General features: G+C 39.1%; 1 protein-coding gene across 1 annotated transcript; it reads left to right on the forward strand.

Annotated features, from left to right (window-relative positions):
* The first annotated feature begins 4,671 nt into the window (after positions 1-4,671).
* LOC122565558 (mucin-16-like) lies at positions 4,672-117,636 on the forward strand. Its single transcript, XM_087975849.1, has 109 exons — positions 4,672-4,696; positions 4,989-5,150; positions 5,444-5,605; positions 6,148-6,306; positions 6,605-6,766; positions 7,310-7,474; positions 7,768-7,929; positions 8,852-8,944; positions 9,176-9,336; positions 9,425-9,489; positions 10,444-10,613; positions 11,322-11,348; positions 12,113-12,277; positions 12,578-12,739; positions 13,030-13,179; positions 16,197-16,361; positions 16,761-16,928; positions 17,296-17,460; positions 20,133-20,297; positions 20,844-20,990; positions 21,298-21,465; positions 22,456-22,611; positions 22,915-23,076; positions 23,365-23,526; positions 30,329-30,469; positions 32,558-32,692; positions 35,051-35,211; positions 35,300-35,367; positions 37,708-37,877; positions 38,516-38,542; positions 40,969-41,130; positions 42,775-42,939; positions 43,872-44,006; positions 47,056-47,216; positions 47,305-47,372; positions 48,621-48,790; positions 49,378-49,404; positions 55,056-55,216; positions 55,364-55,431; positions 55,799-55,968; positions 56,123-56,149; positions 56,871-57,031; positions 57,163-57,230; positions 57,922-58,091; positions 58,250-58,276; positions 58,886-59,046; positions 59,194-59,261; positions 60,041-60,210; positions 60,369-60,395; positions 61,006-61,166; positions 61,313-61,380; positions 62,158-62,327; positions 62,486-62,512; positions 63,134-63,294; positions 63,442-63,509; positions 64,289-64,458; positions 64,617-64,643; positions 65,254-65,414; positions 65,561-65,628; positions 66,406-66,575; positions 66,734-66,760; positions 67,384-67,544; positions 67,692-67,759; positions 68,540-68,709; positions 68,868-68,894; positions 69,518-69,678; positions 69,826-69,893; positions 70,671-70,840; positions 70,999-71,025; positions 71,649-71,803; positions 71,951-72,018; positions 72,776-72,945; positions 73,083-73,109; positions 76,531-76,685; positions 76,800-76,867; positions 77,553-77,722; positions 77,898-77,924; positions 80,947-81,101; positions 81,193-81,260; positions 82,821-82,990; positions 83,137-83,163; positions 84,030-84,184; positions 84,272-84,339; positions 85,521-85,690; positions 85,859-85,885; positions 87,068-87,216; positions 87,306-87,373; positions 89,913-90,082; positions 90,252-90,278; positions 91,230-91,384; positions 91,477-91,544; positions 93,845-94,014; positions 94,191-94,217; positions 94,849-95,003; positions 95,094-95,161; positions 96,711-96,880; positions 97,059-97,085; positions 97,700-97,854; positions 97,944-98,011; positions 98,422-98,591; positions 98,768-98,794; positions 102,708-102,868; positions 102,974-103,041; positions 104,484-104,653; positions 105,000-105,172; positions 106,603-106,670; positions 107,380-107,540; positions 116,231-116,343; positions 116,938-117,636. Exons 1-109 carry the CDS (start codon positions 4,672-4,674, stop codon positions 117,028-117,030), a joined length of 12,807 nt encoding a protein of 4,268 aa, XP_087831975.1. The 3' UTR covers positions 117,031-117,636.
* Positions 117,637-144,179: the final 26,543 nt, after the last annotated feature.

Here is a 144,179-nt window from a genome sequence, read left to right on the forward strand (position 1 = left end):
TTCAATTTCATTCATGGTTTTTTTGCACCACATTCAGTTCATCAACTTTTCTATGCACCACAACAACTATGAATGTAATTACAATGTCAACCACAGAAACACAAGTGTGTATATCATCTTCTGCCATCACAATCACAACTCCCCCAATATCTGCAAGACGCTTTATTAAAGTTACAACAATTCACACAACAGTTCCTGCACCATTCACAACAAGTTTCACAATCGCCAACAGCATTTTGTTCAAAGTCTTTCATATCTTGATCAAGTCTCTTCAGTTACCTTAATACTAATGTGACCTTATTCAGCAACAGAAACTTCCACTGCAAGTACATTGAGCTCAACAACTTCACCGACCTCCACATCAGCTCCCGTCTCAACAAGCACAATATTAACATCAACACTGTCCGCGACTGAAGTTTCAACAACTGAAGAATCCACAGTCACTCCAGCGGTTTCTTCAACAACTGGTGAGTATACAAAAGCACAACTGTGAAGACTGCGTTTACAAACACTGTTGAATTACTCAAAGATGAAAGCATTGATCGCAAAAGAAACTCTGCAGTTGGGTGCATGTTGCAGCTTGAACTTGCCCAGAGGTCATTATATGCAACATCCTGGGCTGTCTGCTGGTCTTAACAACAGTTCATGTTATCTCTCGTAGTATTTGTCAGTATACGTAGGAACAATACTTGGAATCAATTACACATTGATTTCTACAAGTCCGTTCTCTAATGTCCATGTAAATTTCTTTTTCTCACAGCGACAGAAACATCGACTGTCAGTTCACAGACATCCACAGAAGCTCTGACCTCTACATCGGCTTCTGCTTCAACAACCACAGCAGCAGAGACATCTACCGCAAGCTCCACACAATCATCAACATCTGAAGGAACAACAGGGACATCACTCCCCACGACAAGTGGTGAGTTCGATTGGTCTCTTCTCTATTGCACCTTTTGGATATTGCTCGATCTCCTGCAAATCTTACAATGCAAGAAGGAGGTGTAGTTGAAGAATATTGATTGTTGACAAGGAGGAGATTTCTGCAGAGTAGAAGCATGTGCAAATGCAATTGAATGATACCTGCTTTGCAGTATGATCGTGTCAGGCTATTCAGCATGTTGCACGACACCAGAATCGATGAATCTGTCATGTTTAGGTGCTGTTTCTTTCATGGTTTAGTGCACTTCATTCAGTTTGTCATCTTTTTCATGGACAACAGCAACTTTCATTGTAATTGTACAATCAACCACTGAAGTGGAAGCCTGGACATCATGTCTGGCCACCACAGCCACAGGTCCCCCAACATCTGCAGGGTGCTCTTGTAAATCACCAACAATTCACACAACAATAATCCCTGCACCATTCGCAACAGGCTTTGCAGCTATTTGAATAAATTCCTCCATATCTTGGATCGGTTCATTGCAGTTACCTTCATAATAATGTGATCTTTTTCAACAACAGAAACTTCCACTGCAAGTACATTGAGCCCAACAACTTCACCGACCTCCACATCAGCTGGTGTCTCAACAAACGCAATATCATCAACACCAACACTGTCCTCGACTGAAGTTTCAACAACTGAAGAATCCACGGTCACTCCAGCGGTTTCTTCAATACCTGGTGGGTATACAAAAGCACACCTTTGAAGATTGCTTTTACAAACACTTTTGAACTACTTGAAGATGAAAAAATCGATACTAAAAGCCTGTCTGCATTTAGGTTGCGTATTGCTCGTTGTTTTTGACCAGAGACCATATTAGGCCACATTCTGGGTTGTCTGTGAGACTTAACAACAGGCCATGTTATCTCTCATGGTATCTGGCAATATATCTGTGAGAAGTACGTGGAGTACAATCTCTGCTCAAATGTTTACACATTGCTTCCTCCAAGTCGGTTTCCTAATAACCGTGTAAATACATTTTCATCACAGTGGCAGAATCATCGACTGCAACTTCACAGACATCCACAGAAGCTCTAACCTCGACATCAGCTTCTGCTTCAACAACCACAGCAGCAGAGACATCTACCGCAAGCTCCACACAATCATCAACATCTGAAGGAACAACGGTGACATCGCTCCCCACGACAATTGGTGAGTATGATTGCTCTCTTCTCTACTGCACCTTTTGGACATCACACGATCTCCTGCAAGTCTTACAATGCAGAATGAAGGTGTAGTTGAAGAATATTGCTTGTTGACAAGGAGGAGATTTCTGCAGAGTAGAAGCATGTGCAAATGCAATTTACTGATACCTGCTTTACAGTATGATCGTGTCAGGCTAATCAGCATGTTGCACCACACCAGAATCTATGAATCTGTAATGCCGGGATTCATTTTCATTCATGGTTTTTTTGCACCACATTCAGTACATCAACTTTTCTATGCACCACAACAACTATGAATGTAATTACACAGTCAACCACAGAAACACAAGTGTGTATATCATCTCCTGCCATCACAATCACAACTCCCCCAGTATCTGCAAGACGCTTTATTAAAGTTACAACAATTCACACAGCAATAATCCCTGCACAATTCGCGACAGGCTTTGCAGCCTTTTGAATAAATTCCTTCATATCTTGGATCGATTCATTGCAGTTACCTTCATAATAATGTGATCTTTTTCAACAACAGAAACTTCCACTGCAAGTACATTGAGCCCAACAACTTCACCGACCGCCACATCAGCTGGTGTCTCAACAAACGCAATATCATCAACACCAACATTGTCCTCGACTGAAGTTTCAACAACTGAAGAATCCACGGACTCTTCACCGGTTTCTTCAACACCTGGTGGGTATACAAAAGCACACCTTTGAAGATTGCTTTTACAAACACTTTTGAACCACTTGAAGATGAAAAAATCGATACTTAAAGCCTGTCTGCATTTAGGTTGCGTGTTGCTGGTTGTATTTGACCAGAGACCATATTAGGCAGCATCCTGTGTTGTCTCTGAGACTTAACAACAGGCCATGTTATCTCTCATGGTATCTGGCAATATATCTGTGAAAAATACTTGTAGTACAATCTCTGTTCAAACGTTTACACAATACTTCCTCCAAGTCTGTTTCCTAATAACCGTGTAAATACATTTTTATCACAGTAGCAGAATCATCGCCTGCAACTTCACAGCCAACCACAGAAGCTCTGACATCTACATCGGCTTCTGCTTCAACAACCACAGCAGCAGAGACATCTACCGCAAGCTCCACACAATCATCATCATCTGAAGGAACAACAGTGACATCACTCCCCACGACAACTGGTGAGTATGATTGCTCTCTTCTCTATTGCACCTTTTGGACATCTCTCGATCTCCTGCAAGTCTTACAATGCAAGAAGGAGGTGTAGTTGAAGAATATTGCTTGTTGACAAGGAGGAGATTTCTGCAGAGTAGAAGCATGTGCAAATGCAATTTACTGATACCTGCTTTGCAGTATGATCGTGTCAGGCTAATCAGCATGTTGCACGACACCAGAATCGATGAATCTCTCATGTTTAGGTGCTGTTTCTTCCATGGTTTAGTGCACTTCATTCAGTTTGTCATCTTTTTCATGGACAACAGCACGTTTCATTGTAATTGTACAATCAACCACTGAAGTACAAGCCTGGACATCATGTCTTGCCACCACAGCCACAGGTCCCCCAACGTCTGCAGGGTGCTCTTGTAAATCACCGACAATTCACACAACAATAATCCCTGCACCATTCGCAACAGGTTTTCCAGCCATTCGAATAAATTCCTTAATATCTTGGATCGATTCATTGCAGTTACCTTCATAATAATGTGATCTTTTTCAACAACAGAAACTTCCACTGCAAGTACATTGAGCCCAACAACTTCACCGACCTCCACATCAGCTGGTGTCTCAACAAACGCAATATCATCAACACCAACACTGCTCTCGACTGAAGTTTCAACAACTGAAGAATCCACGGTCACTCCAGCGATTTCTTCAACACCTGGTGGGTATACAAAAGCACACCTTTGAAGATTGCTTTTACAAACACTTTTGAACTACTTGAAGATGAAAAAATCGATACTAAAAGCAACTCTGCATTTAGGTTGCGTATTGCTGGTTGTATTTGACCAGAGACCATATTAGGCAACATTCTGGGTTGTCTGTAAGACTTAACAACAGGCCATGTTATCTCTCATGGTACCTGGCAATATATCTGTGAGAAGTACGTGGAGTACAATCTCTGCTCAAATGTTTACACATTGCTTCCTCCAAGTCGGTTTCCTAATAACCGTGTAAATACATTTTCATCACAGTGGCAGAAACATCGACTGCAACTTCACAGACATCCACAGAAGCTCTGACATCTACATCGGCTTCTGCTTCAACAACCACAGCAGCAGAGACATCTACCGCAAGCTCCACACAATCATCATCATCTGAAGGAACAACAGTGACATCGCTCCCCACGACAACTGGTGAATATGATTGCTCTCTTCTCTATTGCACCTTTTGGACATCACTCGATCTCCTGCAAGTCTTACAATGCAGAATGAAGGTGTAGTTGAGGAATATTGCTTGTTGACAAGGAGGAGATTTCTGCAGAGTAGAAGCATGTGCAAATGCAATTTACTGATACCTGCTTTGCAGTATGATAGTGTCAGGCTAATCAGCATGTTGCACCACACCAGAATCCATGAATCTGTAATGCCGGGATTCAATTTCATTCATGGTTTTTTTGCACCACATTCAGTTCATCAACTTTTCTATGCACCACAGCAACTATGAATGTAATTACAATGTCAACCACAGAAACACAAGTGTGTATATCATCTCCTGCCATCACAATCACAACTCCCCCAATATCTGCAAGACGCTTTATTAATGTTACAACAATTCACACAACAACAGTTCCTGCACCAATCACAACAAGTTTCACAATCGCCAACAGCATTTTGTTCAAAGTCTATCATATCTTGATCAAGTCTCTTCAGTTACCTTAATACTAATGTGACCTTATTCAGCAACAGAAACTTCCACTGCAAGTACATTGAGCTCAACAACTTCACCGACCTCCACATCAGCTCCCGTCTCAACAAGCACAATATTAACATCAACACTGTCCGCGACTGAAGTTTCAACAACTGAAGAATCCACGGTCACTCCAGCGGTCTCTTCAACAACTGGTGAGTATACAAAAGCACAGCTGTGAAGACTGCGTTTACAAACACTGTTGAATTACTCAAAGATGAAAGCATTGATCGCAAAACCAACTCTGCAGTTGGGTGCATGTTGCAGCTTGAACTTGCCCAGAGGTCATTATATGCAACATCCTGGGCTGTCTGCTGGTCTTAACAACAGTTCATGTTATCTCTCGTAGTATTTGGCAGTATACGAAGGAACAATACTTGGAATCAATTACACATTGATTTCTACAAGTCTGTTCTCTAATGTCCATGTAAATTTCTTTTTCTCACAGCGACAGAAACATCGACTGTCAGTTCACAGACATCCACAGAAGCTCTGACCTCTACATCGGCTTCTGCTTCAACAACCACAGCAGCAGAGACATCTACCGCAAGCTCCACACAATCATCATCATCTGAAGGAACAACAGTGACATCACTCCCCACGACAAGTGGTGAGCTCGATTGGTCTCTTCTCTATTGCACCTTTTGGATATTGCTCGATCTCCTGCAAGTCTTACAATGCAAGAAGGAGGTGTAGTTGAAGAATATTGATTGTTGACAAGGAGGAGATTTCTGCAGAGTAGAAGCATGTGCAAATGCAAATTACAGATACCTGCTTTGCAGTATGATCGTGTCAGGCTATTCAGCATGTTGCACGTCACCAGATTCGATGAATATGTCATGTTTAGGTGCTGTTTCTTTCATGGTTTAGTGCACTTCATTCAGTTTGTCATCTTTTTCATGGACAACAGCAACTTTCATTGTAATTGTACAATCAACCACTGAAGTACAAGTCTAGACATCATGTCTGGCCACCACAGCCACAGGTCCCCCAACGTCTGCAGGGTGCTCTTGTAAATCACCAACAATTAACACAACAATAATCCCTGCACAATTCGCAACAGGCTTTGCAGCTATTTGAATAAATTCCTTCATATCTTGGATCGATTCATTGCAGTTACCTTCATAATAATGTGATCTTTTTCAACAACAGAAACTTCCACTGCAAGTACATTGAGCCCAACAACTTCACCGACCTCCACATCAGCTGGTGTCTCAACAAACGCAATATCATCAACACCAACACTGTCCTTGACTGAAGTTTCAACAACTGAAGAATCCACGGTCACTCCAGCAGTTTCTTCAACACCTGGTGGGTATACAAAAGCACACCTTTGAAGATTGCTTTTGAACTACATGAAGTTGAGAAACTCAATACTAAAAGCAACTCTGCATTTAGGTTGCGTATTGCTGGTTGTATTTGACCAGAGACCATATTAGGCAACATCCTGGGTTGTCTGTGAGACTTAACAACAGGCCATGTTATCTCTCATGGTATCTGGCAATATATCTGTGAAAAGTACTTGGAGTACAATCTCTGTTCAAACGTTTACACATTGCTTTCTCCAAGTCGGTTTCCTAATAACCGTGTAAATACATTTTTATCACAGTGGCAGAATCATCGACTGCAACTTCACAGCCATCCACAGACGCTCTGACATCTACATCGGCTTCTGCTTCAACAACCACAGCAGCAGAGACATCTACCGCAAGCTCCACACAATCATCATCATCTGAAGGAACAACATTGACATCAATCCCCACGACAACTGGTGAGTATGATTGCTCTCTTCTCGATTGCACCTTTTGGACATCACTCGATCTCCTGCAAGTCTTACAATACAGAATGAAGGAGCAGTTGAGGAATATTGCTTGTTGACAAGGAGGAGATTTCTGCAGAGTAGGAGCATGCGCAAATGCAATTTACTGATACTTGCTTTGCAGTATGATAATGTCAGGCTATTCAGCATGTTGCACCACACCAGAATCTATGAATCTGTAATGCCGTGATTCAATTTCATTCATGGTTTTTTTGCACCACATTCTCTTCTTCAACATTTCTATGCACCACAACAACTATGAATGTAATTACACAGTCAACCACAGAAACACAAGTGTGTATATCATCTCCTGCCATCACAATCACAACACCCCAATATCTGCAAAACGTGTATTCAATAACAATAATTCACACAACAACAGTTCCTGCACCATTCACAACAAGTTTCACAATGAACAACAGCATTTTGTTCCTAGTCTTTCATATCTTGATCAAGCCTCTACAGTTACCTTAATACTAATGTGAACTTATTCAGCAACAGAAACTTCCACTGCAAGTACATTGAGCTCAACAACTTCACCGACCTCCACATCACCTCCCATCTTAACAAGCACAATACCATCAAGATCAACACTGTCCGCGACTGAAGGTTCAACAACTGAAGAATCCACGGTCTCTCCCGCGGTTTCTTCAACAACTGGTGAGTATACAAAAGCACAGCTGTGAAGACTGCGTTTACAAACACTGTTGAATTACTCAAAGGTGAAAGCATTGATAGCAAAAGCAACTCTGCAGTTGGGTGCATGTTGCAGCTTGTACTTGCCCAGAGGTCATAATATGCAACATCCTGGGTTGTCTGCTGGTCTTAACAACAGCCCATGTTATCTCTCGTAGTATTTGGCAGTATACGTAGGAACAATACTTCGAATCAATTACACATTGATTTCTACAAGTCCGTTCCCTAACGTCCATGTAAATTTCTTTTTCTCACAGCGACAGAAACATCGACTGTGAGTTCACAGACATCCACAGAAGCTCTGACATCTACATCAGCTTCTGCTTCAACAACCACAGCAGCAGAGACATCTACCGCAAGCTCCACACAATCATCAACATCTGAAGGAACAACAGTGACATCACTCCCCACGACAACTGGTGAGTTCGATTGGTCTCTTCTCTATTGCACCTTTTGGATATTGCTCGATCTCCTGCAAGTCTTACAATGCAGGAAGGAGGTGTAGTTGAAGAATATTGCTTGTTGACAAGGAGGAGATTTCTGCAGAGTAGAAGCATATGTAAATGCAATTTAATGATACCTGCTTTGGAGTATGATCGTGTCAGTCTAATCAGCATGTTGCATGACACCAGAATCTATGATTCTGGCAGAAACATTGATTGCAATTTCACAGACATTCACCGAAGCTCTGGCCTCTTCTTCAGCATGTCTCAATAACCAGAGCAGCAGAGACATCTACCGCAATGATGAGGTTTTAAAATATTCTTTGCATATGTTCCATTCACAGGTCTGCCGAACTATTGGAAGTGATGAAATCATCATTTCTGAATTGAGGAAGGGTCCCTTGACCCAAAACATTTACTATGATTTATTTCCACAGATACTGTCAGACGTGCTCAACTGTTCGAGCTATGTCTGCGTTTATTTCTGATTTACAGCCTCCACAGTAATTTCGGTTTTCATTGAGTATGGGAGTATCCGAGTTGGGTCATCATGTTATATCTGCACAGGACACTAGTGTGGCCAGTTTTGGTGTTCCACATGCAATTCTGATCATCTTGTGAAAATAAGGATGTTATTAAACTGGGAAGTGTGCAAAAAAGATTTATCAGTAAGTTAGCAAGTCTGAAGAATTTGACTTTTTAAGAGGAAAGTGGATAGGCTGAGGGCACTTCTGGATAGGTACATGGATAGAAAAGGATTTAAGGGATGTCGTGACTAGTTCAGTTTACAAAACCCAGATGAGTTGGAACTAAGTGTCCATTCCTATGCAGTATGACTCAACGAGTCTTTACATGAATATTTGTATAGCAGTCTTTAACATTTTGTCTTCTGTGACAGAATCAGCAGCTATTCCAACAACAGTAACAAGCTCAGCAACACCAGTGACCACCAATGAAGCATCCACAACACAAATAACCACCTTACTGACAGGTACAGAAAGATGCATATTTTGTCAAGATTACATCAATTATTTTAATGCTGTCTCTGTATTGTACTTTTCACCCGTGGTTTGAAATTATTTTCATCTTTTAACTTTGAAATATTCCCTAATATTTTGTTATATAGAGAGATGGAGTTGGATTTTTCTCCTCAGCTGTCTTAGGGTAGTGAACTGATGGAATTTGTAAATTGACTTTGCTTTGTATCTTTTCTTTTTTAAAGTGGAGCCTCCCATTGTACCTGTGACAGTTAAACCAAATGAAGGAATTCAGGAAAAACAATTTAATATCACCTTCACCTTGCTCAAGCTACCTTTCACACCATCTCTACAAAATCTCAATTCCTCATTGTACACAACTGAATCAACCAACATTCGTGATGCAGTAAGTATGTTATCTAAGTATTCTGGTTAGAAAAATTTATATTTAATTGCAATCATCACACTGAATGCGACACTTTAATTCTCTACAGCTCAGTAATCTGTATTCCAATCAACAAATGTCAACATTCCTGCATTGTCGGTCTGTGTCCTTCAGGTAAGAAATTAACTATTACTCAGAGTAATCTTTCTCTGAATCCACAACATGCATTGATGTTTAAATGACCCAGATTCAGATATTCGCCAAAAACGGATACCCGCGCAACTTCATCAACAGGTGCCTAAGAGAAAGACCACGGAACGAGGACATACCACAACCAAAAGGACTAGCCACACTACCATACATCAGGAGCATCTCGGAACTGACAGCCAGACTACTGCGACCCCTAGGACTCATAATGGCACACCAACCAACAGCCACGCTCAGACAACAACTCACCAGAACGAAGGACCCGATACCCAACATGAGCAAAACTAATGTAGTGTACAAAATACCATGCAAAGACTGCACAAAACACTATATAGGACAAACAGGAAGACAGCTAACAATCCGCATACATAAACATCAACTAGCCATGAAACGACACGACCAGCTATCCTTAGTAGCCACACACGCAGACAACAAGCAACATGAATTTGACTGGGACAACACTACTATCATAGGGCAAGCCAGACAAAGAACAGCCAGGGAATTCCTAGAGGCATGGCATTCATCCACAAACTCCATCAACAAACACATTGACCTGGACCCAATATACCAACCACTACAGCGGACAGCTGAAACTGACAACCGGAAGCGGCAGGGACAGACCACTATAAACACCGGAGGAAACATCAAAGAAGCGCTTCGCAGGAGGCTCCCAAGCACTGATGATGTCGCCTAGCCAGGGGATGAAACGTTTGCAACAAAAACTTCCAGCTCAGCGAACAGAACCACAACAGTTAAATACTTCACCATAGTGCTCATGATAGTTGTCAACAAAACTCGCTATGAAGTCAACGGCTGGTGCTCTTATTTCGCCATTCACCATCAAATCTCAACCATTCAACTTTGCAATGTAATGGTTAACATTTGAAAATAAATTAATCACTTGGTATTTGTATGTGGCAGGCCTGCAAGTGATGGCAACAGTACGGTTGAGGCAATCTGCACCTTCAAAAAGAGTGCCAATAACCAGCAAGTTGATAAAATTCAAATCTACCGTGAATTCCAAAACAACACAAGGGGTATCACCACTTTAGGAACACATACGCTGGACAGCAATAGTCTCTATGTAGATGGTAAATATTCATTTTAATTCAATATTCATTCAATTTTACTTCTACCGTCGATAGTTGAAACATAATTTCAAATGCATTCTCTTTCCTGCTGCTGTCATTTTGCCACCAACTATCACAAGCAATGTTCCACCTTTATTCATTTTTTTGCTCAACCTCAAACATTGGATTATTGATTACAAATCAGTTTTCATCTCTTTGCTCACCCTTGGTCTGTTGCTTGTCACTCACTCCTGATCAGTTGACTCCATTTTGCTATTGCTTGGTTGTTTGCTTATTCATTGGTAAAGCAAAACAAAAAAGGAAACATAGGTTTATTTTTTATATTAAATCAGAAAATGTTGGAGAAACACAGTAGCTCTGGCAGCATCTATGGACAGAGAAACAGAATTAACGTTTTGAGTCCAATTTGACTCTTTGTCAGTCATATTTTAACTGTTACTCCCTCCACAGATACTGCCAGACCTGTTTTATTTCTCCAATATGTTCTGTTTTAATTCAAATTTACAGAATCTGCAGTATTTTGCTTTTACTTTTATTTCTATTTGAGAACTTTGCAAAATCAAATTTCTTACAAAATGTGAAACATCTAAGCCATCATATCAATCTGACATTGGTCTAACTTAAATCTAACATGTAATGAATTGCAATTTTAAAGGCAAGTGTCTTAACTAGGTTAAGTAATTCATTCCAAATATATTTGTTTTTCAGGTTACCATGAGTCAGCGGTTGTTATCAGTAAGTATGATGACTTTCTTTGTTAAGTTAATGTTGTTAGCATCTCTACAAAGATAGCGTCCAATCGGTTTTACATGCAATCTCACAACAGCCAGACTTGAGGCAAGAAGCATGCTTCTCTCTGTGTCAAGCATTGAAAAATTGTATGCTCATTCTTTAACAATCTAAGATTCTGTTAGAACTAGTATGTTGATCAAATTTCCATTATTGTTTGAGCTATGACTCCACTGGACATACTGTTGCCTCAGAGTCAGAAGCTGTGGTTTCAAGTCTCACCATGGGACTCGAGCTCAATAAGAGAGAATTTTGAGCATTCTAAGCGATATGTAAAACTGAAGCCCAATCTGCTTTCTCAAATAAATATGAAAGATCTCAAACCCTAATTTGAGAAAAAGCAGCAAGTTAACTCTTAACTGATATCACAAAAGCAGATGTTCTGGTCATGATCACATTACTCTCAGTGGGGTTTCTACATTATAACAGTGACTATATTTTAAAAAGTACTTTGTTGTTAATACATTACTTTGGGCCATCCAGTAGTCATGAAACGTGGTATGCAAAAATCCTTCCTTTTTACTATAGTATAGGATTTAAACTAAATGCTACAATTGCCTATAGCACAATAATGTACAGCTGAGATGTGCAATTGAGTGACTCAGTTTCATCGTACTTGATTCTAAGGAGTTTAAGTTTGGACTAGACTGTTATTATGCTATTCCCTGCATTGGCGCACACAAATTTAAGTCTACCTATTTTAATAATAGCTCCAACAGAAATTTCAACTGCTAATACACAAAGATCTACAACAGCACAAACCTCCACATCAATTCATGTATCAATGAACACAGTAACGCAAAGAACTTCAGGGAGCTCAAGTAAAGCATCAATATCGGAATCAACCACAGTTACTGCACCGCTCTCAACAAGCAGTGAGTATACAGAAGCATGCTTTGGAGCCAGTTCATTTTCAGCCCTCTCAAACTATTAGAAATTAGAAGGACAAACTGGAAATCTAACAAAACAAAAGCAGTACACTGACCACAACTATGCATATGTGAGTCATGTGCTGAAGAGTCTTGGTGCTTTCGCTCTGTTACAATAAGGCTATGTTACTTTGTAACTTGCAATATATACGAGTGTAAAACACAACCTATGTGCACAAATATTTAACCATTTGTTCCATGCATTTTGATTAACTCAATAAATAATGTAGCCTGTTTCAACAACAGGCACAGAAATGCAGACTACAAATACACAAACATCCAGAGCAGCTGTGACCTCTACATCAGCTCTTGCCCCATCAAGTGCAGTAGCAGAAACACCGACAGCAAGCTCAACTGAAGCATCACCTGAAGCAACAACATTGATAACATCACTCCCATCAGCAAGTGGTGAGTACCAGGGTTCTTTTTTTCTCAGTTGTACCATTTCGATTTCTTTCACTCTCCTGCATGTTTAAAAAACTGTCAATGGAAAGTTAGCAAAAAGAATATGTTAAGATATTGGCTACAATTACACAGAATAGAATAATGAATAAATAAAATTTGCCAAACACTATTTTGTAACATAACCAAGCCATTATATACGAAACTACAGAAGCAATATTTTGGGCACAATTTTATGATGTTGCTCAATGATTTTATTACACACCTCATTAAGTTGTTTGGCTATTTAACAACAGCAGCAACAGAAACTTCAAGTGTAAATGCACAGACATCCACTGCAGCACAAATCTCCGCCTCAGCTCTTCCCTCAACAAGTACAATGAGCTCAACAGCAGTATTGACAACAACAAAAACATTAGTCACAACATCACAACCTTCAACAAGCGGTGAGTATGCAAGTTCTCCCTCAATAGTTTTACCACTTGGATCCCTTACCTTGGATTTAGACACAATTAATAGGATCAGGAGTAGACCATATGATCATATCCAGAGTTTAGATCAGAGTGGTGCTAGAAAAGCACAGCAGGTCAGGCAGCATCCGAGGAGTAGGAAAATCGACGTTTCGGGCAAAAGCCCTTCAGCAGGAATAGAGCTCGGATGCTGCCTGCCCTCCTGTGCTTTTCCAGCACCACTCTGAACTAAACTCTGGTTTCCAGAATCTGCAGTCCTCACTTTTGCCATATGATCATATCCAGCATCCTCTGCCATTCAAAATGCTCATGGCCAACAGTAGGCATCAATTCCATTTTCCTGCCCTCCTCCGATATCTCTTGAATGCTTCAGACCTAAAATCTGTCTAACACAATCTTAAAACATATTCTACAATGAAGAACTCCACAACTCTCTAATGCACAGAATTACAAATATAGTCAATCCCTTGAGTGATGAAATTTCTGCTCATCACAGTTCTACATGCTCAACCATATATTGGGGGACTACGGCTCCATGTTTCAAATACTTTGACCAACGAAAAAAATCTTTGTGCATCCACCTTACCAAGCAATTGAATTCTGTTAATTCCCAAGGACACAGGCTTTCTCTTTGTAAATGCATACCCATTTTATGCAAACTTGACATTTTTTTTAAGCAACAAAGCCTATCTGCAAAAAAATTACAAGACTAGTATCCAGATTGATACTTAGAAAGAGCAGTTTCTCCTTTGAGGAGAGGTTGGACAAGACAGGAAATCTATTGTTTCCACCACAGTTTCGAAGACTGAGGACTAACATGGTTGAACTATATGAAAACAAAATGGGCATAACAAGGTAAACTTAATTTAGAGATGCCAGTGTTGGGCTGGGGTGTACAAAGTTAAAAATCACACAACACCTCGTTATAGTTCAACAGATTTATTTGGAAGCACTAGATTTCAGTGTGCTGTCTCTTCATCAGGTGGTCGTGGAGTACAAGATCATAAGACACAGAATTTATAGCAAAAGTTTACAGTGTGGTGTAACTGAAATTATATATTGAAAAAGACCTGGATTCTAAAAGATGAGAGACTTAACAGACAATGCAGATCTTTTTCAATATATAATTCAGTTACATCACCGTGTAAACTTTTGCTATAAATTCCGTGTCTTACAATCTTATACTCCACAACCACCTGATGAAGGAGTGGCGCTCCAAAAGCTAGTGCTTCCAAATAAACTTGTTGGGCTATAACCTGGTGTTGTGTGATTTTTAACAAAACGTGGGAATATTGTTCCTCTTTTGGGTGCATCAAGTACTAGTGGGCACTATTTAAACCGTTTGAGTTACGCATTTTGGACAGAGATGAGGAGAGTATTTTTCTCTGAGAGATTGTGCAACTATGGAACTCTCTTGTCTCAGAAGATATTGCCTCAGAAGGTAGTGGATACTGGTTCATTGAATTTTTATTTGTTTTAACAGAAGGCAAAAATTATATTACTATGTTGCTGCCCAGAATTATTCATGGAAGAATCATGTTTAGATCACACTTGATTGATTTTCATTCTGTTACCATAAGGCGTTATCACATTATGTGTTAACTTGTGTTATATTTTGCATGACAAAATATCAAGTACAATCTTCTAGTAAAATCATTAATGCATTGTACTATACTGTCTGGTTATCCCAATAATAATATGATGTTAATAACCAGTAGACTCCAATAATAATACATGTTTCAACAACAGTGGCAGAATCATTAACTGCAAATACACAGAACCCAACAACATTATCAACACCTTCATCAGCTCCTATCTCAACAAGAATAACAGCATCAACATTGTTCTCTTCTAAAGTTTCAAAACTGAAGCAATGACATTCACTCCATCAGTCTCACCAACAATGGTGGATAAACAAAAGTACACTTTGCAACCTTTCTTTTATGAATAGTTTCTAACTGCTGGAAGACAAAAGTATGTATTGGAAGAGCATTAAAATATTATATTACTATGTTGTTGGTAATGTTCATGGAGTGCTAAAGAAATGTAGAATTCACTTAGTGATCTAAGCTAAACAAGCAGATCTTGTTGCATCATAGTATCTATCATTATATAAGAGCCAGATCAAGACTTAAGGCACACATATTGTACAAAAAGCAATGCATTCTTCCAAATTTTATATTTCCCTAAAAATATTAGTTGAATGTATCATGACTACAATTTTTAGCATAGGAAAATGCAATTTTCCCTTTACTAATGTGCAACATGAACACGTCTCTTAGTCAACAAGTTGCATTATGTGTGAAACTAAGAAGCTGGCATCTTGTCTATAATGTTGGCTGGTGTTCAAAGCATTTTATACAGCTTGTTCAGTCTGACAACTAATTTAATAACACTAGCAATAGAAATATCGAATGTAAATACACGGACATTCACTGCAGCACAAAACTCTACATCATTCCATTCTCAATCCTGTCAAACTTGGAAGACAGAAACAGAGAATGGAAATGTGACAAAGGTTTATGTGTCATGCTGTTGACCATAATGATGACTGGGAAAATCATATACTAATGACTCGTGTTTGGCATTTGTTCAGTTTCAACAAGATTATGCTGTTATGCAGCAAGTGGTGTTACATGAATGTAATAATATGTCAAGCACAACCTGTGCAGGTGCAAAGTGGGTCATACATTGTCCCATACTCTCGTAACGTCAATAATAACACTACTATTTCGATTACAATGGTTGAAACATTGACTTTGCAATGCACTTTAACAAAAGCACATGGCAAAAATTAAATGCCTAATAAAACAACTCAAAGGTCGACACACATATTGGAAGATTGCAAAAGATTGCAACAGTAAATTGTTGAAAAAATGATTTTCAACATTTGTGCTTGGTGCTTTGCAATGGGTCACAGCATTTTGTGCTTAAACTTTCATATCTTGATCAATTCTCTACAGTTACCTTAATATCGATATAACCTATTTCAGCAACAGAAATGTCGACTGCAAGTACACAGGGCCTGACAACATCACCGGCCTCTTCATCAGCTCCTGTCACAACAAGCACAATAGCATCAACAGCAACACTGGCCTCTACTGAAGGGTCAACCACTGAAACATTGACAATCACTCCATTAGTCACATCAACAACTGGTGAGTAGACAAAAGCACACTTTGCACCCGTTTCATTATGACTTCTTAAAAAGATAAGGAATATAAAAGCACACAATGTAAAAACACCAAAAGATTATACTTGACAATGTGCATGGAGTGCAAACGAAATACAGAATATGATTGGACTCTTAACAGACTTAACCGACTCTTAACAGAATTGTAACTATAGAATATCATGTGATGTTGACTACAAATACACAATGTAGAATGTACAAATATAATTTGCTGATTGCTGCTTTGCAACATGACCACATCACATTGGGTAATAAGTTGCATTATATATAAAACTGAGGCGGTGATGTATTGACAATAATGTTTGATGTTGTCCAGTGCTTTTCATACACCTCATTAAGTGTTCATCACTTATTTTACCAAAAGCAGAAAGACAAACTTCAACTGCAAATACACAGGCGTCGACAACAGTACAAACCTCTACTTCTGCACTTTTATCAACACTGACTAGTACTTCAAATACTACAGTGAGCTCAAGTGAAGCACCAACAACTGAAGCAATAACAATTACTACGTTACTCCCCTTAACAAATGGTGAGTATGTGACAGCACTCTTTGAGCTATTTCACTTTCAATCCTATCAAAATTGGAAGCTTTTAGCTGCTGCAACATAAAAATACAGACTGGAAAGGTGTAAAGATATAAACAAATGTAAAGATATTGTAATATATTGTTGGCTTAATACATTGAGTGTTAAAGATATGCAAAACACTCCTGGTGATGTTCTGCTGTTACAACAAGGTCAGGATACCTCTTAGAACTTCCTTTTTAGTTAGAATTTTGAACAAAACCTGGAACCATTCTATGATCTATGAACCACAGACTGTATGCATTAAACTAACATAGTATCCCATAACCAGCATTTCTTTCTCAATAACAAGTATGCCTATTTCAAAAACAGCCACAGAAACATTGAGAACAAATACACAGACATCAACAGAAGCTCTGATCTCTACATCAGCTCATGCCTCATCAAGTACAACAGTAGAAACATTTACAGCAAGCTCGACAGAAACATCAAAATTTGAAGTAACAACGATGACAACAGCACATCTTCCAACAAGTGGTGAGTACAATTTCTCCATTCAGTATTAACTCAATTCTGATTATTTTCACTCTATTGTGATTATAACAAGGCATAACAGAATTGTAATAGTAGAGTTTGATATTGACTCCAAAAACACAGTGCAGAATAACGTCCAAATACAGTTTGCTGATTGCTGCTTCACAACATGACCATGTCACATTGGGTAACAAGTTGCATTTATAGTTCAAACTGAGAAGATGATTTTTTTTGTAGCTCTAATGTTTTTATATTATTCAATGATTTTTGTACACCTCATTAAGTTCATCACCTATTTTAGCAACAGCAGAAAGACAAACTTCAACTGTAAATACACAGACATCCACAGCAGTTCAAACCTCCAGTTCTGTACCTTTATCAACAAAGACTAGTACATCAAAAACTACAGTGAGCTCAAGTGAAGCACCACCACCCAGACGAGATAGATCAAATGAATCCTTAGAAAAATATAAAGGCAGTAGGAGTATACTTAGAGGGAAATCAGGAGGGCAAAAAGGGGACATGAGATAGCTTTGGCAAATTGAGTTAAAGAGAATCCAAAGGGTTTTTACACATACATTAAGGACAAAAAGGTAACTAGAGAGAGAATAGGGCCCCTCATAAACCAGCAAGGCAGCCTTTGTGTGGAACCACAGGGAATGGGGGAGATACTAAACGAGTATTTTGCATCAGTGTTTACTGTGGAAAAGGTGTTGGAAGGTATAGAATGTAGGGAAGTAGATGGTGATATCTTGCAAAATGTCCAGATTACAGAGGAGGAAGTGCTGGATGTCATAAAATGCATAAAAGTGGATAAATCCCCAGGACCTGATCAGGTGTACCCTAGAACCCTGTGGGAAGCTAGGGAAGTGATTGCTGGGCCTCTTGCTGAGATATTTTATGTCATCAATAGTCACAGGTGAAGTGCCGGAAGACTGGAGGTTTGCTAACGTGGTTTCACTGTTTAATAAGGGCGGTAAGGACAAGCCAGGGAACTATAGACCAGTGAGCCTGATGTCAGTGGTGGGCAAGTTGTTGGAGGGAATCCTGAGGGACAAGATGTACATGTATTTGGAAAGGCAAAGACTGACTTGAGATAGTCAACATGGCTTTGTGTGTGGGAAATCATGTCTCACAAACTTGATTGAGTTTTTTGAAGATATAACAAAGAGGATTGATGAGGGCAGAACGATGGACGTGATCTATATGGACTTCACTAAGGCATTCGACAAGTTTCTCCATGGGACACTGGTTAGCAAGAGTATATCTCATGGAACACAGGGAGAACTAGCCATTTGGATACAGAACTGGCTCAAAGATAGAAGACAATGGGTGGTGGTGGAGGGTTGTTTTTCAGACTGGAGGTCTGTGACCAGTGGAGTGCTACAAGGATCAGTGCTGGGTGCACTACTTTTTGTCATTTATATAAATGATTTGGATGTGAGCATAAGAGGTATAGTTAGCAAGTTTGCAGATTACAGCAAAATTGGAGGTGTGGTCGACAGCAAAGGAGGTTACCTCAGCTTACACAGGATCTTGATCAGATGGACCAATGGGCTGAGAAGTGGCAGATGGAGTTTAATTTAGATAAATGTGAGGTGCGGCATTTTGGGAAAGCAAATCTTAGCAGGACTTACACACTTAATGCTAAGGTCCTGGGGAATGTTGCTGAACAAAGAGACTTTGGAGTGTAGGTTCATAGCTCCTTGAAAATAGAGTCGCAGGTAGACAGGATAATGAAGAAGACATTTGGTATGCTTTCCTTTATTGGTCAGAGTATTGAGTATAGGAATTGGCAGGTCATGTTGCAGCTGTACAAGACATTGGTTAGACAACTTTCGGAATATTGCATGCAATTCTGATCTCCTTCCTGTCGGAAGGATCTTGTGAAACTTGAAAGGGTTCAGAAAAGATTTACAAAGATGTTGCCAGGGTTGGAGGATTTGAGCCATAGGGAGAGGTTGAATAAGCTGGGGCTGTTTTCCCTGGAGCGTCGGAGGCTGAGGGGTGACCTTATAGAGGTTTATAAAATCATGAGGGGCATGGATAGGATAAATAAAGAAAGTCTCTTCCCTGGGGTGGAGGAGTCCAGAACTAGAGGGCATAAGTTTAGGGTTAACGGGGAAAAATATAAAAGAGACCTGAGGGGCAACCTTTTCACGCAGAAGGGGGTACGTATATGGAAAGAGCTGGCACGGGAAGTGGTGGAGGCTGGTACAATTGCAACATTTAAAAGGCACCTGGATGAAAATATAAATAGAAGGGTTTGGTGGGATACGGGCCAGGTGCTGGCATGTGGGACTAGATTGGGTTGGGATATCTAGTCAGCATGGACAAGTTGGACCAAAGGGTCTGTTTTCATGCTATACATCTCTATGACTCTATCACTGAAGCAATAACAGTCACTACATCACTCCCCTCAACAAATGGTATGTAACAGCACTCTTGTGAACTATTCCATTCTCAAACCTGTCTAACTTAAGGTATGGAATGCCAATGATATGCAAGACACTCTTGATGATGTTCTGCTGTTACAAAAAGGTCAGGATGCGTCTTAGTTTTTTTTTATGTGAGTTTCAAATAAAACCCAGAACCACAACTCTTATGAATTAAATTAATAGTCTTCCATAATCAGCATTTTTCTCAATTACAAGTCATGTCTATTTTACTAAAAGTAGCTGAAACATCGACTGCAAGTACAAAGGTCTCCACAGCAGCAACAACACCTTCCTTGATTCGTGCCTCAACAAGATCAACAGCATCAACATCAACTCTGGCCTCTACTGAAGGGTCAACAACTGAAGCAATAACGTTCAGTCTGTCAGTCTCAACAACAACTGGTGGGTATACAAAAGCACATCATGCAAGTATTCTTTTATGAATTCTTTTAACCTGCTGGAGGATAGAAAGCTGTACTGAAAAACGGTGAAATCCTTTTTTGTGAGATATTGTTGGCTATATGCATGGGGTGCTAATGATTGGTAAGACATCCATAAAACATAAAGCAGAACAAGACAGCGCAGAAACAGGCCCTTGGGCCCACTATATCTGTGACGATCATTATGCTATTCTAAACTAACCTGATCTGTCTGCACATGGTCTGTATTCCCTGCCTGTTCATGTGCCTGTCAAAATGCCTCCTAAGCTTTGCTATCATATCTGCTTCTAAGTGAGTTTCTGCCATTCCAATCAGGTCAGGATGCTTCTTAGTTTTAACTTTTAGTATGAGTTTGAACATAAGCTACAGCCAACTATTATACAAAAAAAACACATTCTCCCATACACTATTATTATGTGAGATTCAAACTTTTGTGCAAAACCAGACACATTCTTCCATCCTCCACATTTCCATCAATGATAGATCTTGCCTATTTTAATAACTGCAGCAGAAACATTGACTACAAGTTCACAGACATCTACAGCAGCTCCGACCTCTCCATCAGCTCCTGGATCAACAAGTACTGTAGCAGAAACATCTGCAGCAAGCTTGACTGAAGCAAAGACAACGATAACATCACTTCCTTCAACAAGTGGTAAGAACCTGATTAGTCTTTTCTCTATTCTACCATTCTGACTTCTTACATTTGACAGCAAGTTCAACAATACACAATACAAATGTAACAGTTGAGTACAGTAAGCTGTCAATGACAGTGTGCAGTGTAGAAAAATGTACAAATACAATTTGCTGACTGCTGCTTTGCAACATGATCATGATACACTTGTTAATAAGTCACATTATATACAAAGCTAAGAATGTGACTTTTTGGCTATATTGCTAGGATGTTACAATGTACACCTTTTTGTACACCTCATTAAATCTAACAACTATTTTAATAACAGTAGCAACAGAACATTTCACTGTAAGTGCACAGACATCCACTGCAGCACAAACTACCACCTCAGCTCCTGCTGCAACAAGTAGCAAAGTATCAATGCCAGCTGTGAGCTCTACAACAGGATCAACAACTGAAGTAACATCAATTACAATTTCACTATCTTCCACCAGTGGTGAGTTTGCAAGTTCTGTTATTAATTCTACCATTGTCCTTCCACAAGGACTCAGAAAATAGGAGCAGGTGTTAACTGTATGATCTATTAAGCTAGCTTCACCATTCAAAATGATTATGGCTTATCTTTGGCTTCAAATGCATCTTCCTGTGTGCTCTCTATATCCCCTGACCTCCTAAGTGCCCTGAAACCTCTCTTTCCAAATTTTAAACATGTTCAACAATACACATTCTTGAACCTTCTGGGGCAGAGAATTGCATAGATTCACAAAATGTTTGTGCAAAACATTTCTCACCTAAATAGCCTTAAATTTGTGGCCCCACAATGTGAGACTGTGCCCTCACAATTTAGGTGCCCTGTTCAGTGGAAGAAATCCCGCAACATCTATCCTTCCAAGCTGCTTTCGAACCTCATATGGTTCAATGAGCTCTTCTCTCATTCTTCAAAACTTCAGAAATATAAAACCAATTTTCTCAGCCACTCATCACAGGACACCCTATGTAACCCAGAAAATAGTTAACTGAAACTTTTCTTTCTACTTCCTTCACTGCAGGCATTTTGTTTGTTAAATGTTGAAATTACACTCAATATTTCAGATGTGATTTCATCAAAGCCCCATGCAAACTTTAACAAAACGTCTTCATCCCTGTGTTCCGATCCCGTTGGCATTTGGCTTCATAATTATTTGCTGTTCTTTTCCAGCTTACTCCAAGTTTTTAAATCCTTAATTCTGTCATACTACGAGAAACTAGAATTAGAAATTAGGAATGCGCTAAAAATGTGTGCTGTTGGCCATAATTATGTGCTAATTACTTTTGTTGCTTTATGTCTGTTAGAATTCTATTAGACTATGTGACTTTATTCACTAAGTTGCATTATATGTGACCATAACAAATCACTTAGTGCAACCTCTATTCAAGAATTTTGATATATTGTTCGATATTCACTTTTGAACTTCAATAATAATGCAACATTTTTCAACAATAACAGCAAAAACATTGATAAATACACAAGTGTCCACAGAAGCTCTGACCTCTACATCAGCTTCTACCTCAACAGCTACAGCAGCAGAGACATCTACAACAAGTTTGACACAAACATCAACATCTGAAGTAACGACAGTGACATCACTCCCCATGACAACTGGTGAGCATGGATTCTCTTCTCTTTTCTGCTGTATCATTATTGATTTATTTCATTCTACCACAACTGTAAAAATTCACAACAAATAGATAACATCAGGACCTAGCATGAGGTTGGCTGTGATTCCACAAAGTAGAATAATGAACATATGCAGTTGGATCAGTCCTGATTTGTCATGGAGTTGCATCACCGATAAGTTGTATTAAAAATGAGCCTGAGAAAAAAAAAAATTTTGGCCAAAAGTTTAACATAATGTTCCATGTTTTTTGTACATCTCATTAATTTCATGACCTATTTTAATAATAGCAGCAACACAACCATCAACTGCAAATACACAGTCATCCACGACAGCACAAATCTCTACATCAGCTTCTGTCTCTACACGTCCCCCAACAACTATAGGGAATTCAACTAAAGTATCAACAACTGAAGCAATGACAGTCACTGCGTCAGTACCCTCAACAAATGGTGAGTATGTGAAAGCTCTTTCTGGAACTATTCCATTCTTAATCCTGTCAAACTCAAAATCTAGAACAACATGCCAGAGAAGTGACTATGTTGTTGATCATAATGATGCATGGGGAAATCACAGACTAATGGTTCTCAGTACATGTGTGCTCTGTTTCAACAAGGCTATGTTACATTATGCACTAACTTGTATTATATATTTATGTAACAAAATATCAAGCACAACATTGTACAACATGTTTAATACATTGTCCTGTGCACTCTGGTAACCTGTTTCAATAACAATAGCAGAAACTTCAGTTGCAAGTACAGGGACCCTGACAACATCAATGACCTCTTCATCAGCTGCTGCCTCAACAAGCACAATAGCATCAACATCAACACTGGCCTCTACTGAAGTTTCAACAATTGAAGCAACGACATTCACTCCATCAGCCTCATCGACAACTGGTTAGTAGACAAAAACACACTTTGCAACCATTCTTTATTGACATTTCTTAAACCACTGGAACATAAAAGCACACAATAGAAAACTGTCAAAAGATTATAGTAATATATTTTTGGCAATGTGCATAACATACTAACAAAATACAGAAATGTTTGAATACTTACGTTTGTTATAATCAGGGCATTTTCCATCCTATTATCTATCATTATGTATGACTTTGATCAATATTTTGAGCACAACTATTCAACATCAACACTGGCCTCTACTAAAGGCTCAACAATGACATTCACTCCATCAGTCTCATCAGCAACTGGGTGGGTAAAGAAAGGCACACTTTTCTATCATGCTTTTATGTTTTTTCAAATTGGTGAAAGAAAGAAGCACATACTGCAAAAGCATGGAAGGTTAATCACAACATGTTGGTATGTCTGTGCAATTACAATTAAGTTTTTATTACTCTCATTAAAATAGGTGACAAACTCAGTAAGGTATTAAGGGTTTTTAAACTCACAGTATGCTGATAAATTTAAAAATCATACAACACCAGGTTATAGTTCAACAGGTTTATTTGGAAACATTAGCTTTTGAAGCGTTGCTCCTTCATCAGGTGGTTGTGGAGCTTAAAATCGTAGGACACAGAATTTATAGGAAAAGTTTACAGTGTGATGTAACGGAAATTATATATTGAAAAAGACCTGCATTGTTTGTTACATCTCTCATCTTTTAGAATGGGCATGTTGCTTTCAGATCTTTCATATGTAAATTCCAGAACTTCCTTAAAGTTACATTCTCGTGTGAACTTTAACAATTGGTGGCATGTTGGCTCAGATAATACACTGAAGGTGTAAGGTGCCCCGTGTGAGGCTGTCTGTGCCCCAATGTTCAGACTGATTCTAATCTAAAAAAGAATCTTACATGGATTACAGCAGTTTCTGAGCAAAATAAAATGTAATTCTGCAAGTACAAATTTCACCCCACAAACTTGTCTGTGCATGTGTGTGTGTGTGTTGGGGGGGGGGGGGGTTATGAGTGTCTGTGAGAGAGTCTGTATGTGTGTATGTGTGTGAGTGTGAGTGTAAAGAGGTATAGGTCTGTGAGAGGTTGCTTGTGAGAGTATGGGAGTGCATGTGTGAGCGTATGAGAGAGTGCTTGTGTATGAGAGGATCTATGTGAGTGTATGAGACTGTAGGAGTGTGTTTGTGTCTGTAGGAGAGTGTGCATTTGTGTGTGTCTGTGTAGTGCAATGGTTACCTGTAGTGTGACATAAACCCAAAGTCCCAGTTGAGGCCATTCCCAATGGTTATCAGCCTCTGCTAGACTACTGTACATTGTTGTTGCCTAACCTGAAGTCCACCTTGGAGGATGGTCACCTGAAGGTCTGAGGTCGAACGTCCCAGATCGCTGAAGTGTTCTCCGAATGAGAGGGAACACTCCTGTCTGTTGATTATTGTGTGGAGTTCATTCATCCGTTGCCATAGCCCAAGCCTCCACTCGGTCTCACCAATGTACCTTGCCTGCAATATATGAGTTAGACAATGTTGGTCGAGTCACATGAGTACCTGCCCCGTATATGGTGCAGGTATCCCCACGCGTAATGGTGGTATCTGTGTCGACACTCTGACACATCTTGCAGCGTCTACCTTGGCAAGGTTATATGGTGTTGTCCTGAAAGCCAGGCAGTTTGTTCGAACAAATAACTCCTCACCATGGGTCTAGAGGAAGAAAATGTCGTCAATGTACCTGGTGTATAGTGTTGGTTGGAGGTCCTGCATAGAGAAAACATCTTGTTCGAATCTGTGCATGAAATGTTGGCATATTGGGGGTGCAAATGTGGTCCCCATAGCTGTTCCATGTGTTTGGATGAAGAACTGGTTGTCAGAGGTGAAAATGTTGTGGTCGAGGATAAAGCAGATGAGTTGTAGAATGGTGCTCGGAGATGGGCAGTTGTTGGTGTGGAGTACTGAGGTGTTGCCGTGATGCCGTCATTGTGGGGGATGCTGGTGCAGAGTGCTGAAATGTCCATTGTGATGAGGAATGTTCCCAGTTCAACTGGTCCGTGGGTGCTGAGTTTCTGTAAGAAATCTGTAGTGTTGCAACAGAAGCTGAGGGGTGCTCCCAATACATGGAATTCAAGATGCCTTCAACATAGCCAAAGAGGTTCTCACACAGGGTCCCAATGCCTGATACGACGGGACGCCCCGGTATGTTGGCTTTGTGTATCTTTGGAAGGCAGTAGAAGTCATCTACATGAGAAGTACATGGATCAAGGGAGCGTAAGGAACTCTGAAGGACTGGATCCAAAGTCCTGATCAATGTGTTTAGTTCACGGGTGTGCTCTTTGGTCGGATCAACTGGTAGTTGCCTGTAGTGTTCCTGGTTGTTCAGTCATCAACTTCCTTGCAGTAAACTGTTCTATTCTGAATGATAATGGCTCCTCCTTTATCTGCTAGTTTGATGACAATGTTGTGATTGGTTTTGAGAGCATGGATGGCATTGCATTGTGGTCGGGTGATGTTTTGCTCTACCTTGGGCTGCAGTTGATGAATCTGACATTTATATATTTCCTGACGGTTTGAACACACATGTCAAGCCCAGGACAGTGGCCCTCTGGAGGGGTCCAAGTTGACTCCTTCTCTGGTTGCCCTTCTACGGACCCCTGTGATGACTAGTCTGGTCCCTCGGTGGGCACATTGTGATCACTGCTAGCATCTTGAAAGAATTCCTAGAGTCTCATTCATCTGATGAATTCCTCCGTGTCTGCTGCAAGACCCATTGAGTCCATTTTGGTGGTGGGGCAGAAATTGAGACCCCTGCTAAGAACTTCAATCTCTTCTGGTTGAAGAGTGTGGTCCAATAAGTTGATGATCAACTTCCCTGCGGTGATAACATTTTCCACTGTAGTTCCAGGGCGGGCTTGGCTACTGCTGGTGGTGATGTGATGTTTCTCCAGTTTCTTGATCTTGGTGTACATGTATGTAGTGTACTTTTGTAGTCTTGCCTGTTTGGCAATGCCCTGCTGTATCATGAGTGCAGGCTGAGAGTGTGGACTCCATCTTAATTTCAAGGTTGTGGCGTCTGCTGTACAGTTGGTGCGCGAGATGATTGAGGAGTTTGCGAGAGGTGCGGTGGCAAAGTCTCTCTGCATAGTCTGTGTGGTAAGTTGGACTCGAATGGGTTCATGATCTCTAATCCCTTTGGGATCTTTCAGCTTTCCTGCATTTCTGTAGAAACTTGATGTCTGTATTGATATGTACAATCTTCTTAGAGATCCTATCCACTTTGCGCCAGCAGTTAGTGGTATTGATGGTAGTCATGATTTGGAGGTGCCAGTGCTGGACTGCGGAGCACAAAGTTAAAAGTCACACAGCACCAGGTTATAGTCCACCAGGCTTATTTAGAAGCACTAAGCACTACGCTGGTAAAGGTACTGGAAGCTGCTACAACCAGTCCAAACTATATATTAGACTTTTTCATCATATATGAGTTTGAATAAAACCTAAATCACATCTATGTGCAAGAACCAATGTATTCTTCCATATTTTGCATTTCCCTAAATGACAATACATGCTGATTTTCTCAATAGCCACACCATTAACAGGAAATGCAAAGACATTGACATCAGCTCTTATCCGATCAAGTACAAGAGCAGAAAGAACTTCAGCAAACTCAACTGAAGCATTGACATTTGAAGGATCAACAATGACAACTTTACTTCCTTCATCAAGTGGTGAGTACAAATACTGTCTTCTCTGGACATTGGACAATCAGGCAGAACACTAGCCACCCGGATATATGAACATCAATTAGCCACAAAACGACACTCCACTAGTAACCTTACATACGGATGAGGAAGGACACCACTTCAACTGGGACAACAAATCCATCTTAGGACAAGCTAAACAGAGACATGCATGAGAATTCCTAGAAGCATGGCATACCAACTGGAAGTCGACCAATAAGCATATTGACTTGGATCCCATTTACCACCACCTGAGAAAAAGAACAGGAAATTATATCCTCATAGGAAATGATGCCACCACTGGAAATGACATCACCAATCCAAGAAAACTCAAACGTGTAAATAGAAAGTGAGCTACACCACCAGTGCTTCATTCGGAGGCTCACTGAAGATAATATCTAGTATAGTGACAAAACATCTGAAAACGAACTTTCCAGCTCAGCCAGCAAACCTACATCCAGAACCTCAACTTGAGCTACAAATCTTCTCAAAATTTGCTAACTCTGTTGTACTTTTCTGATATCTTTCACTCTACTGCAAGTTTAAAACACATTAGAAGCGCAGTCTACTTGATAGCATGATGTTGACTACAGCTGCACAGTGTAGAAATACATTTTACCAATTACAGGGGAACCTCGATTATCTGAACGAGATGGACGGGCACTATTTTGTTCAGATAATTGATTATTCGGTTAATTGATTAAATGCCTTTACTCTGGTGCTCAGAGTTTTTAAAGTCTTCTCCTGTTCAGGAGACTGCAGCAGTTTACAGCGTGCGAGACCCCGCCCCCAACACCACCCCCCGCCTCCAAACCCCTTCAACACTGCCCCCGCCCCCAAACCACATCCAACAATGTCCCCCACTCCCATTCAATTCCACACCTCGCCCACCTCCATCAAACATCATCCCCGTCCCGCCAACCCCATCCAACACCGCTCCCCTGCCACCAAACCCCGCCAACTCCCACCCCCTCTCTGGGGCAGCCAGACTGTACACCAAGAACAAGACTGCTGCTGCAACTGCCTTTGTGGGGTAAGACTCCAAATAGCGCACACACACAACTTTTTACTGCAACCTTTTAAGAGGTTCCACGTTTGCCCTGTACAAGACAATTATAGAGAGATTATCTGGGGAAGTGGGGTTTAGGATACACCCCTCTGTAGAACTCCAGGTGAAGTGTGGATAGAGAGAGAGTGGGAGGTCAGTCATTTGGAGACGATACTTATTTAATCACTGTAAACAAAAAACTCAATCACTGTTGGAAACATGTCTTTGATGTAATGTTTCCATCGGGACCTCGAGATCTCCTTCAGATAATCTGATTTTCGGATAATTGGTATTCGGATAATCGAGGTTCCTCTGTACTGCTTTGCATATGACTGTGTCACATTGCTCAATATTTGCATTAAATGTGAGATTATGAAGTTAATGTTTTAGCTATAATGTTAGCATGATTAGATTAGATTAGATTACTTACAGTGTGGAAACAAGTCCACACCGCCCCGCCGAAGCGCAACCCACCCATACCCCTACATTTACCCCTTACCTATCACTACGGGCAAATTAGCATGGCCAATTCACCTGACCTGCACATCTTTGGACTGTGGGAGGAAACCGGAGCACCCGGAGGAAACCCACGCAGACACGGGGAGAATGTGCAAACTCCACACAGTCAGTCGCCTGAGGCAGGCATTGAACCCGGGTCTCAGGCGCTGTGAGGCAGCAGTGCTAACCACTGTGTCACCGTGCCACCCATGATGTTAAGGCTTTAGGTATATCTCATTAAGTCTGTCACCTATTTAACTGACAGCTTCAACAGAATGTTTGACTATAAATACAGAGATGTCCATTACAGCACAAACATCCACATCAACTCCTACCTCAACAAGGAGCATAGCACTGACAACTGCAGTGAGCTCTACAGAAAAACTGTCAACTGAAGTAATACCAGTCACTACATTACTAACTTCAGCAAGTGGTGAGTTCCCTATTATTGGATCTGCCATTTGGATTTCTTCCATTAGAACACATGAAATAGGAGCAGGAGTAGGCCATTTGTCCCATTGAACCAGAAAATCGTGACAGCAAATTCCAAAGATTGTCAGCACTTTGAGTGAAGAAGTTTATGCTTGGCTCCATATTGTGAGATATGTTTTAGATTCCCTGACCAATGGAATCAATCTGTCTGCATTAAAAGAGAGCTGCCCCTTCAGAGCTTCGAATGGTTCAATTAGATCCTCTCTTATTCTTCTCAGTTCTAGAGAATATGGATCCAATTTTCTCTGCCACTCATCACATGACAAACACTTACACCAGGGAATAACTTAATGACCTTCTCTGTGCTGTCTCCAAAACAGACATGCTGCTTTTTAAGGTGGAGATTAAAACTGCACATTATGTCAGATTTGGTCACATAAAAACCATATACATCAATATTGAGATTTATTTATCCTTCTACTCCCAACCCTTTGAAAAAAATAAGCAACATCTCATTTGCTTTGTTAATTGCTTCCCGTACCTTTACCAGCAACTGTGAGTTTAAAAACCCTTAATACGTTATTCAGTATGTCACCTGTTTTAATGAAAGGAGTAATAAAAACTTCAATTGTAATTGTATAGACATCCACCTTTGCACAAATGTCTACATCAACCCCTGCCTTCATAAGTTCAAGTCCCCCAACAACTACAGAGAAATCTAATGAAACATCAACAAGTGAAATAACAAGAATCCCTAAACCACTCACAAGTTTCTAGTATATGAAAGCACTTATTTCAACAACTCCATTTTCAATCCTGTGTAACTATTAGAAGTTAGAAGCACAATTTGAGAAATGCACAAATTTTCAGCAGTATGATATTGACATAATTGTGCATGTGAAAATCACATGCTTAGAACTCTTAGTACTTTATTCCTTTTTACAGACTATGCCAATGTATTCAAAATCTGCACTATATATGTGTGCATTAAACATAAAGCCAACAAGTGCCCAAAATTTATTTTTAATATACTGCATCATAACCTCTTTTCTCCTCAAATTAATGTAATCTGTTTCATCAACAATAGTAAAAACGTTGAATGGAAGTGCTCAGAGGTCCACAACAGCAGCAACCTCTGTATCAGCTTCACCAGTAACTAAAAAGAGCTTGACGGAAGTATCATCAACTGAATCAACAACTGTGTTTACAGCACTCCCATCACCAAGTGGTGAGTATACAAGAACACTCTTTGCAACCATTTCATTCTCAATTCCGTCACACTACTGAGTAAATATCTTTCATTGAATAAGAACTTTTAACAGAACTTATAGCCCAAGTAGCATGAAAAAATTTAATATAATATTTAATTATTTTCCTGAGCTTTTTTCTTCTTTAGTTTTGTTACATGCTGCAGGCTGTTAACAAGCTTGGTTATTGGTGCAGACGAACAAGTTATTCATGGAGAGGGGCATTGAAAATCCACAACTAGAGTACATTTTGTCCTTGCTACCCCTTTGCTTCTTCACAGTGGTGTTTAACTCAGACATGGTCTGATATCAGTTCAGGCTGTTGCTTGGTTGTAATCAGCAGGATTTCATTGACCATTGCAATCTTGATGCCATGAAAATGTGTGAGATATGTAGTAAACATTAGCTACAAAATGGCTCACTTCCTTTTGTAGATAACCTCCTATGAGAGATTGGGTTCTCTCAGAGTGCAGGGCAATATGCTTGAATAATGTTCTGGATTAGTGGTGCTGGAAGAGCACAGCAGTTCAGGCAGCATCCAACTAGCAGCGAAATCATCTCGTCCACATCCTGCACCTCCGCCCTCAGACCCCACCCCTCCAACCGTAACAAGGACAGAACGCCCCTGGCGCTCACCTTGCACCCTACCAACCTTCGCATAAACCAAATCATCCGCCGACATTTCCGCCACCTCCAAACAGACCCCACCACCAGGGATATATTTCCCTCCCCACCCCTTTCCGCCTTCCACAAAGACCGTTCCCTCCGTGACTACCTGGTCAGGTCCACACACCCCTACAACCCACCCTCCCATCCTGGCACCTTCCCCTGCCACCGCAGGAACTGTAAAACTTGCGCCCACACCTCCTCCCTCACCTTTATCCAAGGCCCCAAAGGAGCCTTCCACATCCATCAAAGTTTTATTTGCACATCCACTAATATCATTTATTGTATCCGTTACTCCCAATGTGGTCTCCTCTACATTGGTGAGACTGGGGGCCTCCTAGCAGAGTGCTTTAGGGAACATCTCCAGGACACCCGCACCAATTAACCACATCGCCCCGTGGCCCAACATTTCAACTCCCCCTCTCACTCTGCCGAGGACATGGAGGTCCTGGGCCTCCTTCACCGCAGCTCCCTCACCACCAGATGCCTGGAGGAAGAACGCCTCATCTTCCGCCTTGGAACACTTCAACCCCAGGGCATCAATGTGGACTTCAACAGTTTCCGCACTTCCCCTTCCCCCACCTCACCCTAGTTCCAAACTTCCAGCTCAGCACTATCCCCATGACTTGTCCGGACTTGTCCTACCTGCCTATCTCCTTTTCCACCTATCCACTCCACCCTCTCCTCCCTGACCTATCACCTTCATCCCCTCCCCAACTCTATGCTACTTTCTCCCCACCCCCATCCTCTTCTAGCTTATCTCTCCTCGCTTCAGGCTCACTGCCTTTATTCCTGATGAAGGGCTTTTGCCCGAAACGTCGATTTTGCTGCTCCTTGGATGCTGCCTGAACTGCTGTGCTCTTCCAGCACCACTAATCCAGAATCTGGTTTCCAGCATCTGCAGTCATTGTTTTTACCTGCTTGAATAATGTGCCTGACATAGATGAATAGCTGGTGGTGTATGTGACCAGAAATTGAACGAAATAGATATGTTCAATCAGTTCTAGTTAAGACCCACTTAAAGCCAAATAAATGTTCTAGGCATTTCCTACTTTGGGGTTGAATGGCAACATATCCAGTGTAAGTGGAGAGCTCAGAACCCCCATCACATTCCTTATGCCTCTCCTCTACCACTGTACAAATACAGCTTTAAGGTGCAGCACTTGGAGAACTCAGCAGAGAAACAGCCAGCTTGTATCTGTTTACGATTGTGTGTGAACTGAACAAGTAGAAATGTAGCAAAACTGATGCATGCTTTGATTTTAAATTCATTTCCTATACTGTGTTAACGTCAGAATTCTAATATTATACAACAGCTTCATAATCTAAAAGCAAAAGGAAAGGCTGACTATTCAATCTGGGAACACTCCTGTGAGTCTTTAACATTCTATCTTGTGCAATAGAATCATCTTCTATTTCAATATCTTCAGGATCAGAAACATCTACTCAAATCTCCACAACTTTACCTTCAACAAGCGCAGCAACACCAGTCACTACCAGTGAAGCATCCTCAACACAAACAACCAAAATAATGACAGGTATCAAGACTGATGTGTATTTATATCACAATTCGATCAATTACTTTTGTTGTCTTTGTCTATGTAGTGTATTTTTCTGATTTTTTAATATTTGAAATATTTCCAATGTTTAAATATCTAGGGAGTGGGAGTAGAGTTCTCTACCAGGCAGATGCTGCACACATAACAATAAATAAGTCAACAGATTGCGTTGTGAGCTTTTGGAATATTTGATCTAAATGATCTAACATGAGGTTGGGTATTGTTTGAGGGGGAGACTTCATTATCATTGGGTGAGTGGGCTGCAAGTGGAATGGAATGAAATTTTGAATAGAATTGATGGACATATTTTCATTAGCCTTCATCAGTTGCAATGCATTATCTCGATATAATGGGAAAATAAAACAAATCTGAACTCGTAGCTGCAAAGGAAGCAAATGGTTAGTTCAACCATGGGTATTTTCACCAACCTGGTCAATTTCTGATTCTTAATGCATCTGGCTGCACATACAGTGAAACCTCCCTTAATTAAGGTATTAGTGTTTGCTACCGTTGCTACAGGGTAAGCCACTGTAATATTCCCAATTGATGGCAATACTGGAAAAGTCAGATCCCAGAGTTAGATCATATTATGGCCTGTTAGATCATACGTTCAATTTTTGTGGTTGATTGCTGCCGTGGTTAGTCATTCAACAAAAACCCACAAGGTTGCAAATGTTCTTTAATGAAAAAATACAAGTTTATTCCATAAATGAAAAAACACAAACATATTTTACAAATACAAAAGAGCAAAACAAAAGTTTCAACCTTTTCCCCATTACAGAAAATACCAGAAAAATATCACTCCTCTTTCATCACTACTTTCTCAGTTAATTGACACATTTCAGGACTTCTTGGACCGGTCAGAAAGTTCTACAACTTCTTTGTCAGTTTCCATGACATTTTTCAATTCTGATGGCCAATTTATCTTTTCAGTTCTGATAGTTTGCTATTTTCACAACCTGGAGATTGTGGTGGTTCCACTGAATTGAAGACATATCTTTTTCTGCTCTGAAGTCGTGACTAACCTAAAGTCCCTGTCTGATTTTTCTCTCTGTGGATGCAGCAATGTAAACATTTTATTCATTAACACCATGGTGTTGTGTTGGTGGTTGACTGAATCACATCTTCCTGAATTTTATTATCTTGTTCACTATTCTAAATCATTGACGTTTTCCCCCCAAAACTATCTCCTTCACAGAACTGATGACAGGCAATTGCCACTATTTTAGCAACCCAAATCTCAAAACTAAAACAAATTTTATAAAGCTTTTATCATACCACCACTTGCAAGTTCCTGTTTAAGACACACACCATCCTGACTTGGAACTATATTGCTTATTCCTTCATCGTTACTGTCTCAAACATTCCTAGAACTCCCTTCCTATCGGTGGATGTTCCTGCAACATAAAGGCGGCTGAAGTTCGAGAACCTTCTCCAGGGCAGTTAGGACTTGGGAATTAATGCTGGCCCAGCCACTGATCTCCAAATCACATGTTGAATTTTTTAAACATGCTGCCAGCAACTTCTGGAGTCTTCATTCATGGAACTGAGTACAAAACTGAGGACATTATTTGTCAGTTAAATTCAACGCCCGTCTGCACGCGGCAGAACCTTCCGGAACTGACATCAATGCCATGCTCCAGTATGCCGATACTATTGAACATGCGTACAACCTTTATAAAATGCACAGTCACTCAACAGAGATTAATGTAATAGACTCTGTTACACAATGCAATCCATCCATAAACTACTGTTACACCACATACTTAAGCTAGTTACAACTACAAGCATGCTGAAGAACTGTTGAAAAATCTGAGGCTTTTTGAACTTGGACAAGTTATTATTTTAGTGAGGAATGTGCTGGAATTATTCCTGAACAACCTCTAAAGCCCTGAAAAATTATATTATAAGTATGGTACCTGAATCCTTCAGACAAAAGAAATAGATATCGGGTTATATACAATCCAAACAAACAGTATATAGCCTTTGTGTTCTGCAATGGCATGTCTTTTCCTTAACCTATGCATATGAGAAAAGCTTTATTTAATTTTCTGCACACTGATTTAAATTTGATATATATTTTCTATTTATTATTTCCTGCTTTGTTTCTATGAAGATGCTTTGATCTATTTGGTGAATAGCTTTCCTCCCCACAGATGCTGTAGAGGGTGCAAAATTGAGACAGTAGAAAAGGAGAATCCTCCACAAAAAAGACTATCAATCATCTGTGGGCAACCGTACATGAGGTGAACAGCAAAAGCTGTTCTTTCATTGTTATTTTCTAAATCTGGGCTAAAAACATTGTAATCCTCTGCTTTGTATTTTTCTGTATTAAAGTGGAGCCTCCCATTGTACCTGCAACAGTCAACCCAAATGAAGGAATTCAGGGAAAAGAGTTCAACATAACCTTCACTGTTCTCAAACTGCCTTTCACACCAACTCTGCAAGATCTCAATTCCTCTTTGTACATAAATGAATCAAACAACATTCTTGATGCAGTAAGTATGTTATCTATGTCATTTGTAAAGAAAATGTTATGTTCCTTTGCATTCTTGACACTAAATGGAACATTTTAATTTTCTGCAGCTCAGTAAGCTATATGCCAAAAGCAAGGTAAAATCATCATTGTTACATTGCCAGTCCATATCTTTCAGGTAAGATATTAACTTTACTGTAAACATTTAAGCTGGATATACAAAATAGGTTGATGTTTAAGTGATCTGGATTTATTACATAAGTCAAAAGTAAATTTATTAACATATTAGAAAAGGATTTCCTCAATATATTTCCCTGGTGAGGTAATATCCCGACTGCATAAATGCTGCAATCCTCCTTTTGTCGACTTATCAGAACTGTTTCTGCTATTGAAGCGGAGAAAGTGAGGACTGCAGATCCTGGAGCTATCACCAACATCAAAGTGAAAGCCACCTCATATCGTCATAACATGTGAAACTGTGATATGTTTTCTACTTCTTGGCATCCAGAAGATGACTGTGTCTTAATAATTGAATGGTGTAGGGATAGGCACTGGATGCAGTTGAAACATTGCCTTCATTAGATTAAACAGCCTGAAATATGAGAGCAAGGAAACCCTCTGAGTTATGCCCATGTACTTGTTAATTATTATCTTGTCCAAGTTAACAAAAGAATCTTGGAGATTATGGTCAGAATGTTAAGTGTCCACTCTCTGAGCTGGGAATCAAGATAAGCTGGCAGGTGGCAGCGAGGGTTACAAAACCATATGCCATTGTGTTGCACAATACTGTTATTACTGATAGTTTGCCATTGCTGAGGAAGCATTTAGGCAGCCTGTTTACAAGATAATTAAGATTCTTAAATGTTGAATTAGTAGATAATTAAGATAATTAATTTCCACTGCCAATGGTATTTTACCAGTGGTATAGGGTGGCCTGACCAGGTTGCATCCTGGTAAAACATGGCAGCAAGGTTGCCAATAAAGGAGGGTGGCCTGTGCCCAATGGATATTCACAAAGGTCCGTTTCCCTCACTACATGAGCCTCCATCTTTCTTGTCAAGCTCCATGGCTCCTCTTGGTGTATCTGTCCCAGAGGTATTTGATTGCAGGCAGTTCTTGAAGATAGGACGTATTCCATGATGGAACAGAAGTCGTATCATAAGCCAAAAAACAGGCCAACAGCCATTAATCTGGCTAGAGGCAACTTCAGCAACCAGAACCTGATGTTTAACCCAGGATACAGAGCTGCTACCTCCATGTAAAATTTCCCACATACCATGTTAGTAGGTTCTTTGAGTCAAAGATAATAAAGTGACAGGTGTGCAGGATTTTGAACAAACTGATGCTATTCACACGTGTATTGAAAAATGATGGGACCGTTCAAACAACATGCCTCGTCAATTTTAATTGAGAGGTGAAAACTGATTCCACTGAAAGGCTTCAGCAGTTTTTTTTAAATTGATTGATTTTGTTCGAGGCCCAGTGCAACTTATCAGTATTGATTTCTGGAGTAAACATCCTTCCATTGAATAACCTCAGCCTTCTCAATGTGCAGAGCCACCAAATCAGTTGACTTTTCAAATACCATGTAGTGTGCCATCATTCAAAAAACACTAATTATTCCATTGTCTTTAAAAATCTGTTCTGCAAACAAATTATGAATATAGCTTTATAATATTGATAACGATTGACCTGGAACTTGCACAGGGCCATCATCAGTAACTTTGAATTGGACTCAGGATTAACTTGAGGATTTAATGTCAGCACAGGTTAATACAGAAATCATTATCCTTCAAGTGATGTGGGTATCATTGGCAAGACCAACATTTGTTGTCCAACCCAAACTATCCTTTGAACTGAGTTATTTGCTGGACTAATTCAGACAGTAGCTAAAGAAGTCAATCACGTTTCCGTAGGTTTCACATGTAGGTTTAGACCAAGTAAAGATAACAAATTTCTTTCCCTTGGGTATAGTTTATGATTCATTATTCGATGAAGTTAGTATCATAGACAGATAAACTTGCACAAACACCACCCTTGTACTTTTCGTTGTGCCCCACCAGCACCTAGTGCCAGCATTCAATGAACTTAACTGATTTGGCTAGAAATTCTCAATTTTAACTCTCATATTACGGTACATCCCTCCACAAAATGTTAAGTCTTATGCAATGAGGTATAAGTATTTTTAATGTCAATACAAGTCGTGAGTACTTCAACGTATTCTTCCCAATCATTATTCATTTCCTGGTTGCCTGTTTATGGAACTATTCAATGCAATGGACAGCTTAATGACTTTACAAGAATGTGACACTAGGAATTTCCATTAAGTTATGACTCTATCAGCTGTAAACTGAAAGAGTTTGACTTTTTGTTAGACATCACAGAAGCTCAAAATGAGGTCAATAACTCATGCTCTTACTTTACAATCATCACAACATCCTAGTGATTTAATTATTCAATCATTTGTAATCTTTAACACATTTAAACAAATTAACCATCTGATATTTGTCTGTGGCAGACCTGCAAGTGATGGAAACAGTACGGTTGAAGTAATCTGTACTTTCAAAATAAGTGCCAATACCCCACAAGTTGATAAAGTTGGTCTCTACCATGAATTCCAAAACAATACAAAGGACATCACCACCTTAGGACCGTATACGCTGGACAGCAATAGCCTCTATGTAAATGGTAAATGCTCAATTTAGTTCTGTATCAATTCAATTTTTTCTTATGCTTTTAATCAGTGGAATATTCATTTCAAAGCCATTCTCTTTCTTGTTGCTCTGTTGTGCTGCCACAACCTCTCTCAAAACAAATGCTCTGTCTTTACTAATCACTTGAGTCAATTTCAACCTCATTCCTGATGAATGGCTTTTGCCCAAAAGGTTCCTCGGATGCTGCCTGACCTGCTGTGCTTTTCCAGCACCACACTCTTGACTCTAATCTCTAGCATCTGCAGTCCTCACTTTTGCTCAATTTCAACCCTGGTCCATCTGTTCTAAACTATTCTTCATCTATTGGCTTCTTCACTCTTGAAATGTTGCCCATCGCTCAGTCCTGATCATTTGACCCCAACTTGCTATTGCCCTGTGGGTCTTGCTTAAATATAGATAAAACAAGAAGATTAAAAAACTAAATCAAAAGTTACTTCTATTTTAGAAATTCTAATAGTTCAGTTTCTTACAAAATGTGAAACATCTTATTCAAACCATCACATCTAACTGACACTGGTTTAATTTAAATCTAACTTGTAATTAAATGCAATGTTGAAGAAAAATATTTTAACTAGCTTAAATGATCTTTTCCAAATGTATTTGATTTTTCAGGTTACCATGAATCAACTGTTGTAACCAGTAAGTATGACGACTATTGTTGCTCCGTTGATACCTTGAGATATCTTTATAAAGGTGGTTGGCAGCCAACAGCATGGCTTCAATTCTTGCACAAGCTGAGATTCTCTTCTTCTCAACCTCTCTCCTCCTTTGATGCGTGATGATCCTCAGATTAAACCATCACCAGTCAATTCTCTCCCTCTCTATAGAGAGAAGCCCTCTAGGTCAGACTATGGCATGTTTTACTTTTGGTGGTCAATTAGCTCAGTCAGCTGAACAGTTGGTTTTCAATGCAGAATGATGCCAACAGTGAGGGCTAAATTCCTGCACTGGCTGAGATTATCATAAAGGACTTTCCTTCTCTACCTCTTCCCTTGACTGAGGCATGGTGACCCTCAGGTTAAACCATCACCAATCATCCCTCTCTTCAGTGAAAGAACAGCCCTCTCATCCTCAAGACTATGGTGGCTTTTTATATAAAGATACCATTGAGTAGTTTCAGTTATTTTCGTAACATCATGGCCTACAAGAATTATATTGGTAATGATTTCTCTGTGATATCCATCATGAAATTGTAAATATGTTTAGAGACCCTGTTTCACTAATGTCAATTGGTACCGCTCTTACTTCTGGGTCAGAAACCTACAGTTTCAAGTCCCACTCCAGTACTTAAGCACAACAGTCTACCCTGATGTTTCAGTGGAATGCAACTCTGTCAGAGTCAATATCTTTCAATTTATTTGTCAAAATGAGATCTTATTGATCCTCAAGTGGTAAAATAAGATGCCCCAGCTCTATTTTGAGAAAGAGCAGCAAAGTTATCTGTCAACCAATATTACAAAATAGAGATTATCTGTTATGATCGCATTGTCATCTGTGGATTACTACATTACAATAGTGAGTACAATTCAAAACATTGACTCTTGCTCTGGGATGTAGTCATGAAATGTGCTGTATAAATGCAACGTTTCCATTTGATCTTATTAAATGGTATAACTGCTAAAACTTGATATCTTGAAACAAATTAATTAATATTTAGAAATTCCAGTTGCTGAAGGATCCTTGAGTAGGTAAGATAGAAATTAAGAGTAAAATTCTCAGAGCCCTAAATGCATGGCCTATATCATGAGACTATGCCCTTATGATTTAAAGGACATGACTATTGAAAATAATCTCTCTGCATCTCCCTTCTCAAGCAGCAATAGAACCATATATAGTTCAATGAGATCACCTCTCATTTTTCAGAATTATAGAGAAGATAAACTCAATTCTTTTCAGCCATTTATCACAGTTCATCCAAAAACTCCAGGGAGAAAATTTACCAAATCCTCTTGTACTGTCTCCAATATAAGCATATTGTTTCTCAAATGTGGAGACAAAAAGTATACACAGTACTTCAGATATGGTCTCATCAACCTCCCAAGCAATTGTAATGATGCTTCTTTATTCCTGCACTCCTAACCCTTTGCAATAAATGCCTTTGTGCCATAATTGTTTGCTGTCACATTTTCAGCCGACTCCAAGTTTAGATATCCTTAATTCTGTCAAACTCCTAGAAGTTAGAAGGTAAACTGGAAATGTTCTATAATATTACTGCAGTATGTTGTTGGCCATAATTGTATGCTGATTAATATTGGTACTTTGCTTATGTTATAATTCTGTTAGGCCACGTTACTTTTGTTACTCACTAAGCCAGACCACTCAAAAAAAAATTCTTAAGCAGGCAGTTCAGACCATAACTTTGCAATTTGTTTCGGTAAGTGTACAATGAAAATTACCCAAATTAAGTTAGCTAGGTTGACTACTAGATTTTAAAACAGACTAAAAATATATTCACAAAATTACACAATGAAACACAAAGAACAGAATAAAGAACTCCTACAGAACTCTACCTATCCAACTCAACTTAATTGTGCTGTTCCGAATGCGCACAACAGTCCCAATAAGCAAATTCACTTTAAAAACCAGTATAAATGGAACACATGCTTACAAGTTGAAGTTGAAGGGCAGAAAGAGTGAGCGAGTCTCCACACAGCTCTCTGTTGAACTTCCAACCAGTTCAAGACTGAACTAAGACTGCTCAGCTCAGCTAGAGAGCTGATCACTCCCCTGTCTTTAAACAGGTCACTTCTAAAACATGCCCACTTTGGACGGAAGTCTCATCTGTTTACATATAAACAAAAAGCCTCTCAAAATCCTTTTCATCTCTGTACCAAACCAGACTGATTGGAGCCCTGCCCAGTTTATTGCCCCTCTGAAAAAAATCAAGGACAGAGTATCCTTGAGACAAGAACAGCTTTTAGAAAAAAAGGGACTAGCTTTGTAACACTTTGTCAAGAAATTTGCCTTATATGTAGGTTAAACAAAACATAATCTGTGTGCAAAGACTTTAATATTTTGTTCAATGCTTTCTTTTTCTTCACTACTAACATATGTTTCCAAAACAGCAACAGAAATATTGATAGCAAATACACAGACATCTACAGCAACTCCAAGCTCTACATCAGCCTCTGCCTCAACAAGTACAGCAGCAGAAACATCTGCAGCAAGCTCAACGCAAACATCAACATCTGAAGCAACAACAGTGACATCACATCCCACGACAAGAGGTGAGTACAAATGCTCTCTTCTCTGTTATACCATTCTGATTTCTTTCACTACTGCAATGTCAGAAACATATAAAGTAGGTAAAGATAATAGCAGAATGTTGGCTACAAATATACAGAATAGCATGATAAAATCGACTCACTAAGTTGTATCAAATACAAGTTTCAAGAAGGCATAAGTAGTTAATTTTCTGGTTGGCAAAATGTAGTGAGTTGAGAGTGTGTTGCTGGAAAAGCATAGTAGGTCAGACAGCATACAAGGAGCAGGAAAATTGATGATTTGGGTCGGAGCCCTTGGACATAAAGAGGTTACAACGTTCAGTTAAGTAAATGGCCAAAATCTGTCAAATGAAGTGTAATGTGTAAAAATGTGAAATTTGTCAATTTTAACAGCTTAGAGTGTTAAAAAAAATTATGTAAGTGATGAGAGATCACAGAGCTCTGAGATGCAGAGGAATCAGGGTGTTGTCATGCATGAATCTTAAACGGTTAAATAAAAGTAACTCAAAAATTAGGAAAGCTGGAAGAATGTTACCTGGAGTGCTATGTACAGTTTTTAAATTCACTCGCGGGATGTGGACATTGCTGGTTGTTGAGAATTTATTGCCAATTCCTAGTTGTCCTTGAGAAGGTAGTGGGGAGCTCCCTTCTTGAGCAGATGCTGTCCACGTATTGTAGGTTGACCCACAATGACCTTAGGGAGGGAATTCCAAAATTTTGACCTAACTACACTAAAGGAATGGCATTATATTTCCAAACTATGATTGTGAGTAGCTTGGAGGAGAACTTGCAGGTGTTGGTGTTCCCATGTATTTCCCTTCCAGATGTCAGTGCTTGTGGGTTTGGAAGGTGCTTTAAAGATCTTTGAGAAATTTATAGAAGGCGTCTTTTAGAGAATACACTGCTGCTAATGAACATTGGTAGTGGAGGAAATGGATGCTTTGGGTGCAGTGCCAAACAACTGCGTTGCTTTGCTTTGGATGGCGTCAAGCTTTTTGAGTCTTGTTGAAGCTGAGTCATCCAGCCAAGTGGGGAGTATTCCATTACAATCCTGACTTGTGCAAAGTAGATAGTGGACAATATAGGTCTTTTTAATGTAAGGAATGGTGTAAATGCATAGAAAACAGTTCAGGGAAAGTTTACGAGGTAATACCTGGAATTGGTAAGGTGTCCTGTGAGAAAAAGTTGAAAAGTCTAGGCTTGTTTCCAGTGAAGTTTAGAAGGGTAGAAGATGATTTAATTGAAACATATAAGGTTTTGAGGGGTCTTGAGGGTGCACAATGGAGGGATTTCTCCTCTTGTGGGAGAATCGAGAATGAGGGGTCACCCATTTAAGATAAAGTTGAAGAGAAACGTTTTTGAAACTATCTTCAAAAGGCAGTGGATGCAGAGTTCTTAAATACTTTTAAGGCAGAGGTATATATATTTTTCATAAGATAGAAGTGAAAGGCTTTTGACAGAATGTGAGCAATTGATTCAATCATCATCTTAGTGAATGGAAGAGCAGGTTTGAAAAGCTGAGTGGCCAACACCTGCTCTTCATGTGTATGCTTGTATGTGACTTTTGTGCTAAATGACTTCAATGTATATTTATTTGTTCCATGCTTTTTATATACTTTATTGCATTGATTTTTATTTTACTAATAGCAGCAACAAAAACTTTGACTGCAAATAAACAGCCAACCACTGCATCATCAACCTCTTCATCAGTTCCTGCCTTGACAAGTACAGCAGCAGCAACATCTACAGCAAGCTCAATACAAACATCAATATCTGAAGCAATGACAGTGACATCAATCCCATCAACAAGTGGTGAGTGCAAGAATTGCTTTTGTTATAGTTGTCCAAATTTGATTCCTTCAATTGTTCTGCAGACTTAGGAGTGTATGATGGCAAAGTAACAAAAGGTAAGAAGGTGATGCTAGCTGTAACTATAGAGTGTAAAATAACATGCAAATGGCACATGGTTATCAATGTTTCATCATGACTATATTAGGTTGCTGAGTATTTTGTATTACCTATAAGTTTAGATGGTGACATTCGTCCTATAGACCTAATGGTTTGATCAATGCTTTTGCATACCTCACAAATCTATCACCTATTTTAACACCAGCTGCAGAAATGTCAACTACAAATACATAGTTATCTATAGCAGCACAATCCTTTACATCAGCTTCAGTCTCTGCAAGTACAATAATGCAAACAACTCAAGTTTACACTGCTGAAACATCGACATCTGAAGCAACACCAGTCACTACACTATGCCTATCAACAAATGGGCTGAATAAAATTTTCATCCATTCAATTCTGATTCTGTTAGAGCTACTGGAAGTTAAAAATGCACGCAGGAAAAGTGACAAAAGATTAGAGGAGTATATATTTGGTTATGGTATGAATGGATGAATCAAATGCAAATGACTATTGGGTTTATATATCCACTTCCTGCCATCTGAAGAGTCAGTGGGAGTCTCTGTGCCCAGTTTCCATCTTAGCTGTTTGTTATGCATATCCTTGTCTTCAATTACTCTCTTACTATCTATTCCTACTGCAACAATAATGCACGTTATCTTTTACAGGCCTCATCCTGATTTTAGGGACTGTCAACCTTAGTAACCTTGGTAGACTAATGTTATTTCAACATGCCATTGTTGCGTTACTGAATATATGACTATTAACCAAATGTAGAACACTACATTCATGTTTTCTGTTTACCTGAATATCTACATCATCTCTTTTCATAATAGAAACATTGATTGAAAGTACACAGGTCTCCACTGCAACAGTGCACTCTACGTCAAGTAAAATAACATCAGCAACTACCGTGAGATTTACTGAAGTGTCGACAACTGAAGCGACAACAATCACAAAATTAGCAAGTGGTGAGCAGAATAATGCTTCCCAATCAGATGTTCCATTCTAATTTCTTTCAATTCACTGCAAATAGATTAGAAAAGTTACAACGATTGTCATAGTTTGTCATCAGCAGAGAAAATCAAGCGCAAATTACATTTGGTGCTTCTTTGCTGATGTGGTCTGTTATGAGCTGTGTTTTTTTTCATTCCTAGGATTAGGGCATCACTGGCTGGACCAGCATTTATTATCCATCCTAAATTTCCCAGAGGCGAGTTAAGAATAAACTACATTACTGTGGATCTTTTGTCATGTGTAAGCCAGACCAGGAAAGGACAGCAATTTCCCTCCCTACAGGACATTACTGAACCAGATGGGTCTTTCCAACAATCGAGGCATCATTATACTCTTAATTCCAGATTTTCTTTAATTTAAATTCCACCATCTGCCAAGGTGGGGTTCACTAGGCCATTGCCACCCCGTAACATTGTGGAGGAGAGATAGTAACAAATTACAGATTTAATTGCAGATATACCAGTTTTGATAACATATTGCAGTTGACTTCAATGTATATTTATTTGTAAAATGTTAGGAGCAAAAAGATGGCCTTAAGTGAACATTGGCCTATCTGATCAAGATCCAGTTGTAATCTGATGTAACCCTATTCGCTATCCACAACACCTCCAATCTGCAAATTTACTAACTATACCTCTTACGCTCATATCCAAATCATTTATATAAACAACGAAAAGTAGTGGACCCAGCACTGATCCTTGTGGCACTCCACTAGTCGCAGGCCTCCAGTCTGGAAAACAACCCTCCACCACTACCCTCTGTCTTCTACCTTTGAGTCAATTCTGCATCCAAATAGCTAATTCTCCTGTATTCCATGAGATCTAATCTTGTTAACCAGTCTCCCATGGGGAACATTGTCGAATGCCTTACTGAAATCCATATAGATCGCGTCCATTGCTCTGCCCTCATCAATCCTCTTTGTTACTTCTTCAAAAAACTCAATCAAGTTTGTGAGACATGATTTCCCACGTACAAAGCCATGTTGACTGTCCCTAATCAGTCCTTATCTTTCCAAATACATGTCCATCCTGTCCATCAGAATTCCCTCCAACAACTTGCCCACTACCGAAGTTGGGTTAAATGGATTTAATCTCTTCTGATTGAAGCTTGCTTGCAGGCTATAGATGTATCTATAGCTAGTATTTGAAATTGGATCTAATAGCTGATTATCAAAGATATTCAGAATTCAAGAACACCCTCCCTGCTCCTCCCCCCAGAGAGCCCAATCCTGTTTCTCCACATTCTGTGTTATTGCAGTTTTTACCAGTGGAGTCCACAGTGAAACATACAGTGTTATAGTGTAATAGACTAGTTACTATTATGAAGGACTTATGGAAAGTTTAAACCAATTTCAATCAGGAGTGATTAATTCCTGATTTTTTTTGGACGCTGTAAGTCCTGACCCACCAAAGCAGGGAGACCATCAATGATCCCAAGAACCAAGCCATAGCAATTGAAGGCTGAGCAGAGCACTGATTTATTTTAAGGTCAGGCTCCCCATAACCTTTGTCAGGAAGAAGTCATGCCTTACAGACTAGAACAGCCCAGTTGGATATGTGGCCTCTCTGTATTCCCAGCATCGCCTCCAGGAGTAGTATGCACTTCTGGTGATAGAGGGAGTCCTGCCTCAGCAGCAACTCTTGGTAAATTCAGTCTTTGGGATCTCACTAAGGCCTGCTATCCTCAAGACGTGATTAAGGATCAAGAAGATACCTACACAGTAGTTGAAGTGGGAGAAAGCCTCCAATAGGTCTGTGGTGCTGTCAAAGGGGACTGCCACTTAGCTTGACAACAGCCCATGCTGATAAAAAAAGTCGGTCTTCCCATGTGGTAGGAAGTGATCCTGACAATTTACAAGTGACATTTATAAAATGTCAGGAGCAACAAGATGAGGGCCTTAAGTGAACATTAATTGGGTCTGTATTACTATCAAGTTTCACACAGGATGTATTTGATTCCAATGTGTCTTCAAACCCACCAGTGAGATAATATAATATCCAATCATAGAGTTACACAACATGGAAACAGACCCTTTGGTCCAATGCTGAACATAATCCCAAACGAATCTAGTCCCGCCTGCCTCCTCCTGGTCCATATCTCTCCAAACTTTTTCTATTCGTGTACTTATCCAAAAGTCTTCTCAATGTTGTAATTGTGCCCACTACCTCAGGAAGTTCATTTCACACGCGAACCACCTTCTGTGTAAAGAATTTGGCTCTCGTGTCTTTTTTAAGTCTCTCTCCTCTCACCTTAAAAATGTGTCCCCTCGTCTTGAAATCCTCCACCCGAGTGAAAAGTCACCTACCATTAATCCTATCTATAACCCTCATGATGTTATGAACTTCAATAAGGCTACCTCTCAACCTCATACGTTAAAATAAAATAAATCCCAGCCTGTCCAGCCTTTCTTTGTTACTCAAACTTTCCATACCCTACAGTGTCCTAGTAAATCTCCTTTGAACCATCTCCAGCTTAATAATATCCTTCCTATGTCTGGGTGACCACAACTAGACACAGTACTCTAGAAGAAGCCTCGCCAATGTCCTCAACCTGAACATGACTTCCCAACTCATAAGCTCAAAGGACTGATCAAGAAGAGCAAGTGTGCTGAACGCTTTCTTAACCACCCTGTCTATATGTGTTGCACACTTCAAAGAATTATGTACTTGAGCCCCTACGTCCCTCTGCATTACAGCACCTGAGGCTCTAATGGAATAATATTTCAAAGTTATTTCTGAACAATCTCCCTGATCTCGTAAATTATCCAGTGTGGAATCCCATTCCCTCAATCTAATGTTGCAGAGAAAAAAAAAACTATAACAGGAAAACTTTTGTGTTTTGCTGTTTTATACTTTCCCTTAATTCCACATGACTAAATGTTTTTCTCATTTTTTGTACAATGGTTGAAATTTAATTTGTGTTTGCCCTATGATGTCTCTTTTTTTAAAAATGAACAATCTGATTCATTGAATCTGCTTTGCTTTGCATCTTGCTCTGTTACAGTAGAACCCCCGATTATACCTGCAACAGTCAATCCAAATGAAGAAACTCAGGAAAGAGAATTTAACATAACCTTCACTGTACTCACACTGCCATTCACACCTAATCTACAAAATCTCAGCTCTCCATTATACCTGGCTGTATCAAGTAACATTCTTGACAATGTAAGTATATTACCAAAATCATTTGGGAAGAATACATTATATTTAGTTCCATGTTTTATGCTAAAATGCAATGTTTAATTTCCTACAGCTCAGTAATCTGTATGCCAATAGCAAAGTGAAATCAACATTCTTGAAATGTTGGTCTGCGCGTTTCAGGTAAGAATTCAGTTATTAATGACATATAAAGAGACAAGAAGAATCATTTCCTCAGTGTTATTGTCTGATGATTTAATTTTGCAACTGCGTTCCTGCAATCCACAACCTTGTATCGGTTCAGCAGAACTGATCCCACTAAGTGCATCACAAAGTGAATGCCACACAAAATATCCTATGTATGAGATTGTGATATCCTTCCGACAAATTTCTTTTACAGGATGAATATATCTCAGTACTTGAAAAATGCACCTGTTAATGGTAGTTGATGCCAAAAAGGCTCTGTTTTTCTTTTGGTAACAAACAACTAATATTTGAACAGGAACAGCCACTGGCTATTGAGCTTGACAGAGCCACATAAAGATGTTAATTATTGACAACTGAGCTGTCAGTGAAGGGCATGCAATCAGACACTAAAGAAATGGTGGGGGTGATGTCAGATGGCCTACTTGACTCTTTGCTAAATTGAGGTGCGAGTTCTTCTCTGATGGGAACTGATGTCCCACCATGGCCAGGCCTGTTAAATTGCTTTGTGCCAATCCAGTGATGTGGAGGCTGAAAGGCTTTAGCTATCCTCTGTTGATTAGGTCAAGTGAATTGCACTGCATCAACCAATCTAGCTCTGAATTCTGGAGTAAGCAGAATTCTCAATACGCAGAAGTTTGAAATGTGCAGAACTTTGAAAGGTGCTCACGATCCATTCAAGTAGCATATCACTGGAATTCAATGTAAATATGCATTATCAATGCTAGTTAATTTGGACTGAAAATGTATTTTTATGTTTGTGTAAACCTGTTAAATTATCATTAATTACTAAACTTCTAAAAGTACATTTTTAAGTAATAATTATTTATTGTTGAGGTTGTTCATGATATTTCAACCTCTGTGTTAATGCCATCCATATGACGAATCTTTACTTCACTCTTCATAACATGTTGTAAATGTTATCTGATTATCAGAGCTTTTCATTTCTGATTAGCTGTCTATGAAAATTATTAAATGCTTTCTTGACAACTTTCTAACATCATGCAGCCTGACTCTGAGAAATTCCATTGCATTATGTTCCAATGAGCCGCACATTGAGAAAGTTTAAGTTCTTGAATCAGAGATTGCAACATCTCTCATCAAACCTCTCTTTGAAGTCAGCAGCTTGTGTTTTTGCTTTGGTGTGAACAGATTTCAGTCCATTCAGTTCTTCAGTGTAATGCATATATTATAAAATAAATTAACAACTTCCTGTTTATGTGGCAGGCCTGCAAGTGATGGCAACAGTACAGTTGAGGCAATTTGCACCTTCAAAAAGACTGGCGATACCTCTCAAACTGATAAAGTTAACCTGTACCGCGAATTCCAAATCAACACAAAGGGCATTACCACCTTAGGAAATTATACACTGGACAGCAGTAGCCTCTACATAGATGGTAAGTACTCACTTTGATTAAATATCACATTTTAAGTTCATATTTATTTTTCAGAACACTGCTGTAGTTATTTGTTTTTTCACACGTATTCTCTTTCCAGGTCACCTGTCAAACTGCTACCTTGTCACTCGCAAACAATTTCCGAATTACTTGATTCAACTTTGACAATGGTCTATTTGCATTCTGATACTCTTGATGTTCCTGATTCTTCCCCCTTGTTGTGTGGCCTCTCTTTCACTCACTCCAATCTCTTGTTTCCATCTTGTTGTTTTGTTCGCACTTGATTATTCACTTCTATAAATTGAAGAAAAAACAAAACCAAACATTATTATTCATTCTATTTTCACATGATCAATTTCTTACAGAATGCTGAACATCTTATCCAAGCAGTCACAGGCTGATTCTGATTTACTTTATATCAACATCTCTCTCAGCAAAACTTTCTTTGAAGCCGTCAGCTCAAGTTTTTGCTTTGTTGTGAACAGATTTCAGACCATTCAGTTCTTCAGAGTAATGTAATTAATTGCAATTTCATAAAACAGTTTTAGAAACAACTTAAGCAATCCTTTCCAAACATTTTTTTCCAGGTTACCATGAATCAACTGTTTTAACCAGTAAGTATGATAACAATCTTTACTATTATTGTTACTCAGTATCTCTACAAATACTCCACTGAAGTTGTTTCACATCTAAGACTTCATAATTACATGATCTTCCAGTTGCACCTCATTACCTCAGCTGAACAGCATGTCATAAATTAGGAGACTATCTTGCTGCCTTGTTCATTTAATTTGATGGTCTGTGCTTGACAATAATTAAAAATTATATTACAAGGTATAGCCAAGCAAACACCAATTCAGGTTTCATTGAGAGTAATATGATGTGAATTGAGTTAATTTCCCAAGGTAGAAATTTATTGAGTTCCTGTTTGAAGTAGGTGAGACACTTGTATTCCAATCCACAGTAAAGACATAAAGCACATTCAAAATTAGGCTATGGGCTCAAATATCAAATGTATAGACTTCAAGAATAAATTCACCCAGCAAGGTTTCTTTCAGTTCCTATGTTTGTTTAATGTTTGAAAAGGAGGGAGACAGAAAGCAGGAAGCAATAGGCCAGTTAGCTTTACATGCGTCAAAGGGAACATGTTTAAAGCTATTATTAAAATAATTATGTCAGGGTACTTAAATAAGTCTGAATGATCAATGTGCAAAACAAAATTCCTGGAAATACTCAGCACGTCTAGCAGGCTCTGTGGAGAGAAAGCAGAGTTAAATTTAAAGGTTCAGTGACCCTTCTTCAGAACACAGAGTCAAAGTGGTTTTGTGGAGGTAAAATCATGTTTAACCAACCTGTTGGAGTTATTCAAGAAAGTAAAAATGCTATGGGTAGAGGAGAACTGGCTAATACTAAGTATTTACATTTTCAGAAGGCTTTTCAGAAAATTCCACAGCAAAAGTATTTGTGGAAAATAAAATTTTAAGACAGCAAGGGTAGCATATTGGCACAAATAGAAGATTGGCAGGTGAACAGAAAGTAGAGAATAGAAATTTTCAGGCTGGCAAAACGTAATGAGTGATATGCCATGGGAATCAGTGCTGTGACGCCAACAGTTTACAAATAATATGAATAATTTGGATGAAGGGGCACGGAGTATGGCTGCCAAATTTTCTGATGATACAAAAACATTTAAATAGTTAAATTGTGAAGAGAACATTAAGATGGGAACCTAAATTGTAGATTGAGTATACAGGAGGATGAGAGTAGTGAGGTCAGAGATAAGGTTGCAAGGTCATAAGAAGGCACCAGCAAGCAAGAAGTTGGTTTGAAGTGTGTCTACTTCAACATCAGGAGCATCTGGAATAAGGTGGGTGAACTTGCAGCACGTGTTGGTACCTGGAATTTCGATGTTGTGGCTATTTCTGAGACTTGGAGAGAGCAGGGACAGGAATGGTTATTGCAGGTTTTGGGATTTCAATGTTGTAGTAAGAACAGAGAAAATGGTAAAAGAGAGAGGGGAGTGCAGCATTGTTAGTCGAGACAGTATTATTGTTGCAGAAATGACTTCTGAGGACTCATCTACTGAGGTAGCATGGGCTGAGGTTAGAAACAGGAAAGGAGAGGTCACCCTGTTGGGGGTCTTCTTTTGGCCTCCGAATAGTTCCAGAAATGTAAAGGATAGGATAGCAGAGACAATCCTCGATAGGAGTGAGAGTGACAGGGTAGTTGTTATAGGGTCTTTAACTTTCCAAATATTGACTGGGAATACTATAGTTCAAGTACTTTAGATGAGTCATTTTTTGTCCAAAGTGTGCAGGAGGGTTTCCTGACACAGTATGTAGACAGGCCAACGAGGGGCAAGGCCACGTTAGATTTGGTACTGGGTAATGAACTCGGACAGGTGTTAGATTTAGAGGTAGGTGACCATTTTGGAGATAGTGACCATAATTTGGTTATGTTTACTTTAGTTATGGAAAGGGATAGGTATGTACCGCAGGGCAAGAGTTATAGCTGGGGGAAAGGCAATTATGATGTGATTAGGCAAGATTTAGGATGCTTAAAAGGGGAAAGTAAACTGCAGGGGATTGGCACAATTGAAATGTGGAGCTTATTCAAGGAACTGCTACTGCAGATCCTTGATAAGTATGTACCTGTCAGACAGGGAGGAAATTGTTGAGCACAGGAGCCATGGTTTACTAAGGAAGTTGGATCTCTTGTCAAGAAGAAGAAGGCTTATGATAGGATGAGAAGTGATGGCTCAGTTGGGCACTTGAGAATTATACGTTATCCAGGAAAGACCTAAAGAGAGAGTTAAGAATGGCCAAGAGGGGACATGAAAAGTCATTGGCAAATAGGATAAGAAAACCCTAAGGCTTTCTATGGGTATATTAGGAATAAAAGAATGACAAGAGTAAGATTAGGGACAATCAAGGATAGTAGTAGGAAGTAGTGCGTGGAATCAGAGGAGATAGGGGAAGCGCTAAATGAATACTTTTCATCAGTATTCACACTGGAAAAAGACAATATTGTCGAGGAGAATACTGAGATGCAGGCTACTAGTCTAGATGGGATTGAGGTTCATAAGGAGAAGGAGTTAGTAATTATGGAAAATGTATAAATGGATAAGTCCCGTGGGCCGGATGAGATTTATCCTTGGTTTCTCTGGGAAGCTAGGGAGCAGGTTGCTGAGCCTTTGGCTTTGATGTTTATGTTGTCATTGTCTATAGGAATAGTGCCAGAAGACTGGAATATAGCAAATGTTGTCCCCTTGTTCAAGAAAGGGAGTAGATACAACCCTGGTAGTTATAGACCAGTGAGCCTTACTTCGGTTTTGGGTAAAGTATTGGAAAGGGTTTTAAGAGATAGGATTTATAATTATCTAGAAAGGAATAAGTTGATTAGGGATAGTCAACATAGTTTTCTGAAGGGTAGGTCGTGCCTCACAAACCTTCTTGAGTTCTTTGAGAAGGTGACCAAACAAGTGGATGAGGGTAAAGCGGTTGATGTGGTGTATATGGATATCAATAAGGTGTTTGATAATGTCCCCCACAGTAGGCTATTGCACAAAATATGGAGGCATGGGATTGAGGGTGATTTAGGAGTTTGGATCAGAAATTGGCTTGCTGAAAGAAGAGATAGGGTGGTGGTTGATGGGAAATGTTCATCCTGGAGTTCAGTCACTAGTGGTGTACCACAATGATCTGTTTTGGATCCAATGCTGTTTGTCATTTTTATAAATGTCCTGAATGAGGGCATAGAAGGATGGGTTAGTAAATTTAGTAAAGAGTTGTGGATAGTGACGAAGGATATTGTAGGTTGCAGAGGGACACAGATTAGCTGCAGAGTTAGGCTGAGAGGTGGCAAATGGAGTTTAATGTGGAAAAGTATGAGGTAATTCACTTTGGAAAGAATAACAGGAATAAAGAGTAATGGGCTAATGGTAAGATTTTGGTAATGTAGACAAGCAGACAGATCTCATTGTCCAGGTACATAGATCCTTGAAAGTTGCCACCCAAGTTGATAGGGTTGTTAAAAAGGCATACAGTGTGTTAGCTTTTATTGGTAGAGGGATTGAGTTTCAGAAGCATGAGGTCATGCTGCAGCTGTACAAAACTCTGGTGCAGCCACACTTGGAGTATTGCATACAGTTCTGGTCACCGCATTACAGGAAGGATGTGGAAGCTTTAGAGAGGGTTCAGAGGAGATTTACTAAGATGTTGCCTGGTACGGAGGGAAGGTCTTACGAGGAAAGGCTGAGGGACTTGAGGCTGTTTTCATTATATAGGAGAAGGTTGAAAGGTGACTTAATTGAGACTTATAAGAAAATCAGAGGGAAAGATATGGTGGACAATGAGAGCCTTTTTCCTCGGATGGCAATGGCTAGCACAAGGGGACATAGCTTTAAATTGAGGGGTGATAGATATAGGACAAATATCAGAGGTAGTTTCTTTACTCAGAGAGTAGTAGGGGCTTGGAACGCACTGCCTGCAACAGAAGTAGACTTGCCAACTTTAAGGACATTTAAATGGTGATTGGATTGGCATATGGACGAGAATTTAATATTGTAGGTTAGGTGGGTTTCAGATTGGTTTCACAAGTTGGCACAACATCAAGGGCTGAAGGGCCTGTATGGTGCTGTAATGTTCTATGTTCTATGGTACAAAAATATCAATATGTTGAGAATTGGCAAAAATCTAGTGAATGGATTATAATGTGGAAAAGTTTATATTTTTTATGCATAAAGAATGAAAAAGAAACACATTTTCTAAATGGTGAGAAGTTGCAGAGCTCTGAGATGCAGACAGATCTGGATTTCCTAGTGCATAAATTGCAGAAGATTAGTATGCTGACATAGACAGTAATTCAGATGGCTAATCGATTGTTCTCATTTGCGCGAAAGAGAATTGAATACAAAAGTGAGGATGTTAGGCTTTTGTTCTGTGGCAATGAATGAGAACACATAAGATGTACAGGATAAAGTAGTGATCACCTTATATAGGGAAGAATGGAAAGACGTTGAAACCAGTTCAGCAAAGGATCACAATACTCATACCTGGAAGGGCTGGGATGTCTAATGAAGCAATGTTGGATAAACAAGGTTTGTAACCACTGGGTTTTTGAATAATAAGAGTCAACTTTGATGAAACATAAAAGATCGTGAGGGAACTCTTCAGGGTAAATGTGGAAAGAATATTTCCTGAGAAGGGAAAATATAGGACAAAGGTTCAGAGAAGAAAAGTAAAGGTTACATACTAAAATATAGGTGGGGTAAAAAGATTTCTTAGAGCGGTTTGTGAATCTTGGAAACTGTTTTCCTGAAAAGAAGATGGCAGCAGAATATCTGAATGGTTTTAAGGCAGAGGTGAAAAGTTATCAAAAGTTATCTGGAATGTGCATTTGAGGCAACAATCAGATCATTATAAACATATTGTATGATGCAGCAGGCATGTGAGGCTGAGTGGATTACCCTGCTCATTGCTCCGATGCTCACTTCTTTGATTTTATTAAAATGATAACAATCAAAACAAATTCATGACTGATACCACATCATATATGGCCAGTTTACATCACATCATTGTAAAAGTAATGTACTGATGTGGAGCTACGGGATTCATAATTGCCCTGCATAATCATTTGTTGAAATTCTGAAATGCTTATCAATGAAGGTGCAACAAGCAGTTATATCGGATCTTCTCTGTCCTGTATCTTTGAAGTGAGGAAAACTAAGACACTGATCCGAAGGGGAATCTGTAAACAGCGCATGAATGGAATAGTGTATCTGAAACCAAACCTTTCAATCAAATTCAAGATTCCAAATTGCTAACTAACTCACCGAAATAAGCAAGACTTAGAGCCTTGATAAAAAGGCAAGGCATTGCAAGAGTTAAAAAAAGCTCTTTGTTCGGCATTGACTCAAATGACATTGCAAAAAACATTGAGATTTCGAATTGAAATGCATCTATTTCTGGACTTCAAGACAACAAATTATTTATCAAATTAAGTTACTTTTTGTGCAATTAAACTATTGGAAAATGATGTTCTTACAACTTGTTCTATTCTCTGCCTAATATTTCCGGATTGTTTGGTCATCTGTAGTTGTAGAAAACATCATGATGTCTAATGGACTCGCATGCATGTCTGAATTTCATGAAAATCTCATGGTTGTCGGCGAAACAAGTCAATTTATCTGCATATTGCTGTCACTGCAAATAATGTTCTTACAGCTTGTTTTATTCTCTAACATTTCCCTTATGATTGCTAATAGCGACATTACCAACTGTGACCACAACACAACCTCCAAGCGCCGAAGGGGAGCCCGTTGAATTCAATGTGACCTTTGTCATCACCAACTTAGAGTTTACAGAGAGTCTACAAAATTCCAGTTCTTTGCTGTACAACTCTGTGTCAAGTAATATTTCCTATCAGGTAATCAATACATTAGACGAGCCTGTGAAAATACATCAATTTCCAGACACATTTGTGTTGTGGCATAGAATGAAAGTAATACCTGATATAATTATATCAGTCATCAATGAGAGCTTCTCCCTCAAACATTGATCCTATTTTTTGCAGCTCACTGACCTGTACGACAAGAGCAAAATCAATAAAAGATTTTCAGATTGTAAAGCTGTTTCCTTCAGGTGAAGTATTTCAATATTCGACACCAAAAATATGTATCAACACTAATTATAAATGTGAACCTGTATCATGGAAGGGTAACTTGAAAGACGTGAAAACCTTTTAAATTACTCATAGCTGCATACATTTACAGTTTATGTTACGATGTGAATTTCATGTTCGTTTGCCTTGACATTCAGTTTACCTACAGACACAGTGTTGGAGAGCGAACAATTGTGTTCAAAACTAAATTACTGATATATAAAGGATGTATGCAACTTCAATAATTGAAATGGGAGGGTTTAAAGTTTCTAATCACAAAGATTAATAATCAGATCAGAACAATTCATGCCATTTGGTTGAACACTTTTTTCCATTTTGATTTAACAGCCCAGCAGATGTTGGTAATACGCGTGTGTACGCAATCTGTACATTCGGAAATGATTCTGGTCCTCCAGAGGTGAACAGAATTATCGTGTACCGAACATTCCGAGACAAGACCAAGAATATCTCCACCTTAGGAATATATATATTGGACAACAACAGCCTTTACGTTAATGGTATATCCATTAAAAAAGATATATTGATAATTTATTTCAATATGTTATTTGGATTGAATTTAGCTATGAGTTTTAAAATAAAATTATTCTATTCTATGTTGATGGTTTTTCACCCAATACATATCACTCTAAATGTAAGACTTTAATCTTACAGGTTACCATGAAACGACTCCTTTACCAAGTAAGTGATATTCAAGAACCTTTGTTCTGTTTGTACATATTTCGATTAACAAGAATAGAAGGAAACAACATCCTTACTAATGTCCCTTCATTTCTTGTCAAAAAGGATCAGGTTATTTCCAAATGATGATTTTCACTTGCAATTCTTACACCCTATAATTCCCACTTAATCACTGTTTGAAATTCTGAAATTGCTGATCTGTGAAAGTTTAGCTCACATTTCTGAATAAGGTCGTGCTCATCTCTCTTCGATTTGAAAAGTATTAGGCCCGAACACTGAAAATATATGAACCGACACGATAAACTGCATTTGAATCAGAATTTGCACCTAAATATAAAATTCCGCATCACAAATGGACACACAAAATAAGCAGGCTCTTGTTACTCCATATAGAGTCATACAGATGTACAGCATGGAAACAGATCCTTCAGTCCAACATGTTCATGCTGACCAGATATCCTAGATTAATCAAGTCCCACTTCTCAGCATTTGGCCGATAGCATTACATTTCAAGAGCAGAGATGACTGCATAATCTAACCTACTCACTTCATGTTAAGGAAAACTGTAAGATTTCTAATAAGTAAACATGTATGTCAATATTTCAAGAACATTTGATTTGTTGTAGGATGCATAAAGGTAAATTATCTGCAGTTGGGTCTCATAACATTCTTACACATTATTTTATTCTTTATCGAACATTTCTCTTATGTTTGCTAACAGCAAAATTACCAACTGTGACCAAAACAGAAACTCCAAGTATTGAAAGAAAGCCCATTGAATTCAATGTGACCTTTGTTATCACGAACTTGGAGCTTACGGAGAGTCTACAAAATTCCAGTTCTTCACTGTACAACTCTGTCTCAAATAATATCTCCTCTCAGGTAATCATTACTTTACACTAGCCTGTGAAATATATCACTTTCCAGACACATTAGTGTGGTAACATGAAATGAAAGTTATATCAAACGTCAGTGAGAGCTTCTCCCACAAATACTGATCAATTTTTTTGCAGCTCTCTGACCTGTACAAAAAGAGCAACATTGATGCAAAATTTTCAGATTGTAAAGTTGTTTCCTTCAGGTGAGATATTTCATTACACAATCAGCATTAGTTATAAATAAGAGCTTGCATCATGGAAGGGCCACTTGAACAACGTGGAAATATTTAAAATTAGTAATGGCTGGAGAGTTTGACAACATTATATCACTATATGGCAAGGAACTGATTTTATGCATTTCACATTGGTTTGCCTTGAAGTTCAGTTTACCTTCTCACATGATGTTGCAGAGCAAGCAACGATTTTCAAAACCAGTTCTTTTGAAAATCAATTGAACTTTTAGCATTTATATAAATTACTGATTAACAGATTGTACACAACTTCAGTGATTGAAGTGGGAGGGTGTTTGCATGTTTTCCCCGTATCTGTGGTTTACTCTGGGTGCACCAGTTTGCTCCACAATCCAAAGATGTGCAGAATTGGTGAAATGGCCATGTTAATTTGCCCATATTGTTCAGTGATGTGTAGGTTCGGTGCATTAGTCAGGGGAAAATGTAGAGTAAAGGAAAATGGGTTGGGGTAGGATACTCTTCGGAGAGTCGGTGTGGACTTGTTGGCCCGAACATCCAGTTCCAACATTGTAGGGATTCTGTGTACCGCACATCAGTGATTGAAATGGGAGGGTGTTAGATTTCTAATCACAACGTTCAGTAATTTGTTCAGAATTATTGATGGCATTTGGATAAACACTTTTATTCTGTTTTCTTTTAACAGCCCAGCAGATGATGCTAGTACTCGTGTGTACGCAATCTGTACATTCAGAAATGATTCTGATCTTCAGGAGGTGAACAGAGTTACCGTGTACCGAACATTCCGAGACAACACCGAGAATATATCTACATTAGGACAACATACGTTGGACAATAACAGCCTCTACGTAAATGGTATTTCCATTTAAAGAGATATGATGTTCATACTTTTTCACTGTGTAATTTGGATTGAATTTAGCAATGATTTTTAAAACTGCAAATGTATTGAATTCTATGTTGATGGCTTTCCACCTCACAGATAACAATCTAAACACATGACTTTAATCTTACAGGTTACCATGAAACAACTCCTTTACCGAGTAAGTAATATTCATGAACCTTTGTTCTATTTGTATTTATTTCGAATAACATGACAAGATAGAAGAAGTTCCTTCCCATTATCTCTTTAAATATTATCAATGAGCTTCATGTTATTTCTGAAAGAGTGTTTACATTTGCATCACCGCATTCTAGTCTTCCCTATTAATCACTGTTTGGTATCCTGAAATTGCTGACCTATGAAGGTTCAACTCATAATTTTCTGTGAGGTCTTAATAATCTCTCTCTTTGACTTGAGGAATAATAAGACAATAACGGTGCATATAGTTGCACCAAGCTGACTGTACTGAAGCCAGAATTTCCTCCCAAGTATAAAATTTGACACACAGAATGAAAACCGTTTTAATTCCTCCATATCAATGAAATATAATTCAAAAGCAGAGATGGGTGCATAATCTGCACCTATTCATCTTTTGTTTACAAAACTACATTGGCATCTGTAATGGGCAAGCATGTATGTCTGTATTACAAGAAGATTTGACTGTTTGTAGGAGAACAAAGATAGTTATCTGGAATTAGCTCTCATACAAATGATGTTCTTACACCTTGTTCAATTCGCTGTCTAATGTTTACCTTATGTTTGCTAATAGCGACATTACCAACTGTGACCACAACACAACCTCCAAGTGTCGAACGGAAGCCAATTGAATTCAACGTGACCTTTGTTATCACTAACTTGGAGCTTACAGAGGACCTACAAAATTCCAGTTCTTCGCTGTACAATTCTGTGTCAAATAATATTTCCTATCAGGTAATCAATACATTACAAAGGCCTGTGAAATTGTGTCACTTTCCAGACACAATTGTATCGTTACACATCATGGAAGTAATGCATGATACAATTAGATCAAGTGTAAATGAGAGCTTCACCCTCAAATATCAATCCACTTTTTTGCAGCTCACTGCCCTGTACAACAAGAGCAACATTGATGCAAGTTTTTCAGACTGTAAGGTTGTTTCCTTCAGGTGAGATATTTCATTTCTGTATGTTGAAAATATTTATCAACATTACTTATAAATAAGAGCTTGCATCATGGCAGGGTAATTTGAAATGTGTGAAAACATTTAAATTTGCGAATTGATGTATAAATTCAGAGGGATATGCTACCATGTGCCGTAGATCTGATTTCTATGCATGCCATGTTCATTTGCACTGAGGTTCAGTTTACCTTGGAGCACAGTGTTGGAGGTCAGGCACATTCTTGCAATTCGTTTGGTTTTAAAAATCAAGTGAATTTTTAATATTTGTATAAATTACTGATGTATTTGTGTGAATTACTGATGGTGGCATGGTAGCTCAGTGGTTAGCACTGCTGACTCACAGTGCCAGTGATGTTGTTTTCAATTCCAGATTCAGGCGATTGTTTGTGTGGAGTTTGGACATTGTCCCCATATTTTTGAGTTTCCTCAAGTTGCTTTGGTTTCCTCCCGCAATCCAAACATGTGAAGTATAGGTCAATTGGCGATGCTAATTTGCTCATATTGTACAGGGACATGTAGTTTGGTGCATTAGTCAGGGGTAAATGTAGAGTCAAGGGGAATGGCTTTGGGTAGGATACTCTTCGGAGAGTCGGTGTGGACTTGTTGGGCCGAACATCCAGTTCCAGCACTGTAGGGATTCTGTGTACCGCACATCAGTGATTGAAATGGGAGTGTGTTAGATTTCTAATCACAAAGTTCAGTAATCTGTTCAGAATTATTGATGGCATTTGGAAAAACACTTTTATTCTGTTTTCTTTTAACAGCCCAGCAGATGATGCTAATACTCGTGTGTATGCAATCTGTACATTCAGAAATGATTCTGATCTTCAGGAGGTGAACAGAGTTATCGTGTACCGAACATTCCGAGACAACACCGAGAATATATCTACATTAGGACAACATACGTTGGACAATAATAGCCTCTACGTAAATGGTATTTCCATTTAAAGAGATATGATGTTCATACTTTTTCACTGTGTAATTTGGATTGAATTTAGCAATGATTTTTAAAACTGCAAATGTATTGAATTCTATGTTGATGGCTTTCCACCTCACAGATAACAATCTAAACACATGACTTTAATCTTACAGGTTACCATGAAACAACTCCTTTACCGAGTGAGTAATATTCATGAACCTTTGTTCTATTTGTATTTATTTCGATTAACATGACAAGATAGAAGAAGTTCCTTCCCATTATCTCTTTAAATATTATCAATGAGCTTCATGTTATTTCTGAAAGAGTGTTTGCAATTGCATCACCTGCATCCTAGTCTTCCCTATTAATCACTGTTTGGTATCCTGAAATTGCTGACCTATGAAGGTTCAACTCATAATTTTCTGTGAGGTCTTAATAATGTCTCTCTTTGACTTGAGGAATAATAAGACAATAACGGTGCATATAGTTGCACCAAGCTGACTGTACTGAAGCCAGAATTTCCTCCCAAGTATAAAATTTGACACACAGAATGAAAACCGTTTTAATTCCTCCATATCAATGAAATATAATTCAAAAGCAGAGATGGGTGCATAATCTGCACCTATTCATCTTTTGTTTACAAAACTACATTGGCATCTGTAATGGGCAAGCATGTATGTCTGTATTACAAGAAGATTTGACTGTTTGTAGGAGAACAAAGATAGTTATCTGGAATTAGCTCTCATACAAATGATGTTCTTACACCTTGTTCAATTCGCTGTCTAATGTTTACCTTATGTTTGCTAATAGCGACATTACCAACTGTGACCACAACACAACCTCCAAGTGTCGAACGGAAGCCAATTGAATTCAACGTGACCTTTGTTATCACTAACCTGGAGCTTACAGAGGACCTACAAAATCCCAGTTCTTCGCTGTACAATTCTGTGTCAAATAATATTTCCTATCAGGTAATCAATACATTACAAAGGCCTGTGTAATTATGTCACTTTCCAGACACAATTGTATCGTTACACATCATGGAAGTAATGCATGATACAATTAGATCAAGTTTAAATTGAGCTTCACCCTCAAATATCAATCCACTTTTTTGCAGCTCACTGCCCTGTACAACAAGAGCAACATTAATGCAAGTTTTTCAGATTGTAAAGTTGTTTCCTTCAGGTGAGATATTTCATTTCTGTATGTTGAAAATATATATCAACATTACTTATAATTAAGAGCTTGCATCATGGCAGGGTAATTTGAAATGTGTGAAAACATTTAAATTTGCGAATTGATGTATAAATTCAGAGGGATATGCTACCATGTGCCGTAGATCTGATTTCTATGCATGTCATGTTCATTTGCATTGAGGTTCAGTTTACCTTGGAGCACAGTGTTGGAGGTCACGGCACTCTCTTCCAAATCGTTTTTTTAAATCAAGTGAATTTTTAATATTTGTATAAATTACTGATGTATTTGTGTGAAATACTGATGGTGGCATGGTGGCTCAGTGGTTAGCACTGCTGACTCACAGTGCCAGGGATGTTGAATTCAATTCCAGATTCAAGCGATTGTTTGTGTGGCATTTGGACATTGTCCCCATATTTTTGGGTTTCCTCAAGTTGCTTTGGTTTCCTCCCGCAATCCAAACATGTGAAGTATAGGTCAATTGGCGATGGTAATTTGCCCATATTGTTCAGAGACATGTAGTTTTGGTGCATTAGTCAGGGGTAAATGTAGAGTAAAGGGGAATGGCTTTGGGTAGGATACTCTTCGGAGAGCCGGTGTGGATTTGTTGGGCCGAACATCCAGTTCCAACACTGTAGGGATTCTGTGTATCGCACATCAGTGATTGAAATGGGAGTGTGTTAGATTTCTAATCACAAAGTTCAGTATTTTGTTCAGAATTATTGATGGCATTTGGATAAACACTTTTATTCTGTTTTCTTTTAACAGCCCAGCAGATGATGCTAGTACTCGTGTGTACGCAATCTGTACATTCAGAAATGATTCTGATCTTCAGGAGGTGAACAGAGTTACCGTGTACCGAACATTCCAAGACAACACCGAGAATATATCTACATTAGGACAACATACGTTGGACAATAACAGCCTCTACGTAAATGGTATTTCCATTTAAAGAGATATGATGTTCATACTTTTTCACTGTGTAATTTGGATTGAATTTAGCAATGATTTTTAAAACTGCAAATGTATTGAATTCTATGTTGATGGCTTTCCACCTCACAGATAACAATCTAAACACATGACTTTAATCTTACAGGTTACCATGAAACAACTCCTTTACCGAGTGAGTAATATTCATGAACCTTTGTTCTATTTGTATTTATTTCGATTAACATGACAAGATAGAAGAAGTTCCTTCCCATTATCTCTTTAAATATTATCAATGAGCTTCATGTTATTTCTGAAAGAGTGTTTGCATTTGTATCACCTGCATCCTAGTCTTCCCTATTAATCACTGTTTGGTGTCCTGAAATTGCTGACCTATGAAGGTTCAACTCAATTTTCTGTGAGGTCTTAATAATCTCTCTCTTTGCCTTGAGGAATAATAAGACAATAACGGTGCATATAGTTGCACCAAGCTGACTGTACTGAAGCCAGAATTTCCTCCCAAGTATAAAATTTCACATCACTGATGGACACACAGAATGAAAACCGTTTTAATTCCTCCATATCGATGAAATGTAATTCAAAAGCAGAGATGGTTGCATAATCTGCACCTATTCATCTTTTGTTTACAAAACAACATTGGCATCTGTAATGGGCAAACATGTATGTCTGTATTACAAGAAGATTTGACTGTTTGTAGGAGAGCAAAGATAGTTATCTGGAATTAGCTCTCATACACATGATGTTCATTTACCTTGTTCAATTCTCTGTCTAATATTTACCTTATGTTTGCTAATAGCGACATTACCAACTGTGACCACAACACAACGTCCAAGTGTCGAACGGAAGCCAATTGAATTCAACGTGACCTTTGTTATCACTAACTTGAAGCTTACAGAGGACCTACAAAATTCCAGTTCTTCGCTGTACAATTCTGTGTCAAATAATATTTCCTATCAGGTAATCAATACATTACAAAGGCCTGTGAAATTATGTCACTTTCCAGACACAATTGTATCGTTACACATCATGGAAGTAATACATGATACAATTAGATCAAGTGTAAATGAGAGCTTCACCCTCAAATATCAATCCACTTTTTTGCAGCTCACTGCCCTGTACAACAAGAGCAACATTGATGCAAGTTTTTCAGACTGTAAGGTTGTTTCCTTCAGGTGAGATATTTCATTTCTGTATGTTGAAAATATTTATCAACATTACTTATAAATAAGAGCTTGCATCATGGCAGGGTAATTTGAAATGTGTGAAAACATTTAAATTTGCGAATTGATGTATAAATTCAGAGGGATATGCTACCATGTGCCGTAGATCTGATTTCTATGCATGCCATGTTCATTTGCACTGAGGTTCAGTTTACCTTGGAGCACAGTGTTGGAGGTCAGGCACATTCTTGCAATTCGTTTGGTTTTAAAAATCAAGTGAATTTTTAATATTTGTATAAATTACTGATGTATTTGTGTGAATTACTGATGGTGGCATGGTAGCTCAGTGGTTAGCACTGCTGACTCACAGTGCCAGTGATGTTGTTTTCAATTCCAGATTCAGGCGATTGTTTGTGTGGAGTTTGGACATTGTCCCCATATTTTTGAGTTTCCTCAAGTTGCTTTGGTTTCCTCCCGCAATCCAAACATGTGAAGTATAGGTCAATTGGCGATGCTAATTTGCTCATATTGTACAGGGACATGTAGTTTGGTGCATTAGTCAGGGGTAAATGTAGAGTCAAGGGGAATGGCTTTGGGTAGGATACTCTTCGGAGAGTCGGTGTGGACTTGTTGGGCCGAACATCCAGTTCCAGCACTGTAGGGATTCTGTGTACCGCACATCAGTGATTGAAATGGGAGTGTGTTAGATTTCTAATCACAAAGTTCAGTAATCTGTTCAGAATTATTGATGGCATTTGGAAAAACACTTTTATTCTGTTTTCTTTTAACAGCCCAGCAGATGATGCTAATACTCGTGTGTATGCAATCTGTACATTCAGAAATGATTCTGATCTTCAGGAGGTGAACAGAGTTACCGTGTACCGAACATTCCGAGACAACACCGAGAATATATCTACATTAGGACAACATACGTTGGACAATAATAGCCTCTACGTAAATGGTATTTCCATTTAAAGAGATATGATGTTCATACTTTTTCACTGTGTAATTTGGATTGAATTTAGCAATGATTTTTAAAACTGCAAATGTATTGAATTCTATGTTGATGGCTTTCCACCTCACAGATAACAATCTAAACACATGACTTTAATCTTACAGGTTACCATGAAACAACTCCTTTACCGAGTGAGTAATATTCATGAACCTTTGTTCTATTTGTATTTATTTCGATTAACATGACAAGATAGAAGAAGTTCCTTCCCATTATCTCTTTAAATATTATCAATGAGCTTCATGTTATTTCTGAAAGAGTGTTTGCAATTGCATCACCTGCATCCTAGTCTTCCCTATTAATCACTGTTTGGTATCCTGAAATTGCTGACCTATGAAGGTTCAACTCATAATTTTCTGTGAGGTCTTAATAATGTCTCTCTTTGACTTGAGGAATAATAAGACAATAACGGTGCATATAGTTGCACCAAGCTGACTGTACTGAAGCCAGAATTTCCTCCCAAGTATAAAATTTGACACACAGAATGAAAACCGTTTTAATTCCTCCATATCAATGAAATATAATTCAAAAGCAGAGATGGGTGCATAATCTGCACCTATTCATCTTTTGTTTACAAAACTACATTGGCATCTGTAATGGGCAAGCATGTATGTCTGTATTACAAGAAGATTTGACTGTTTGTAGGAGAACAAAGATAGTTATCTGGAATTAGCTCTCATACAAATGATGTTCTTACACCTTGTTCAATTCGCTGTCTAATGTTTACCTTATGTTTGCTAATAGCGACATTACCAACTGTGACCACAACACAACCTCCAAGTGTCGAACGGAAGCCAATTGAATTCAACGTGACCTTTGTTATCACTAACCTGGAGCTTACAGAGGACCTACAAAATCCCAGTTCTTCGCTGTACAATTCTGTGTCAAATAATATTTCCTATCAGGTAATCAATACATTACAAAGGCCTGTGTAATTATGTCACTTTCCAGACACAATTGTATCGTTACACATCATGGAAGTAATGCATGATACAATTAGATCAAGTTTAAATTGAGCTTCACCCTCAAATATCAATCCACTTTTTTGCAGCTCACTGCCCTGTACAACAAGAGCAACATTAATGCAAGTTTTTCAGATTGTAAAGTTGTTTCCTTCAGGTGAGATATTTCATTTCTGTATGTTGAAAATATATATCAACATTACTTATAATTAAGAGCTTGCATCATGGCAGGGTAATTTGAAATGTGTGAAAACATTTAAATTTGCGAATTGATGTATAAATTCAGAGGGATATGCTACCATGTGCCGTAGATCTGATTTCTATGCATGTCATGTTCATTTGCATTGAGGTTCAGTTTACCTTGGAACACAGTGTTGGAGGTCACGGCACTCTCTTCCAAATCGTTTTTTTAAATCAAGTGAATTTTTAATATTTGTATAAATTACTGATGTATTTGTGTGAAATACTGATGGTGGCATGGTGGCTCAGTGGTTAGCACTGCTGACTCACAGTGCCAGGGATGTTGAATTCAATTCCAGATTCAAGCGATTGTTTGTGTGGCATTTGGACATTGTCCCCATATTTTTGGGTTTCCTCAAGTTGCTTTGGTTTCCTCCCGCAATCCAAACATGTGAAGTATAGGTCAATTGGCGATGGTAATTTGCCCTTATTGTTCAGAGACATGTAGTTTTGGTGCATTAGTCAGGGGTAAATGTAGAGTAAAGGGGAATGGCTTTGGGTAGGATACTCTTCGGAGAGTCGGTGTGGACTTGTTGGGCCGAACATCCAGTTCCAGCACTGTAGGGATTCTGTGTACCGCACATCAGTGATTGAAATGGGAGTGTGTTAGATTTCTAATCACACAGTTCAGTAATCTGTTCAGAATTATTGATGGCATTTGGAAAAACACTTTTATTCTGTTTTCTTTTAACAGCCCAGCAGATGATGCTAATACTCGTGTGTATGCAATCTGTACATTCAGAAATGATTCTGATCTTCAGGAGGTGAACAGAGCTATCGTGTACCGAACATTCCGAGACAACACCGAGAATATATCTACATTAGGACAACATACGTTGGACAATAATAGCCTCTACGTAAATGGTATTTCCATTTAAAGAGATATGATGTTCATACTTTTTCACTGTGTAATTTGGATTGAATTTAGCAATGATTTTTAAAACTGCAAATGTATTGAATTCTATGTTGATGGCTTTCCACCTCACAGATAACAATCTAAACACATGACTTTAATCTTACAGGTTACCATGAAACAACTCCTTTACCGAGTGAGTAATATTCATGAACCTTTGTTCTATTTGTATTTATTTCGATTAACATGACAAGATAGAAGAAGTTCCTTCCCATTATCTCTTTAAATATTATCAATGAGCTTCATGTTATTTCTGAAAGAGTGTTTGCAATTGCATCACCTGCATCCTAGTCTTCCCTATTAATCACTGTTTGGTGTCCTGAAATTGCTGACCTATGAAGGTTCAACTCATAATTTTCTGTGAGGTTTTAATAATCTCTCTCTTTGACTTGAGGAATAATAAGACAATAAAGATGCATATAGTTGCACCAAGCTGACTGTACTGAAGCCAGAATTTCCTCCCCAGTATAAAATTCCACATTACTGATGGACACACAGAATGAAAACCGTTTTAATTCCTCCATATCGATTAAATGTAATTGAAAAGCAGAGATGGTTGCATAATCAGCACCTATTCATCTTTTGTTTACAAAACAACATTGGCATCTGTAATGGGCAAGCATGTATGTCTGTATTACAAGAAGATTTGACTGTTTGTAGGAGAACAAAGATAGTTATCTGGAATTAGCTCTCATACAAATGATGTTCTTTCACCTTGTTCAATTCTCTGTCTAATATTTACCTTATGTTTGCTAATAGCGACACTACCAACTGTGACCACAACACAACCTCCAAGTGTCGAACGGAAGCCAATTGAATTCAACGTGACCTTTGTTATCACTAACTTGAAGCTTACAGAGGACCTACAAGATTCCAATTCTTCGCTGTACAATTCTGTGTCAATTAATATTTCCTGTCAGGTAATCAATACATTACAAAGGCCTGTGAAATTGTGTCACCAACCAGACACAATTGTATCGTTACACATCATGGAAGTAATGCATGATACAATTAGATCAAGTGTAAATGAGAGCTTCACCCTCAAATATCAATTCACTTTTTTGCAGCTCACTGCCCTGTACAACAAGAGCAACATTAATGCAAATTTTTCAGACTGTAAAGTTGTTGCCTTCAGGTGAGATATTTCATTTCTGTATGTTGACAATATATATCAACATTACTTATAAATAAGAGCTTGCATCATGGCAGGGTAATTTGAAATGTGTGAAAACATTTAAATTTGCGAATTGATGTATAAATTCAGAGGGATATGCTACCATGTGCCGTAGATCTGATTTCTATGCATGCCATGTTCATTTGCACTGAGGTTCAGTTTACCTTGGAGCACAGTGTTGGAGGTCAGGCACATTCTTCCAAATCGTTTGGTTTTAAAAATCAAGTGAATTTTTAATATTTGTATAAATTACTGATGTATTTGTGTGAATTACTGATGGTGGCATGGTAGCTCAGTGGTTAGCACTGCTGACTCACAGTGCCAGTGATGTTGTTTTCAATTCCAGATTCAGGCGATTGTTTGTGTGGAGTTTGGACATTGTCCCCATATTTTTGAGTTTCCTCAAGTTGCTTTGGTTTCCTCCCGCAATCCAAACATGTGAAGTATAGGTCAATTGGCGATGCTAATTTGCTCATATTGTACAGGGACATGTAGTTTTGGTGCATTAGTCAGGGGTAAATGTAGAGTCAAGGGGAATGGCTTTGGGTAGGATACTCTTCGGAGAGTCGGTGTGGACTTGTTGGGCCGAACATCCAGTTCCAGCACTGTAGGGATCCTGTGTACCGCACATCAGTGATTGAAATGGGAGTGTGTTAGATTTCTAATCACAAAGTTCAGTATTTTGTTCAGAATTATTGATGGCATTTGGAAATACACTTTTATTCTGTTTTCTTTTAACAGCCCAGCAGATGATGCTAATACTCGTGTGTATGCAATCTGTACATTCAGAAATGATTCTGATCTTAGGGAGGTGAACAGAGTTATCGTGTACCGAACATTCCGAGACAACACCGAGAATATATCTACATTAGGACAACATACGTTGGACAATAATAGCCTCTACGTAAATGGTATTTCCATTTAAAGAGATATGATGTTCATACTTTTTCACTGTGTAATTTGGATTGAATTTAGCAATGATTTTTAAAACTGCAAATGTATTGAATTCTATGTTGATGGCTTTCCACCTCACAGATAACAATCTAAACACATGACTTTAATCTTACAGGTTACCATGAAACAACTCCTTTACCGAGTGAGTAATATTCATGAACCTTTGTTCTATTTGTATTTATTTCGATTAACATGACAAGATAGAAGAAGTTCCTTCCCATTATCTCTTTAAATATTATCAATGAGCTTCATGTTATTTCTGAAAGAGTGTTTGCAATTGCATCACCTGCATCCTAGTCTTCCCTATTAATCACTGTTTGGTGTCCTGAAATTGCTGACCTATAAAGGTTCAACTCATAATTTTCTGTGAGATCTTAATAATCTCTCTCTTAGACTTGAGGAATAATAAGTCAATAACGGTGCATATAGTTGCACCAAGCTGACTGTACTGAAGCCAGAATTTCCTCCCCAGTATAAAATTCCACATCACTGATGGACACACAGAATGAAAACCGTTTTAATTCCTCCATATCGATTAAATGTAATTCAAAAGCAGAGATGGTTGCATAATCTGCACCTATTCATCTTTTGTTTACAAAACAACATTGGCATCTGTAATGGGCAAACATGTATGTCTGTATTACAAGAAGATTTGACTGTTTGTAGGAGAACAAAGATAGTTATCTGGAATTAGCTCTCATACAAATGATGTTCTTTCACCTTGTTCAATTCTCTGTCTAATATTTACCTTATGTTTGCTAATAGCGACACTACCAACTGTGACCACAACACAACCTCCAAGTGTCGAACGGAAGCCAATTGAATTCAACGTGACCTTTGTTATCACTAACTTGGAGCTTACAGAGGACCTACAAGATTCCAATTCTTCGCTGTACAATTCTGTGTCAAATAATATTTCCTATCAGGTAATCAATACATTACAAAGGCCTGTGAAATTGTGTGACTAACCAGACACAATTGTATCGTTACACATCATGGAAGTAATGCATGATACAATTAGATCAAGTGTAAATGAGAGCTTCACCCTCAAATATCAATTCACTTTTTTGCAGCTCACTGCCCTGTACAACAAGAGCAACATTAATGCAAATTTTTCAGACTGTAAAGTTGTTGCCTTCAGGTGAGATATTTCATTTCTGTATGTTGAAAATATATATCAACATTACTTATAAATAAGAGCTTGCATCATGGCAGGGTAATTTGAAATGTGTGAAAACATTTAAATTTGCGAATTGATGTATAAATTCAGAGGGATATGCTACCATGTGCCGTAGATCTGATTTCTATGCATGTCATGTTCATTTGCATTGAGGTTCAGTTTACCTTGGAGCAGTGTTGGAGGTCACGGCACTGTCTTCCAAATCATTTTTTTTAAATCAAGTGAATGTTTAATATTTGTATAAATTACTGATGTATTTGTGTGAATTACTGATGGTGGCATGGTGGCTCAGTGGTTAGCACTGCTGACTCACAGTGCCAGGGATGTTAAATGCAATTCCAATTTCAGGCGATTGTTTGTGTGGCGTTTGGACATTGTCCCCATGTTTTTGGGTTTCCTCAAGTTGCTTTGGTTTCCTCCCGCAATCTAAACATGTGAACTATAGGTCAATTGGCGATGCTAATTTGCTCATATTGTTCAGGGACATGTAGTTTTGGTGCATTAGTCAGGGGTAAATGTCGAGTCAAGGGGAATGGCTTTGGGTAGGATACTCTTCGGAGAGTCGGTGTGGACTTGTTGGTCCGAACATCCAGTTCCAACACTGTAGGGATTCGGTGTACCACACATCAGTGATTGAAATTGGTGGGTGTTAGATTTCTCATCACAAAGTTCAGTAATCTGTTCAGAATTATCGATTGGAATTTGGATAAACACTTTTATTCTGTTTTCTTTTAACAGCCCAGCAGATAATGCTAGTACTCGTGTGTACGCAATCTGTACATTCAGAAATGATTCTGATCTTCAGGAGGTGAACAGAGTTACCGTGTACCGAACATTCCGAGACAACACCGAGAATATATCTACATTAGGACAACATACATTGGACAATAACAGCCTCTACGTAAATGGTATTTCCATTTAAAGAGATATGATGTTCATACTTTTTCACTGTGTAATTTGGATTGAATTTAGCAATGATTTTTAAAACTGCAAATGTATTGAATTCTATGTTGATGGCTTTCCACCTCACAGATAACAATCTAAACACATGACTTTAATCTTACAGGTTACCATGAAACAACTCCTTTACCGAGTAAGTAATATTCATGAACCTTTGTTCTATTTGTATTTATTTCGATTAACATGACAAGATAGAAGAAGTTCCTTCCCATTATCTCTTTAAATATTATCAATGAGCTTCATGTTATTTCTGAAAGAGTGTTTGCATTTGCATCACCTGCATCCTAGTCTTCCCTATTAATCACTGTTTGGTGTCCTGAAATTGCTGACCTATGAAGGTTCAACTCATAATTTTCTGTGAGGTCTTAATAATCTCTCTCTTTGACTTGAGGAATAATAAGACAATAACGGTGCATATAGTTGCACCAAGCTGACTGTACTGAAGCCAGAATTTCCTCCCAAGTATAAAATTCCAAATCACTGATGGACACACAGAATGAAAACCATTTTAATTCCTCCATATCGATGAAATGTAATTCAAAAGCAGAGATGGGTGCATAATCTGCACCTATTCATCTTTTGTTTACAAAACAACATTGGCATCTGTAATGGGCAAACATGTATGTCTGTATTGCATGAAGATTTGACTGTTTGTGGGAGAACAAAGATAGTTATCTGGAATTAACTCTCATACAAATGATGTTCTTACACCTTGTTCAATTCTCTGTCTAATATCTACCTTACGTTTGCTAATAGCGACATTACCAACTGTGACCACAACAGAACCTCCAAGTGTCGAACGGAAGCCAATTGAATTCAACGTGACCTTTGTTATCACTAACTTGGAGCTTACAGAGGACCTACAAAATTCTTCGCTGTACAATTCTGTGTCAAATAATATTTACTATCAGGTAATCAATACATTACAAAGGCCTATGAAATTATGTCACTTTCCAGACACAATTGTATCATTACACATCATGGAAGTAATGCATGATACAATTAGATCAAGTGTAAATGAGAGCTTCACCCTCAAATATCAATTCATTTTTTTGCAGCTCACTGCCCTGTACAACAAGAGCAACATTAATGCAAATTTTTCAGACTGTAAAGTTGTTGCCTTCAGGTGAGATATTTCATTTCTGAAAGTTGAAAATATATATCAACATTACTTATAAATAAGAGCTTGCATCATGGAAGTGTCATTTTAACTGTGTGAAAACATTTAAATTTGTGAATTGATGTCTCAATTCAGAGGGATATGCTACCATGTGCCGTAGATCTGATTTCTATGCATGTCATGTTCATTTGCATTGAGGTTCAGTTTACCTTGGAGCAGTGTTGGAGGTCAAGGCACTGTCTTCCAAATCGTTTTTTTAAACCCAGTGAATTTTTAATATTTGTATAAATTATTGATGTATTTGTGTGAATTACTTTTGGCGGCATGGTGGCTCAGTGGTTAGCACTGCTGACTCACAGTGCCAGGGATGTTGAATTCAATTCCAGACGGAGGCCATTTTCTTTAGTGTTATTTGGACATTGCCCCCATATTTTTCGGTTTCCTCCCACAATCCAAAAATGTGCAGGGTAGGTCAATTGGCGATGTTAATTTGCCCATATTGTTCAGGGACGTGCAGTTTTCGTGCATTAGTCAGGGGTAAATGTAGAGTAAAGGGAAATGGCTTTGGGTAGGATACTCTTCGGAGAGCTGGTGTGGACTTGTTGGGCCGAACATCCAGTTCCAACACTGTAGGGATTCTGTGTACCGCACATCAGTAATTGAAATGGGAGAGTGTTAGATTCCTAATCACAAAGTTCAGTAATCTGTTCAGAATTATCGATGGCATTTTGATAAACACTTTTATTCTGTTTTCTTTTAACAGCCCAGCTGTTGATGCTAATACTCGTGTGTACGCAATCTGTACATTCAGAAATGATTCTGATCCTCAGGAAGTGAACAGAGTTACCGTGTACCGAACATTCCGAGACAATTCTGTGAATATATCTACATTAGGACAATATATGTTGGACAATAACAGCCTCTATGTAAATGGTAAATTTTATTCATTTTTTTCGTTTCTTATCTAAATTGAATTTGTTACCTTCAAAGGCAATGTTTCAATTGTATTTTACATTAATCGTATTTTTCAATGCCTGAGATGATGCAAATTTATGCATTTAATTTTGCAGATTATCACGAATTAATCTTTTCATCCAGTAAGTATTATTTCTGTGCTTTGTTTATGAACCTTTCCTTTGATTAAGCTGGGTGCTAACAAATAACACCCAAAACCAACCCAATTTTACTTGATATGTTATCAAACAGCCTGCTTTTGAATTACAATGTTTTTCATTTCTACTTGGGGTTTCATTCCTTGTGTGTTGGATGTACCGGTAAATCTTCAAAATGAAGAATGTTATGGAAGTTTCACCAGAGCTTCTGTCTTTGTACCTGGCTTTTCCCAAAAAATAGGCCCCCACAATACTGTTCATTCTGTTAAACTAATGTGACCCCAAAGTATATGCCTGCCTTCACCCTTTCTTATTTCCTGATCTGTAGAGGTGACAGTACAGTAGTATACAGACTGGAGGGAGTTGCTCTGGGAGTCCTCAGTATTGAATGCAGACCCTATGAAGTCTCATGGCTTCAGGTTAAACATGGTCTAGGAAACCTCCTACTTATTATCATGTACCGCCTCCCTCAGCTGATGAATCAACATATCTCTATATTGAACAACATTTGGAGGAAGCACTGAGGATGGCTAAGCCACAAAATGAACTCTGGTTGGGGGATTTAAATGACCAGCACCAAGAGTTGCTCGACAGCAACACTACTGATTGAGCTTGGTGGATCTTAAATGACACAGCTGCTAGACTGAGTCTGCAGCAGGTGGTGAGGGAACCAACAAGAGGGAAAACATACTTGACTTCATCTTTACCAATCTGCCAGCTGTAGGTGCATTTGTCTATGAGAGTATCAGTAAGAACCATCACTGCACAGTCCTTGTGGAGACAAAGTCGAGCATTGAGAATATCCTCCATAATGTAGTGTTCTACTATCACTATGCTAAATGGCTCATTCTATGAACTGATCTTGCATCTCAAGACTGGCATCCATGAGGTGCCGTGGGCCATCAACAGCAGCAGAATTGCATTCCAGCACAATCTGTAACCTCATGGCCTGGCACATCATCCCCCTCAACCATTACCATCCGGCCAGGTGATTAACCCTAGTTCAATGAAAGGGGCATGCCAGGAGCATACCTGAAAATGAGGTCCCAGCCTGGTGAAACTACCAAACAAGACTACTTACATAGCAAACAACATAAACAGCAAGTGATAGACAAAGGTGTGCAATCCCACAATCAGTAGATCAGATCTAAGCACTTAGTCCTGCCACAATTAGTTGTGAATGGTGGTGGATAATTAAACAACTCACAGGAGGTGGAGGCTCCACGCATCTCCCCATCCTCAATTATGGAAGAGCCCAGCACAGCAGTGCAAAAAACAAGGCTGTTGCTTTCACAGCGATCTTCAGCCTGAAGAGCTATATGGATGATCCATCTCACTCTCCTCCAGTGATTCCAGCAGTACAGACAACCCTCTTCAGCCAATTTGATTCACGCCACGTGATATCAAGAAACAGTTGTTGGCACTGGATACTACAAAGGCTGTGGGCCCTGACAGCATTCTGGCAACAGAACTCTAAGCCTTGTGCTCCAGAATTTGCCAGTACAGTTGTAACACTGGCATCTACCAGGCAATGTGCAAAATTGCCCAGGTATGTCCTCTATGTAAAATGCAGGACAAATCCAACCCAGCCAATTACCACCCCACCAGTCTACCCTTTATCATTTGGCAAGTATAGAATGTGCCATCAGTAGTGCTGTCATGCAGCATCTGTTGAGCAATAACCTGCTCAGTGAGACGCAGTTTGGATTCCACCAAGGTCTTTTAGTTCCTGACGTTATCACAGCTTTGGTTCAAACATGGACAAAAGAATTAAGTTCCAGAGATGAGGTGAACGTAACAGCACTTGACATCAAGGCTGCACTCGACCGAGTGTGTTATCAAAGAACCTTAGCCAAACTGGAATCAGTGGCTGTTGGGGGCAAACTTTCTGCTGGTTGGAGTCATACTTGGCACATAGGAAGATGATCATGATTGTTGGAGATCAGTCATCTCAGCTCTTGGACATCTCTGAAGGAGTTCCTCAGGATAATGTCCTCGCCCCAAACATCTTTAGCAGCCTGATCAATGACCTTCCCTCCATCATAAGATCAGAAGTGGGGATGTTCGCTGATGACTGCACAATGTTCAGCACCATTCGTGACACCTCAGATACTGAAGCAGTCCATGTTCAGATTGAACAAGGTCTGGACAATGTCCAGACGTGGGCTGACAAGTGACAAGTAATATTCACATCACATAAATGCCAGTCTAAGACCTTCACCAATGAGAGATAATGTAATCACTGTCCCTTGACATTCAGTGGTGTTCCCATCACTGAAACCTCCATTATCAATATCTGAGGGGTTACCATTAACCAAAAACTCAACTGAACTCACCACATTAAGACAGTGGCTACAAGAGCAGGTCAGAAGCAATGAATACTGCGACGAGTCACTCAACACCTGACTCCCAAATCCTGTCTGTCACCTACAAGGCACAAGTCAGATGTATGATGAAATACGCCCCACTTGCCTAAATGGGTGCAGTTCCAACAACACTGTAGAAATGTGAAATGATCCAGAAAAAGCAGCCCACTTGATTGGTATGACATCCACAAGCATCCACTCCCTCTGCCACCAATGCTCAGTAGCAGCAGTGTGTACTATTTGCAATATGGACTGCAGACATTCACCCAAGATCCTCAGGCAGCACCTTCAAAACCCATGACCACTTCCATCTAGAAGGACAAGGGCATTAGATACACGAGAACACCACCACCTTCAAGTTCCCCTCCAAGCCACTCACCAACCTGACTTGGAAATATATCGCTGTTCCTTCACTGTCACTGGGTCAAAATCCTGAAATTCCCTCCCTAATGGCATTGTGGTTAACTTATACCAGGTAGACTGCATCAGTTCAAGACGGTAGCGCACCACTACCTTTTCCAGGCCAACTAGGGACAGGCAATAAATGCTGGCCAGCCAATGACACCCACATCCGGCAAATGAATGAAAAGAAAGTGACCATCTGGAACAGAACCAGTGGATTTGGACCAATGGCATGACTTTTAATATAAACTGCATGTTAGTTAATATATTAACTAACTTTCTGAATATTGTCAGACCTCACTCGTAAAAATAAATCTACTGCATGTTCAGTTACTAAGACAATTTCAGTGTAATTGCACGTTCAATAGAAAGGAAAGTTGTCCCTGCCTCTGAGTCAGGAGGTCCAGGTTAAAGCCCCACCATATCCAGAACATCCCTGCATAGGTTTATCAGAAAATACCTGAAAAGGAAACATCTGTTGACTGTGAGCTTTCAGCCCCCCTCAAAGAATTCTCAAATTGGCAAGATATTATTTTGGTATTCTTAATCAGTGTTGTGTTCAACATTTATAACACAAATTATGCAATCAGAGAAGTATGCTCTGTTTGACTTAATACTTCTCTAATTCTTCTTATTAGCAATATCGCCGATCATGAGTACCACTCCAAACCCAGAAATGAAGACCCTTGATTTTAATGTAACCTTCATTATAACAAACTTGGCCCCGACAACAACTCTACAAGACTCCACGACTGCACTGTATAAATCTGCAGCAAGTATAATTGCTTTCCAGGTTAGAGGTTGATTATAATTATGAAACCAAAATCAAGTGATCTTTAATACTTCATTTATCTATCAACTTTCAATATGTTTCTGTCTAAAACCCATGCTTGATCTTTTCCCTTAGCTGGATTCATTATTTAATAACAGCAACATCAACACAACATTCTCAAGCTGCAGAGTTATATCTTTGAGGTGAGGAATTTCAGTATTAAACCTCAATGCAATTCATCTCAAGATCTTTTAAATGTATGAGAAAATACGTAATATTGAAAATTGCTAAACTACTTAAAATTTCCAGTTATTGTTCAGTCGAGTTGTTTTTATGCTTAAATCATTAATATTATTAAAATGTTGTTTGTTTGTTCTACTTGACTGTTAAAAATCCTACTGCTGTCAGCAACATTAGTTTCAATCGACTTGTTTAGGGTGTTTGATTTAAATTACTGATGGGGAAGTTTTTGTAAACACAGATTCAAGAACATGTTCTTTCATAGGTCACTTGTCCATTCAAAGTTTCCCCTTAAGTTAAAAGTTTACCTGCTTTCTCAACTTATCTTTTGATTCTCGATTTGTCTCATGCCCATGCCTGAGCCATTTCTTTGCAGTAAAACTGCAATAACTTAAACTTTGAATTTTGTGTACTATGTTCATTTTTTACAATATACTCTTACATACAAGGGGGGAGACTGAACACCAATTATGTAATTGCTGTCAGCAGCCCTTCTGTGTACCCAACAGATGTGTCCTTGCAATTTAGGTTCCTGACCATTCTAATTCTGCCTCCCACTTTGACCTCACCCTCCCACACGCTTCCAATAAAGATTGTAACCAAAATTCCAAATTATGTTTTCTCACTTATTTACCATTTATTTTGCAGTCTAGCAAATATTGATGACATCGGTGTGTATGCAATCTGCACATTTAGAAATGATTCCTCTGCTCAAGAGGTTAATAAAGTTACTGTGTATCACGAGTTCAGAGACAACACAGACAGCATTTCAACCTTAGGAAGCTATTTACTGGACAATAACAGCCTCTACGTAAATGGTATTTTGCATTTAATTTTAATATTTTGAGCTCTTAAGTTTTATTCTGTTTGTTTAAATTAAATTGAAATGCATTCAAATTGAAAATGGAAGCCCCATATTTCAATATTTAGCAATGACTTTTCACCGGACTCATCTCATAAAAATACTAATACTTCAAAATATTGATTTTTCAGGTTACCATGAATCAACTCCTTCTTCAAGTGAGTATTGCTTCTGTTTCTGTTTCTTCTCACAATGTCATTTATTATTGTGGAATACAAGGCAAATTCGATACAAAAAGAGTTATACCTTACTAGCATTATAATGTTTCTCACTTAAAATTGATACAGCATTTTTAAATTTCTGTTGAAAAGTATTTTGAATGATTTATCAAAGATTCTCAGCTGAATTTCCCAGCTTTGCATTGTCAGAAACAGAATGAATGCGTCCTGAAAATTATGAGATAGGCCCTGAGCCCTGTACCAACAGCATCCGCCATTTTAACTAACATAGGTTGGGATGTTGACAAGATTGCCCACTCCCACAAGATGTCAAGGCACTTGGGTCCATTAAGAGTCCAATTAACTTGAGATTAAGGAGGCTATCTGGAATTTTACAATTGATTTACAATTTCCCATTATGTCAAGGGTCAGTTTTACTGCTTAAAAGATGGTCACTCAGCAAACCAGGCAAGTCTATTGAATATAGCCTGCCTGGATGAGGGTGGAGCAAGATGATGCTTTGAAGCTACCCTCATTTTCCACAGTGTCCAAACCCATGAACACACAGTGGAGCCTTTTCTTTTTCTCTATCTATTCATAATAATGTTTTTAACAAAGAATCTGAGAGGGCAACTTCTTTTTGAAGCACTCCCTCAGTTACTTGTCGGAGCAGTTGTTAACACGTTGGGGATTGTTCAGTCCATGCTGTCCAATTATAGGTTCACATTGAACTGTAAACATCGGTCAATTGATTTTTCATACATTGTCTTGTGAGTATGGCCTGTACTCTTGATCACTCAAAGTCTGTACATCATCTACAAGGCAAAGTTAGAAATATAATGCAATCTGCCTGGATGAGGCATTTCCAATGACCCTCATGAAGCTCAACACCATCTCGGACATAGTAGCCTGCTTTTTGGCACGACATGCAGCAACTTAAATGTGCACTCCCTGCACATGGGTGTGACAGCATCCATGGATGCTGTCAGGCCCACTGTGATCTCCAGTATTTGTTGTTTTCAGTTCAGATTCCAGCATCCGCAGTAATTTTCTCCTGTATTATATCAAAGACACACTGGTGCAATCACCAATTTGTTTTACCAACATCTTCAAGACATGTGAATTCTATCCCCTAGAAGAGATGTATGGGAATGCCACCACCTGCAAGATCCTCTCTAAGCCACACACAATTCTGCTTTGGAACAATATCACTGTTCCTTTTCTAACACAGATCAAAATCCTGGAAGTCCTTTCTGAACAACAGTGCGCATACACCTACACCACGTAGAATGCAGGGGTTTAAGAGGGTGCCTCACACTACCATCTCATAGTCATAGAGATGTACAGCACAGAAACAGACCGTTTGGTCAACTTGTCCATGCCAGCCAGATATCCTCAATAAATCTAGTTCCATTTGCCAGCATTTAACCTATATCCCTCTAAAACCTTCCTATTCATATGCCCAGCCAGATGCCTTTTAAATGCTGTAACTGTACCAGCTTCCATCACTTCCTCTGGCAGCTCATTCCATACACACACCACCATCTGCATGAAAAAGTTGCTCCTTAGGTTCCTTTTAAATCTTTCTCCTCTCACCTTAATCCTATGCCCTCTAATTTTGGACTCCCCCACCCGAGAGAAAAGATTTTGCCTATTTATCCAAACATGCCCCTTATGATTTTATAAACCTCCATAAAGTCACATCTCAGCCTCCACACTCCAGGAAAAGTCCTGCCCTGACTTGCCATTCCAAAATGCAGTACTTCATATTTGTCTAAGTTAAACTCTCAACTGCCACTCCTTGGCCCATTGACCAATCTGATCAATATCCTGTTGTACTCTGAGGTAACCTTTTCAAAAGCTCTTAGGAGTAGACAATAAATGCTGATCTAGTCAGTGATCCTCACATCTGTGAAACATCTTTACCTGTTATGAACTGCCAGAGGAACAAGTTGATTGATTCTATCAGTCAATTGTTGGAAATTACCTATCTGAAATCATGATGGTGCCTACTCTACACGTTAACTACACTAACAACCAATTTAAGATTATCACTGGAATTCTTAATTCATGCTTGTTATTAGAGACACATTTTCAAATTATAAGAAACTGTTCTCTGCACACAAAAGGGATACGTTCAAGCTTGAACCCTTTGAATTACTTGCTCAAATGGAAAGGCTATTACTTTGTCCATGGCAACACTCCAGCCAATCAGAGTTAATGTGCCAATGAATCAAGATTGCTTTTCTCCTGTAACTTAAATAGTTGTGATCATTTGGAATTTGGCATCCCTGAGTACAAGGCAAAATCTTTACAACTTGTTTCATTTCATCAATATTCAACTTCATTTACAATGCTATCTAACTTAGTGAGATCAATACATGTGGATTCATGATTCTTAAGCATTCATCTAAACCATAAAGTCACTGAAAAGGCTAAGGCATCAATCAGTGCGGGTGGGACACATCTTGTCAAAATGAGCTCAAAACTTTTCTCCTATGTCTTAACCAATTTCCTATCAAAGTCAATTGGTTAAACCCAATACTCATATCTGTTATCAGGTTCTTGTGTGAAATCTTATCAATATCCTTCTGGATATGCCATCATTTATTGTTTGAGTACCTTCTCAAAAGATGGATTAATAGATTGATACTTCAGCTGTAAATAAATGGAATAGAAGAGGAGTTAATGTTCTGAATTAGACTTGCAGCCCAAAATTAAAAATGGCAGAAAACTCCAATTCAATGAAATACTCAGAGAATCAGGAACACTTCTCAGACAAATAGACAAACAGCTTCATGAGCAGTATTTTCTATTTACTTCTGTACGTGATGGAAACAGGTTATTGTGCAGTCTTTTGATTGAGTGGTCTCTAAATTTCTCAGAGCTCTAGCTCCGATTTGAAATATTCTACTGCAATTTCTATATTGTTGAAGATTTTGCCATCACTGTCTTAAATACAAGTGATGCAGTCGCAGAGATATTTTATTTTCAATTTAATGCTTTTCATGTTTCTTGACAGCGGTATCACCAATTGTGAGCACAACTCCAAACCTGCAATCAGAACCTTTTGATTTCAATGTGACCTTCATTATTACTAACCTAATCCTGACTGAAACTTTACAATCTCCCAATTCTGCGCTGTACAGATCTGCTGCAAACATAATTACTTATCAGGTCAGTCCACAACTTAATTATTGCAAATATGTAAATTTAAATTAATTATGATACCCCGGTCCTTAAAACTGTGATTGCTACTTTCCTTTAGATGAACAACCTGTTTACTAACAGCAAGATCAACAGAACATTCTCAAGCTGTAGAGTTCGTTCTTTCAGGTAAGGAATGTTGACATGAATTAAATGCTCCTGAGGTTTAAGATTACTTCAACATTCGGTGGTGCAGTGGTTAGTACTGCTGCCTCACAGCACCAGGGACCTGGGTTTGAACCCACCCTCAGGCAACTGTTTATGTGGAGTTTGCATATTCTCCCCGTGTCTGCTTGGGTTTTCTCCGGTGGTCCAGTTCCCTCTCACAGTTCAAAGATGTGCAGGCTAAGTGGATTGGCAATGCTCAATTTCCTAGAATGTTGAAGGATGTGTACCTTAGGTGGATTAGCCATGGGAAATGCAGGTTTATAGGGATATGGTAGGAGGTGGGTCTGGGTGGGATTTTCTTTGGAGGGTTGGTGTGGACTTAATAGGCCAAATGGCCTGTTTCTACACTTAGGGATTCTATAATTTAGTAAATTACTTCATACCACAGAAATGTTACGGTGGAAAAATGTTCCAATTATTGTACAAAATTCCAATTGTTGTTTTTATAGTCAAATGATTAGCATTATTAATTGTTTCATTGAGGTGTCAGTAGACTTTTCCTTTTCTAATCAAATGGTTTGGGTCATGGGATTTAATTGGTTGATTAATTTCCTTAAAAGAGATAGGTCACACGTTCTTGCACAGCCAGAAATAAAGGGGGAGTTAACATTTCTAATGTACTTTTGTGAACAATCTCAGGGATCTACCTCTCTATTGTATCTCAAAGCTAAGATAATGAAAGCTTTTACACTGATTATGTAACATCTGTACCTTCCTTGAGCAGCTAACTCTTCTGTTTCTGAAAACATTCTGACATTACATATGCTGGAATGATAACATTCAAGCAGTTAATAGTACAGAAGACTGATATCTTTTCCTTAGCTGTAATTTTTATCGTAGTGAAGACATAATTCACTTATGGTGTCGTTATTCATAAAAGATCATTCACATTGACCCTTAGTGAGATCACTGCTGCTCTGCATCCTGGGATTCTAACTGTTAGCTTTCTTTGTGCTTTTCTATGTGCTTTTCTCATTGGTTAATTCATTCAGCAAGATGGCACATTTTCAGTTCACAACAACAGCAACAGTATGCAGGTTTGATTTCCATTCCAGCTGAGGTAGACTTACGGCCTGCCTTCTCACCCTACGCCTCAGTAAATCATGATATAAGCCATGGCATGGTGGCCCTCCTTAATCAAGGTTGCCACCTGAAGAAGAAGAATGTGTCAAAAACTAGTTATCATGGAGCAAATCAGATTTAATTTTGAGAACATAAGCATAAATATGCTGTCATCTCGTAAATATTATGGGAAATTAATATATCATTTTAAATGAATAATATCCCTTTACAGAGGAATTTCAATGTACATGTTAGTCAATTAGAATGATCAAATGCCATTTACTTTGAATCAATTCATTTTAATACACAGCTGATATACTTCTAAGATACACAACATTGAGGAATTTCGGCCCCAGTATTTTAATATGTCCTGAGGCACCCATGAATGTTTAGTGCTCCTGTCTTGCATTTCAGGTTATGTTTTCTGACTCACTTTATGACTTATGTGTTTTTTTACAGTCTGGCAAATATTGAGGACACCAGTGTGGATGCAGTCTGCATTTTCAGAAATGACTCTAACCCTCAGAAAGTTAATAAAGTCACTGTATATCATACGTTCAGAGACAACACAAAGAGCATCTCCACCCTAGGAGCATATTTGCTGGACAGTAACAGTCTCTACGTGAATGGTATTTAGTATTTCAAGGAGATACTCTTGTTTGATACATTCTGTCAACTTGAACGGATTAATCTGATAAAATTGATGATAAACATTCTTTGATAATAGTTTTCCACCAGGCATTTTTCATTGCAACACTTGATTTTGGTTTTTCAGGTTACCACGAATTTGTTCCTTCTTCCAGTGAGTATGGTTTATATTTCTGTATTTCTTTAACTCTGCATTTTAATGCAATGGATAACATTGAGGAAATGAAAATGCTTGAATTGCCAAAAATTATCTGTTGAGACTACTCTTTCACTTATCTCACGGGGCTGTGCCATTGAGGGCAAGGCCAACATTTCTGGTTCATCCCTGATTGCCCCTGAGGGAAGTTAAGTGTCAATCACATTACTGTGGTTCAACTACTTTGATTAGTTTTATATTCATAATTTATTGGACTAAATTAAATGCTACCAGATTCCATGATGAGATTTGAAACCATGTCCCTAGAGCATTTGCCTGAGACTCCGGAATATTAGCCCAGTGATATTACTACCGTTTCACCATGTCTATTGTTAATAGATGATCTTATTTAATAAAACAAAACAAACACCTCGAATTGCGAAATTTTTGAAGTTTTAGCCAGAGAGTATACGTATGTTATGTTCATTCTGAACTTCTGTGTGAGTTATATTGATGTGCTGATACTAAAATAGAACAGAAACTGCATTTTGTGCATTAAATTAGACATGTAGCTCAATTTTATAATAAGCACTGGACTCCAAATCAGAAGATACTCAACAAAACTAGGAGAATTTTCAGATTACAGATAAGTAAACTGCTTCAGCATCATCAAGTAATTTTTTTATCCAGCTGTGTAGGTGATTGCAAATATATGCTGGATGGCACTTTGAATGAATGGTATCTCTCAAATATCAAAAAACTCTAACTCCAAGTTCAAAAAATCTGCAGTAACACAGATTTTGATGCATTTTGTCTTATTGACTTTAAAACAAATGATACAGATACAGGAATGTTTTACTTATGATTCAATGTTTTTCTCATAGCCATATCACCAATTATGAGTACCATTCCAAACCTGCAAACAGAGCCTTTTGATTTCAATGTGACTTTTGTTATTACTAACCTGAACCTGATTACAACTCTACAGTCTCCCAGTTCCGCACTGTACAAATCTGCAGCAAATATTATTGCATATCAGGTGAGTCTACAACTTAATTATTAAAAATATATTCTAATTGATTGAATTGCATTTCTCTCTAAATTACTGATTATCACCTTCGTTCAGATGAACAACCTGTTTACTAACAGCAAGATCAATAGAACATTCTCAAGCTGTAGAGTTCGCTCTCTCAGGTAAGGAATGTTGATGTGAATTAAATGTTCCTGAGGTTTAAAGATTACTTAAACATTAAGTAAACTATTTCCTGTGACAGAAAAATTACAACGGCAACCTTTTCTGGTTACTCTACAGGATTTTGACAGTTGTTTTTGTGACCAGATAGTTCATATTATTAATTATTTCATTTAGATGGCAATAGAGTTTCAAGGTCTTTTTTTTTATCAAAAACTTTGGGTTTTGGGATTAAATACCTGATAAAAGAATAGATTTCCTCACAAGACTACAAGCCATCAATAAGTCACATTCTTGCACAGCCAGGCATAAAGGAAAAGATAAACCTTCTACCATACTTTGAAAACATCTTCATCGATGCGATCTCAACTGTTTCACAAAGCCAAGATAATGAAAGTTTTTACATTGACCATGCAACATCTGCATGGTCCTTCAGCTAGCTTTTCTGTTATTGAAAGCATTCTGACATTGCATGTGCTTGAACGACTATTCACGCAGTTGACTGAAGATTGATGCTTCATCTGAGCTGCCATTTTCTTCATGGTGAAGGCACAGTTCACTTGTAATGTGTTGGAGACAAAAAATCATTCATATTGACCTTCAGTGAGGTCAGTGTTGCTCTACATCCTCGGTTCTTTGGCTATATGCCTGTCAGGCTGGTTAACTCATTCAGCAAGATGGCTCATTTGTGGTTCGCAACTACACCACCATGTTCAATCTGTCTAAGGTAGACTTGGGGCCTGCCTTCTATCCCTGCACCTTTGTAAAACTTTGATATAAGCCATGACATGGTGACCCTTGATTAATCAGGTTTGCTGCTTGAAGAAGAAAGGACCAGTTTTCATCTCCTTGAATGGATCAGAATTAGTTCTGGAATCATAAATAAAAATGTACTGTCACTTTATGAATACTATTGGACATTAATGCACCACTTTACACAAATAATATCCTTGTACAGAGAAAATTCCATGACACAATAGTCAATCCACATGATAAAATCCTATTTACTTTTAACCTATTCACTTTAAAAGACGGCTGAGACTGATATATTTTAAGATATGCCTTATTGAGAAATTTCTGCCCCAGTATTATAAAAATGTACACAAGCACCATGAAGTGCCCCTAACTTGCATTACTGATTATGTTTTCTAATTCACTTTGTGTATACGTGTTTATTTTACAGTCTGGCAAATATTGAGGACACCAGTGTAGATGCAGTCTGTACTTTCGGAAATGACTCTAATCCTCAGGAGGTGAATAAAGTCACTGTGTACCATACGTTCAGAGACAACACGAAGAGCATCTCCACCTTAGGAGCATATTTACTGGACAGTAACAGTCTCTACATAAATGGTATTTAGTATTTAAAGGAGATATTCTGTCTATTACATCCCATCTTATTAATTTGAATATTAATCTGATAAATTGAGGAAGACTAAACCAACCACGAATTTATTTCATTATTCAGTGATAATTTTTCACCCAATTTCTATCATAGAAACATTTGACTTTTTTTTTCAGATTATCATGAATCTGTTCCTTCGTCCAGTGAGTATAGTTTATATTTCTGTATTTCTTTAACATTGTGATGGATAACACAGAGAAAATTCAAATGCCTGCACTGCCAAATATCATTTGTGATGCAATATTTACGTTTTAAAAAAAGAATGTCACCGTCTGTGGCCATTGATGTCATGGCCAATATTTGTTGCCAATGAATTGAGGACAGTTAAGAGTGAACCACATTGCTGTTTGCCTGGAGTCGCATGTTGGCTGATCATGTATGATTTGATAGATTTATTGATGCCATTGTTTTTACCAGACCACATGGATGCTCTCTCATTAGAGAGAGACAACTGGTAGTGATTTAACCTGAGGGCTACCGTACCCCAGGCAAGGAGAGAGGTTGAGAAGAAGGGTCTTTTGTTGTAACCTCAGCTGGAGATGGGAATTGAACCCACGTTTTTCGACATCACACTGCTTCACAAATCAACCATCCAGCCAATAGACCTCAACTGACCCCTGATCGACACATTTACTTCCTGAAGGACATTAGTTAAACAGTTGGGTTTTTGTGACAATTGATGATATGATTATCATCATCACCATTACTGAAATTAGTTTTATTTTCCAGATTTATTGGATTCAATTTAAACGCCACAAGCTACGGTGTTAGGACATGAATCTACATCCCTAGTCCAGTGATAGTCCCACTATTAAACCATCTCCCCTGTAAATAGATAGTCCTAGTTTTTTAAAAAAATCCCATTTAGTTATATCCTGGAATTAAGAAGTTTTGAGTTTCAGCTATAGACTCTCTGTGTAGTATGTCATCCTATCCGTTTGTGCATGTCATATTCATAGACTGATGCAAATACTCTGAGCAACAAGAAGAGAAACAGCATTTTTAAAAACAGAATTAAACCTATAGCCCAAACGTAAACCAAGATAGCAACAGCTTCAACGAAATCAGGACAATTTTCTACAGAGAGGAAAATTGATGCAAGATAATCAAGGAAGGTAGTTTTTGTCCAGTTAGATTTCTAATTACAAATGTTATCAAATCGCCCTTTAAAGGAAAATATGTAAACAGGCATTAAGTTCTCCAGTTTGAAACAATTTGCAGTAGCTTCTACCTTGAATAATTTATCATACTGTCTTTAATACAATGGTGCAGTCACAGGGATATTATGTTTTCAAATTCAATGCTTTTTACATGTTCCCTGACAGCGGTATTGCCTATTGTGAGCACAACTCCAAACATTCAGCCTTTTGATTTCAATGTGACCTTCATTGTTACTAATTTGGCCCTGACTGCAACTCTACAATCACCCAGTTCTGCACTGTACAAATCTGCAGCAAATATTATTGCTTTTCAGGTTAGTTGGCAACTTAATTATTACAAATATATATTTTAATTAATTGTATTGCCTTTGTCCCTAAAACTGTGTTTGTTACTTTCTTTCAGATGAACAACCTCTTTAGTAACAGCAAGATCAACAGAACGTTCTTAAGCTGCAAAGTTCGCTCTTTCAGGTAAGGAATATTGACAATAAACTTCAGTATTTATTTCAAGATTACTTTAACATTCAGTAAATTTATTTCATAAAGCTTGCAATGACAGAATTTTTTCTTCTTCTCTGGAGTTCTGCTTAATGATTCTGATCAAAACATTAATATATTTTAATGTTTAGTTTATAACTATCAAGCATATGCAGTTGCTTTAAGTGCCAAGGTTTACCTACATTTCATGAAACTATGAGACGTGAGATTTAAATGCATCCATAGGTCAGAGATTCTGGCATGTAATCAAACATATAAGAGATATCATAAATTCTCCCAGATTTTTTGTAAGCTGGCTCGAAAATGCATACCTTTGCTCTCTACTATTTTTGCAAGGTAAGATAACAAAACACTTGATAGTTTTTGACAGTGATTATGCAACATTTGCATGTCCTTCGAATAGCTCACTCATGTTGAAAGCACTCAAAGGTTACAAGTGTTTGAGTAACAATATTAGAGCAGATAATGGTAATGATAATCATGGGAACAATAGCCCAGTCAGTCTTATGTCTGTGGTGGGCAAATTATTGGTGAGGATTTTGAGATACAGAATTTATGACTACTTGGAAAACCATAGATTGATTAGAGATAGTCAACATCGCTTTGTGAGGTGTAGGTCCTACCTCACAAGCCTTATTGAATTGTTTAAGGATGTGTCAAAATACATTGATGAAGGTAAAGCAGTGGATGTAGTGTACATGGATTTTAGCAAGGTGTTTGATAAAGTTCCCATGGTAGGCTCATTCAAAACGTAAGGACGCATGGCATACAGGGAAATCTGGCCATCTGGATACAGAATTGGCTGGCCAACAGAAGACAGAGATTGGTAGTAGATGAAACGTGTTCAACCTGGAGCTCAGTGACCAGTGGTGTTCCGCAGGGATCTGTTCTGGGACCTCTGTTCTTTGTGATTTTTATAAATGACTTGGATGAGGAAGTGGAAGGATGGGATAGTAAGTTTGCCAATGACATGAAGGTTGGTGTAGTGGTGGATAGTGTAGAGGGCTGTTATAGGTTGCAATGAGACATTGACAAGGGGAGAACTGGGCTTATAAGTGGCAGATGGACTTCAACCTGGAAAAGTGTGAAGTAATTCACTTTGTAAGATAGAATTTGAATACAGGATTAAAGGCAGGATTCTTGGCAGTGTGGAAGAACAGAGGGATCTTGAAGTCCATGTCCATAGATTCCTCAAAGTTGCCACCCAGGTTGATAGAGTTGTTAAGAAGGCATATGGTTTGTTGGATTTCATTAGCAGGGGGATTGAGTTTAAGAGCCGCGAGATTATGCTGTAGCTCTATAGAGCCCTGGTTAGACCACACTTGGAATATTGTGTTCAGTTCTAGTCACTTCATTATAGTAAAGATATGGAAGCTTTAGAGAGGGTGCAGAGGAGATTTACCAGGATGCTGCCTGGACTGGGAGTGCATGTCTTATGAAGAAAGGTCGAGGGAGCTAGGGCTTTTCTCATTGGTGCAAAGAAAGATGAGAGATGATTTGATAGAGGCATACAAGATAATGAGAAGGCATAGATAGAGTGGATAGGCAGAGGCTTTTTCCCAGGGCCAAAATTGCTATCATGAGGGACCGTAATTTTAAGATGATTGGAGGAAGGTTTAGGGAGATGTCAAAGGTAGATTCTTTACATAGTGTGTGGTGGGTGCATGGAATGCACTGTCAACAGTGGTAGTAGAGTCAGATACATTTAAGCGACTCTTGGATAGGCACATGGAAGATAGTACAATAAAAGGTATGTACATTAGTTCGATCTTAGAGTAGGATAAAAGGTTGGCACAACATCGAGGGCTGAAGGGTCTGTCGTGTTCTCTGTTCTATAATACCACTCACATAAGCTGCTGTCTTGTGAAAAAGTAGTCACGCTTCACTTGTTATTCCTCTGAAAAATTCATCAGTCACATAAAACAGAGAGAATTCAATGCTGCTCTGTATCCTGGGTTTGTGGTTTCCAGCAGGTAGCTTCTGTTTGGATTTGCACTTCCTGGCCAGTTAACTCAGTTGTGTAGATGGCGGGTGTGTGGTTTACAATTACACCAACAGCATTTTGATCGTCATTCTTGGAGGCAGACTTCTTGCCCTGCAGTAAAATCTTTGATTTTGCAATGGTTCAGTAACTCTCAAATAATCAAGGAAGCTACTGTAAGCACAAGAATACACAAGAAATTAGTTATCAGCTCTGTGAGATGAATAGCTTTGATTCTGCAAAGAGAAACAAAAATATGTTTTGTGCCTTGCAAATACCAAATAACTATTTGGAATATATTTCTTTTAAAAATAGATGCCTGTAAAAAGCTAATTCAGTGAAAATAGTAGTTAATCAGCATGATAAAATCCAATTTAATTTAAACCAATTCACTTCAGCACACAATTGACATATAGTTTCGTTGTACCACAGCAAGGACATTTGCACCCCAATTTACTTCATTGAGAAATATACTTGCATTTCTGATTATGTTGTCTAACTCACTTTGTTGTTTATATGCTTATTTTACAGCCTTGCAAATATTGAGGATACCAGTGTAGATGCAGTCTGTATTTTCGGAAATAAATCTGATCCTCAGGAAGTTAATAAAGTCACTGTATATCGTACATTCAGAGACAACACAAAGAGCATCTCCACCTTAGGAGCATATTCACTGGACGCTAACAGTCTCTACATAAATGGTACTTTACATTTAAAGGAGATATTATGACTATTACATTGTATTCTATGAATTTGAATGTGTAAATTTGATAAAATTCAGGATGTTTAATCTAAATGCATGAACTTTATTTCACTTTTTAATGATAACATTAAATGTATTTCACAAAATATGTGATGTTGATTTTTCAGATTACCATGAATCTGTTCCATCTTCCAGTGAGTATGGCTCATGTTCCTTCATTTCTTTAAAGTTTCCTTTTAACATAGTAGATAGCACAGAGGAATTGGTTAGTTAAACCTGGCTTAAGTTGTTGAAAGCATTAAGTGCACAATACTTACTGATTAAAGCTATTAGGTATTTTTAATTCTTTAAACCATTCCTTCATGGAATTGAGAATTCTTGAAATTTTAGCCAGATGTCGTGCATGTGCAATTAGAATATAATGAGCAGTACTCAGAATCTGATATCTAGGAAGAAATTGAAAAAGAATTCAAAGCTCCAAAAAGATTCAACAAAACATGACAAATTATTTTAACAATGTGCAGCTGAAAAATCACCAGTTCATGAAATGTTGTTCAGTTGCACAGAGAATAGCAAATGTTGTTGAAAGGCCTTTGAGTGCACTGTATTACCAAATATTGAAAAACCCTAACTCCAACATTAAATAGTTTATGGTGGTTTAAATGTTTGGCTTGTTTTGGCCTATTTATTTTAAAACAGATGATTGCTACATAGAGATGTTTTATGGACGTAGGTTTGCTCGCTAAGCTGGAAGGTTCATTTTCAGATGTTTCATCACCCGACTAGATAACGTCTTCAGTGGGCCTCAGGCAAAGCACTGCTGAAAATTCCTGCTTTCTATTTGTATGTTTGGGTTTCTTTGGGTTGGTGATATAATTTCCAGGAAATAACATAATCACAGGAAATGGCATCATCAACCCAAAGAAACCCAAACATATAAATAGAAAGCAGGAATTTTCAGCAATGCTTTGCCTGAGACCCACTGAAGATATTACCTAGTGGGGTGACAAAATGTATGGAAATGAGCTTTCCAGCTCAGCGAGCAAACCTATATCCAGAACCTCAACCTGAGCTACAAATCTTCTCAAAACCCGCTAAGAGATGTTTTATTTTCAATTCACTGTGTTTCTGTTGCTTCCTGACAGCAGTATCACCAACTGTAAGCACAACACCAGACATGCAAACAAAACCTTTCGATTTCAATGTGACCTTCATTGTTACTAACTTGGCCCTGACTGCAACTCTACAATCATCCAGTTCTGCACTGTACAAATCTGCAGCAAATATTATTACTTATCAGGTCAGTCCACAACAAAATTATTTTAAAAAGTATGTATTCTAATTAATTGAATTACAATTACCTCTAAAACAATGATTATTACCTTCTTTCAGATGACCAAGCTATTTACCAACAGCAAGATCAACAGAACATTTTTAAGCTGTGAAGTTCACTCTTTCAGGTAAAAAATATTGACAGTAAAGCTTTATAGTAGTTATTTAAAGATTCCACTAACATTTAGTAAATTATTTTATACTACAAAAATATTACAATGGTAACTTTTTTCCAGTTATTCTACAGAATTCTGATTGTGGATTCTGTGATGGGTGCAGTAGCAGTATTTAATTTTAATTTGTTTCTGTTAGATAGCTTTGGGTGTTTTAAGGCCATAAGGTATTTCCATGTTTCCTGAAACACTTGGTGTTGAAAAGTTTAAGTAACATATTAAAAGGAGAGGTTTTCTTGATCCAGGACCCAAAGCATTAACAGGTCACAAATTCTAACAAGACATGAAAGAGATGTTCCACTTTCTACCATATTTTCATAAACACTCTCCGGAATATACACCTTTGCTCTCTACGGTTTCTGTAAGCTAAGTTGCCTTCAAGCAACTTGCTTGTCTCTTGTTGAAAGCATTCAGACATTGGAAGTGCTTGAATTACGGTATTAGAGCAGATAATTGCACTGAATCTTGATATTCCTCCAAAGTTATAGATTCTTACTGATGAGGACACAAATCAAATTATTTCTTTGAAAAAATATACCATTCACAAGGAATAGTGAGGCCACTGTTGTTCACCGTCCTGGAGTTGTGTCTTCCAACAGTCACCCTGTAATTGATATGAACCTTCCTGGCCATACAATTTCTGTTGTTTAGATAGCTAGTGTGTGTCCCACAACAAGGTCAACAGCACAAAGTTTGATTTTGTTCCAGCTGAGGTAGACTTCAACACTTGGAGGTAGTGAGGGCTGCAGATGCTGGAAAGTCAAAGTTAATAAAATATGGAGCTGGATAAAGCACAGCATCAGAGGAGCAGGATCTTTTCCAGGTGATCTTTTCAGGAGAGTCGATGTTTCAGGCAGGACCCTTCATCAGGACTGGGGAGGGGGAAGAGAGCTGAGAAATAAATGGAGGGGAGTCGGACTGGAGGAAAGGTAGGTGGGATGGTGATAGGTGGATGCAGGTAGGATGTGAATGAAAGTGCTCAGTGGGAAGAGAAGAGCAGATAGGTGGGAAGGAAGATGGGCAGGTTAGGTCAGGTCGGGGGGGCGCAGGGTAGAGATGGAGGACTGTACCTGGGATGAGGTGGAGGGTGGGGAGATTTGGAAGCTGGTGAAACCTATGTTGAGGCCATAAGGTTGTAAACTCCTGAGGCAGAAGATGCAGTGTCCTTCCTCCAGTTTGCATACGGCCTTACTTTGACAGTGGAAGAGGCCCAAGATGGACATGTCATTGGGGGAGTGGGAGGGGGAGTGATGAAATGGCTGGCACCCAGGTAGTGGGGTTGATTGGAGTATGTGGACCAGAGATGTTGCCTGAACTGGTTCTTGAGTTTGCAGTCGGTCTCTCAGATGTAGAGGAGACCATCGGGAGCAACAGATGCAGTAAATCAGGTTGGAGAAAGTGCATGTGCATTTCTGCTAGACTTGGCATGAATATTTGGGGCCTTGGATGGATGGGAGGGGGGGGGGGGAGTGATGGGGCAGGTGTTGCACCTCCTGCTGCCGCAGGGAAAGGTGCCAGGTGTGAAGGAGAGGTTGGTTGGGAGTGTGGACCTAACAACGGAGGAAATGGTCCTGATGGAAAACAGATAGGGGTGGGGAAGGAAATATGTTTTTGGCGGTGGGGTCAGACTGCAGGTGGCAAAAATGGAGGAGGAGGATGCATTGAATTTAACGATTAATGGGGTGGAATGTGAGGACCAGGGGACTCTGTCCTTATTGGGGTGGGGTGGGGATGTTTTGAGGGCAGAGTTATGGGAGATGGGAGAGATACACTTGACGGCATCGTTGATCATGTGGGTAGGGAAATTACAGTCCTTGAAGTAGGAGGACATCTTAGACATCCTGGAGTGCCAGACCTGTAGATTTAGATAGCCTTCAAATAATCAAGATGCTGTCTGAAGAAGATGACAAATGCAACAGAAACCAGTTACCAGTTCAGACGTTTTATGATATTTGATTTTGCGAACATAGAATGTGTTTCCTTGTGAATATTATCGATGCATTATTTTAAGTAAGTAATCATATCTCTCTACAAATGAATTTCAGTGTACATAACACTCAGTCAGCATGATTAGATCTCATTTAATTTGTACTATTTCATTTTAACACATAAGAGAAATACATATTAGATATACCACAGTGAGGAATTTCTGCCTCAGGATTTTGATCAGGAACCCATGGAAAGTAGTGGGCCCCTACTTGCACTTCAGGTTATGTTTTCTGATTAATTTTGTTGTCTGTATGTTTATTTTACAGCCTGGCAAATATTGAGGACACCAGTGTAGATGCTGTCTGTTCTTTCAGAAATGACTCCAATCCTCAGCAAGTTAATAAAGTTACTGTGTACCATACATTCAGAGACAACACAAAGAGCATCTCCACCTTAGGAGCATATTCACTGGACCACACCAGCCTCTATGTCAATGGTATTTACCATTTAGAGATATTCTGTGTTTTTATATATTGTTTTTTTTCAGCTTGAATGTGTGAATATGTTAAAACTGAGGATGATTAATCCATTTTCATGAAATTTATTTCACTCTTTATAAGTAACTGTCCATCAACCCTACATTACAAAAAATATATGATTTTGATTTTTCAGATTACCATGAATCCGTTCCTTCCTCCAGTGAGTATGGTTTATATTTCTCTGTTTCTTAGACATTTCTTTTCATTACAATGGGGAACACAGAGGACATTTTTATTTAAGCCCAGCTTATTTATTGTTACAAACATTAGACATGCCATATTTACTGTTTAAAGTCAATTGGTAATTCTACTTCTAAAAAGAAGTCATGAACCTCGCAATTGAGAATGTATGACGTTTTTAACCAGGGAACCTGTTTATGCTATATCATTCTGTCTACATCCAAGAACCATATTAATACACTTATACTAAAGCCGTGAGCAATAAGAACAGGACCAGCAGTACTTCAAAGTAGAGCTGTTATCTAAATTTAAAACAAACTAAAGATAATAAGAAGAAGGTTAGAGGAGACACAACATTTGGACAATTTTCTACAGATAAACAAAACTGCAGAATCACTTGTTCAGTAATTTTTCTCCCATTGGTCATTTGATAGCAAACATTGCTAAATTGAATGTTATCATCAAAGATCTAGAAATCCTAACTCCAACTTGAAATATTCTGTGGTAGTTTCCATATTTTTGGTTTGCTTTGTTTCACTCTTCAGGACAAATGATGTACTCGCAGAGATGTTTTATTTTCAATTCAGTACTTTTCTGTTGTTTCCTGACAGCTGTATCTCCAACCGTGAGTGCAACTCCAAACCTGCAAACAAAGCCTTTCGATTTCAATGTGACCTTCATTATCACTAACCTGGCCCTGACTGCAAATCTACAATCACCCAGTTCTGCACTGTACAAATCTGCAGCAAATATTATTGCTTACCAGGTCAGTTCATAACTTAAAAAGAGATGTTTTTAACAATTAAGTTATTGTACTAGATTTGTTTCTAAAACTCTGCTTATTACTTTCCTTCAGCTAAATAACCTGTTTACAAACAGCAAGATAAACAGAACATTCTCCAGCTGTAGAGTTCATTCTTTCAGGTAATGAATGTTAAACCTCAGCAGTATTTATTTCAAGATTGCTTTAACATTTAATAAGTTCTTTCATTTTATACATGTTATAATGATATAATATTCCAGTTATTCTACAGAATTCTGAAGGTATGAATATAAAATTAAGAGCAGTACTCAGCCATTCATCCCTGCAAGACTGTTTCTCTTTGATATGATCATTGCTGAACTGATAGTGGCCTCATTCTACTTTCCTCTTACCCCATGTATACCATTTGACTTACTTGTCAATGTAGAAACAATCAGGAATCTATCTAACTCAACTTCAGTAACATCCAATGATCCATTGCTCTGCAGATAACAGAATTCTACAGATAAATGACCCTCTCAAAGAAAAGAAAATTTCCTTTGATTTGCTCATATTTTTACATTGTGCCCCTTATTTGTAGTCTTACTCATAACTCAAAGCATCCTTTCAGCATCCAGCATATCATATTTATCCAGATTGTTATATGTTTCAATAAGATCACCTTAATTGTTTGTAAACTCCAACTGATAGTGGTCTAAGCTTTTCTCATAAGATATATTGCTTTTATTATCAGATTATTAGTATTATTTATTTGTTCCTGCTAGATACCTACAGATTCAATAAGCAATGATTTTTCTATTCTACACTAAATAATTTGAGTAGTGAGGTTTAAGCTAAGACAGTGAAATTTTTGACAGTGGTCAAACAGCATTAATTGCTACTAGAACAGCTTGCATTATTTCTTGTTCAGAATATTCAGATGCTACAACTGTTTGAACAACCATATTAAAGCAAACAGTCGTTTTGGAGTACAGAAGTTGAATATTGTCGAAAAGACAATATATATTATTAAAGTTTTTCATCTCACTCATTCGGACAATTCAAAGAAATACAATAGCAAAGGGAAAACAACATTTCTACTATATGAGAGCAGAGTGCTGAATGGTTGGCAAGTGGTCCTTTGTCAATCATGAAGTAAACAGCTGACACCCGTATCACCTCAACAAAATTCTGCCTATTGTTTCTTGCTCAGTTAAGTCAGTTGGTTAGCTAAATGGCATGTGTTTTTTAATAAGGCCAATAATTCGATCTCCATTCTGGTTGAAGTGGATTTGGAGCTAACATCTTCACTTTGTAAAACCAAGATACAAGTCATGATGGTCCTTGAAAAAATCGAGGATGCTGCCTACAGAAATACACACCAATACCCAGTTATCAGCTCCATGTGCTGAATAAATTTAGCTCTGGCAACATAAGCAAATATGTGCTGTTTCCTTGTGAATAGAATGGGAAATTAATCGCTATTTTAAAGAAATAGTAATATCCCTATACAAATGGAACCTCAATGTACCTGATCGTTAATGAGCATGAATTAAATCCCATTTACTTCAAACCTATTCACTGTCATACATAGATGTACATTTTATATAAATAACATTGAGAAATTTCTGCTCCTGTATTTTGCTCAGACACCTATGAAAGTTTACAGTCATATTTGGATTTCAGATATATTTTCTACCTCACTTTGTTGTATATGTGTTTATTTTATAGCCGGGCAAATATTGAGGACACCAGTGTGGATATAATCTGCAGTTTCAGGAATGACTCTGATCCACTGGAAGTTAATAAAGTTACTATATACCACACATTCAGAGACAACACAAAGGGTATTTCCACCTTAGGAGCATATTCACTGGACCACACCAGCCTCTATGTCAATGGTATTTAGCATTTAAATTACATATTCTGTCTTTTTAATATTCCATTCTTTCAAGTTGAATGTGTGAATCAGATAAAATCAAGGATGATTAATCCATTTACAGAACATTTTTTCACTCTTTAAAGATATTTCTCCATTAGACATATATAATAGCAAATACATGATTTTGATTTTTTCAGATTACCACGAATCTATTCCTTCCTCCAGTGAGTATGGTTTATATTTCTTTAATATTGCTTTTCATCATAATGGGTAACAGAGGACATTTTCAATTCAGCCCAATTTCTTTATTGTTGTAAACATTAAACAGTAAATATTCCATGCCTAAAGTCAATAAGTAATCTTACTTCTAAAAAAAGTGATGAATCTTGGAATTGAGAATTCATTAAGATTCAATTAGAGATCCTTCTTGTGCTATATCATCCTGTCTACATACATGAACCATACTAATGTATTTATACCAAAGCTGTCAGCAATGAGATCAGGATCAGAAATGCTTCAAAATCAATCTGTAATCAAAATGGAAAATAAATTTAAGATAACAAGAAAAGAGACTCAACAACACCCAGACAATTTTCTACAGATAAACAAACAATTGCAGGAACACTAGTTCAGTAATTTTCATCCAAATGCTCATATGATAGCAAATATTATTAGGGTGAATGTTATCATCAAATATCTAGAAGTCCTCTCTCCAACTTGAAATATTCCGTGGTGGTTTCCATATTTTTAGTTTGCTTTGTTTCACTCTTTAGGACAAATGATAGTCACAGAGATGTTTTTCTTTCCAATTCAATGCTTTTCTGTTGCTTCCTGACAGCAATATCACCAACTGTAAGCACAACACCAAACCTGCAAACAAAGCCTTTTGATTTCAATGTGACCTTCATTATTACTAACCTGGTCCTGACTGCAAATCTCCAATCTTCTACCTCTGCACTATACAAATCTGCAGCAAATATTATTGCTTATCAGGTCAGTTCACAACTTAATTACTAAAAATATTTATTTTAAGTAATTGTATTAGATTTGTCTCTGAAACTCTGATTATTACTTCCCTTCAGCTAAATAACCTGTTTACAAACAGCAAGATAAACAGAACATTCTCCAGCTGTACAGTTCGTTCTTTCAGGTAATGAATGTTAAACCTCAGCAGAATTTATTTCAAGATTGCTTTAACATTTAGTAAGTTCTTTCATTTTACATATGTGTGACAATGATATAATATTAATTATTCTACAGAGTTCTGAAGTCATGAACATATAAATTAGTGGCTGTTGTAGAACAGAATGGGAAATTAATCACTATTTTAAAGAAGTAGTAATATCCCTGTACAAATGACTCCCAATGTGCTTGATCATTAATCAGCATCAATTAAATTTCATGTATCTTAAACCTATTCACCGTAACACATAGACATACATTTTAGATAAATAACATTGAGGAATTTCTGCACACTAGTATGAAAATTTACAGACCTTACTTGCACTTCAGGTTATGTTTTTTCTGACTCACTTTGTTGTCTATGTATTTATTTTACAGCCTGGCAAATATTGAGGACACCAGTGTAGATGCAGTCTGTTCTTTCAGAAATGACTCTAATCCTCTGGAAGTTAATAAAGTTACTGTATACCATACATTCAAAGGCAACACAAACAGCATCTTCACCTTAGGAGCATATTCACTGGACCACACCAGCCTCTATGTCAATGGTATTTAGCATTTAAAGGAGACATTCATTGTTTTATATTTTATTCTTTCAGCTTGATCATGTTAATCTGAAAAAATTGAGCATGTTTCAGCCAAATTCATGAACTTCATTTCATTCTTTAAGGATATCATTCCATTAGATGTATTTAACAAAACGTACATGATTTTTATTTTTCAGACTACCACGAATCTATTCCCTCCTCCAGTGAGTATGGTTTCTATTTCTGTTCCTATAATATTTCGTTTTAATGCAATGGGTAAGACAAAAAGACATTCCCAGTTAAAGTCAGTTTATATTCTGTTCTAAAATATTTGGGAGACAATGTTTACTATTAAAGGTCAAAAATCGGTTTAGTTTTTCCTATTTCAGTAAAACTATTTAGGTATACTCTTGGTATTCTGAATTATTTGTAAATTCAACCAGAAAACCTATATGTACTCTTTCATCCTTTGTACTTATGTGAGCCATATTAATAAACTGATACTAAAGCTGTGAGCAACTCGAGCAGGAGCAGAATTTTACACTTGAATTAAACCACGTGGCCAAATTTAAAAGGAGCTCAAGATTCCAATTTGGCAAATGTTGTAAATCTGAAATGAAAACAGAAACTTCTGAAAATGCTCTGCAGGTGAAATGGCATTTGTAGGCAGAGCATCAGGCAGAAATGTAATTATGGTTAAGCAAATGCAAAGACATTGAAAGGCAAGAGGAGAAAATGGTCAAAGACAAGGTCTGTGTTAAATTGGAAAGCAGGGGAGTGTAATTGGCAGAAAGAAGTGATACTGCAAGTAAAACATAAATAGTAATGAAATAAGTAAAGAAACAAAAAATGGTCCAGAGAAGTTGTAGCTGCGAGAAGCAAAATTGTCATTAACAGCTGATGTGAAAAATATCAAGTTCTACATGTTGATAATTATGTCCAAACTGCCTCACCACCATCTGTGTCGATTCCTCCACTGAATTTGACTTGTCACATTACTTGTCCAACACCTAGTATTAGATTAGCAGAAATCTTCGCCAGTTAAGTATTAGGGTGAGCGAAATAATTGATTCTGCTCATTGATTTGGTCAAGTGCTGCATGCCCTAGTCTCCAACGCTATCAGTCTTCCTGGCAATTGTCTATGGCAGAAACGGATCCTGCAACATCTTAGTCCTGGATGTGATCCCGGGATGAAATTTGAACTTTATGGCTTCTCCATCATCAAAGCTCTCTACTTCCATTTCTATGACATACATCACTGTCCATTACCTCAGTTCATCTCTTGTTGAAGCCCTCAGCTATGGCTCTTTACCTTTAGTCTTGTCTATTCTGATGATCTGCTACCTGGCTTGGGAACTCACACCCTCTTTAACTTGCTGCTTGCTTCCTAACTCAGGTTAACCGGTTTGTCTACCATCCTCCCACTTGTTGACCGTTGTGATCTGGCAATATTTCAGTTTTAAAGCTCTCTTTCTCAAATCCCTCCTGCCTACCTTTAAAATTATCTTCAGCCCATTGATATTTGATGAATAAACATAAGGAATGCCACTTGTACTCCAGTCCTCGATAGTGTAATTAACGTGCAAATACTTATTCCTGGGAGTTGACATTGCAGTATCATATTCCCTTGCCCTAGATCCTATCCACTCAGATCCAAAATATCATCAAGTATAGACAAATCCTCTATGAGACATACAATACATCCGATACCATTACCTCAACTGGATCTTGTAAAGGTGTATATTCAGAAAGGCTCATCTCCTGTTCCTCCAGCAGAAGCCTAGTCAGACATACCAGCAATAAACAAGAGGAAGAAAAGTTTGCTTGTGGAAGAATAGAAAGAGCAAAGTTGGCAGTGCATATGCAGCTTCTCATGCAAAATTTGTGGGAGTGAAATAGATGCCAGAAAGAGCATAAACAACTAAGTCTGACATGAAATCTTCTTGAGTTTTATCAGTCACCATGGCCTTGACACTGCCCATACTAGTAACTGGAATACTTGCTTCGAATGACAAGTGGGTGTATTGTCTGACTTTCATCCTCCAGTATCAACTTGCTGTCTTAGGTTGTGTGCATTCTAATCCTGCCAAAATTAAAGAGGTATGTTAATTGGTCTTGTGAGGTGCTAGAAAAATTCCTGATGAAGGGCTTATGTCCAAAACATCGACTCTCCTGCTCCTCAGATGCTGCCTGACCTGTTGTGCTTTTCCAGTGACATTGTCAATTATGGTAGACCAGCTAATCCTTCGTACATAAGATCTGGGTAAATTAGAGTTGAAATAGTGGTAATTTGAGAAAGGATATACCCTGTATTGATGGAAAAAGATTCACAAGATTAGTTCTGGATTGAAAGGCTGAATAAATTGGAGTTATGTTCTCTAGAGGAGGTCATGTGATGCAATGAGAAGTGTCTCTGTCATCGAGCATAAGTTCTGGGTTCAAGTCCCACTCTAAGACTTAATGGCCAAGGGAGGCGCATATTTCATGTGGCCAAATATTTTGGGTATCAACTTGCAAATCCTTCTAAAACATGCCAATGGCAGATGGAAGAATGGGAGAACGTCCTGGTCAACCATGTTATAAAAAGGCTACTCCACACTACAACATGCACGTAAAAGTGCATGTTTCCACTCAGACTCCATGAGTGAATTGTCATGCACCACCGTCACATTCTGTCTAGAGTTCAGAAGAACGAAGGGTGATCTTCATGCAACATAAGTTTCTAAAGAGCTTGCCGGGATAGAAAGAGAGAGAGAGATAGATAGAAACATTGAGTGCTTGATAAAATCAGCAGGTCTGGCAGCATCTGTGAAGAGAGAAACAGAATTAACGTCCGATATGACTCTTTTTTGGAACTGAAGGGAGAGGTGAAAGTGTAATGTGTTTTGTACAATAGAAAAAGTTAGGAGGAGTAAATGGAAGGTCAGACAAAGTTTAGGGATTAGGTGGCACAGAACAAAAGGAAAAAGGGAGTGGTAATACATGTAGAAGAGGGATAGGTCTGGACTACATTTTAATGTGTTTAATAGTGGAACTTAGATCAGTTGTTCTGAAAGTAAAACAAGGAAAACCAGATACTGGGCGGGGGAGAAAAAGGGAGAGCAAGAGAGATACACCACAAAACGAAAGTTGAATTCAACTTTGAGTCCAGAGGTTATGTTGTTTTAACTTCTGTTGGGCTTCAAAGGAACATTGCAACAGTCCTATTACAGAAATGTGAGCACGAGAGCAGGACGGTGTGTTAAAATGGTATGCGTGTGCACAGAAAGGTGGTGTTCCACTTTGAAAATCACAAATGTCACAGCACAAAACAATCTCTCTTGCCCTGTAACCTTCCCCTTACCTTCCTTTCTTTTCCCTTGTTCATTCCCATCTTTTTCCCCAGTTAAAAAAAAATCACTTTTCCACCTCTCCAGTTGAGAGACCATTCCCTCCGTGAATCCCTTGTTAGGTCCATGCCCCACACCAGCCCCACACCAACCCCACACCTCCCCCTTCACTTCCATCCAAGGCCCCAAAGAATCCTTCCACATCCAACAGAGATTTACCTGTACTTTCACACACGTGATTTACTGCGTCCGTTGCTCTCAGTGTGGCCTCCTATGCATTGGGGATACAGGATGCCAACTTGCAGAACATTTCAGAGAACATCTCTGGGACATATGCACTAAACGACCCCACCGCCCTCATGCTCGAAACATCGACTCTCCTGCTCCTCAGATGCTGCCTGACCGGCCGTACCTTTCCAGCCCCACGCTTTTCGACTCTGTTCTCCAGCATCTGCAGTCCTCACTTTCTCCGAGAATTTTCCTCAGCAAATATATTCCCTTTCAGACATTTTTACTGTAGATCAGTGCTATCACAAATACTGGATATGTGTTCTCCTGCCCTCCTAAACTCCCAAGCCCCATTACCGGAATGGTGTGTGTGACGTAAATGAAAACCTAAACTGCGTGCCCCAAATTTCAGACAGTTCTCACTGATTTCTAAGCCAAGATGTTTTAAATATTAAATAAAGAAAAATCATATTTTAGATAGTTAAAAATTAGTTCCAATGTAACGTATGAGGTTCGGAAATGTTTTATTACATAATTCTGATATCTGCTGTATTCCCTCTATTTATTTATTCCTTATAGCTGAAAAGCCAGTTGTGATAGTGACGCAATCTCCAAATGAAGGGACAAGATCCACTGACTTTAACGTCACTTTCACGATTAGTAATCTGACATTCATTCCAGATTTACAAAACCTGAATTCCTCTCCGTATAAAGCTACATCAAGCCATGTTATTAATTCGGTAAGCCAAAACTGGAATTATACATTGTTGATTGATATCAGTCAGAATATATTGACAGTGTGCTTCTATCTCTAAAACGTTTACTCTGAATTTTGTTTTAAATAGCTCAGGAGTCTCTACAGAAACAGCGAGATAAAGAAAGAATTCTTACATTGTAAACTTGCAAGTTTCAGGTAAGACTAGTATCTATTAACTGCTCATTGTTTGCAAAGTATCTCAATAGATGTCTGTTGAGAGTACAGTAATGCCTTTCATACAAAATTTAAAATGATTTAAATGTGAAGCAGGGAATGCTGGAAATTCTCAACAGTTCAATTAAGAGTTTTTTGTCAAAAGTCAAATGTAGTTTAGATGAATGTTAGTTTCAAAAAGTACACGCACACAATAATGCACACATGTACCCACATAGACAGAAAATGGAAAACAGAAATTAGTTAAGCAACAGAAACAATATTAACATGAAACTGTAAGAGGCCAAAAGGAAAATATTTTAATCAAAGAGATTGGCAACATGCAGGAACAACGTGGAAGTATATCTGCAGTCTGTTGTTGAAGACAATATTAAGACTGGAGAGTAGTAAAATGCCCAAAGGAAAGAAAGCATGCTTTTCCTTGAATATGAATTAACTTCATTGGAACAGTGAAAAGATCAATAGTAGAGAACTCAAGTGAAGCAGAAGAACTAACTGAAATGGTAAGGGGTATAATACGAGAGGTATACTCCACAGATTGGAAATATTCAGCCAAGTGATTACCTGTCATTAAAAGATGTCCTTATTTCAGTTCATTGAGGTTTCAGATTTCCTATTGGAAATAAAGGCTATGACCTGATCCAACCATCGACTTCCATTTGCAATGTGCACATTGGAAATCATACTGAGATATAACTGTTTTGGAAATTAGATTATATCCATCACTGGAATCTATCAACTTAACATTATTGGGGGTCATGAGCTAGGCCTTAATAACCTATGAAAAATGCACAACAGGAGCTCACCAAGCCAAGGAATGGTTGCTGACTCCCCCAGAAAAATAGCTGATTATAGCCCTGGTGGATCCATGTACAGGAAGTGGCTTTAACAATTGTTTGGATTTGTTTGGATGAGGCAGTGTATAGTGCTGATACTACACCAGATCACAGATATGGTATGAAACCAGAAACTCTCAAAACAGGCAGTCCCCGTCCTAGACGTACATCCTACTTCAATGGTCTTGTGATGAAAGTATAATGTCTTGGGCAGGAGGCCACCGTAATGAATACATTTTCAGGAAGATATCAAAGAATATATAAGCCAGTGTCAAGAAAAGACAAGCAATATGCCTTTTGCTAGTTCAACCTTCAATACATAACTAATTATTTGTTTAAAACTTTTCTATTTTTTTTTTAGTTAAATGGCCACGTAGTCACATTAATTTTTAATATATCTGATATACTTTTTTCTACAGAAACAATCAATGCTATAATTCAAAAGTACTCTGTAAAACACTTCAATGATCTTAAAGATCCCTATATATTGTTAATGCAAAATATTGAGAATTGTTAATATTTTAATGAATCATTGATGTATTTGGTGGTGATTTTTTTTTTTACAAATTGTACAATCCCTTTACACAGGCCTGGAAATGAAGGCAATACTAAGGTTGAAGCAATCTGTTCTTTTAAAAATAATCCCAATGTGAATGAAGTTGATAGAGTCACTGTTTATAATGAGTTCAGAGACAACACTGAGAAAATCACTGCATTGGGAATATATGCACTGATCGAAGACAGCCTCTATGTAGATGGTATGTACTGACTCAATAATAAAGCTTAACCAGCAACACAATGCCATACACCATATTTTTTCAGAGCTTATATTAACAATTGGTTAAATTTGAATGGTATTATGCTGTGCTGTCTCCTGCTTCTCCCCAATTTTTATATATTTTAAATGAATAATCAGGACGTAAATGATGACTGCTAAAGAAAATCATTCAATATGGATTACTCCCACAAAATGAATTGATGATCAAAAGGAAAACTAATCTTGAATGCTTTCCTTGGAACTAGTACATTTCAGATTCTCAATTATAACTGAATTTCTTGTTGAAGCCTTGGGCAACATATTTACATTTCATATCTTAACTTTAGGTTATCAAGAATTGAAACCAACTGTAACACCAACTATAACGTTACCTGCAATCCGGGAAGGAGACTTGCCATTTGAGCTTAACTTCACAATAATAAACAGAAATTTTACTGAAGCACTTAATGACACAAATTCCCCTGAATACCAAAGCATTACAGCCAATATTACCAGGATGGTAAGGATTATTTTTTATTCTGTGTTTTAAATGTAAACTTCTTGTCCAGAAGATCAAATACATCACTTGCCTTTTGTTATAATCCCACCTGATGGCAATTCTGGATGAGTCAAATCTCAGAGTGAAATGTAGCTTGATAGATTACAAATTTCATTTTTACAATTGGTGGTTAGTCACTGAATTGCTATATTCTTTAACACAAGGATACAGGTTAATTACACAAAAGAAAAAAATTAGGACATATAAGGTATGTCATAAAGATCTTAATAGAAGCAGCAAAATGAAGTTTCTACCTGTTTTCCACCAATATCCTTTGTAGCTATTAAGTCCCAGAGAAATATCATTCCTTTCTCAACTCATTCTTTCTTACTTAACTGACTGTGTGCAGTTCCATCTTCTTGGGCTGCTATGACAGTTTTATAGCTGCTTTCTACTTATTCTGGCTTGACCTCCTTACAGTTGTGATGGCTCTTTTCAGTTCTGAAAAATTGAAAACTTCTCTGCAAACTCTCACAGCATTGAAACTTCACAAACTGGAACTCTTTTGCTAGGAGGAACTGTTCTCATGAACTGATTTCCTGATTTTCCTGAACGGAAACAAAACAGTGTAAACATTTTATTAATTCTGGCCGCCACATTACCAAAAGGATGGGGACGCTTTGGAGAGGGTGCAGAGAAGGTTTACAAGGATATTGCCTGGTATGGAAGGTGCATTAGAAAAAAGGAGATTGAGGGAGCTGATTGAGATCTACAAAATCATGAAGTGTATAGACAGGGTAGATAGAGATATGCTTTTTCCCAGGGTGAGGGATTCAATAGCGAGAGGTCATGCGTTCAAGGTCAGAGCTGAAAAGTTTAAGGGGGATACACACGGAAAGTACTTTACACAGAGGGTGGTAGGTGCCTGGTAGTAGAGGCAGGCACGGTAGATTCATTTACGATGCATCTGGACAGATGTGTGAGTAGGTGGGGAGCAGAGAGATACAGATGCTTAGGAAATGGGCGATAGGTTTAGACAGTGGATTTGGATCAGCTCAGGCTTGGAGTGCCGAAGGCTGTAAATTTTCTTTGTTCTTTGTTCTAATTAACACCATTCTTATCAGCTACACACTGAATTGAATCACATTCTTTCTTGGAAGTAATGTATATATGTCACTTTTTGACACCTTTAAGAAATCAGGACCTTCACAGAATTGAAACTAAAACCCATCTGATTCAATTTGAACAATCCAAAATTCATAACTAATAGTATTAATTATGCATCTTTTTCACACTTCAAATTCATTTTATTGGTGGAGTGTTATTCAATTCTTAATCTGTGCTCTTTTTAGTAAGATCAATTCAATAGATCTTTGACATTTTCAGGAATATTTAATTCAGATTTCTTATGAAGTATGCAATCTGTGTTTACTATGGTATATATTTTTCAGCTTTCAGGATTGTTTAAGAAGAGCTCTTTAAAGAAGAGTTACCGCACCTCTAAAGTTATAGGGTTGAGGTAAGAGGTTTGTTGTACCATTGAGATGAAACAAAGTGATGACCTTTAGTCATAAGGAAAACCTTGCCTACCCCAGTCACATTTACAATCCTGGTCTTTGATTCCTCCCACCCAATTACTCTACCAGTCTGACCACGGCCCAGAATGCTGCCCACTCATATTGCTGGTGATTATTCTGACAGCTCCTGCCACCCTCCTGTTTGTAGCTATTGGTCTAATCATCTGTACAGACAGTTCATCTAGCCAGCTATTGCGCAAAATCTGTATGCTTTATTCAAGGTAATCTGGGTCAACCTCCAGCAACACAAGAAATAAATATTTAATGTAAAGAGATGTAAATACAGCTATATTGTTCAAAACAGTTTCCTGATACATTTTGCTCTGTGAATTCTGCCCTATGGGGAACAACTGAGATAAAACCTGGTCTCAGAATGTGTCCTATGCATTACAAAATCCTGAACATCTCTAGAGAACATAATGGCGCAGAAAAAAGTACAGTCCTATTACTACAATGTTTTACTTGCAAAGGTATTTTGAAAGGATAAGATAGTTTGATTCAAACTTGATATGCAGGTACTGAATCACTACATCTTTAGTATTAAATCAGAACATCATGTGCATATTGTCAAGTTACTCATCCATTTGGGTTGTGCACAGTTATGGAGAGAAAAAGATTCAAATTTTCTTTTATTTTGAATTTTCTCATCAGACGTGGATCAGTTAAATGCACCTGCTTGAGCTACTTCAACCCTGACGATGCAAATGAACTAGTAACAGCAGAAAAAGTCAGAAAAGAATTCGCTACTGGAACAAATGCAACAAACTTACTTGGAAATGTCTATCAGCTAAAAAATAACAGCTTGACAGTGGGTAAAGTATCAACTCTAATTGGATTATTCCTAAATATTTCATTTGAAGAACCAAATAATATGAATCAAGGCTGGATCACTGTCGTACAAAAAAATGGATGCATCTGCCCATGGCCTACCTCGAAATCTTGAGAAAATCAATGGCTCTTAACTTTTTTTGACGTATGTATGGCATGAAGAAATATAATCTTGTTTTAAATTGCCTGGCTGACATGTTAACTGACATGTTTAACTCCTGCCATACATTTAGTTATGTCTAAATGTTCCCCATAGAGTTTCTTGTAAAATCTATCATTTCATTGACCTTAATCAAAAGTCGAATACAAATAAGACTTCTATTATTGCCTAGTAGCGGTTTTATAGGAAAAAGCGAGGGCTGCAGACGCTGGAGATCAGAGTCGAGAATGTGGTGCTGGAAAAGCACAGCAGGTCAGGCAGCATCCGAGGAGCAGGAGAATTGATGTTTCAGGCATAAGCCTGATTCCTGATGAAGGGCTTATGCCCGAAATGTCGATTCTCCAGTTCCTCAGATGCTGCCTGACCTGCTGTGCTTTTCCAGCACTACACTCTCGACTCTATTACTGTTTTTCAATACACTTCAGCACTTGGTCTGCTGGGTTAAGTTTTAACCACCCTTGCAGATAGCTTTGTCCGACTTTTGTGCTTTCCTTGTCAAATTTTTGATCTGCAGGAATTGCTCTGAGTTTTCTTTCAGTTGCCAGGAGAGTGTTAGTAATTGCTTTAGAATACAACTGCATTTCTTCTACAAGAATAGATCTTCCTTTTCTGTTTGTTCTACTGCTGCTATCTCCTGTTATAAGCGTGTTGCCTGCAATGTAGCCTGTGACATATTTGTATCTCATTAGTCTAATTCTGAATCTTTGTCTATGGAAAGGCATTTTTCAGATTCTTTCAATCCCAATAATATTAGCAGGAATAAAAGTCCCACAAGAAAGGCTATAAAACTTTTGCATCCCTGCTAATGGTTCTTTCCCTGTGGTTGTCTACCTCAGTCCAGTTTATATCAAAACTCTTGATCTAAAATGTATAAAAGTTTTCTTCTTCCATCAGTTTCCAATTAGGTAAGGACTACTCCAAGTCCCACATTTGTGGCTACAATAGTGAATAAGCTTGGATTGTATTGTGCACGTTTATCAGTAGGAAAAAGCTTGTTTTCATCTTCTTAAAAGCAGCAATCTGTTCCTGACTCCAATACCAATGCTGGCCTTTCATTGAAAGCTCTCTGATGGGTTGGATAAAACTGATAAATTAGGCATAAAGATTCCCACTTGATTCACCATGCCAAAGAAGCAATTTACATCATTAATACACTTCAGTGCTTTAAATTCATTACTGGTCTTCCTTGGATTCTCTCTGATGCCTTGATTTTTGGATTAGTATCCTTAGAATGTAATCATCATTCTGGAGAACTGGCATATCTAATAAGGTGTATAGCCTGCATTTTGTATTGCCCTAACATGTACATGTCTTTTTGGTCATGTCCTTCTTTGTTTTACGATGGATGAGGATATCATCCAAATGGCAAATTGCCCACAGCTTCCCTTCTATAATTCCAGACATTCCTCTTTTGGGAATCTCTACTAAACAGGAGATCCTAAATGGCAAATAGAGTCATAGAGTCATAGAGATGTACAGCATGGAAACAGACCCTTCAGTCTAACCCGTCCATGCCGACCAGATATCCCAACCCAATCTAGTCCCACCTGTCAGCACCCGGCCCATATCCCTCCAAACCCTTCCTATTCATATACTCATCCAAATGACTCTTAAATGTTGCAATTGTACCAGCCTCCAACACATCCTCTGGCAGCTCATTCCATACACGTACCACCCTCTGTGTGAAAAAATTGCCCCTTTTGACTCTTTTATATCTTTCTCCTCTCACCCTAAACCTATGCCCTCTAGTTCTGGACTCCCCAACCCCAGGGAAAAGACTTTGCCTATTTTTATCCTATCCATGCCCCTCATAATTTTGTAAACCTCAATAAAGTCACCCCTCAGCCTCCAACACTCCAGGGAAAACAGCCCCAGTCTGATCAGCCTTTCCCTGTAGCTCAGATCCTCCAACCCTGGCAACATCCTTGTAAGTCTTTTCTGAACCCTTTCAAGTTTCACAACATCTTTCCGATAGAAAGGAGACCAGAATTGCACACAATATTCCAACAGTGGCCTAACCAATGTCCTGTACAGCCGCAACATGACCTCCCAACCCCTGTACTCAATACTCTGACCAATAAAGGAAAGCATATCAAACACCTTCTTCACTATCCTATCTACCTGCGACTCCACTTTCAAGGAGCTATGAACCTGCACTCCAAGGTCTCTTTGTTCAGCAACACTCCCTAGGACCTTACCATTAAGTGTATAAGTCCTGCTAAGATTTGCTTTCCCAAAATGCAGCACCTCACATTTATCTGAATTAAACTCTATCTGCCACTTCTCAGCCCATTGGCCCATCTGGTCAAGATCCTGTTGTAATCTGAGGTAACCCTCTTAGCTGTCCACTACACCTCCAATTTTGGTGTCATCTGCAAACTTACTAACTGTACCTCTTATGCTCACATCCAAATCATTTATGTAAATGACAAAAAGTAGGTGGCCCAGCACCGATCCTTGTGGCACTCCACTGGTCACAGGCCTCCAGTCTGAAAAACAACCCTCCACCACCACCCTCTGTCTTCTACCTTTGAGCCAGTTCTGTATCCAAATGGCTAGTTCTCCCTGTATTCCATGAGATCTAACCTTGCTAATCAGTCTCCCATGGGGAACCTTGTCGAACGCCTTAATGAAGTCCATATAGATCACATCTACTGCTCTGCCCTCATCAATCTTCTTTGTTACTTCATCAAAAAACTCAATCAAGTTTGTGAGTTTTCTTTATTCACTAATGGGATGTGGGCATCATTTATTGTCCATCCTATTTCCTCTGAGAAGATGGTGGTGAGCTATGTTCTTGAAATACTACAGTCCATTTGGTGTATGTGTACACACAATACCTTTAGGAAGGGAGCTCCAGGACTTTCACCAGCAACACAGAAAGAACAGCGATAGGTTTCCAAGTTTGGATGGTGTGTGGGTTGGAGGGAATTTGCAGATGGTGATGTTTCCATGTATCTGCTGCTCTGTCTTTCTAGATACTGGTAGCCATGGATTTAGAAAATGCTGTCTCAAGAACCTTAGCGAATTTCTGTAGTTCATCTTGTAGCTGGTAGACACTGCTGTAACAATACTGCTGAAACAGTGTAGTAAACATAGTCAATAATCTTGACTCATGGTGTAAGGACATATGCTGAAATGAACTGTTTTCTTCCAATTTTGTGAAAGGCATGTTTGTTGTCAATTTGGCCAAACTAACATCAACAGACAAAATAAGGTGGACATTTAACTCGTTTATTCAATAGTGAGATCCATGCATAATCTTAGTTCTCTATTTGTCTTGGGGATAGTCACTAGCCCTGGGCATCATTGTGTCTGGTGATGTGTCTCCACTTGCATTCATGTAGCCTAAGTGTAATTTTATCTTCCTCATCAAAGGATGAGGAATTTTCCTGACAGCATAAAAATAGGTGGGCTTAAATCTACTTGCAGAGTTACATGATAATTATGCTTCAATTTGCTTCAGCCTTTGAATAATTTTGCAAATTCTGGCTGGGATTCTGTCCTGTCTTAATTCTGAAAAATTGCATCCACTCTCTCCAACAGACTTCGACAAATATGTGCATTGCTGCTTAACAATGAAATATGATTCTTTAGTATATGGAGTCACACATCAACACCTCATCTTTTATAACCACATTTTGTGATGGTTTGCCCAGTAACCTGAAGATCTGCACTTCCTGGACATTTTTTTTTAATTTCATTGACTGAACTTGCAGACTTCAACCAAGGCAAGATGTTTCCCCTTATCAAAATATCTGTTACCGCATTGAGATTGACTTCTGCTTCAAATCCTTGCATCTTCACGTTCATGATCTAAAACCTGCATTTATTCTCTTCGACCTCACCTCGAAATGTTGTCATTATATTTTTATTTTCCTAAACCTTACCTGAACCTGATTTTCATTTCTCTGGAAAATTTCCTTTTGCAGGACATTTCCTTTGTTTTTGAGCCAATGAAGTACCTTAGACTCCCAGGAAGGGGAGAAGTGGCAATATGAGCATGCTCACAGCAGGCGGGGTTGGGGGTGGGTGGGAATGAGGCAATGTGTGCATGCTGTCCAAAATGGTGCCAGATTGTGGCGAAAAACACTTTTCACTGTATTTCCCCAAATACATGTGACAATAAAAATCATTCATTCATTCCTGCTGGTCATTCACATCACTCGTAGTTCTGTTTTTTTACCCATATCTTGTAAAACTTAATTTGGTCAATGATGTTGATCCCCACTCTTTAGGCATTTTGGTTGTCTTTGGGAAGGTGATGGCACCACCTTGGGGCCTATTCATCTGACTGGGTCAAAAGAATACCCTAATACTTCTTTTCAGAACTGATTAATTTTGAATGCCTTGTTTTTAAGTGTAAGTGCCTAGTTTTGAAGTGTAACATTGCTGTCTTTTTTTAATAGTGAGTAGTGGGTTCTTTCTGGTTATGTGTTTTATTGAGATCTGTCTCTTGATTAAATATAAAACATAGATACTAACTTAGCATGCAGCAGTGTTTTTTAGAGTAGTAAGACTGTGCTATTTTCTGTAGATTGTTAAGGTGCAAAGATGGCCTATAGTAGAGCGATATGCTCTTCGTGTTGGATGTGGGACATTAGGGAGAATTTCCATGGTACTGATGATTATGTCTGCAGTATGTTTGGTTGTGAATCCTATCAGATCGTATGGATCGGTTGGAGCATCATTAGAGGCAATGAGGAATTTACAGGAGATGGGGGGGGTGATGGATAGGAAGTATGAAATTATGGGAAAGAAGAAAAACTGCAGATGGATAACTGCCAGGAAAGATAGGAGAGGGAGGCAGATAGAGCAGGAGCCTCCTGTGGTTATCCCTATCTCAAAACAAATATGCTGTTTTGGAAAATGTAGCGTGTGACAGGTTCTCAGGGGAATGTAACATCAACAGTGAAGTTTCTGGTACCAAGACTGGCTCTAATGTCATGAGGGGTACGTCAGGTTCCAAGCAATCGATCGTGATAGGGGTACATCAGGTTCCAAGCCATCTAGTCAGTGGCACAACAGAAGCTTTTGCATCCAACAGCAAGAAATCAGAATGGTGTGGTGCCTCCCTGGTGCCAGCATCAAGGATATCATGGAGAGAGTGCAGAATATTCTCAAAGGTGAGTGGGACCAGCACAAGGTCCTTGTACACATTGGAACTAATGATATAGGAAGGAAAAAGGATGAGGTTCTGAAGAGAGAATATAGAATGTTAGTCAAGAATTTGAAGAGGAGATCCTCAAAGGTAGTAATATCTGGATTACTCCCAGTGCTACGAGCTAGTGAGGGTAGCAATAGGTGGACAGAGCAAGTGGATATGGTTGAGGAGCTTGTGCAAGGGAGAAGGGTTCACATTTTTGAATCATTGGAATCTCTTCTGGGGTAGAAGTGACCTGCATAAGGAGGACGGATTGCACCTGAATTGGAAGGGAGATTTGCTAGAGCTGCTTCGGAGGATTTAAACTAGTAAGGAGGCAGGAACAAAACAAAGAACGACATAAATTAAACTGCATTTATTTCAATGCAACAGGCCTAACAGGGAAGGCAGAGGAACTCAGGGCATGGTTAGGAACATGGGACTGGGATATCATCACAATTACAGAAATGTGGCTCAGGGATGGATAGGACTGGCAGCTTAATGTTCCAGGATACAAATGCCACAGGAAAGATAGAAAGGGAGGCAAGAGAGGAGGGGGAGTGGTGTTTTTGATAAGGGATAGCATTACAGCTGTTCTGAGGAAGGATATTCCCAGAAATACATCCAGGGAAGTTATTTGGGTGGAACTGAGAAATAAGAAAGGGATGATCACCTTATTGGGATTGTATTATAGACTCCCTAATAGTCAGAGGGACATTGAGAATCAAATTTGTAAGGTGATCTCAGTTATCTGTAAGAATAATAGTTTGGTAATGGTAGGGGATTTTAATTTTCCAAACATAGACTGCCATAGTGTTCAGGGTTTAGATGGAGAGGAATTTGTTAAGTGTGTACAAGAAAGTTTTCTGATTCAATATGTGGATATACTTACTAGAGAAGGTGCAAAACTTGACCCACTCTTGGGAAATAAGGCAGGACAGGTGACTGAGGTGTCAGTGGGGGAGCACTTTGGGGCCAGCAACCATAATTCTATTTGTTTTAAAATAGTGATGGAAAAGGATAGACCAAATGGAAAAGTTGAAGTTCTAAATTGGAGAAAGGCCAATTTTGACAGTATTAGGCAAGAACTTTCAAATGTTGATTGGGCGCAGACGTTCACTGGTAAAGGGACGGCTAGAAAAAGGGAAGCCTTCAGAAATGAAATAACGAGAGTCCAGAGATAACATATTCCTGTTAAGGTGAATTGCAAGGCTGGTAGGTGTAGGGAATGCTGGAGAAATTGAGGTTATAGTAAACAAAGAGAGGAACCATATGTCAGGTATAGACAGGATAGATAAAAAGTCTCCTTAGAAGAGTATAAATTCAGTAGGAGTAAGAGGGAAATCAGGAAGGTAAAAAGGGGACATGAGATAGATTTGGTAAGTACGGTTAAGGAGAATTGAAGGGATTTTATAAATACATTAAAGACAAAAGGGGAACTGGGAGAGAATAGAGCTCCTCAAAGATCAGCACAGCAGCCTATGTGTGGAACCACAGGAGATGGGGGAGATACTAAATGAATATTTTGCATCAGTGTTTACTGTGGAGAAGGACATGGAAGATCAAAGTTGGGAGGTTATGTTGTGGCTGTACAGGACATTGGTTAGGCAACTTTTGGAATATTATATGCAATTCTAGTCTCCTTCCTGTAGAAAGGATGTTGTGTAACATGAAAATATTCAGAAAAGATTTACAAGGATATTGCCAGGATTGGAGGGCTTATGCTATGGGGAGAGACTTTTTTCCCTGGAGTGTCAGAGACTGAAGGGTGACCTTATGGAGGTTTATAAAATGATGAGGGGCATGGATCGAGTAAATAGACAAGGTCTTTTCCCTGGGGTGGAGGAGTCTAGAACTAGAGAGTTTAGGTTTAGGGTGAGAGGGGAAAGATTTAAAAAGGGGCCTCAGGGGCAACTTTTTCACGCAAAGAGTGGTGCGTATATGGAATGAGCTGCCAGAAGAAATGGCAAAGGCTCTTACAACAATAATTCCAACATTTAAACGGCACCTGGATGGGTATATGAGTAGGAAGGGTTTAGAGGGATATGTGTCAAGTGCTGGCAAATGGGACTAGATTAATTTAGGTTACCTGGTCAGCATGGACAAGTTGAACCAAAAGGTCTGTTTCCATGCTGTACATCTCTATGACTCTATGTCACTTAATGGTTAATTGACACTCTGTATCTCTTAAAGGTGTACCCACATACTGATTGTGAGACATAACAGATCATCATCACTGCTGCCAATATACTAGGCACCAATCTACATGTTTCACTGTCTATACTCAATATATTGCCCAATGGGCGCAAACAATTCTAAATTCTTACCTGACATATTAAATGCTGACTGAGCAGCTGTTCCTGCTCAGTCGCTGGTCAATTTATAATTTAAATTCCCAGTCATGCTTGGTCTGTTCTAACCTTTTTGATGACAATTGAGATTTCTTAGGCCTCTTGTGGCACTCTGGTAGTGTCCCCCCTCTGGGCTAGAATACCCAGATTCAAATCCCACCTATTCCTTAAGTGTACCATAACATTTCAGAACAGATTGATTAATAGTATCTCACATAATTTAATATTTGTCCGTTAAAAAAATTGCTTTATGAATGTTATGCCAGACTGCAGATTTGTTGTGATGCAGATAGTTTTGATACCTTTTCCGTCTGCATATCTTTATCTCTGGCTGAGTGAAACAAGTACTTCTGTACAATGCATCAGCTAGATTGTTTTAATTTGTTCTTGGGATTTGGACATCACTAGCAAGACCAGTGTTAATGCCCAACTCTCATTATATTTGAGAAAGTGGCAGTAAGCTGCCTTTACAGCCTTTCTAGTTCCTTCAGTGTAGGTACACCAACAGTGCTGTCAGAGGTGGTATTGGCAACACAGCCACTGTCTGACACCATCACTGGTACATTTGAATGCTTTATCCAGTCTATCATAGTTGGACTAATGCTACTGAGGCTATTTACCAAAGCTATATGACACATTTTGGATTCATCTGAAGTTGAAATTAACACTTCGCACAATATATAGTGGACAGTCTTTTCAAAGTAGTCTGTTATGAGTTGCATGGTTGAATTCATTCAAATAAGGCCGTATAAGGCACAGTTCCTGACTTCCAATAAAAGTCTTGCTCAGAGAAGCAGAACTATGATGTAGTTCTCTCTCTCGGAGCCAAATTGCTTTTAACAATAGTTGTCCTCATCCAAAATAAAAAAAAAGTAGAATGATCCCATATAGTTTCCAACTTACTGACAACTTGACTGAACAGTGCACACTATAAGTTATTGCACATCACATGCACTGCAAGATTTAATTCACATATATTTCACATTTAATTGTTTTGCAACCTGTGTTTTATTTATGTAGAAGCTAAAGCACCAATTTCTGACAGCAAAGTAGAAATTCCATACTGGGGAATCATACTCATCGTTCTAGGCATACTCCTCATTCTATTCCTGTTCATCCTCGGAGCTTTACTGGTATGTACAACAGATTATTCAATATTGTGCACAGTGCTGAACTCTAGAAATATAGAGTATACGTTGGAAAATTGCAGAAGGTCAGAATAAAGGCATGCTATATAACATCATGAGCCAAATCAATTATAAGAATCACTTGTCTCCAAGATTCAGCAGTGCATAATTGCTGTTGTAATGCAGAACAAATTCTAATGCTTCCTCTAAAGATCTCCTCAAGCATAAATGCATTAACATTAAAATGAAGAGCTGGATCAAATTCGCATTTGTGGAGAAAAATATCTGGCCATTGTTCAAGATAGAGCCTTTCTTCAGAAAGAAAGAAACATGAGCAAATAAGGGAGGTTCTCCAACCACATCAGATCACTAACATCACCTGATAAAAAGAAATTTAAGGTTATATATAGAAATTCTGAAGTCACATTGGTCAATATTCAGATCAGAGATTCACCTCTCAATACCCAAGTGAAAATTGGGTGCAACAGATCAGGAGCCAAAGGTTCAGTGGTCAGAGTGGTAATAGAGGGGGAATCATATTTTACTTAATAGGTTATGGTACTTCTCATATGTTTAGTAACCAGCATTTTAATCTTTCAGATTGCACTGTGCTTGAAAAAGAAGCACCAAGGATTCTACAACATGATGCAAGACCCTGCAGGCTTTTACTTTCCACATCAAAAATTCTACTGACAGAAAAACATTAACAATAAAAAAACATTGGTGATAAACAGCAAACATGCAAATTAGTGATTAAAGTAGAAATAACGTATTACAATTATGTAGCTAAACAGAACCAATCCAAATTAATTATTCGTTGCAACTCTGGATAGTCCTCTAAGAAACTTTTAAGACTTTACTTGAAGAAAAGCACTAAAGATGAAAAACGTTGTCAAAGAATATTATATTGAAGACACAATGTTCAAGTATTAAACTAAAATAAAATCAAAATAACAAATGCTTGTCATGCTTTTGTGACTTGAATGTTTGGTTTGTGCATCAGTTGCAATAAATTATTGTCATCAGTCAGACATCTGTATTATGTTAAATGTTATATTTATCTCTATTATCTACATGAATCTCAATGATATGAACTTTAATAATAAATAGTACTGTGGTGATCTAATAATTCTATTAAATGATTATTGGAAACTATTTAAAATATTCGAATGACAGAATAAATAGGTTAATGTATTTATAAAATTATTTTTTCTTGGGTGATGAACATTTACAAAGCTGTCTATTTTTGTAAATCATGTCAAAATAATGAAAGCCTAAAATAAACTACTCATAACAAGTTTTCATTTTGTATTTCATTTTTAACAGCATTACATGCTGAATTTTGCAACCTACATTAAAACTACACATTCTCAATCAAAATTGATGGTATATAGAACAAAGATAGCAACTCAGCTTTTCTCCCCAGGGTAATACACAGTGCAGTCTCACCTCAGATAAGGGCTTTTGCTGAAGTTTGGGAAGCAGGAATCCAGCTCCAAGACGCATGAAGCACTGATTAATGAGCAAGGACCTTTTTATTCATTCATGGGATGTGGGTATTGATGGCAGGGCCAACATGTATCACCTATTCCTAGTTACCCTTTGAAAAGGTGGCAGAGAGTCACCTTCTTGAATTGTTGTAGTCCCTGTGCCTTAAGTAGATCCACAATGCTATTAGAGAGGAAATTCCAGAATTTTGACCCAACAACTCTGAAGGAACTGCGATATATTTCCAAGTCAGGCTGTGGAGTGATTTGAAGTGGATCTAGCAGGTAGCAGGTACAGATATTTGCTGCCCTCATTACTTGAGATGGAAAGAGTTGTGGGTTTTGAAGGTACTGTTTAAGGAGCTTTGGTGAATTTCTGCAGTGCATCTTGTCGGGTAAGTGCTGCTGCTACTGAGCATCGATAGTGGAGGATGTGGATGTGGTGTCAATCAAACTAACTGCTTTGGCCTGGATGGTGTCAAGTTTCTAGGGTGTTTCTGGAGCTGCAGTCTAGCAGACAGTGATCAGACTCCTGACTTGTGCCTTGTAGATGGTGGACAAGATTTGGAGAGTCAGAAGAAGAGTTATTCACAGGATTTCTAGCCTTTAACTGGCTCTTGTAGCCACTCTATTTGTATGGCTAATTCAATTTCTGGTCATTTAAACCCCAGAATTTTGATAGTGGGGAATATCGTGCGAACACCATTACAAGTCAAGAGGCTGTGGGTAAATGTCTTATTGGAAGGGGCCATTGTCTGGCATTTGTGTGTGTGATAACGCCTACAAGGTCAGTGGAGAAATCACTAATTAATCTTGTGTGGAGCTTGTTGAGTATGAGTTCCCTTGGAAACAGACAATGGCCTGCCCAGCTAGAACCACCACCTGAACCCTTTATAAGGGTAGGTCTGTGCAAATTTCTTTCCTGGGCAAAGATTAGCCTGCAAATGCCATGAGTATTCATGCTATTTTGATGTTTAATCATAAATTATGTTACTCTCCAGTCTGGTTTTCTGGGTTATTAAATCAGGGACAAGAGTAAAGAAAAGTTTCAGATAGTTTTGCCCCTCAACGAACTCTGTAAGACTATGACAGGAAAATATTAGAATACCATTGTTTGAGAAACTGCAACCTAATGATGTGGTTGTGGAGGGTTGGCCCCAGTACACCAAAAGAATGAGATACTTCTTGCAAGCAAATGGGATAGAAGGGGACCACCATCAAAAAGTCATTCTCCTGACCACTTGTGGGGCCCTGAATTTCAGCACCCAGCTTCAAAATCTTCTGACTGATAGATCTGGTAGCACATCAGTAATGACCCCAAATCAGAGAACGAGCCCTTTCCTGCAAAAACACAGAAAAAGGAAATCGGGAATTTCAGGGGTCCAGAGATGATACCATCGTCAGCCTTAAAAATCACACAACACCAGGTTATAGTCCAAAGAGGTTTAATCGTTGCACACTAGCTTTCGGAGCGACGCTCTTTCATCAGGTGATAGTGGAGGGCTCAATCCTAACACACAGAATTTATAGCAAAAATTTACAGTGTGATGTAACTGAAATTATACATTGAAAAATTGATTGTTTATTAAGCCTTTCATCTGTTAGAATACAGTGATAATTTCACTTCTTTCATGTGTAAATCACAAAACCTTTTTTTAAAAAGTTGCATTCTTGGGTTAGCTGTTAACAATGGCGATAGCTAGACAATATGTTGAAGGTGTTAGCCCCCTGTGTTCTCCATCTATGCCATGATGTTTAGATTGATTCTAATCTAAAAAGTGAGATAACGGAGTTTTACATGAATGCATGCAGTTTTTGAGCAAAGTACAATGTAACCCTGAAAGTACAAATTCACCCCACAAAATATATGTGTGCATGTGGATCTTTGTCTGTCTGTGTGTGTGTCTGTCTGGGTTGGGGGTCGTGAGTGTGAGAAAGTGTATGTGTGTGTGTGTAGTGAGTGCAGAATGTCTTGAGTCTGTGAGGGGGTGCATGTGTGAGTGTGGGAGTGTATGTGTCTGTGAGAGTGTGTATGGGTGTGGGTGTCTGTGTGCGCGTCTGTGTGTATGTGTGTCCGTGTGTATGTGTGTATAGGAGTGCCTTAGTGTGTGTAGGAGTATCTGTGTGTTTGTATAATGTAATATGGGTACCTCAACCAGGACCTTGGGTTCATGTCACATTACAGGTGACCACCATTGCACTATACACACACACACACAGATACTGCTACACACACACACACACACACACACACACACACTAAGGCACTCCTATACACACATACACGTGGACAGAAATACACACAGACGCGCACACAGACACCCACACACACCCTCACAGACACACACACTCCCACATGCACCCCCTCACGGACTTAAGATACTCTGTACTCACTATACACACATGCATACACTTTCTCACACTCACAACCCCCAACCCTGACAGACACACACACACACACACAGACAGAGACCCACATGCACACATATATTTTGGGGGGTGAATTTGTACTTGCAGGGTTACATTGTACTTCACCCAAAAACTGCATGAATTCATGTAAAACTCCGTTATCTCACTTTTTAGATTAGAATCAATCTAAACATCATGGCATAGACAAAGAACACAGAGGGCCAACACCTTCAACATATTGTCTAGCTATCACCATTGTTAACAGCTAACCCGAGAATGCAACTTTTTAAAAAAAGGTTTTGTGATTTACACATGAAAGAAGTGAAACTATCACTGTATTCTAACAGATGAAAGGCTTAACAGACAATCAATTTTTCAATGTATAATTTCAGTTACATCACACTGTAAATTTTTGCTATAAATTCTGTGTGTAGGATTGAGCCCTCCACTACCACCTGATGAAGGAGCGTTGCTCCGAAAGCTAGTGTGCTTCCAATTAAACGTGTTGGACTATAATCTGGTGTTGTGTGATTTTTAACTTTGTACACCCCAGTCCAACACCGGCATCTCCAAATCATCCTCAGCCTTGTGTTTCTCACATACTGTAGAGCCAACTTCTGGATTAGTGGTGCTGGCAGAGCACAGCAGTTCAGGCAGCATCCAAGGAGCAGCGAAATCGACATTTCGGGCAAAAGCCCTTCATCAGGAATAAAGGCAGAGAGCCTGAAGCGTGGAGAGATAAGGTAGAGGGGTGTGGGGGTGGGGAGAACGTAGCATAGAGTACAATATGTGAGTGGGGGAGGGGATGAAGGTGATAGGTCAGGGAGGAGAGGGTGGAATGGATAGGTGGAAAAGGAGATAGGCAGGTAGGACAAGTCCGGACAAGTCATGGGGACAGTGCTGAGCTGGAAGTTTGGAACTAGGGTGAGGTGGGGGAAGGGGAAATGAGGAAACTGTTGAAGTCCACATTGATGCCCTGGGGTTGAAGTGTTCCGAGGCGGAGGATGAGGCGTTCTTCCTCCAGGCGTCTGGTGATGAGGGAGCAGCGGTGAAGGAGGGGGAGGGGGAGTTGAAATGTTGGGCCACAGGGCGGTGTGGTTGATTGGTGCAGGTGTCCCGGAGATGTTCCCTAAAGCGCTCTTCTAGGAGGCACCCAGTCTCCCCAATGTAGAGGAGACCGCATCAGGAGCAACGGATACAATAAATGATATTAGTGGATGTGCAAGTAAAACTTTGATGGAAGTGCAAGACACCTTTAGGGCCTTGGATAGAGGTGAGGGAGGAGGTGTGGGTGCAGGTTTTACAGTTCCTGCGGTGGCAGGGGAAGGTGCCAGGATGGGAGGGTGGGTTGTAGGGGGGCGTGGACCTAACCAAGTAGTCATGGAGTGAACAGTCTTTGCGGAAGGCGGAAAGGGTGGGGAGGGAAATATATCCCTGGTGGTGGGGTGTTTTTGGAGGTGGCGGAAATGTCGGCGGATGATTTGGTTTATGCGAAGGTTGGTAGGGTGGAAGGTGACCACCAGGGGCGTTCTGTCCTTGTTACGGTTGGAGGGGTGGGGTCTGAAGGCAGAGGTGCAGAATGTGGACGAGATGCGTTGGAGGGCATCTTTAACCACGTGGGAAGGGAAATTGCGGTCTCTAAAGCAGGAGGCCATCTGGTGTGTTCTATGGTGGAACTGGTCCTCCTGGGAGCAGATACGGCGGAGGTGGAGGAATTGGGAATATGGAATGGCATTTTTGCAAGAGGTAGGCTGGGAAGAGGTGTAATCCAGGTAGCTGTGGGAATCGGTGGGTTTGTAAAAAATGTCAGTGTCAGTAATGGAGATGGAGAGGTCCAGGAAGGGGAGGGAGGTGTCACAGATGGTCCAGGTAACTTTAAGGTCAGGGTGGAATGTGTTGGTAAAGTTGATGAATTGATCAACCTCCTCGCAGGAGCACGAGGTGGCGCAATGCAGTCATCAATGTAGCGGAGGTAGAGGTGGGGAGTGGTGCCAGTGTAATTACGGAAGATCAACTGTTCTACGTAGTCAACAAAGAGACAGGCATAGCTGGGGCCCATACGTGTGCCCATGGCTACCCCTTTGGTCTGGAGGAAGTGGGAGGATTCGAAGGAGAAATTGTTAAGGGTGAGGACCAGTTCGGCCAAACGAATGAGAGTTTCGGTGGAAGGGTACTGTTGGGGATGTCGGGAGAGGAAAAAACGGAGGGCTTGGAGGCCCTGGTCATGGTGGATGGAGGTGTAGAGGGATTGGATATCCATGGTGAAGATGAGGCGTTGGGGGCCGGGGAAATGGAAGTCTTGGAGGAGGTGGAGGGCGTGGGTGGTGTCTCGAACGTATGTGGGGAGTTCCTGGACTAGGGGGGATAGGACAGTGTCAAGGCAGGTAGAGATGAGTTCAGTGGGTCAGGAGCATGCTGAGACAATGGGTCGGCCAGGGTAGTCAGGCTTGTGGATCTTGGGAAGGAGGTAGAACCGGGCTGTGCGGGGTTCCCGGACTATGAGGTTGGAAGCTGTGGGTGGGAGATCTCCTGAGGTGATGAGGTTCTGTATGATCTGGGAGATGATGGTTTGGTGATGGGGGGTGGGGTCATGGTCAAGGGGGCAGTAGGAAGAGGTGTCCTTGAGTTGGCGTTTGGCTTCAGCGGTGTAGAGGTCAGTGCGCCAGACTACCACTGCACCCCCTTTATCTGCTGGCTTGATGGTGAGGTCGGAATTGGAGCAGAGGGATTGGAGGGCTGTGCGTTGTGAGGTGAGAGGTTGGAGTGGGGGAGGGGGGTAGACAGGTTGAGGCGGTTAGTGTCCCGGCGGCAGTTGGAAATGAAGAGGTCGAGGGTGGGTAATAGGCCAGTGCGGGGTGTCCAGGTAGATGGAGTGTGTTGGAGGTGGGCGAAGTGGTCCTCGGAAGGTGGGCGGGAATCCTGACTGTGAAAGTAAGCTCAGAGGCGAAGGCGACAGAAGAATTGTTCGACATTACGGCGTGTATTAAATTCATTGATGCATGGACGGGGGGGGGATGAAGGCGAGTCCTTTGCTGAGGACTGATCGTTCATCATCAGTGAGAGGGAGGTCTGGAGGGATGGTGAAAACTTGGCAGGGCTGGGAGCTGGAATCTGGTGTGGGTGTGGAGCTGGGAGTGGGGGCGGAACCTGTAACGTGTGGGTGTGATGGTGGGGGGAATGGGGTGGAGTCATGAGCAGGGGTAGTGTTCCCCTCGGGGTTCTGGGGGTGGGGATAGTGACAGTGGGGTCTGTGGGGGGCGTGTCAGCAGAATGCAGGTGAGTGGCGCTGGTGGGTGCGGAAGTGGTGGTGACCACGGCAGTAGGGGTTACGGAAGTCACTGAGCATGTGGCATCAGCGATGATGTGAGGGGCGGAAGTGATGTCACATGTGATGCATGAGGAATTGTGAGGGGCGGAAGTGGTTGTGGCCGTGATGAGGGCGGAAGTGACATCATTAATCAGTGTGGGGGTGGCAGCTGCATCAGCCGCATGGCTAATGGCGTTTGAGTAGTTTCCGAGGCCAGGGGAATCTTCTGGAATGTTTGAGGAGCGCAGGTTATGGAGTTGGGTAGATACAAGTTTGTTGTACTTACAGTTTTTGATGTTTGAGATGGAATTGAAATATTGTTTGTTGAGAGTATGAATTCTCCTGAGGATGTAGTACAGAGTGGAGAGCCAACTCCCCAGTGGATAAGACTCATGGCTCCCATTGGTTGCTGAGGAAGGACAAGTAGACTTGGAGGCTGCAAGATTCCAGAACTCGTCCAGAAGTTTCTCCACAAACACTGAGGAGCAAGCACACCCATGTCGCATTTGTAGTCATAGGATCTGCCCTAGATAAAACTACCAAAACAGGTGAAAGTGTACTGTCCATGTCAAAGGGTGAAGCAATTTCAAGACAGAGCTATGTAAATAAATCAGCTGAAGGATGAGGAGTTGATACAACTAAATTATATCACTGCTTCAAAAGTGACCGCAATTAAGATAAAACTCCAGGTAAATGACCACCCCGTATACATGGAGTTCAACACATGTACCGCTGTATCTATTGGGAGAAAACCTTTAGGAAACTCCGATGGGTATCATGTCTTTAAGCCAGCAAGGCTCGATGGGCCACATGCATTGGGAGCCCTTATGTATTATTATTACTGTAACCCCAGTTAAGTATTAGCAACAGTCTGCCTCCCCTTCCTGGTGGTGCAGGGGCCAGCTCCCAACTTTTGGGAAGGGAAGGGTTATTAAAAAATCCACATGGGTTGGCAACAGATCTATAAAATGGATACTATATGAAGTCATCAGGAAGTATCCTAAAGTATTCCAAAGGGCTTTATAATTCATTGTCTTGTGAACAGATAATAGGGATAACACTCTGAAGATTAGAAGACTCAAGAATGAAATAGTTACACATGGCTAGAACAAGAAACAATGTTTACGCAAAAGAAATTTTATAAAGACAACCTTAGTGGGAAAGGTCCATGTCCCCAAACCCTACGCTGAGACCTCTCACCCCACAACTTCTACCCTATGAATCCTCCACAAAAATCGCTTACCTTTTGACTAGTCCCAGTCTCGTTGGCTGCTTCTTTGCCAGTAGTCTGTGCCCAGGATGCCTTGCTACTGAGGGCTGCCTCCCTCCAGCTGATTGGTTGAGAAAACTGCCAATCAGTACCTAGATCCCTGATTGAGATTTGCTCCTGCGAGCTTTCTCACTGGTAGGGATTGGTGGGGGGGCTATAACTCACCTCTAAAAACACCTGCCCCACACTTGGCTGAAAAAAAATAGAAAATCCTGGCCAATTTCAATATTATTTATGTAACAGCAGGTCTTATGAGGTTGACTGTAATCAACTTGGTGAGCATAGAGCACAGTGCAACAGTCAGAAATGAAGTGCAAGTAAGTGAGTGCTGCTTAACTGAAATTTAGCTTAACTTTTTAGTTTTAATTTAAATTTAAGCTTAAATCTGAGTTTAAAATAAAATTTTACAAACTGCAGAAAAGTTCACCAGGGTTAACCTGGTGATAGTCAACTATCAACAAGCTGAATTTATTGCCTCAATTGGTGTCAATTAATGAGAAAGCTACTGAGTCAATAGTTGTAACTTGGGTGAGGCTCAAAGATGTGTCCAAAAATCAGCAAAATCTACAATAGCATGAGAATGGACATCATTGAGCAAACACAGTACAAAGTAGAAATTGTTGAGGGAAGGACCATTTGACTCCATGTTCCCAACTGCTTTTCCTATCCTGTGGTTTCCTCAGAGACCAATTATGTATCTATCTCAGCTTTAAATATAGTCAACAAAGAAGCACAATCCTCTAGGGTCGAGAGTTCCAAAGCTTCCCTTTGAGTGAAGAAATAGCTCATCGCCTTAAGTCCTAGATGACTGAACTATTATCCTTATCTAAACTTATCTTAGATTTGTCAGCACAGGGAAACAATTTCTCCATGCTTATCCCCTTAAGCCCCTTCAGAATCTTATATGTTTCAATGAGATTACTTTGAATCTTCTAAACTTTATGAGAATACAGGTTTAATTTAGCCAATCTCTCCTCAAAGGACAGCCCCCTTCTTTCAGGGCATATCTAATGAACCTTCACTTTTCAAAGCAAGTATATCCTTCCTTAAAATGGAGACCAAACCTACACACAACTCTCTATGTGTGGCCTCAGCAACATTCTGGATAATTATATCAAGACTTCTTTATTCTTTTACTCTAATCCCCATACAATAAAAGCCAATATGGCATTTCCTCCTCAACTGCTCCTGTAATATTTTGAGTTGCTTGAGTTGCATGTCTTTCTAAACATCAACATTTACAAGTTTCATACCTTTTAAAAAAAAATTCCTACATTCCAAAAGTGGATGATCTCACACTTCTCCACATTATGCTCTGACAACCTGCCTATATTATTTGCAGTCGGCCTTGGTCCTTCTCACAATTTACCTTCCCTCATAGCTTTGTATTGTCAGCAGACTTTGATGCATTAATCTGTGCCTCTTTGTCTAAGTGATGTAGATTGTGAATAGCTGCAGTCCAATATTTGATCCTTGAACACTGCCAAGTTGAGAATGTCACACTTTGCCCACTTTTTGTATCTTTTGCCAATCAAAGTGATCCTGGTTGGTCAAGAAATTCAGTCACTTTTATCATGCTGGTCTGCCACATTACGTTTGTAATATGTGTGTCTAATCATTGGAATTATGCAATTTAATATTTCACAGCTGCTGTTAGTGATCTATAGGCAGCCCTGCCCTTAATGTTGTAATTTTTTTTATTTCTTAGATTTACCTGTGAAGTCTTCAGTACCTGCTAGCCTCTTATTAGATGCACTTGTAGCACTGAAACGATTTCATCATTAATAACCAAAACTACTCCTCCCCGCTATTGAATCTCTCGTTTCCAGTTGATGTTAAAACCTTGATATAATTAATTCCCAGTTCTGATCATCTTCAAACTATGTCTTAGTAGTGCTATGTTATAGCCTCCAAGTTGCATTTGCAATAGTAATTCATTCAGTTTTATGTTTCTCCTGTACGCAGTTGCGCAAAGGCTCTGTTTTTTCTGTTTTTATAATCTGAATCTAGATTTAGACATGGTTGGTTTAAAAATAATGATACATACTGCTCACATTAATCTGTCCAGATCTTTTCATGGATAAAATGACAGGTAACCAAAAGGTAATATGATACAGAACCAGTTTATCCTGAGGCAAAAGTTTTACTTGCCAAAAAAAGCAGCATGGATGACTGAGTTAGGAGATGGCATACAACAGTCAAAAAGCTTACTAAAGAGCAAAGTAAAAAGCACTCACCCAGTTTAATGAGAAAGATACTATGAACAACAAATAGTGGGCAATTTGATTATAGAACATAGAACATAGAACATAGAACAATACAGCGCAGTACAGGCCCTTTGGCCTTCGATGTTGCGCCGATCCAAGCCCACCTAACCTGTACTAACCCACTATCCTCCATATACCTATCCAATGCCCGCTTAAATGCCCATAAAGAGGGAGAGTCCACCACTGCTACTGGCAGGGCATTCCATGAACTTACAACTCGCTGAGTGAAGAACCTACCCCTAACTTCAGTCCTATATCTACCCCCCCTTAATTTAAAGCTATGCCCCCTTGTAATACCCGACTCCATACGCGGGAAAAGGTTCACACTGTCAACCCTATCTAACCCCCTAATCATCTTGTACACCTCAATCAAGTCACCCCTAAACCTTCTTTTCTCTAATGAAAACAGCCCCAAGTGTCTCAGTCTTTCCTCATACGATCTTCCTTCCATACCAGGCAACATCCTGGTAAACCTCCTCTGCACCCGTTCCAGTGCCTCCACATCCTTCCTATAGTATGGCGACCAAAACTGCACACAATATTCCAGATGCGGCCGCACCAGAGTCTTATACAACTGCATCATGACCTCAGGACTCCGGAACACAATTCCTCTACCAATAAAAGCCAGTACGCCATATGCCTTCCTCACCGCACTATTTACCTGGGTGGCAACTTTCAGAGATCTGTGTACATGGACACCAAGATCCCTCTGCTCATCCACACTACCAAGTATCCGACCATTAGCCCAGTACCCCATCTTTTTGTTATTCTTCCCAAAGTGAATCACCTCACACTTAGCTACATTGAATTCCATTTTCCACCTTTCTGCCCAGCTCTGCAGCTTCTCTATATCCTGCTGTAACCTGCCACATCCTTCCTCACTGTCAACAACTCCTCCGACTTTCGTATCATCCGCAAACTTGCTCACCCAACCTTCTAACCCCTCTTCCAGGTCATTTATAAAAATGACAAACAGCAATGGTCCCAAGACAGATCCTTGCGGAACACCGCTAGTGACAGCACTCCATGAAGAAACTTTGCCATCAACTACTACCCTCTGTCTTCTTCCATCCAGCCAATTCCTAATCCAAACCTCCAACTCACCCTCAATGCCATATCTCCGTATTTTCTGCAGTAACCTACCATGGGGAACCTTATCAAACGCCTTACTAAAATCCATATATACCACATCTACCGCTTTCCCCTCATCAACCTCCTTCGTCACCTTTTCAAAGAATTCAATAAGGTTTGTGAGGCACGACCTGCCCTTCACAAAACCATGCTGACTATCTTTGATCACATTATTCCTATCCAGATGTGCATAAATCCTATCCCTTACAATTCTCTCTAAGACTTTGCCCACAACAGAAGTGAGACTCACCGGCCTATAGTTACTAGGGTTATCCCTACTCCCCTTTTTGAACAAGGGAACCACATTATCAAAATAAAATTACAAGGAATTCAAAGAAAAAGATTTTTTTTTAAATTACAATTATGTTAGGGAATAGAGAGTGGCTAGGAGGGCCTGTTTAAAAATTTATAAAAATGATACTGGTATTCAAAATAAGGAAAACGTGGACATTTTGAATAATCATGATGCATTGACAATCAGTAGAAGGAGGGGTTAGCATGGGAGAAATCATTAGAGGCAGGGACTCCTAAATTTAACAGAAGGAAAATAATAGTAACGAAGAAAAGCAGAACATCACTGATGCACTATCTATTACCTCACAAAGTTTTCTCAATACAAGAGCCATTTCTTTAGATTAGTATAGCATACATGTCATTTCACTATCTAAGAAAAGTGAGACAGGAAAACCAGGGGATTATAGGTCTGTAAGCCTCCCATTTGTTATGTGAAATTCTTAAATCATCAACATCTTGAAAATGTTCAGTTGCTCAGAAAGAGCAAGCATAAAATTGTAAATAATTTGTAGAGTCATGTGTCTGACAAATATAATTGGATTAAAGTAACAGATGCAGGAATGTCTATGGTTGTTAAATGTATGGACTTTGAGAAGGCATATGACAAAATCCCTCAAGAGATTATTAGCAAATGCTGAAATTATTGAAAGCAATTATTTGCTTTTTTTAAAAAAATTGACTATGTATGAAAAGACAGGGAATAAGTGTGAAAGGCAGATATTCTCAATTTCAGGATGTGCTCTCGGTACCAAGGATACAAATTCACTTCATTTACTAATGACAAGATGATGAATCAGAAAGCCACATATCTAAATATGCTGGTAGCATGAAGGCAGATATCATAAAAAGCAATGGAGTTGGAGACGTGTTATTACAGAGAGATATTGACAAACTATGTGAATGAGAGGAACTGTGACAATGTAGGGAAATGTAGTCAGACAAATTACACTTAAAATAGATAGAAAAGTTGCATTTTCTAATGGTGAAAAGCGAGAAACAATGAATGTCCAAAGAAATATAGGATTTCAGGCATGTTGCTCATTACAATGTTATGTAAAAGTACAAGAAAATGTTCAGGGAGCAAAATGGAATGCTGGCCTTTATATCTAAAAGGTCTAGCATACCAGTAGGTAAAGATCATGCTACAAATATAGATAGCTGTGGATAGACTACACCTAAATTACTACCTATCCTTTCTGTTCGTTTTAACAGTATGAAGACTTCATTCACATGTCCCCTCAATGCTAAAATACTATGTGCAGTTCCGGCACCACATTGTGGAGGGCTAGATCATGGAGGGAGCCCAGGAAAAAGGATGAAAGGATAACACCTGCAATCCAAGGTTTAAATTCCTGATCACATTCCACAAACTGGGATCATATTCCCTGGAATCTAAAGCATTGAGGGGACATGCGAATGAAGTCTTCATACTGTTAAAGTGAACAGGTAGGATAGGTAGCGACAAACTATGTCTGCTGTCAAGGATTAGGTGCCATTGTCTGAAAATTAAAGTCAGATCTATCAGGAGTGAAGTCAGGAAATACTTGTGTGCACATAGGATGGAGAGAGTTTAAAATTCTCTTCAGCAATACAGAAATTGATGCTGGACCAATTGTAAACAAGAAACCTAAGACAGATAGATTTTTATCATCTAAAAGCATTAAACAAAATGCTGCAAAACCAAGGGTATTAAGTTAACAGATTCATCATGATCTCATTGAATGACAAAATGGGCAAAGACAGGATGCCTTCTTGTGGATCGTTTCAGAGAACATCTCTGGGACACCCGCACCCACCAACCCCACCGCCCCATGGCTGAACACTTCAACTTCCCCTCCCACTCCGTCAAGGACATGCAGATCCTGGGCCTCCTCTATCACCAAAACGTTATCATCCAATGCCTGGAGGAGGAACGCCTCATATTTCGCCTTGGGACCCTGCAACCACATAGGATAAATATGGATTTCAACAGCTTCCTCATTTCCCCTTCTCCCACATTATCCGAGTCCCAAGCCTCCAACTCGACACCGCCCTCCAGATCTGTCCATCACTGCCCCCTTTGACCTATTACCTTCTCCCTCACCTTCATCCACCTATCGCTTTCCCAGCTACCTCCCCCTAACCCCACCCTCTCCCATTTATCTCTCAGCCCCTACCCACAAGCCTCAGTCCTGATGAAGAGCTTATGCCCGAAACGTCAATTCTCCTGCCCCTCGGATGCTGCCTGACCTGCTGTGCTTTTCCAGCACCATAGTCTCGATTCTGATCTCCAGCATCTGCAGTCCTCACTTTCTTTATCGTGAGGTTAATGGCGCACTCCTGATTGAATATTCCCAAACAGGAATTATATGGAGAAGTCTTCTTTTAATAATGTGTCATTTCTTTTGACAAAAGGTGAATTTTCAAATAGAAGTTGGAAAAGTTGCGGATAGATGGAACATGTAAAAGATATGTAGACTGTTTAATGCTGATTAATGCCAAGAAGATGTAAAAACAAAATGAGAAGCCCAGTTTCTGATAGGAGCTCATTTGTGAAAAAACATGACTGCACCTATTGCAGTTTCAGCTTTTACCCTGATAATAACCATCTTGATTAAACTTGATGGCAAACATGATAGAGTGTAGATGTCAGTTTCTAGCTGTACTGGAGCAACTTGATTAGGGGCACAACTGGTTCTGGAGTATAAATCTTCACTACTATTACTGGAATATTGTCAAACCCAATAGCCTTTGCTATATCCAGTGCCGTCAGCTATTTCTTGATATGATGTGGATTCCTGAAGAAGGGCTTATGCCCGAAACATTGATTCTCCTGCTCCTCAGATGCTGTCTGGCCTGCTGTGTTTTTCCAGCACCACACTTTTCAACTCTGGTCTCCAGCATCTGCAGTCCTCACTTTCTCCTCCATGATGTGGAGTGAATCAATGCAGCTAAATATTAATACTAATGGTGGGGATTGCTGGAGGAGCATGAGATGAATCATCCACTCTGCACTTTCACCAAGGTCTTATTGAAAGGTCAACAGGCATATAATTTTATATGTTTCAATAAAATCTCTTATTCTTCTAAACTCTAATGAATATAACTCAACCTCATCTCAAAATAAAGCCTCCGTACTTGGAATCAACCTAGTGAACATCCTCTGCACAGCCTCCAATGCCAGCATATCTTTCCTTAAATAACAGGACAAAACTGTGCATGCATTCCGGGTGTGGTCTGACTACTGCTTTAGGTTTAGCAACAGCTTCCTGTTTTTTTATTTATCGCTTTGAATAAAAGGTCAACAGTTTATTTGCCTTCTCTATTACTCATTAAACTTGCATGGCAGCTTTGTGAAGTTCATTCAGGAGGATATTTAAATCCCTCTGTGATGCAGGCTTCTTTAGTCTGTCCTCAGTTAAATAATATTAAGCTCTTCTATTCTTCCTGCCAAAGTAAACATCCCATTTTCCCCAGTACATTCCATCTAATAAGTTTTTGATCATTCACTTAACCCTTCTATATTCCCCCTGTAGACTCATGTGCTCCTCAGTTTGTCTTCCTATTTGTTTTGTGTCTTCCACAAACTTGTCAATAGCGTATTCATTTCTGTCATCTAGTCATCAATATGTATTGTAAATAATAGAGGGCTCAGCATTGATTTCTGTGGGACTCCACTAGTTACAGGCTGCTGAAAATTCCCCTGCATCCCAACTCTGTTTTCTATTAGCTAGCCAGGCAAACGTGGTGCCACTGTTTAAGAAGGGCGATAAAGACAAGCCAGGGAACTATAGACCAGTGAGCCTGACCTCGGTGGTGGGCAAGTTGTTGGAGGGAATCCTGAGGGACAGGATGTACATGTATTTGGAAAGGTAAGGACAGATTCTGGATAGTCAACATGGCTTTGTGCATGGGAAATCATGTCTCACATACTTGATTGAGTTTTTGGAAGAAGTAACAAAGAAGATTGATGAGGGCAGAGCAGTAGATGTGATCTATATGGACTTCAGTAAGGCATTCGACAAGGTTCCCCATGGGAGACTGATTAGCAAGGTTAGATCTCATGGAATACAGGGAGAACTAGCCATTTGGATACAGAACTGGCTCAAAGGTAGAAGACAGAGGGTGGTAGTGGAGGGTTGTTTTTCAGACTGGAGGCCTGTGACCAGTGGAGTGCCACAAGGATCGGTGCTGGGTCCACTACTTTTTGTCATCTACATAAATGATTTGGATGTGAGCATAAGAGGTACAGTTAGTAAGTTTGCAGATGACACCAAAATTGGAGGTGTAGTGGACAGCGAAGAGGGTTACCTCAGATTACAACAGGATCTGAACCAGATGGGCCAATGGGCTGAGAAGTGGCAGATAATTCAGATAAATGCGAGATGCTGCATTTTGGGAAAGCAAATCTTAGCAGGACTTATACACTTCATGGTAAGGTCCTAGGGAGTCGTAGGTAGATAGGATAGTGAAGAAGGCGTTTGGTATGCTCTCCTTTATTGGTCAGAGTATTGAGTACAGGAGTTGGGAGGTCATGTAGCGGCTGTACAGGACATTGGTTAGGCCAATGTTGGAATATTACATGCAATTCTAGTCTCCTTCCTATCGGAAAGATGCTGTGAAACTTGAAAGGGTTCAGAAAAGATTTACAAGGATGTTGCCAGGGTTGGAGGATCTGAGCTACAGGGAGAGGCTGAACAGGCTGGGGCTGTTTTCCCAGACCGTCGGAGGCTGAGGGGTGACCTTATAGAGGTTTACAAATTATGAGGGGCATGGATAGGAGAAATAGACAAAGTCTTTTCCCTGGGGTTGGGGAGTCCAGAACTAGAGGGCATAGGTTTAGGGTGAGAGGGGAAAGATATAAAAGAATCATAAGGGGCAACTTTTTCACGCAGCGGGTGGTACGTATATGGAATGAGCTGCCAGAGGATATGGTGGTGGCTCGTACAATTGCAACATTTAAGAGGCATTTGGATGGGCATATGAATAGGAAGGGTTTGGAGGGATATGGGTCGGGTGCTGGCAGGTGGGACTAGATTGGGTTGGGATATCTGGTCAGCATGGACGGGTTGGACCAAAGGGTCTGTTTCCATGCTGTACATCTCTATGACTCTGTCTGTTTTAATAGAATATCTCTAATCACCAGTAAGAGAAAATCTGAACACCACGCCTTGACAGTCAAAGGTGTTACCTTCACTGAATTCCCACAATCAACATCCTGGGAGTTATCATTGGTCAGAAATTTTACTGGACTCACCACATAAACGGCTACAACAGCAGGTCAGAGACAAGGAATACTGCGGTGAGTAACTTACCACCTGACTCCTGAAAGCCTAGCTACTATCTACAAGGAACAATCAGGAGTGTGTTGGAATGCACCCCACTTGCCTGGATGAGTGCAGCCCAACAATACTCAAGACACCATTCAGTACAAAGCAGCCTGCTTGATTGGCACCACATTCACAAGTATCCACTCCCTCCAACACTGATGCTCAGTAGCAGCAGTGTGTACTATCGATAAGATGCATAGCAGAAATTCATCAAGGATCCTCAGATAGCACCTTCCAAACCCACAACCATTTCCATCTAGAAGGACAAGGGCAGCAGATACATGTGAACACCACCACCTGCAAGTTCTCCTCCAAGCCACTTATCATCCTGGCTTGGAAATCTATCACTGCTCCTTCACTGTCACTGGGTCAAAATCCTGGAATGCTCCCTAATGTCAAAATCTCCTGAATGTCAACCCACAGGGGGTGGACTGCAACTGTTCAAGAAGGCAGCTCACCACCAACTTCTCAAGGGCAACAATGGGTGGGCAATAAATGCTGGCCAGCCAGTAATGCCCATAGCTCCACTAAAAAATGAATAAATAAAAAATATACCATGGGCTCTTCAACAGAAACATAAATTACTGGAGAAGCTCAGCAGGCCTTGCAGCTGCTAGGAGAGAAACGTGATGGATCCAGTGACCCTTCTTCATAACTAGACTCTTGTCTTATTAAGTCACCTTATGTGCAGAACTTATTCAACGCCTTTTGGAATTCCAAAAATATTACAGCTACTGGTTCCCCTTTATCTCTCTTGCTTCATTCTTCCTCAACGAACTGGCATGATTTCCCCATTCATGAAAACATGCTCACATCGCTTGATTTCATGATGCGTTTCTAAATGCTCGACGACATCATTTATAACGGACTCCAGCATTTTCCAAATGACAGATACTAAGCTAACTGTCCTGTAGTTACCATTTTGTCTTCCTCATTCTTTGAAGGAAGGTGTTACATTTGCAGTGTTACAATCCTCTAGAACTTTACCTCAATCTAAGGATTTGTCAAATATTACTACCATTCATTAGCATTCACAATTTAGATTTTAAAATCCTATGATGCAAGCCATCAGAATCAGAGGACGTATTGGCCTTTAGTCCCATAAATTTTCTAATGCTTTTTCTCTTGTGATTGTTATTGTGTTTAATTCCTCCTCCTCTTAGGTTACTGATTATTTAGCATTTTTGGAATGCTATTTACGTTCTTTATGTCTTTGTGGCAGTTCTTCAAATCCTCTTCCAAATCCTGCCCCCACTTATTATTTCTCCAGCCTTGCGCTTACACTCATCAGCCAGGGCATCAAATACAATGGTTGGCAAGTTGTGTTACGGTTGCATAAAACTTTAAGTCAGGCCACATTGGAATATTGTTTTCAGTTCTAGTTGCCACACTACCAGAGGGATGTGGATGCTTTGGAGAGGGTGCAGGGAAGGTTTACCAGGAGTTGCCTGGTCTAGAGGGTTTAAGGTTTGAGGAGGGGTTGGATAAAGTCAAATGGTTTTCACTGGAAAGACAGAGGCTAAGGAGTGATCTGATAGAGGTCTACAAAATTATGAAAGGCATAGATAGGGTAGATAGTCAGAGTCTTTTTTCCCAAAGGTCAACTTCAAGAGGGCACAGGTTCAAGGTGAGAGGAGGAAAATTTAGGGAAGAAGTGCAGGGAAGATTTTTTACACACAGGGTAGTAGGTGCTTGGAACACATTGCCAGTGGAGGTGGTAGAAGCAGGCAAATTAGCAATTTGGCATACATTGATAAACCATCTGCAAGGCACTCCTGACTTGTGCCTTGATATTATGAACAGAAGGTGAACAGGGGAATAGAAACCATGCATGGGCAATAAGTAGCATGACTAAATAAGACATAGTGCAGACTTGGTGCGCCAAAAGGCCTTTTCCTATGCTGTATTGTTCTTTGTTTTCTAAGGGGCCAATGTTCACTTTGGCTTCTCTTTTCCTTTTTATATATTTAAAATAAGCATTTACTGTCTGTTTTATGCGACTTGCTCGTATGCTTCATCGTTAATTTTTCTCCCATTTTATTATTTTGGATCATTTTCTGTGGCTTTTAATAACTTCCCAATGTTCTAGTTTACCATTGACCTTCACCACATTGCAAGCTTTTTTCTTTCAATTTGATATTATCCTTAACTGCTTGGTTAACCATGGCCCATTTATTCTCTTCCTAAAATCTTTCTTTCTGTTTGGGATTTATCTTTACTGTGAGTCTTAACTAGTTTCTTAGACAGCTTCCATTGCTCCTCAACCATCTTTTTGGTGAAACTCTTTTTCCAGTACAATCCAACTAAAGAAACCCTCGTCCCTACATAGTTGGCCATTTTTAGGTTTAGCACAGTTGTTTCTGACACAAGTTTCTCACTTTCAAACCACAGAGTCATAGAATTGTACAGCACAGAAACAGACCATTCTGTCCAACTCGTCCATACCAACCAGATATCCTAAATTAATCTAATCCCATTTGCCAGCACATCCATCTAAATCCTTCCGATTCATATACCTATGCAGATGTCTTTTAAATGTTGTTATAATATCAGCCTCCACACTTCCTCTGCAGCTCAATCCATACAAACCAAATGTTACACTCTAGCATATTATAGTCATTGTTCCCCTTTTCGAACTGGAACCATGTCCTCGGTCATTCTATTATTCTTGCATCAATTACATCTTTTTGTATTAGAGTTTTAAGACAGTCAACATTAACTTAAGGACCGCTGTTACCAATTAAAGCACTAATTTACCTTGCCACATCATTACATTAGGTGAAAGAACTGACACAACTGTAGCACAAGATAATCTGATAGAAATGCAATTGGATATTGCATCCATCTGTTAGGTTTGCTTCGCCACATTATTCACCAAAAAAAATTTCCCTCATACACTTGAAGTAAATAGATAAATACTGGAAATAAATATTTTTCTTGATACAGCATTTTGTGGAGTTTTGCCATCGGGAGATGCAGTTCTGCCATGCTGGCTTGATCTGGCAGTAAATTCATTGCTATTTCTTGCTCAGCATCATTGGTTGCTGATATATAAATGTTAAAAAGAACACCACAGGCTTTTGGCAGTGTCACAACTTGATCTACTCCATCTCCAGAGCAGGTAAGTAGGGAAGCAAGTTTAGTTGCCCCCTCATGAACTAAGTAGGTGGTCTGCCTTTGAGCCAGACGTATGAAAAATGAAATCAGCAATCTCAACAGATCAGGTTAAAAAAGACCTTTGAAGGAATTATAAATCCACTGCTTCCTGCCTGAGTACTTGAAGGTGATGAAGGGGGCGCATAAAATAAAGTCAATGAACAGCCTTCCACCCCCTGTTTATGAGTCCCCATCTAGTTTCAAAGTCTAACGCTCCTCATTATATATAATAGAGTTTGCTTTGATCTTCATTCTTCAGAATAATTTCAGAATGGATTGATTACCACTAACTGTTCGAGCCTCATTATTCAGCTGCCAGAATTATGGCTTTTCAAAATCCGAGGAACCCAAGGCCGCCAGTCTGATAAATTCCTCAAGCTGCACTAAGTAGTTAGAGAGATCTGAAACGCACCATCTAGGTATTTGCAGTCATGATTGAGAAAATTATATAATTTGCAAATGCAATAAACATTTAGACAATGTGAGAGTTTCCACCAGTTGCACTGGTTATAGCAGTGCAAAGCAATTGAAATTGGGCACACCAGTACAACAAATATCAGGATTTTAAATGCAGACTCTGTCATCAGTAAACTGAGTTTCCATAATTGTTAATCCTTATTTTAAAAATATTGCACATTGAGCTTTTTCCATTTGGCATTCCTCTGCAAAATTGGTCACTCCCCAAGTCAAAATAATAGAGAACCTCCACCAATTGTGCCCATTTCTAATCTTTTGGGAAAGTTCTTTAAATTGAGCTAATTCTTTTCTTAGATGCACAGGCAATGGTAGGCTTGTTTTAGAAGTTTAACAAATTAAAAACTATTGAATTTACTGAAATAAGAAAATGGCTGGAATGTAACAATGAAATGAACAAATAGTTTGGTATATTTGTTTCAGGCTTTTTCAGGAATTTGATTTGATTTATTGCTGTCACATGTACTTAAGTACAGTGAAAAGTTTTGTTTTGAATGCAATTCAGGCAGATCATACCACACAGTACAAGGACATACAAAACATAGGGTGACTGAACAGAGTGAGGCATACAAAGTTTCAACTGCACAGGAAGTGTAAAAAAGCAAGATCAACATTAGATTTGATATTTGTGAGGGTAGTTCAACAGTAAGTTAAAATCAGATTATTTACAGTTGGAGAATGAGAATGCTTTTATTTTATAATACACCCATTTCAGCAATATTTATAAAACTGCACCAAATAATCACTCTAAGGTACACCAATAAATAAATATATTTTGTTGTATTTACCAATTTCATGGGTTCATGAAAGATTTTGTACTTGTGATTATGAAAATTAATTTCAATTATCCCTTTACTTTAATAAAACAATGCATTTTCAAGCATAGTTGGAAAAATTGTTTGCCAAGTATGACCAAAGATGAATCTGTGCTCCTGTATTTGATGTTCTCCCTCCAGCACAGAATACAAAGATGGTTACCCAAAGTTCACAGCCTATATTTAAACAAAGTCATTGTGCACATTGTGTACAAACCCTTCCCTGGGCTTGTCAATAGACCTAACACAACTTGTTTGTGGGCATTTTGGCTTAAAATTGTTATTAGTTTTTCTCATATTTAAGATCAATTCAGTGCCACTGATACAAAAACAGACATTGCGCAGCTAATACAGTTTACTCCCTTTCTACATCAGGATAGCCTTGGTTTCATCATGCAAATATTCAGGATCATCTTGTGGGGATGGACCTGTGGTAACCTGTAAACACCACTGATATTTGGTTAAGGATGGAAGTTTCTTTAATCAGGTTTTATTGTGGTGCACATGGATTTCTCGATGAGGTACAACCCAGCCAGAGTCCAGGTCTGGATTCTTGAAAGTGAGCAGAACATAAATATCTGAGGAGGCATTAAATAGGGCACTTTTATAACAGGATTCCTCTTTTGAGGAAGCTGGTACTTTCCTTCAGCCTGATACTCTTTAGAGTTTTCAGGATCCTTCATTTTGGCAAGGAGTTGCTGCAGATACACCCAAACATTACTGAGGTTTTACCCCTGCAGACTTCACCTTTAAGGATGTCAGGGGTACAGATCTACGACAGGATTCATACAGGTATAAATATGTCAGAATTGTACTGCTGTAATCATTCATCTCTAGAAAATGTCACTACCAGTTTCTGTTTTGACATCCTCAAATTTCCAACAGACATTAAAAACAAAATGGAACAATCTGCAGCATGCATCACTTCTAACCTTTCTTCAATCAGAGCAATGTGCATTAATCCTAAACCTTATGTTTAACCCTAAACCTTTTCTGTTTGTCAAAACATTTGCCAAACTCCCCAAGGCCTGATGGTTTATATCCTAGCATCTTAAAGGAAGTGGCAGCATTGGATGCATTGATTATGCTATTCTGCCCCTTAGCCTCAAACTCAGGCTTTGACAAGTGAATGCATTGGTTATAATATTCCAAATATTACCCTGATTCCATTGCATTGGAAAAATGCGAATATTTTTATTCAAAAAGGGAGAAAGGCAGAAAATAGGAAACTGCAGACCAGCTAGTTTAACATCTGTCATTGGGAAATTGTTGGAACCCATTAATAAGGAAATAGTAACAGGACATTTGAAAAGACAAAACACAATCCATTTGAGCCCTTATTGTTTTATGAAGGGTAAGTCATGTTTGACTAATTTGCTGGAGTTTTCAATATCTAACAGGCAAAGTGGATAATGTGACTATGTGGACTACTGGAAGTCATTTGATAAGATGCTACACAAAAGGTTAATACACAAGCTACATTCACACATATTTCAAGGTTATATGTTAGTTTGGATAAAGGTTTGACTAACCAACAGAAAGCAGAAAGTTAGAATAAATGAGTCTTTGTTCTGGTTGGCAAGCTGTAACTTGCAGGATATCACCGGGTTTGGTCCTCAGGTTGAATTATTTATAATCTGCATTAATGTCTTAGATGCAAGGATAGAAAGTACCATGGCCAAATTTGCAGACAATATAAAAATAGGTGGGAAGGTAAGTTGAAATAGAGAAATTAAAAATTTACAAATGGACATGTATAGGTTAGGTAGATGTGCCCAAACTTTAGTCGATGAGTTTAAATTTGGTAAGTGTGAGTTTATTTATCTTGGTTGAAAGAACATTTGGGTAACCTGTTATCTAAATGGAGAGAATCTTCAAATTGCTTCCATGCAGAGGGATCTGGGCATCCTTTTGTATGAAGTGCAGAAAGCCAGTAAGGTGGGGTACAGTAGGTAAAAAGGAAGACAAATGGATTTTTACTGCTAAAGGAATAGAGTATAAAAGTCAGGAAGTGTGGTTGCAACTGTACAAGGCTTTGGTGAGACTGCACCGAGAGTACTGCAGACAATACTTTTGGTTCCCTTAGTTGTGGAAGGATGTAATTGCATTAGGAACAGCTTAGAGAAGATTTATGAGGTTGAGTCCAGAGATGAAAGGGTTGTATTCAGAGGAGAAATTGAGCAGTTTAGACCTATTGTCACTCGAGTTTAAAAAAAAAGAGGAAATCTAATTGAGACATTTAAAATGCTAAAGGAGATTGATAAAGTAGACATAGGGTGGATGTTTCTCCTTAGGTGGCAATCCAGAATGAGCGAGTTGAGTTTGAATCTTAGGAATGGAAAATTTAAAACAGAGACATAGAGGAAGTAAATCTATCAGAGGACCATGAATCTATGCACTCCCAGAGTGCAGTGGATGCCTGGGATACTGAATAAATCTATGGAGGAAATGGACCTATTTTTAATCAGTAACAGGTTAAAGGGTTATGGGGAGCAAGCAAGAAGTGGAGTTGAAGCTGAGATAAGATCACAGTGACATTATTAAATTTTACAATAGACAAGGGAACTCAATTGCCTACTCCTCTTCCTCGTTCTTATATTCTTATGATCTCATATAGTTCCCCTTTAGGGGTGGCACAGTGGCTCAGTGGTTAGCTCAGTGACTCCAGCCTCGGGCGACTGTCTGTGTGGAGTTTGCACATTCTCCCCGAGCCTGCGTGGGTTTCCTCTGGGTGTTCCAGTTTCCTCCCACAGTCCAAAGATGTGCAGATCAGATGAATTGGCCATGCTAACTTGCCCGTAGTGTTAGGAACATTAATCAGAGGGAAATGGGTCTGGGTGGGTAACTCTTCGGAGGCTCAGTGTGGACTTGTTGGGCTGAAGGACCTGTTTTCACACTGTAGGGAATCAAATCAAATCAAATCTGTGATTTCTGAAATTTCAAAACATGTTTAAAACTTAATTTATGAAAATCCATAGCAATATTTTTGTATATGTCAGCTGGTTAACTGATAAAAGGACATGCCACAAACAACTATAATCTTGCTCTCCCAAAGTATTTTCAGAATAGGCTGCAGGATTCTCGGCTGGCTTTCTGCTGAGATGGGCAGTAAGGCAAGTTCAGCACTTTAACTGAAGAGAAATTAATGATGATTCAATCTGAAAATTTCCTAGTGTGTAGCTCCTTTACTAGGTCCTTTGCTCTTCCATTTGTGATGTCAGCAATGTCTAGCTGCCTGGCCCACAGCACTTTACATAAGTACACTACATAAGTTTCTGAAAGTAAATCATCTAAGTTATTAGTGCAATGCATAAACTCTCACAATTTAATGTAAAATATTACTCTGAGAAAGGACTCCATAGGCATGGATCTGAGCAACATGTGTTAAAGTGAGATATATGATAAAATTGGAGAGAAGTCCAACAAAGTCCATCACAAAATTGGAAGCATCTCACTCAATCTTTTATGCTTTTCACACCACTAGGTAGAGGTGAGTTGTGAATTAAGGGGTATTATTTATTGTTAAGTGTCTTGTTGGAGGGTTAAGTCCCATTATTATTCTGCTTTTATCCTCAGCATGAGGTTCCAAGGTTGGAGGGCTGGCAGGCAAGATAATGATGGAGTGTCTGAGAGGACACTTTGTACGGACTGGTGGATGGTTCTTCCTCCAGTTGGTTGACTCCTGGCACTGGTCTGTCTCCTGATAAAAGGGACACTTGGAGTGCAGTCAGGTTCCCTGTGCCTCTGTCACAATGCCTTCAGTCCTGAGCACCAATAGCTGGGCTAATGGAGTCGAAATATCTGTGCCTCTCTGGTAGACTCTGAGGGAGATGGGTCTGGTTCTCCATGGCAGTCTGCAACCCTGTCTGTGAAGGCAGACAGACAGTTGTGTGATTTGCATCCCACATTCCAGTCTGGCGCTCGCAATCCTCCTCCTCTGTGCATGTGGACGAAGTCCCTGATTGCTGACACCACAGGGTCCTCTCATGCATGTGGCTGAGTAGATGCTTGGTTCCTGCAGTCCTTCATATGCCAGTGACCTTGGGCATTTCTTCATCACCCAGCTGAGGAGCTATTGCAGTGAGGAACTCACCAGATTGTAGCCCTACACTTTCTCAGCCCATTGATCTCATTGTCTCATCCTCAGAGATCTAGCAGGTGTCTTCTGGGGGAGTTGAGCATTTCACCATAAAGGTGGGGAAGATGCTGGTGGTATCCAAGATAAAAGACAGAGAGGGCTTTAGCAGTGATGTGCAACGAATGAGACTGACAGTGGGGTTTATGTGAGAGTTACAGTGGAAGGCAGAGTCATACTTACTTTTGACAGGACATGGGTGTCTCTGCAACCCGATAGCAGTAGTCCCAGTCTTTCCCTGTGAGGGTCGGGAGTATGATGCTGGAAAAGCACAGCAGGTCAGGCAGCATCCAAGGTGCAGTAAAATTGACGTTTCAGGCAAAAGCTTCATCAGGGCTTTTCCTGCGAGGTCCAGGATTCTAGCCTCGTAGAGGTTAAGGAACCAAATGTAGGGCACCCCTCCACTTGTATGGGCTCACTGTGCCCTGTTATGGGTTGTCTCTTCAGGAGAGAAAGGGAGAATTGAGAGTTGAGTGAGCTGAAAGTCGGTGGCAAGCCTATTAGTCCTGGTGCAGGTGATTGAAAGTTGGTGAAGTGTTGCAGGAGAGTGAGGAGGTTGCACACAGGCCATGCAGGATATGGGAGTCTGGGAGGTTGGGGTGTGAAAGAGTGGATGAGAATGTTATTGCAGGCGAAAGTGAGAGTGGTGGAGCCAAGTGTAGGAGGTGATGCAGAAGCACAGATTGAGTGATAGCAGAAAGAGGAGTGTGGTACCTACCTGGAGCAATGGAGAAGATCATTGACCTTCTTCTGGCACAGTTGGTCATTCCTCCTGGCCAAAGGTGTGCCACAGACCTGAGTGGCAACCTCCGAACAGATTGCTAAGGTCTGGTGGCATGGCTTCCTCTTCTGTCCTCATTTGCGCCATCCGGTCAACCAAGACATCCAGACTTCTATCAGAGAACTGTGGTGCTACATCCCCTTTTCTGAAATCTTTCACGAACATCATTGAGTGAGCAGTGCAGTTTTGGAATGCTGGCACATGTTCGGGTTACTCAGTGGCCTTTTAAAATTGGCACAGCCGTGAGGGATGCCAGTCATTTGGCAAATATCTATTGAGTACTGAGTTACCATGGGAATGGCACATAGTAAGATACCATTGGAATTGGACATGATGGATGCAATAGAGGTAGGGTAAATAATTCATTAATTGAGTTTGGTAAGATACAGTGAGAGAACTCACTAGGGTATCATAGTGAAAAAAACCTCTGAAAAACTCAATGCAACTTGGACACAGCCAAAACAAATGTGAGATTATGCCCTATGTAAAAGAAGAAAATCAATCTTTTTGGTCCAGACACAAAATATTTAATCAACGGCAATCAAAAGATTATGCAATATATTGTGCCATTCTAATGTTGCATGAGACAGTTTGAGCAACATGTTAAACTCTTCGAATTGCTTCACAAAGGGAGGGGCAACTGCTGCTACTCCCTTGATAGTTCATCAAGGCAGTGACAGGTTTCCAGAAAACACTTTTCTTTTAACCAGTAAGGGCAAGAGTGTTATTACATTTATGTTGTGGACAGGAAAATGAATACAGTAGACCAGAAGAAGAGGTTTGGTCATCTGCAGCATTTCAACACCTCAAAGAGCACTTGGCCAATGCTAAAAGTGAATACATAGCTAAAGCTGGGTGCTACTGAATTTAGAATTGTAATTTGCATAAAGCACCACAGAATTGTGAATGTTGCTTATCTATTGCATAAATAGACAAAGGATGAGTGTACTTTCCTTACATTACAATATACCTTTTCAGTCTGACATCAACGCAGTCAGGTTGACCCA

This window comes from Chiloscyllium plagiosum, unplaced genomic scaffold (genome assembly GCF_037043375.1).
Source record: "Chiloscyllium plagiosum isolate Xiang-an unplaced genomic scaffold, Cpla_swu_hap1 HiC_scaffold_28, whole genome shotgun sequence".
In the NCBI taxonomy this organism is placed as follows: Eukaryota; Metazoa; Chordata; class Chondrichthyes; order Orectolobiformes; family Hemiscylliidae; genus Chiloscyllium; species Chiloscyllium plagiosum.

Coding starts and splice junctions, on each gene's coding strand:
- LOC122565558 (XM_087975849.1), top strand. CDS start 4,672: ATGCCGGGATTCAATTTCATTCATG. Junction 9,337..9,424: donor CAACCAACATTCGTGATGCA/GTAAGTATGTTA, acceptor AATTCTCTACAG/CTCAGTAATCTGTATTCCAA. Junction 67,545..67,691: donor CAATTAATATTTCCTGTCAG/GTAATCAATACA, acceptor ACTTTTTTGCAG/CTCACTGCCCTGTACAACAA.